The sequence below is a fragment of the Podarcis raffonei genome, chromosome 3 (genome assembly GCF_027172205.1).
Source record: "Podarcis raffonei isolate rPodRaf1 chromosome 3, rPodRaf1.pri, whole genome shotgun sequence".
Lineage (NCBI taxonomy): Eukaryota > Metazoa > Chordata > Lepidosauria > Squamata > Lacertidae > Podarcis > Podarcis raffonei.
In genome coordinates, this window is record NC_070604.1 from 123,834,871 (window position 1) to 123,972,207 (window position 137,337).

The 137,337-nt window shown below is 53.5% G+C and overlaps 5 protein-coding genes across 21 annotated transcripts; 4 read left to right on the forward strand and 1 right to left on the reverse strand.

Moving 5' to 3' along the window:
• Positions 1–2,788: 2,788 nt before the first annotated feature.
• On the forward strand, positions 2,789–39,927 carry DPYSL5 (dihydropyrimidinase like 5). 2 transcript variants are annotated; one of them, XM_053383874.1, is made up of 13 exons: positions 2,789–2,888; positions 18,171–18,435; positions 22,827–22,985; positions 25,954–26,133; positions 26,336–26,404; positions 27,635–27,679; positions 27,867–27,942; positions 28,652–28,808; positions 28,948–29,089; positions 30,218–30,360; positions 32,622–32,829; positions 33,999–34,167; positions 38,225–39,927. In XM_053383874.1, the coding sequence occupies exons 2-13, from the start codon at positions 18,175–18,177 to the stop codon at positions 38,308–38,310; spliced, it is 1,695 nt and encodes a 564-aa protein (XP_053239849.1). In that variant the 5' UTR covers positions 2,789–2,888; positions 18,171–18,174; the 3' UTR covers positions 38,311–39,927. The 2 variants fall into 2 exon arrangements, with proteins under 2 accessions (XP_053239849.1, XP_053239850.1); XM_053383875.1 differs by lacking the exon at positions 33,999–34,167.
• On the forward strand, positions 8,521–81,657 carry MAPRE3 (microtubule associated protein RP/EB family member 3). Of its 4 annotated transcripts, XM_053383886.1 has the most exons (8): positions 8,521–8,531; positions 52,180–52,243; positions 72,892–73,019; positions 73,200–73,345; positions 74,296–74,497; positions 77,371–77,522; positions 80,204–80,356; positions 80,496–81,657. In XM_053383886.1, the coding sequence occupies exons 3-8, from the start codon at positions 72,899–72,901 to the stop codon at positions 80,562–80,564; spliced, it is 843 nt and encodes a 280-aa protein (XP_053239861.1). In that variant the 5' UTR covers positions 8,521–8,531; positions 52,180–52,243; positions 72,892–72,898; the 3' UTR covers positions 80,565–81,657. The 4 variants fall into 4 exon arrangements, with proteins under 4 accessions (XP_053239861.1, XP_053239859.1, XP_053239862.1 ...); XM_053383884.1 differs by lacking the exons at positions 8,521–8,531; positions 52,180–52,243 and adding an exon at positions 45,805–45,886; XM_053383887.1 differs by lacking the exons at positions 8,521–8,531; positions 52,180–52,243 and adding an exon at positions 45,806–45,886 and having other exon boundaries at positions 74,296–74,452.
• A 5,421-nt stretch (positions 81,658–87,078) lies between these two features.
• Positions 87,079–101,998, forward strand: TMEM214 (transmembrane protein 214). Its single transcript, XM_053383893.1, has 17 exons — positions 87,079–87,223; positions 88,213–88,445; positions 89,962–90,112; positions 91,636–91,770; positions 92,853–92,935; positions 93,308–93,413; positions 93,735–93,816; positions 94,343–94,444; positions 95,120–95,261; positions 96,423–96,514; positions 96,955–97,003; positions 98,129–98,242; positions 99,053–99,170; positions 99,849–99,945; positions 100,070–100,238; positions 101,102–101,253; positions 101,475–101,998. Exons 1-17 carry the CDS (start codon positions 87,109–87,111, stop codon positions 101,599–101,601), a joined length of 2,067 nt encoding a protein of 688 aa, XP_053239868.1. The 5' UTR covers positions 87,079–87,108; the 3' UTR covers positions 101,602–101,998.
• A 2,438-nt stretch (positions 101,999–104,436) lies between these two features.
• Positions 104,437–123,452, forward strand: AGBL5 (AGBL carboxypeptidase 5). 13 transcript variants are annotated; one of them, XM_053383896.1, is made up of 19 exons: positions 104,437–104,458; positions 107,314–107,620; positions 108,141–108,312; positions 109,198–109,364; positions 110,700–110,834; positions 111,205–111,382; positions 112,138–112,316; positions 112,632–113,151; positions 113,684–113,853; positions 114,537–114,672; positions 114,903–115,090; positions 116,007–116,209; positions 116,349–116,549; positions 117,807–117,977; positions 120,112–120,197; positions 120,426–120,472; positions 120,724–120,884; positions 122,785–122,916; positions 123,114–123,452. In XM_053383896.1, the coding sequence occupies exons 2-19, from the start codon at positions 107,379–107,381 to the stop codon at positions 123,434–123,436; spliced, it is 3,411 nt and encodes a 1,136-aa protein (XP_053239871.1). In that variant the 5' UTR covers positions 104,437–104,458; positions 107,314–107,378; the 3' UTR covers positions 123,437–123,452. The 13 variants fall into 13 exon arrangements, 12 of the variants coding, with proteins under 12 accessions (XP_053239871.1, XP_053239872.1, XP_053239869.1 ...); XM_053383894.1 differs by lacking the exon at positions 104,437–104,458 and adding an exon at positions 106,350–106,710; XM_053383895.1 differs by lacking the exon at positions 104,437–104,458 and adding an exon at positions 106,350–106,696.
• A 1,109-nt stretch (positions 123,453–124,561) lies between these two features.
• OST4 (oligosaccharyltransferase complex subunit 4, non-catalytic) lies at positions 124,562–124,910 on the reverse strand. Its single transcript, XM_053384065.1, has 2 exons — positions 124,787–124,910; positions 124,562–124,696 (listed from the first exon to the last, which is right to left on the reverse strand). The coding sequence occupies exon 2, from the start codon at positions 124,693–124,695 to the stop codon at positions 124,582–124,584; it is 114 nt and encodes a 37-aa protein (XP_053240040.1). The 5' UTR covers position 124,696; positions 124,787–124,910; the 3' UTR covers positions 124,562–124,581.
• Between the last annotated feature and the right edge of the window lie 12,427 nt (positions 124,911–137,337).

Below are 137,337 nucleotides of genomic sequence, written 5' to 3' on the forward strand. Positions count from 1 at the left end.
TCCAGATGCTGGGTTGAATGGCGAGAAGCTGCTGTTGGTTGCCATTCTGAGTTCCTTGTGTCCCGGAGCTGAAGCCTGGATACACGGTGCGAGGCAGCGGTGCGGCAGGTGGCGGTGCTGCGGTGCTGTGTGTGGCAGTCAGCTCAGCGGGATCCCACCTTCGTCGCCAGTGAAATATACTCAGAGTCACGAAGTGATTTCCTGCTCTTTATTCAGCTCATAGTGGTGAGGAGGAATGAATGAAAGTCCCCTCAAAGTATCTGCTTTATATACATTATTTACACAATGGGCTGCACATGATTGGCTAATTCCGGAATTCTACTGTAAGCCAATCAGGTTGTGGATTCACTTCTATCTGGAGCATGATTGGGTAGTTCCTGCCAACCAATCATACTGCTGCATTGTTCTAGGACCAATCAGACTGCTGCATTCTGAACCCTATTGTTCTAGGACCAATCAGACTGCTGCCTTTTGGATCCTATTGTTCTAGGACCAATTAGACTGCTGCAGTTTGGATCCTATTCAACTCAGTACATAACAGAGGGGTATAAATAATAATTATTATTATTATTATTATTATTATTATTATTATTATCACTTTCTCTTATCAGGAACTGCTCCTCTTATTTCCCCCCCCCCCAAAGTGCTGGCTCCGCCCCCCTCTGGCTGGCTGGGGAGCCAATCAGAGAGCGGCTCCAGCCCCCTGGTGGCATTCGAGAGGAACTGCATCCCCAACTCTGGTCTGGCTCTGCTGTCAATCATAGCATCCCTCGGACAAGGGCCGCTGCGACTGATATATGTGCAAACCAGCTAGAGCTCCAGGACGGAGGGAGGTGTGTTTTCTCAAAAGTTCCTCCACAAATCACAGTGGCAGAAGAGGATGCCAGAAGCAGAAGGCAGCTTTCAGCCCAGCAGAATCCAACCTCAGCTGCCCACACTCAAGGGAAGAGGTGCCCGTGCCCACTTGCCAAGGCTCCAAATAGAGAGCACCAAAGCTGTGCTTATAATGATGATTCATTATTGTATCCAATTTCAATTATAAATAAGCAGCTATTAGTGGTCAATAGAAAAGTGTGGGGAGACCCGGGGGTGGGGAATGGCAGCTCCGCAAGGAAGAGAGAACTCCCCTAATTTGGGGCATGGCTGCCACAGGTTCTGTGAGGAAGCCAGAGAGTGGGACCGCAGGGTGCTCCTGGGGGACCTAGAGCCCAGTGTGTGGCAGTCATAAAAAAGCAAATCCCAGACTAGGGATCTTTTGGAAAGGAATTGAAAATTAAACTGCCAATATCATGCCATTATAGACATCTATGGTGCAATCGCATTTGGAATATTGTGTGCAGTTCTGGTCTCCTCACTTCAAAGAGGATATTGTAGAGCTGGACAAAGTTCAGAAAAGGGCCACCGAAATGATCCGGGGGATGGAAGCAGTGATTCCCCTGTGAAGGAAGGCGGCAGGGTTTGGGACTTTTCAGTCTAGAGAAAAGGCAAGTAAGAGGCGACGCAGAGGTGTATAAAATTATGCATGGCATGGGAAAAGCTTCCCTCCCTCTCTCATGACACCAGAACCTGCAGACATCCAGTGAAGCTGAATGTTGGAAGACTCAGAACAGATAGAAGAAAACACTTTTTCAGTGAGCCAGTGTGGTGTAGTGGTTAAGAGCAGTGGTCTCGTAATCTGGTGAACCGGGTTCGCACCTCCGCTCCTCCACATGCAGCTGCTGGGTGACCTTGGGCCAGTCACACTTCTCTGAAGTCTCTCAGCCCCACTCACCTCACAGAGTGTTTGTTGTGGGGGAGGAAGGGAAAGGAGGTTGTGAGCCGCTTTGAGACTCCTGAAGGGGAGTGATAAAGCTGGATATCAAATCCAAACTCCTCCTCCTCTTATTCACACGGCACATAGTTAAACTATGGAGAATGTTCCTGCAAGAGGCAGGGATGGCCAGCAGTTGGGATGGCTCTAAAAGAGGACTGGACAAAGTAATGGCAGTTGTTGAGTCGTTTAGTCGTGTCCGCCTCTTCGTGACCCCCTGGACCAGAGCACGCCAGGCCCTCCTGTCTTCCACTGCCTCCCTCATGCTGGTAGCTTCGAGAACACTGTCCCACCATCTCGACCTCTGTCATCCCCTTCTCCTTGTGCCCTCCATCTTTCCCAACATCAGGGTCTTTTCCAGGGAGTCTTCTCTTCTCATGAGGTGGCCAAAGTCTTGGAGCCTCAGCTTCAGGATCTGTCCTTCCAGTGAGCACTCAGTAATGGCGGAGGAGAGGGCTATTGATGGCTGTGCTGGAAACCACTGGAGGGTGAAAGTGGCCTTGTCCTTGAATCCTCCTGTCGCTTTTCCCTCGGGGGCATCTGGTTGGTCACTGCGGGGATGCTGGACAATATGCAGAGATTGATATGCAGCCTGATCCAGCAGCTGGGCTGTCCTAATGGAACCTCCAGGTCCAGAGGCAGTCTATCTGCGGGCGCAGGTTGCGCGGGGTTATTTGACGACGTTGCTATGACAGGCGGCCCCTGCGGTCCAAAACCTCGGGCCCGCCCCGGCTGTCCCCCCAGCGGCCTGTCCCCGAGGCCCACCCCCAAACCAAGCGGCCTGCGAGGCTTGGCCTGGGTCCCCGGAGCGAGCAGGCCCCGTCGCCATGGCGACGCGAGGATGGAGGCGGCCGCGCCCTGGTCCCTCGGCCCCGCCCCTCGGGAGTCGTAGTCCCGCCCCCCTCGGGGACCCGGCGGCGCGGCGATTGGCCCGGGCGGCGAGTGGCGGGCGGGCGCGAGCTGGCCCCGCCCCCCGCCTGGCGCGCGCGCGGCGAGGGAAGCAGGTGAGGCGGCGGCGGCAGCGCGGACGGAGGGCGGCGGCGACGGACGGGGCGGAGGGCGACGCCGAGGAGAGCCGGTGAGGCCCGGGGGAGAAGCAGCCCGGCCCGGGACCCCGCCTTGCCCGCAGCCCCCCCCCGCCGGGCCTCGCCCACCTGGGCCCCTCGCGGCCGGGCTTTGTGCTGCTCCTCCGGGGGGCGGCGGCGGGGCCTTTGTCTGGGGTGGGCGCTGCCCTTGCCCGGGGGGGGGAGAGGCGGGCCCGGCCCTTCGGGGGGGGACACGCCGGCGACGCCGCTGACAATGGCCGGGGCTGGGCGCTTTGTGCTGCTCCGGCCGGGCTGGGCGATGGGGAAACTGAGGCACGGCGAGGGCGGAGGGACGGGGGGGGGGGGTCCTGCCGGTGGTGGCGGCGGCATGGCTCTCTCCCTGCAGGCGGTGGCCCTCTTGGGGGGGGGGAGGCGCAAGACCCGTCCAGGCCCCTTCGATCCTCCCCCCCTCAAAAGCATGGGGCTGGGGGTGTCACAGACTCTGAGGACCAACAAGCATCTTGGACTCCGAGATGGAGGGGCAGGAAGCGGAGGGCAGCAGGGGCACCCCCTGCCCCCCTCGGGGCTTGCCCCACTGCGGCGGCCCCAAAGGCTGACCCAGTTGCCTCGCCCCCCCCCCTCTGTAGGCCCCTGATGGACCCACCCCGCATCCCCACCAGAGCCTGGTCAGGAGTAATCTCCTGGGAGCAAGGATTATGGACTGATGGAGGAGTCATGCCAGTTCACCCCACCCGCCTGGTCCCCACCCAGACACTCAGTCTGCCTGCCCAACCCCACCCCACAGAAGGGGGATCAATGGCACGCACAGCTGCCGCCGCCACTGCCGCCTGTATCATACCTGCCTCCTTTTAACGGGGAGGAACAATCAGATTCTTACTGCCGCTCCATTGGGGGGGGGCATGGCCTGCGTGTTGCTGGTGGTTTGATATTGATTACTCTGAAGACGTTGGTGTCTCAACAGAAAGCACCACCCTCTTCCTATCCTTTCTCTGGACCACAGGCTAGGGCAATTAAAGAGCTAGGGGAGGGGGCACTTCCGCACTTTGCGTTTGGCGCAGCTTTGTTTTGTGTTGGATTGGTTCCCGTCCAGAAGGCACCCCAGGCTTGCAAAGGTTGACCCTGCCCCTGTGGCAGAGGGGCGTGTGCATGGGTGCATCTTGCGCCCCCATCTCCTTGCTGGCTATGCGCCGTTGCCTGTATTCCTGTGAACTGCAAGTAGCTTCTGTCTGGCCTGAGAAGGAGGATATTGGCAGCTGCAGAAGTAGGAGCCACGGAATTCGGTGGGATTTGTTTCCTTGCAATCCACTGGATGCTGTGAAGTCTGATGCTGGCATCCCTGTGTGCCATGGGGGGCGGGGCAGATGCCCCAGTGTATCCTTCCTGGTTTCGTCCTCAGTTTCCCCCTGTGGGAGTGAGCCTATGGGGAGCATGCAGTCAGTGGGCTGGAAAGCAGGGGAGAGGTGCCTCATAGTTCTGACACCTTGTCTTAACCTCTGGCTGCTTCATCGAAGAAAGAGCTGTAGGCAGATCCTGCTGTTTTTTGTTCTGGTTATTATTATTATTATTATTATTATTATTATTATTATTATTATTAATTTCCTAGTAGTTAGAATTTGATTGAAGTAAAGCAAGCAAGTGAATGCAATGGAAATAATAGAAGTACAAAAAGCTGCATGGTAAATCCGGGAGAGACTTAAAATTAGGCTGGCAAGGTACTTGAAGACCATTAGGAAAGCCAAATTTCAGGTGGTTTTGTGGAGGGGGAGTCCGGGCTGCCTGCATTTGTTGAGCTATAAGATAAAATCCCATCCAACAGCACCGAATCTGGGTCCTCCGAGCCTTTGGCAACGCATAATTTATGAGTTAATTTTTCGGCTAATGCTAAATGCCACGTGGCTTTTGTCAGAAAAAATCAGTGTGTCTGTTTCCCACCCATGCTTTGAAGCTTGCGAATGATGCTCGGGAATTGGAAACACTTTTCCGTGCCGCTCGGAATCCATCCAAGTTATAGGTGACAGCGCCGCCTCTACCCAGCTTTCTCTCCTATAGGGCTGGCCAAAGGACCATCCGGACATAAGGGTCTGAGGAAGGTCAGAAGGTCTGCTGGGAAGCGGTGTCCCTGTTGGCATCCCAGCCCAGGGCTCTGCCGGGGGTCCTGGCCCTCCCTCCGTGTTGCTTGGCGATGGGACCGGGACAGTAGCTGCCTGTCAGAAGCAAACAAAACCTTGAGTCAGGTTGGCCTGTGCTGGGGGAGGGGTGCTGGAGCAGCAAACAATGGCTGTTTGGCCGCCAGCTTCCACACTCTGGGGAAAATACAATGCTTCTCTGTGTGGAAGGCCCCCTGCAAAATAAACGCAGGCCAGGGAGCACCCCCCTCCGCAATAACAGTGCAAAAGGCTGAAGACAAGAGGGGCGTGAAGAAGCCTTTTTCTGGTGGGAAGCAGCGCTCGAGATTTGCCAGGAGCGCTTTGCTACCGACGTGGGTCCAGTTGCGACTAAGTGGAGATTTCTGGGCATCAGGTTGGCGACCACAGTTTAAACCTCTGCCTTAGTCCATAGTTATTTCCATTTCCACTGTGCGTGCGTTTCTCCTTCTTGCATACTGAGACAAGTGCATTGCTGTAAGAACAAGCTGCAGTCAAGCAATGTAGTTGAGGTCATAGAATTGTAGCGCTGGAATGGACCCCATAGGTCATCTAGAGACCAACCCCCTAGCAAATAGACACTCTCTTGTGGCAACCGTAACCTAAATTTGCAGTGCCATTTGGCTCCTAGCTGATATAGCTGAGTTTCTAACCCTATTTGGAAGATGAGGATGGGCCGCTCCCAGGGAGAGAGAGAGGGAGGGAGGAGGATGGCCTGGGTTGGTGGGGAGCAAGACTGGGGCTCTGAGGCTGCCCTCCCTGATAGATGGGGATGGAATGAACATTCGCTTCCTGCTGGGACTTGAGAGCCCAACCTCTCGCCCAGGGATCTTGAATCTGCCCAGGTATTGCTTATTGCTTCTAACAAGCAATTATTCTGGGCATTCTGCGGCCTTTAAGACAAAGACTGTCCATGACGGTCAGCGATCCTAAACCTCTGTGCCCTGCCTCTTCGCAACCAGGATGTGGCATCAACTTCTGCTCGCTTTTGCCTGCACCTTCTGATTTCTCTTAGATGTTCCTGGGGATGCGAGGCAGATGCCGGCTAAGGAGGGCTGAGAATGCCTTTCCCTGGCAAAGCTTTAACACGCCATTGACTTAGTTTCGCCCTGTTGTTTTATAGCTGCCATTGCCAACCTGTGCCTTCCAGATGATTTGTGCTGCTGCTCCCAGGGGCTGATGGGAGTTGGAGTCCAAGCGTCTGGTTCCTCGTCATCCTGGGGAAAAGTGACAAATGGGGTGCCGCAGGGTTCTGTCCTGGCACGTTGTTGTTCAAGGTTTTTATAAATGACTTGGATGAAGGATCTGAGGGGATGCTCATCCAATTTGCAGATGACACCAAATTGGGAGGGGTAGCTAATGCCGCAGAAAGCAGAATCAGAATTCAAAATGACCTTATCAGATAGGAGAACTGGGCCCAAACTAACAAAATGTATTTAAACAGGGACAAATGTCAGGTTCTCTGCACTTAGGAAGGAAGAACCAGCTGCACTGGTGGGGGACACTTGGCTTATTAGTAGTTCACTTGAAAGGGTCTTAGTAGACCCCAAGCTTAACACAAACCAAGAGTGTGATGATGATTATTTTTTATTTAATTTATATACCACCCTATATTTCTTATACCCTGCCCACCTGACTGTGTTGCCCCAGCCACTCTGGGCAGCTTCTAACAAAAATACAGGAAAAAACAACAGCAAACATTGAAAGCTCCCCAAAACAGAACTTCCTTCAGATGTTTGCAGAAAATGATATAGCTGTTCAGTTCGTTGACATTTGCCCGGAGGGCGTTCTGCAGGGTGGGTGGAGACTACCGAAAAGTCCTTCTGCCTGGTTACTTCTCGCAGTGAAGGAACCACAATAAGGTCCTGGAGCTGGACTTTAGTGTCCAGGCTGAACGATGTGGGTGGAACCGCTCCTTCAGTAAAAAAAAAGAAAGGAAAAGCTAATGCTATTCCAGGCTGCATCAACAGAAGTCTCGTGTCCAGATCAAGGAAAGCAATATTCCCACTCTGTTCTGCCTTGGTCAGGCCACACCTGGAATACTGTGTCCAGTTCTGGGTGCTGTAATTTCAAAAAGTTGTTGACAAGCTGGAACGTATTCAGAGGAGGGTGACCAAGAAGATCAAGCCATATGAGGAATGATTGAAGGAGTCTGGAAAAAAGACTGAGAGAAGATATGATAGCCATCTTCAAATATCTCAAAAGGCTGTCACATGGAAGAGGGAACAAGCTTTTTTTTTCTAGTTCCAGAGGGTAGAATCAATGGATTCAAATTCCAAGAAAGGAGATTCTGACTAAACATCAGGAAGAAGAGTTGACAGTGGAATGGACTCCTTTGGGAGGTGCTGGACTCTCCTTCACTGGAGATTTTAAAGCAGAGGTTGGCTGGCCAAGTTGGCAAAGACTGCCTTGTGGGACCATCATCAGCACATCAGATGGTTTTAATTTATCCTGTTTTTGCCTCTTTTCTCAGTATAAAAATAGAGAGCCGCCAGAGGTTGATTTTTAGACTGTTTATCTGCTTGGAAGTGCAACATGCTCCTTTGATCATTCTATTCCTCTACAGTTCTTCAATTTTCAAAGCATCATGAAATACGGATGGTTGAAAAAACCTGTGTGGGGAGCAAATGAAAAGTGTGGCATCTTTGAGAATTTTGTTGTACTTTGGTGCATTGCTTGTGAGCACTTGGGCTTGAGAAGGGCGTGTGACTTCTTCCACTTTCTTGAGCCTCTGTTGAGTGTGTGCATGTGCTACACTGGAAGGTCTGAGCTCTGGGCTGTGTGCGTAGCATTTAGGCTTACAGGCTGGAATTGGCCAGAGAGGCTGGGAAAGGTGGGCTGATCCCTCTTCTCCCTTGAGCCTGATGCCCTTGGAGCTTGCCTTAAGCGGGAGAGCTGCTACCTTGGTGCAAGGATGGGACTGGGTCCTCTTTGGGGCACTTGGAGCCTGTTGATGCTCCTGAGGCGTTGATGGTCATTGGTCCAGGTGCCTCCTGTGCAGCATCAGGGTCTTCTGAGGCTCCCTATTGGAGCCATGGAGGGAGAGGCTCCTTGTCGTGGTTCTTTGGTCCAGATTACCCTTGGACTGCGGCTTCCCTCAGTACTAGGAAATGAGGTGCCAAGTGACACCATAGCTTGTTTCCTGCTCCACAGCAATGGATCCAAATGAAAAGAAAGGAGATTCTGAGTAAACATTAGGAAGAGCTTTCTGACAGCGGAGCGGATAACATCAGAAGGTAGTGGTCTCTCCTTCCTTGAAGGGTTTGAAACAGAGGCAGGGTGGCCATCTCTCAGGGATTCTGTGATTCCTGCATTTCAGGGGGTTGGCCTAGATGACCCTTTGGGGGGTCCCTTCAACTCTACAATTCTATGATTCCATGAAGAAGCTCTTTGGCTGGGCAGGGTGTTGGCAGTTGGGGTCTCTCACCCCAGCCCAGGGGCTTGAACTTCAGCCTCTGATGTCTGTAGCTTCCTAATTGCCAGGTGAGTCAGGTGTGTCCTCAGGTGTGTTCAGACCTTCTCCGTGAGGAGTTGCATCTTGGCTTTTGGGTGAAGCTTGGGTCTGGAGGACCTGCCCAATCCTTGCATCTTGGCTTTTGGGTGAAGCTTGGGTCTGGAGGACCTGCCCAATGGACTGCTGGTCTTCCATATTTGGCTTGAGTGGAGGTCAGGGTGACTGGTGGGGGCTGGAGGCTCTTTGGCCTCCATAGCCCCTCTTTTTGAGGCTATGCCCCCCTCCCTCTTGCCCCGAGGTGGTGGCAACTAGAATATCAAGTGTGGGTGGTCTGGACTCTGGTCCCGAAAGGCACCTTCCCTCCTGTCCAAACAAGCCATCCCTGCACACGGCTCTGCTGGTGCTCAAGCAGCCCTGTTCTCCTTGAGAAACTGCATCCCCATCCTGCTTTCAGCTCTCTGGAGTTTGGGGCAGGGGAGCAACAGGGGATTGTGCCTAGGGTCTTCTGTGTCGAGTAGGGGTGCTCAGCCGCTGATGTGCGGCCCCCCTCTTAATGCCCTGGTCTTCTCTGGCAAGGCCTTTGCCTCATTGACAAATGAATCCAGGGCCCTGCAGGTCTTGCTTCAGCTCAGGGTTGGGATTCTGGACTCCGAGTAGTAGCTCCAAGTCATAATCTGAAGTAGCAAAAAATACTGTGTGGGAAAGATCAGTCAATCATTGGAAATACAAAATTCCCACTTTTTATTAAAGTCGCAAATAACACTGCGGGAGCTTAAGGGCCAAGAGATTAATTATGGCACCAGCTTTTGTGGACTGATGCCATCGTAAATTTGCTAGTTTTCAAGGTGCCTCAGCACTGCGGGGAAGGTGGGCGGGAAGAAGGGCATAGACTCTGTCTATCCAGCCTCTCAGCCAAAGGCTGCCTTTAATTTATTGAAACAATAAGATCATACGAACTCCAGGCCGTCATTCCGTTCAGCTTTATTGTTTTCTTCTGAGGCATCTCATGAAATCAGAAGAATTACCCGCTGAAGGGGGCTTCCTCCTGCTCCTGCCTCTCTTCCTCTCCAGAGGTACCAGGGAAAGGTGATCTTCTGCCTGCCCTTCAGACGGACGAGTGAGGCTCCTGTCTCCCTCAATCGGTTTCCATGTTCAGGCTGACCTTTGCCCACCAGGTGCCCCCTGGGCACTTTGGACAAGAACTCCCATAATAGCCGTGCATGCTGGGGCTGGCGGGAATTTGGAGGAAACCTGCTTGACTTCAACACAGTTCCAGGTGACCAGAGCTGGTTTCTGAAGGGGAAAGGGGCAGTTTCCCTTGCTGACTGGGAACACGGTGCCAGCAGGAGGCCTCCAGTCAGTGCCAGCTCTTGTCAAGTGGGTCACAGATGGGGTGAGAATGGTGGTGTTGAGGGGCTGATTCCACACCCTTTCCCAACCAAGACACTTCTGTCTGTAGCCAAGTCTGGTGGGTGGGGGACGTCCCCCTGGGAGGTTGGTCTTGAGATTCCCAGCAGGAGGGATCTGTGCTGTCATTTTCCTGTTGAGGGTGCCACACCCTGGGCAGGGCACCTGAGCTGGCACAGACCCTGATGAGACATAGGCAGCAGCCATGGTTCCATCTAGCCCAGTGTTGTCCACACTGACCGGCAGAGGCTGTTCAGGATTTCAGGCAGAGAATTTCAGGCAGACACTTGGCTAGAGCCGGGCTGGCCTGGCTCCCTGAACACTCTTCCTTTGTTGCATGAGAGTGGCTGCTGCTGCTGCTGCTGCTGCTGCTGCAAAGGCCTTTAGCCAGAAGGGTCAGCAGGGAGATGCGGCTCAAGCAAATCTTTTCCTGGAGGGGAGGGATTCTTTTGCGTATCTTGGGGAAGGGTATTACCCCTTGCAAGGGGCTAGCGTCTTCTCCTCCAAGGTAGGACCATCTTTGCCTTTGGTGCTTCAGCTGACTTGGGTCTCCTCCAACCTTTTTGATGCTGAAGAAGTTGTGATGTTTGGTGGGATATTATCATGCATCCCCTTAAGCTTTTCTCCCCCAAGGAAAACACAGGACTTGGGTTCCAGGCTGCTTGTCGTCATCATTGTATTTTTCTGGACGTGTTTTTCCAGGTTGTCCAGGTCTTCCTTAAAATGTGGCACCCAGAATTGTCACAGGCCTGTCCAGGAGAGAGTGGGACTGTTGCTTTCTGTGATCTGGACGCTGTGCTCCTCTTAAGGACACTTGAGAAGCTGCATTAGCTTTTCTCTTGCAGCTGAATCACACTGGTGGCCCCAGTCCAGCTTAAGATCCGCTCAACACGCCCCCCCCCCGCACACAAGGTGCTGCCAAGTCAGATCTCTCCCATGCATTTGATTTGGCTTTGAACCTAAATGCAGCGCTTCACATTTGTCTCTGGTGCATTTGGCCTTGTTGGTTTTGGGCCAGGAGTCTGTGGTCCAGAGGGAACTCTAAACTGGAAAGAGGGATGCATCGCTCTGGAGTCCCAGCTGATGAAATTTTGCCGCTAACCAAGCAAGCAAAATTAGAGACTTGCTAGCAGACAAGAGTGGGAGAGGCCTGGAGCACCCGGGCGCAGCTCCGAGTCGCCAGCTGTGAGCTCATCCAGGCCGCCGGGATCCTGCTGGGGCTCCTTCTGCATCTTCATCACAGCCTCTCCTCCCTGCGGGGGGGGGGGACTTGACTAGCCGCCCCCTTTCTCGTCAGTGGCCTCCTCTTCCTGCGCCACTGTGTCAGCCAAGGTGTGGCTGCAGATGCTGGACTGGCTGTGGCGCAGCGAGAGCGTCCTGAGCATGGAGGCGCTGCTGGACCTCCTCGCAGGCCTCTGGCCCGACTGACACGCAGCTGCAGAAGGAGACGCTCGCCTCAGGCTTCCTCAAGTGGGAATGAACCTCCGGGTTATCGAGGCCCAGAGCCGGCACCCACCATATCCTCCATGCTTGATCATTCCTCGCGCTTCCTTCTTGCCCTTGCTTCCAGTGGGGTGAATGCTGCCCTTCAACCTTCACCATTAAACCGGCTGTGCCTAAATGGGGGCCGTTGCCTATCTATGAGTTGCCTCGAGTTTTTATAACTGGCTGGTCAGGTGGCTGAGAAGCCTCTCCCCAAAGTAGAAATGTGAAAGCCTGAAGAAAAAAAGCAGAAAAATTGGGGTATGTTTGTTCCAAAACAAATGAGGGGGAGGGTAGCAGAAAAAAATGGGCTCATGGTCGCATTTCCCCAGTGTTTTCTGGGGCCTTCATATCTCTACCCCAAAGCCTCGGGCTGCAACAAAAAAGTGCAGAAGCGTTTTCAGAAAAAAAAACTCCATGTGCCATGGTCTGAATAATAATAATAATAATAATAATAATAATAATAATAATAATAATAATAATAATAATACCCCATCGCATGACCCAGCAGCCTAGGCAAAGATTTGAGGGGAGGAGTTGAGCAGAGGCAGCTCTTGGGGCTACTCTCTGTTCCAGGGTCGGCTGGGTCCCTTTTGTGGGGGGGGTCATGCTTTTGAATGCCAGCTGCTGGAAACCGCAGGAGGGGGGGAGTGTTGCTCGTGCCCTTGAGTCCTGCTTGGGGGCGTCTGGTTGGCCACTGTGAGGGCAGGGGGGTGGGCTTTGGCCTGATCCCTCAGGCGGACAGGCTCCTCTCATGTTCTCCATGTTTCGCAATTGCTGCTAGAAATGTGCCGATCCTGCCACTGCCGTTGTGTGCTGTGCCATGCGAGGCGCTTGCCTGCCTCTGGATCCTCAGATGTCTCCCTGTAATGAGTCTCGTCTTCAGCAGGCTGTCAGCGCTCCCTGCAAGGACTTCAAAACAAAGAACGGAGTGGGGGGGTGTCTCAGGCACTCCTCCGATGTGTCATTGCTTGGCATCTGCACCAGCCCCCGCTTGCTCATTAAGCTTTCCCCCAGCGTTCCTTTTTAAAAGGGACCTGCTTTCGTCTGTGCTGCAGCAGCGCACCAGGCAGCCTTGGGAAAGAGTTGGGGGTCTTGGCAAGTGGGGGGGGGGGTCCCAGGCTCTCCACAGGAGGGTCTGCATGTTCCTGTGGCCCCAGGGTGCTCTGTGTCTGATCTTGCTTTCCCTCCTCTCTCTGGGCAGCTGGGTCCTGTGTGGCCTTTTGAGGCAAGACAGAGGGGGGAGCCTCTGTTCCCCCCGCTGTGTGTCCTGAGGAGGAGTTGGGGGCTGCCGGCAGCCTTGCTGAGAAACTGGTGGGAGGTGATGTCCTGCAGGAACACTACAATTCATGGACAGCCTAATCCCAGAGGGGCCCCAAAAGCAACTTTAATCCAGATTGCTTAAAAAAATTGGTTCTAGGTGACCCAATTTGGGTGGCACGACTCAAAGTGAGTATTTTGTTGTTGTATATATTTCACAAATCCCAAAGTTTGAGAGTCAGTAGCACAGATGTTGTAAAGGTGTGGGGATCTGTTGTGGAGCATCCCCATTGAAGAACAGAACAGTGGTTAGCCACACCCAGTGTTTGAAACTACTGGTCTCTTGCGACCAAGCAAAGATGCCCGGGTGCTATTACGGTGTCCGACGTCTCCACTGCTTGGAGGTCCCTGCCTGCCTGGGGATCCCTGGATCTTGCTTGTTTTCACACTAGCAATGCATCCTGTCCATGATATGAATTTCAGGAACTAAAAAGTCATATTGAAAAATAGAAGTTTCAAGCCGTCTGGCCCCCAAATGGCAACTACCTGAGCTTCTAATGCTGCCCAGAAAGGTCCCCCATGACAGTTCAGGGCTCCAAAAATGTTGGTCTGCCGCTGGTTGGGGGACATCTTTGCCCCATGTGTCTAGTATGCACCCCTGCTAGGCAGGGACTCCCGCCCTTGCCGGTTCTGGTGGGGCTGCAGCCGACTTGGGAGGGTGGAAAGGGCGGCCCTCTTCTGCTGTTTGAGCCTCAGCACTGCACAGCCTGGAGGAGGGGGCCTGGGTCTGCTTTGCCCGCCCTCTGAGCATTGTGCTCAGCACCCTCCATGACTTTGCAAGGTCTCCTCCCCTTTCGCTCCTTCCTCCTGGAGCCCCTAAAGTTCCTGCTTGGATGTGAAGAGCCAGCTCAGGGGCACAGGAGTTTGAAATGCCGGCTTGAGAGTGTGTTCCTTGCAGGGTGGGTGCAGCGGGTCATGGGAGGGGGCTTGAACAATGCGGATGGGACAAAGCCAGTGGCTGTTATACCCTCCCAGGACACAAAGGCTTCTCTCTCGCTCGCTCTCTCCCAGTTGTTTCTCTTTCCGGGGGAGGACAATGGCCAGCATTTACCCATCCTAGCAAATGGTGGGTAGTGTTCTTTGTCACCTGGGTGCTGAAGGAGCCCTGAGCCCTGGGCTTGTGTGTTTAAAAGGAAGGAGTCTGCAGGCGGAGGGTGCTGAGGAGTTATGCAGTGGGGCTGGAGGACAGAAGGAAAGGAAAGACATGGATTGTGGGTGTTCCAAGCAAGGAGGAGGAGGTGGCAGCCAAGCTGTTTATGGATCTGTGGGTCACCACAGCACCTTGCATTTGGTTCCCAGGAATGTGGGTCCTTGAGAATCTTTGGATTTCAATGAAGCTGGCTTATGTGGCATGCCAGACCTTTTTTTAACATTAAATTGTTCTGTGTGTTGTAATTGTTGTCATCTGCTCAGGGACCTTGGGGTGAAGGTTGTTTGCTGCTGCTGCTGCTGCTATTTACAGTGGTACCTCAGGTTAAGAACTTAATTTGTTCTGGAGGTCCATTCTGGAGGTCCATTCTGAACCTGAAACTGTTCCTAACCTGAAGCACCACTTTAGCTAATGGGGCCTCCTTCTGCCACCGCCGCGCGATTTCTGTTCTCATCCTGAAACAAAGTTCTTAACCTGAGGTACTATTTCTGGGTTAGCGGAGTCTGTAACCTGAAGCATCTGTAACCTGAAGCATCTGTAACCTGAGGTACCACTGTATTATCATTTATTAGGCTGCCTGCCAGGGCCCCAGGAAGTGAAGGGATCATCCTTCAAACAGAAGGCTGGCCGGAAGGGTGTGGCGGATGTACACTTGGTGGCCTCTTGGGTCTGAGAGGCTGCAGGGCCTGGCCAGGGAAGCTGTGCTGCTCAACAAGGTGGCATCCTGCTCTGCGGTGGGGGGGGGGCTTCCATGAGGGCTGCCTTACGCCTTAGTTGGGGGGTGTTTCTTGCACTTGGAGCTCAGTGGCCTCTGTGCAGAGGGTGTTCTGCTCCCTCCCCACTGACTGACACTGCTGCGTGCTCAGCTGCTGCAGGGGGGAGAGGGGGCTGGCCTTAGGGTTTTTTGGGGGGGGGCAGTCAGGTCCACAGCTGCTGGCTGCAGTTGCTCTTTGGGCCACACTTACTTTTTTCTCCATGTCTCCTCATATGGTCGGGTTGCTATTTTTCAAAAAGTGAAAATCCAGACACCAAAGTTGTTTTGGGCTATTTTTAAAGGGAAATTGGCAAAAAAAGACAGTACCGACGTGGGCTGCCATATGTCTGGATTTTCCTGGACATTTTGCTGATTTCTGCTGGGACACAGCTTCTGACTGCAGTATTCCAGGTATATCTGGGAAATTCTGGGTGTATGGCAACCCTGTGACCTCTGGAGAAGCAGCACCAAATTGTCCTGGCCCACGTAAGACCCTTCCTGGGCGGGCAGGGCAGGGGTCTTTCAGGTTTTACATCCATCAAGTGATCTATACAATTCGTTAAATAAATGAGTAAAACCAGCAAGTCCCTTCTGTGAGCTGCTGGGCCTCTCATCTTAGTGAGTGCTAAGTTGAGCTGCAGAATCCTTTGCCCCAACAGTCCACTGTGAGAGAGGTGGTCTCACTCGGAGACTGTGGCTTTGCTGGACCCGTCTGGACCTATTTTCTCTGCAGGCCCCTTTCCTGCTTGTGTCCACACTGGTCATGGGCCTGTTAGCTTTGAGTTGTCTCCAATTCTGCTTTGACAACTGCGTGAACCATCTGTGGGTGCCTTTGAGCTTCCTAAATCTTTGAAAACCAAATGCTGGTTGACTTCTTCAACACACCTCATCCTGCATACAGATTGTGGCGGGCAGGTCTGCTGGTCTTGTGTGGGGCCTGCCCCATTCCAAGTGTTCCTGTGGAGTATTCTGGGTCTGCCTGGTGCTCTCCCCACACTGTGCAAGAGTTGGAAGGGACCCCCAGGGATAATCTATTAAACACGCTGCAATGCAGGAATCTCAGCTAAAGGGGGGGGCAGTGGAGACACTCCTTTGTGGGGAGCAAGAGTGCCCTGCCAATGCTCTGCCCTGATGTCCAGGGCTCCCGTTTCCCCTCCCACCTGCCCTGAGAGGGGCCCGCATTGCATAGCTACATGATGAGATGGGCCACAGCGACTCTTCCTCCCCAAGCTTCAGGTCTGCTCTGATACGGCACCCGAGTACCCAGTACTCAGTCTCAGTCGTAGGCATGAGCAGCTGCAGACCTGAAGGCTGGCTGGCGGGCAGCTCATGTCCACCTTGTCCCCAGCTGACTGTGCCTTGGGCCCTATAGGTCCAAGCTGTGGGGGGTCCTGGTGCAACAAGGACGTCTGCTTCTCCCTCCTGCAAGCGCCAGGCAAGGCTTGCTCTCCCAAGGTCCTCTGCCATTGCAGCTTCAGAGCAGACCCTATTTGCAACCCTGCAGCCATCCAAAGGGAACGTGCCTCCCTCTCCTCCAGGTTTTGGGTCCAGCTCCAGCTTGTGGGAATGCAGGTTTTGTTTGATTCCCGGAGACCCCTCCCTCCTCCCCTTTTCTTTCGATCCCCGCCTCTCTCACACAATAGGAGCTGATGGTCTGTCTGGGAGCCTCTGAGCCGGCAGCTGTCAGGTCTGACTGCGCAGATTTCATGGCAAATGGGAGCTTCTGATGCTGATGGAGGGGCTGGGTTTGCCGCCAAGGGAGGCCGTGTTCAGGGGGCCTCTTTTATGCAGCGGGATGCCAGGGAGGCAGAGGAGGTTGCTGAAGGGCTGCAAAAGGAAGGGCTTTCCAGGGGAGGTTTGCAGAGACCCTCTTTGCTGCGCCAGTCTTGGTGGTGCTGTTTTTTAAATATATTTTTCTTCCAGCTGCCAAAGAGGAATGGCGGATGTTTTCAGATATGTGGGGGTGGGGAGAGGACCAGGCAGCTGCAGCATCTTAAGGGCAAATTGTCGGTAGGATGGCAGAGCTGCCAGGAGCAGCCGAGAAGGAGGCAGAGGTTCTGGCAGTCAGAAGGGCTCTGCAGAGCAAAGGCCTAGCCAAGTCCAGCCACCTCTTCTGATAGCAAACAACCAGATTCTCCCTGAACCTCCATGGCAGCTCAGATGGTTTCTGGGCCATCAGAAGAGCCCTGCAGCAGCAGCAGGATCAGGCCAAAGGGGGACCATCTAGTCCAGCTCCTTTTCCCACAGGGACTGACCCAGTGCCCATAAGCAGGACCTGAGTGCAGCAGCAATTCCTCACCCCCCACATCACTTCCATCAACTGGTGTTCGGAGGCAATGGCTGCCTCAGATAGTGGAGGGGAGAGCACAGCTGTTGTGGCAAGTAGCCATTGAGAGCCATCCTCCCCAGTGTTAGAAACTCAAATATATATTCAAGGCTCCAAAGGGCTCCTTAAACCAGGGTGTGTTTCTCGTGTGTGAAAACAGGCAAGGGCCAAGGATCCCCAAACAGGCACCTCCAGATGGGGGAGACATCAGATGCCACCCTGGCGCCTGGGCATCTTCACTTGGTTGCAGGTGGTCGACAGCCGGGGGCAAAAAGCCCCTGGAACCTGGTGAATTTCGAACGCTGATCCATCTGCAAGCCATTCACCAGTTTTGTTCCCACAGGGCCTCATGTTCCTCATCCCCACCAGCCACACTTCCCTCAGAGGATGGATGCAGGGCCAGCCCAAGACATTGTGCTGCCTGAGGCAGAGTAGCACCTGCTGCCCCAATCCCTCCCCTGGTCAGGGCACTCATAGCCTGCAGCCAAATTATTTTGGTGCCCACGTCTGCCTCCCTCCCTCCCTCCCTCTCTGTTGATAATTGGAAGTAACAATAGGCTGCCTTTATGGGGCACTTAAAAGCAGCTGCCACAGGCTGTTGCCTCACTTTCCCTCCTGGTAGGACCGGCCACAGGGTAAGTGGGCCACAAGAAAGGCCTCAGAGGCTGAGCCACATTCTCAGAGAAGGTGTGGAGGTGCCCTCGTCCCGGACGATGGGTGGAATTCCATGAAGTGCTAAGGCAATTGTTCCGTTAGCAAAACCACTTTTGCTTTCCACTTTTGCACGACCTCTCTTCCCCCCACCTCCAGCTCTGGGGGTTCTCCTGGCCCCCCCAAGCAGATTTCGGGAGAGGAGGTCACACTGCACTAGCAGGACTCCTTGCACTTGTGTCAACCAGTGCAGCAACCTGGGTGAATCTGGCCCCATGTCCTCCAGCTGGGGTGTTCTGTGAGCCTGAGGAGCTGGTCTGGAGCAGCCTGTGCTGTGTCTTACCTGGCCGCGTTTTCTGAATTGCAGTGGCTCTGACCCTCAGCTGTCTCCTTGGATGCGATCTCTGGGCCGTGTGGCCTCTGGCCATAAGTTAAACCGTGGAACTCCCTCCCACAATGATGGCAACCAAGCTAGATGGTCTTAGAAGGAGAGGAGAGGGCTAGGAATGGCGTGAGCCTGTTACATGGATGGCCTGTGACCGATGGAGTCTTGCCAGTGGGAGGGAGCAGCCCTGGCTCAGGAGCCCACAACCCCTGACCTCCTTTGCCCTGCCCTCCTTTGCCAGAGCCATGCTCGCCAACGCTGCCACGATGCGGATCCTCATCAAGGGGGGGAAGGTGGTGAACGACGACTGCACCCTGGAGGCCGACGTCTACATTGAGAACGGCATCATCCAGCAGGTGGGCCGTGAGCTCATGATCCCCGGCGGAGCCAAGGTCATCGATGCCACCGGCAAGCTGGTGATCCCGGGGGGCATCGATACCAGCACCCACTTCCACCAGACCTTCATGAACGCCACCTGCGTGGATGACTTCTACCATGGCACCAAGGTAGTCTTTCTCCTCCTCTCTTGGTTGTGTGGCGCAGGGGGATGCCCAGCGGGTGGTCTGGTCTTGGGCATTGATGACCTGTGTGTGTGTTCTCTCAGAGTAGGACAATTTCTGGGGAGACTTGAGATCTGCGGAATGGATGAGACATGAGGCAGGTCCACACCATCCATTTAAAGCAAATCCAACACACATTTAAAGCACATGACACCCCCCCCCAATATCCTGGGAACTGTAGTCCCCCCCCACAGAAATACAGTTCCCTGCATCCTTGACAAACTACAGTTCCCAGGATTCTTTGAGGGAATTCATGTGCTTTCAGTGTGTTTTGAGTATGCTTTAAATGAGCAGTGAGCTCTGCCCCAGGAGTTGGGAAGCCAGCTGTGGACACTTCTGGCAGCCAGCATCCCCCTGAATTTATTTCCACAGGCACCTCCATTATTGCTGATCCAAATGTCATCATTTGCTGCAATGCCCCTCCATGCCACCCGTGCCCAGCAAAGAGCCAACTGAGCTGGCTCTGCGCAGGGCAGGAGTGAATAGATACAAACCTCTCAGGCCTCCAAGGGCAGCCCTCCAGATATTTTGGGTGTCAGCATCCATCAGTGCAAGACATGCACTTCCTGGGTCCCTCTGACCCAGGACTAACTCTGGCCTTGCCATGCTCAGTGAGATCTGGCCTCTGGCCCCTTTCTTCACCCCCTTACTTCCCCCCCCCTCCGGACAATGCTGGCCTGTCCCTTTCGCAAGGGGGCAGGCCTGCTGTGGGTGAAGCTTAAATGTTGTAAGCAGAGTCAGAGCATTCCTAGTCAGCAACAGCCATGTGATTCCAGAGCCCCGTCTGCGCTGGGCAGAGGAGTGTGTAGCCGGCTGCCCTCCCTCCCTCCCTTCCTTGGTGATTCCTGGCCATCCACTGCCTTGGCTGCCTTTTCCGGGGGGTGGGGGGGGGTGAGGCCTTTCCCTTCCCAAATGTGCTCCGGAACCGGGGGAAAGAACATCATTGTTGACCAGTGGGGGACGTGTGAAGTGACAGGAGCCTCCCTGGCAGCTGTTGGGGCCTCTTCCTGGGGTAGCCTGGCTGAGCAGGTGGCAGCTGCTGGTGTCATTTGCAGGGCAGGTGTGGGAAGGAGTCGGGTCACCCCATGGCGGGGGCTGGTCTCCCTTGCACCACGGCCCCGTTCTGCTCCTCATGGCATCCCGGGCCAGGCAGCAGCGTCAGCTTCTTCCGCCTTGCTCAAGAGGAGCCTGGCCAAAAGCCCCAGTTGCTTGCAAGGCCTGGGGGGGCGGATCTGGCCGCCCAGCCACCCACCTGCTCGGACTGGGCTGTATCTCTGCCCATCCGCCTGCCTGTCTGCCTGCCGGTCATCTTGGGGACTTGGGGGAGCTGTCCAGGCCTCAGGTGCTGAAAGTGCTCGGCTCCTTTGCTCAACACAAGGCAAAGGCACCAGTAACTCCACAGAAGAGCAAGAGTTCGTTTTATTGTCCATTTTGAAAAAAATACCAAGCCAGAAGGTGGTAGAACTAGAACTCAGATTACTAATATTTTTATAGGAATTGTTTTTAGAATTTCTGCTTTGTTCTTTTCTTTGTTTCTTTTTTCCCCCTTTACCAAGCAAACCCAAAGTGGCTTTCAAAAAATGCAGCCTGCTAATGCTCTTTTTAAAAAAATGTTCCAAACAGAGCTATCGTAAAGGGAACAGGATTGAAATAACAGCCAGATAAGCTTTGTTTGTTTATTTCATTTTTTCCTGTGAGGCACCCCAAGTGATTGACAATCTAATAAAAATGTTGGCTGGTGTTTAAGTTTTTCTGCTTGTGCAAGGATAGTACTTGTGCAAGAGGGTTCCTCCCCTTTCCAGCCGTGCACCCCCCCCCCAAAAAAAATATCTGATTTGCGTTGGTAGAACTTCTAGAACAGATTTAGGCAGTGGGGAGATGGGAAGAACGTTCCATCATGCAAGAAGAAATCATCTGACTAATGGAATGCCCCATGTTGAAAACAGCTGAAACAACCTTGTTTTTTAAAAAAGCATTCAGGCAAGTTCTACTCAGAGCAGCCCTTTCAAAATTAAAGGACCTAACTTAGTTGTGTGCATTAAGTTCAGAAGGTCTACTCTGAGTAGAATTTTGCTGAACACCACCCACCCACTTGGCTCCTGTGCATGAATTCTTTGGAGATGGCCTTCTGGCTGTGCACGGACTTTCCTTCTGTGAGCCTGCTGTGGACCTACACACTCCCTTTTTTGACAGGTGTGCAGCTGTTCTAGCGCAGAATCAAGCCCATGACTGGTACATCCCCCTGTTTCCAACAGAAGCCAGCTCTGCAGAGGGCGGATTGAACGAGCTGTGCTTAACATCACAAAGCCTCCTCCCTCCCCATCTAGCTGCTCAGGGTGTCGCTTGCGCCAGTCACGGCGCCACTGTCTCCTCTGCCATGAACAGTGTTCCGAATACAGTGGACGCTCGGGTTGCGAACGTGATCCGTGCGGGATGCATGTTCGCAACCCACAGAGTTCGCAACCCGCAGCGGCGCATCTGCACATGCGTGGGTTGCGATTTGGCGCTTCTGCGCATGCGCAAAGCCCAATTTAGCGCTTCTGCACATGCGCGGCCGCTGAAACCCGGAAGTAACCCGATCCGGTACTTCTGGGTTTTGGCAGCCTTTAACCCAAAAAAACTCAACCTGAAGCGTCTGTAACCCAAAGTATGACTGTATTTACAAGGTTGGCTTCTCAAAGAGTGCTCTGGAGAAATGCTTCATCATCCTGTGAGGCACTGGCTCTCTCCTCCTTCTGTGGGTATGTCTAGGGCTGCAGCTGTGCTATCCACCTGTGCCCCCCCCAAGAAGAGAATGTGGGGAAGGGGAGACATCTGTGACCCTCTGGTGCTGCTTAGCTACAGCTCCCACCATCCCTGGCCATTGGCTGTCCTGACTGCAGTTGGTGGGTGTGGGGAGTCCAGCAGCCCTTTGCGGGGGGGGGGGGCTTCAAATCTTCCCCACCTGCAGATTCTTGGTCAAGCCTCCTGTGGCTGGTGTGCTGCAGACCAGGGTGCCTGTGAGGGCAAGGGTTGATGGGTTGCTGTTGTAGGAATGCGCTCTGCACATGCTCACATCATGTTTGCCGTGGTTCAATCCCTGGTGTTCAAAGTATCGTATTTTTCGCCCTATAGGACGCACTTTTCCCCCTCCAAAAATGAAGGGGAAATGTGTGTGCGTCCTCTGGGGCGAATGCAGGGGGGAGGCAGGCAGGAAAAGCTCCCAAAAGCCGCACACAAGCTCCACGCAGCTCTTGCAGGCTTTTCCTCAGGAGGGGCAAGGGACTGACGTGGCCAGTCAGTCCCTTCTCCCTCCTCGTAGAAAAGCCCACAGGAGCCGTGTGCTCCTTAAAGGGTGTGCGGCTCCTGTGGGCTTTTGCGGGAGGTGGGGGTATTGCCGTAGCCCCACGACCCTCTCCCAGCTGGAGAGGTGACACACGGCTATGGAAGCGAGGCGCCTGTCCTGCGAAGCCAGGGGAGGAGCAGAAGGGTCTCCTTCGCTTGATGGGCGCTGTGCAGTTCTCCCTCTCCACGCAGCGCCTCTCCTTCGCAGGAGAGGTGTTGCGCAGAGAGGGAGAACTGCACAGCGACCCTTCAGCCACACGCCTGCCTGGAAGCTTGAGGAGGAACAGAAGGGTCTCCTTCTGTTCCCCTGCCCCAGCCCCGCATCTGGGGGGGAAATAATTTTTTTCTCTTTATTTCCCCCCCCCCCAAAAAACTAGGTGCGTCCTATGGGGCGAAAAATACAGTAGTTTCTGGGCACTGAGCTCCTTCACCTAAATTTAGGCTGTGAGTAAAGTCTCTTCTATCCCCCCTGGCCTGTTCTCTCTCTCTCTCTTCATTTTCCTGACATGCCAGGAGAACTGTTGGGGCAGCTTGGGCAGCCCAGGGAAGAAGTGTGTTTAGTCCTGAGTGCCGTGTGCTGAGCACAGCCAGGGCAATAGAAAGGGGGCTTCTGCTTCTTCTCACCAACCACCTTCTCCCTGCCCCCCCCCACGAGGTCTCGGCCTTGGATTCCTCTTGAAATTGTGAAGGCCTTGGAACCCAGAACCCTCCTGCAGGGTCCTTGAGGGAATGTAGGCAAGGCAGCCAGCTTCTCCCTCCCCTCCCGCCCCCCCCCCAATAAAAGCAGCTTTGGGGATTAGCTGATGTCCCACAAGTGTCAGCTGAGGACACAGCCTTCCCTTTGCATTAGCAAGAAATGCTTCCTGCCGGCTCCTGACCCAGGGCCTCCACGCCAGGAAGGCTGCAGGGCTTGCAGACTCTGGGTTGGGCGTTGGTGGTTTGCTGCTCTGGAAGCTCTTTTGGGGTTTCCACAAGGGCATCTCTCACCAGCTTCCCTTTGCCCCTGTGCCCAGGCTGCCCTGGTGGGGGGAACCACGATGGTGATTGGGCACGTGCTTCCGGACAAGGACATCTCTCTCCTGGACGCCTACGAAAAGTGCCGCAGCCTGGCCGACCCCAAGGTGTGCTGCGACTACGCCCTGCACATGGGCATCACCTGGTGGGCACCAAAGGTAAGAGGGCAGAGGGCGCACGGGGGGGGGGCTTGTTGGTCTCCCTGACTCAGGATGAGGAGGTCTTTTGCCCTGACTGGCAGCGGGTCTTTAGGGTTCCGAAAGTGGAGTCTTGTAAGAGCACAAGGAGTAATGATACAACAAAACAACACCACCACAAACTGTCTTATAAGTATAAAACCAATTTTACTAGAATAATAGCTAGAATAGAGATAGACTTGTAACCATTCAGACAACAAACATACGAAGGTGCCCTGTGCAAGACAAAGCCGGGAGATACTGTAAACATGGAGTGGATAAATGTACAACTCTATCTTGACAAATTACATGTGCAGTAAACGTTATGCAGTCTGGATAAATGAACCCTTCAACAAGTAGCGTAAGTCCAGCCACAGAACGGCAACCCCGTGCCGCCACAACGGCAAGGGTAGCCCACTGGAGAAGATGAAAAAGTTTTCCAAAGCTGTTTTTCAAAGATTGAACTGGATGAGATGTTCTTCAATGGGTCTTGGAAACACAAAGCTGTACGCATGGATCAATCACGGGAAGGCAAATCAAAGCCGCCACCCTGGTGAGAATTACGCAAGTGGGCAAAAGGAGACCTGTTGTTCTCCGGATATATTACAGGTTTCGCTACAAGCTTCATCAGTCCGAAAAGCCAGCCATACAAAATGGTTTGCTGAGGATAAAGAAAGTATTCACAGGCCTGCTGGATCAGGCCAAAAGCCCATCGCATTCTGCATCCTCTTCCCACAGTGACCAGCCAGATTCCCATTATGGGAAACCCGCAAGCGGGACCTCAGCCCGAGAGCCCCTCCCCCTCCCGTGGCAGAGCCATCCTGGCCAGGAGCCATTGATAGTCCTCGCCTCCTCCATGAATTCGTCTCATCCTCTTTTAAAGCCATCCAAGGTGGTGGCCGCCCCTGTCTCCTGTGGCAGGGAGTTCCATAGATTAACTTTGCACCGCACTAAGAAGTCCTCCCTTTTATCCTCCCCAAATCTTCCCACTTTCAACCTCATTTGAAGCCACAAATTCTGGTGTCAGGAGAAAAGAAAAACTTCCCCCTTTTCTCTGTGCCATGCCTATTTAAATTCTTCTTTTTTAAAATTTTGTTTATGATTTCCAGGTTTATACATTTTACTAACTTTACAGTCATTTTAACATTCCCAAACTTGACTCCCTTCCCCCTCTTTCTGCGGTTCCTTACATTTATTTTTAATATCTTCTGCATACCAAATTAACTTGTGAATTTAATTCTTCTTATCTGTTTACAATTAAATTTTCAATAAACTATTTCTATTCCTTTATAAAAAGTTTGTTACCTTGATTTCTTATTTTTCCGGTATGTTTTGCGATTTCTGCATATTCCGTAATTTTGTAAACTGCCATCGTTTTGCCTCTTAACTCCCCTTTAACCTAAAAAGCCCCCAACGCTTCAAACTTTCTTCACGGGGGAGGGTGCTCCTTCTGCCTGACCCTTCTGGTTGCCCTCACTGCAGCCCCTTGGGGAGGGAGCCTGGGGCTTTGCCCCTTCTCCAGTGGTGCCACCTCCATGCCCCTCGGCCGTGCCTCCTTCTCCCAGTGCTTCTGCAGCCATCCAGCTGCCACCCTCCCCACCTGCTCCAGCCTGCGGAGATTTTCCTCAGGCCGACTGCCGGGCCCTAGCAGGATCTCAAGGCCAGGGGTCTCAAGCATGCCTGCCAGCCGTCACATGGCCTCCAGCTGCTTCAAGGGCCGTGGAGCATCTGCTGGCTGGTAATTCTGGATTAGACCCCTGCCCACAGCCATCTTGTTCCCCAGCTCCAGCTGGGTGGCTTGACCTCCTTAGCCTCTTGTTTGGGTGTTTGTGGCTCAGCTCCTTCCTCCTCTCGGCCCCCTGACAGCTGTAACGGCCCTTCCTTTCCCTCCGCGGTTGGCCTCTCCCTCCTCCTCCAGATTCCCCTCTTTGGTGGGCTTTGGCGCTGCCTTGCCTGGCTTCTGGCACTGGGAGAAGACCCCCACCCCACCTGTGTCTTACCTGCGCAGTACCATTTCATCACAGCTTGGGGCACCCAGCTCTGCAGCCTCTGTCTTCTGTAGTGGCACCTGCCCTGTGGAACACCATTCCACCACATGTCAAGGAATTAAAGAACTAATTGACTTTTAGCCCTGTATAGGGAAGTTGTTAATGCTTATTGTGTTTTTAATATTTTGTTGGGAGCTGCCCAGAGTGGCTGGGGCAACCCAGTCAGATGGGCAGCATATAATAAAAAAGTATTATTATTATTATTATTATTATTATTATTATTACTACCACCAAACATAGACCAACGACTTGCAGAGAATACAGAGACAAAACATGCCTCTAGAACAAGGCGTGAGCATGCCTGGATGCAGAGCAGATTCCTGGAAGAGGACCCTAGAGCAGAGATGCCTCTTCTCTGCTCCAGAGGACCCGCCCCACTTTCCCCTCCCGTTGGTGGAGGTTCAGTTTGGAGCAAGGTGCTCCAAACACATGCAGGGCCAAAGAGCGCATTGCTCAAAGGCAGGACCGGCTCCTCACAGATCCAGGCCCAGAGCAGCGTGTTCCGAGTGACTTGAGTGAGTGAGCCAGTCTGCAGAGGAAAGCTGGAAGCAACCAAAGTCGGGAGACATTGTGATGTGGGGAGAACTCCAGGCAGAGGATTGGGAGCCTCTTGAGCCAGACAAGAGCAAACATGGCCTCCTTGAAGCAGCAAAGTACATCAATGTCCATTGCTTCCTGCTTCCAAACATACCACTGTAAACAGGAAGGTCTGGAAATGTTCAGGAATTGCACCAACTTCCACATGAGACTCCTAGCTGTTCATCAGGGCCTTAGATTTGGGCACATTAGATGAGCTCAAGGCCTGTGGCTTTGGCCCTCTGCCTTTGGCTGGCAGCATTTCCACGGGTGTCGGTGGGCAGGTGAGACCTTTGGGCGAATGACGCCTGCCCCTTCTGCCTCAGGTGAAGGCGGAGATGGAGACCCTGGTGCGGGAGAAGGGCATCAACTCCTTCCAGATGTTCATGACCTACAAGGACTTGTACATGCTGCGGGACAGCGAGCTCTACCAGGTCTTCCACGCCTGCAAGGACATTGGCGCCATCGCCCGCGTCCACTCCGAGAATGGAGAGCTGGTGGCCGAGGTGAGCTGCTCGGGGGGCGGGGGGCGCAGCGGGGCTGCAGCCGGGGGTGGCAGTGGAAGGGGCATATCCCATCAGCTGATCCATAGGCTCTCCTCCCCTGGGAGAGGGGAGGAAGAGGCAGGGACCAGCAAGGGGGCAGGAAGAAAGTGATCCCTGTCCCCGCCTATCCCAGACTGACCCTCTCTTTTGCCTTTCCCTGCAGGGGGCCAGGGAAGCCCTGGAGCTGGGCATCACTGGCCCAGAAGGGATCGAGATCAGCCGGCCGGAGGAGGTAAGGGTGCCTATCAAGGAAGGAAGTGTTGCGTTCCCAAAGCAAGGAAGAATTGGACTCTGATTAATAGAATACACACGAGGCTTGACCAGCAAGACTCTGGGAGGAGTGCCAATAATAATTCCCTCCTCACCCCTTGGCCCAGGTCATTTTATTCACAAAAGAACTTTTTACACAGTGTTTGTAAGAACCAATCAGATTTCCTCTGAGCATTTCAAAAAAACCCACGTGGGGACAAAGTTAAAGTTAAAACTACAAAGAGCTAATTTGAGCATGCATGCGTAGTTCAGAGTAAATAAAATAGGAAACAAGGAGGAATGCTTTTAGGAAACCCTGGAGGTCATAAACAGGAGTAAACAGGAGAGGAAGGATGGCAGAATTTACCATCTCCTTGTGAACTCTCTTCCTGGCCCTTAAGATCTATCTAAAGATTGACAAACTACATCAAAGTAACCTACTATCTTTATGTACTGAGGATGTCTGGTGAAGCAACTGGCCTGTGTTCCAGAATGCTTATACGTGCCTGTCAGGCATAGAGAAAGCAAATGGCCGAGGTGGAGAGGCTTGTGGGATTTGATCAGAAATTATTGTCAATGAATCAAACCCACTCAATGCAATGCTTTCAACGCTGACACAATGGCTTGCTCCATATTTCATAATTCCTCATAGCAATCCCACCCGACCTCCACAAGGAAGGAGGCACACCCATGAATGAACTCACCTGCCCTGCTAGTAATCTCACTCCCCCCAAGGCCCAAGAGAGAAGGGGGCAGTTTGGGAACTTGCAGGGTCTCTTTGCCAAGGCTGCCAATTGCCTGGTGACTGTTTTCAGAGGGCAGTTCTTCCACCAGCCAGGAAGAACGACCAGGAGGAAGGCGGTGGAGGAGGGACTTGGCTGCCCATGCAAGGTTGGGGGCAGCTGGCTGAGCTTGTGGGTGCTGCTCATAAGTGGGGGGTTTATCATGGCCATTGGTGGTGGGTGGGGGGACATCTGTGCCCCACTGAGCTCCAGGACCCACCAGCTGCAGCTGAAAAGAAGTGAGGTCCCCCACCCATGCCCACTGGCTTCACTGGGGCAGGCGCTTGCCCAGTTTGTGCCCCATCCCATGAGCTTGAGCAGTTGGTCACTCCTGAGATGAGGGGGAAGTGTTGGGGTTCTGTTGGCACCTGCAGGCACTGACTGCCTCATCTCTCTCTCTCTCTCTCTCTCTCTCTCTCTCTGCATCGCAGTTGGAAGCTGAAGCTACGCATCGGGTCATCACCATCGCTAACCGGGTGAGCAGCCTTAACCACCCCCTCTTTCTGCTGCAGAGGACTGAGGCTGTGTCTTCTTGCCCGACTGGGTGGGGGCCCCTTTGCCATCCAAGGTGGATGGATCCCTTAGACTCAGTGCCCAGGTCTCTCTCAGTGCCCCAAGCCCCCTGACGCCTTTCCTCTTCTTTTTGTCCTCCTCCCTCGGCAGACTCACTGCCCCGTCTACCTGGTCAACGTTTCCAGCATGTCAGCCGGGGACGTCATTGCCACTGCCAAGATGCAAGGTGAGTGGCCTTCCCTGGATCTGGAGCACGGCAACTGCAAGGGGAGATGGCAAGCTGCCCTTGGCATGTCCCGCTCCCATCCTGTCCCTCCTTGCTAGCCCTTGCAAGGAAGAGGTCTTTTCTCCCCACTCGGCTGGGGTGCCCTCTGGCTCCCTCCCAACTCTGCAGTTAACCTTCCCGGACCCTGAGATCACCCTCTGAGGGCCTTCTTGGTGTGCCTCCTCTATGATCTCTCCGGAGGGTGGCAACACAAGAAGGGGCCTTCTCTGTGGTGGCTCCCCATTTGTGGAATGCTCTTCCCCAGGGAGGCTCGCCTGGCGCCTTCTTACAGATCTTGAGGTGCCAGCTGAAAACGTTCCTTTTTTAACCAGGCCTTGGGCTGATTAATATTCTACATCCTTTTCACTGCGTCTGTGGGAAGGTTGGGGTTATTGTTTTGCTGTTTTGTTTTGCTTCTCATGTTTTTATCCTGTATTTTATTATTCTGTGAACCGCCCTGAGACCTTATGATGAAGGGGGGTCTATAAATCCAATAAATGAAAAACAAACACAATTCTGTGAGCAAAGTGTCTCCGGCACCCCCCTCAATCGCACAGCAGAACGATGCGCCCCGCAAGTCCTGCCTCTGGTTGCTGTGGGGCTCTCGAGGAAACCACCCCCTCCCTGCCCCACGGCCAGGCCTGAAGTCCCTCCCCTTGCTCCCCCGCAGGGAAGGTGGTGTACGCAGAGACCACGACGGCCCACACTGCGCTGACCGGCTTGCACTACTACCACCAGGACTGGTCCCATGCGGCGGCTTACGTCACCGTCCCGCCCTTGCGGCTGGACACCAACACCTCCACCTACCTCATGAGCCTGCTTGCCAAGTAAGGGGGCCTGGCTGGGGGGTGATCCAGCCCTAGAGGAGGAAGGGAGAGGAGGAGGAGGAAGAGGAAGGGGGTCCTGGAGGGAAGGCCCCTCCCTGTCAGCTGGCGAGGGGGTTGCTAAGACCAGCTCTCCCCGCAGTGACACCCTGAACGTGGTGGCCTCCGACCACCGGCCCTTCACCACCAAGCAGAAGGCCATGGGCAAGGAGGACTTCACCAAGATCCCCCACGGAGTCAGCGGAGTGCAGGACCGCATGGCCGTCATCTGGGAACGGGGAGTGGTAGGTGGAGGCACCCCATGGGAAACGGGAGAGGCCCCCCTGTTGCCCCCATCCCGCCATGGGGAGGGGAGAGGGCCTGGGGTGTGTGTGAGAGGCTGCCAAGCAAGGAATTGACTCTTCATTGTCGAAGGGACGTCCTTCAGCCCCACATCTCTCAGCTCCTCCCAGGCGGTTGCCACAACAGAGACCTCCGCTTATGTCTCTTCCCCACCTGAGCTGCCTGCCAGCAGGAGAAGACTGCGCCTGCATGTGACCCGCCTCTGCTTCTCTCTCTTCCATCCTCTCCTGGTCCTGCCAGGCAGGAGAGGTGGGGCCATAGACAGCGGTGTGGAAGCCCTTGGCTCTCCCCCTGCCTGAGCCGTCTCCCTCCTCTGCTGCTGTTCTTCACTCTCCACTTCTCACCCCCGATCACCGATCCCTTTTCCCAAGTCAGTCTCCCAATGCCCCTTCTCCCCAGAATGCAGACATCACTCCCTGTGGCTCCACCAGGTCCCTGGCTTGCCAGTGTGGTGTAGTGGTTAAGAGCGGTAGTCTCCTAATCCGGGGAACCGGGTTCGCTTCCCCGCTCCTCCACATGCAGCTGCTGGGTGACCTTGCACCAGTCACACTTCTCTGAAGTCTCTCAGCCCCACTCACTTCACAGAGTGTTTGTTGTGGGGGAGGAAGGGAAAGGAGAATGTGAGCCGCTTTGAGACTCCTTCGGGTAGTGATAAAGCGGGATATCAAATCCAAACTCTTCTTCTTCCCTTCGCTCGGTGCAGAGGGACAAAGGCTAGCAGGAGAGGCTTGGAGGAAGCCCTCCTGGGGTCCCGCATGAGAAAGAAAGGGGCTCAGGGCAGGGCGCCCCCAACCCAGCCTTGCACCAACACTCAGCGCTGAGCCCGCGGCAGAGCTCCCCTTGCCTGCTTCCCTGCCACCAGCACAGCCTGTCCTCCAGCAGCCAGGGGCAGAGAATCCCATGGCAGCACTATGGAGGGGGCTTGGCGAGGCCATTTCAAAGGCAGCAATACTAGCCAGGGAGTGGTCCTCTGTTGGTGGTGGTGGTGGGGGCTCTCCAAGAGCGTTTCCCATCACCTGCCCCCTGGCACCTGCCAAGTCCTCTGACCTCTGACCTCTCTCTCCGCTCAGGTGGGGGGCAAGATGGACGAGAACCGCTTTGTCGCCATCACCAGCTCCAACGCTGCCAAGATCTACAACATGTACCCCCGCAAAGGCCGTATCATCCCCGGGGCTGACGCAGACGTGGTCGTGTGGGACCCAGAGGCCACCAAGTAGGTTGGGGGACACACAAAGGGGCCACAGGGAGCGGGGAGGGGGCTGGGTGTCAGCAGGGCCATGTTGAGAGTGACAGCCTGGGGCTTATGGGCTGTGAGAAGAGGGGAGTTGACGGGGGGGCTCGCTTTGGCCTGATGCTGCTTCAGAAGCCAGGCTCCCCTCCCCTCCTGCTGGCTGCCTCCCCAGGGAAATGGGGGGGGTGAGAAGGATGCTCACAGAGAAAAGAGGTTCTCCCCAGCATCATGGCTGTGTGTCCAGCGCTTGCAGCATTAGTTGATTTGATGGATTGATATATTATTTCGTACAATTTATATGCTTCCTGATGGTTTGAAAAAACACACAAACCTCCAAGCTGCTTACAAAAGAGATAAAAGAATAGCATGGTCAATAACAGATATTAGCAACAATCATTTAAGACTTCCAGGAGGACAAAATAACAGTACACTAAAAACAGAGCAAAACCTCCATCAGCTTTCTAAACTTCTGGGTCGGCTTGTCCAAACAAGAATGTTCCCAGCATGTATTGGATTTCCAGTGGTTCTTGTTGCTGGGCTTTCTTTAAATTGTCAGTTGCTTCAAGGCGTTTTTGTGGGAAGCTATTCGTAAGTCAGTTCAATGGGTAATGAGGAAAGGCTTCATCCTCACCCTGCCCCCTCCCCAACCAGGCTTGCCTTTCTGCCACAGAGGCACCACGACCGGGGGCATAGGAAGTTGCCTTGTTCCATGTCAGACCCTCACTCCATCTAGCGCAATGTCGTCTGCACTGACCGGCAGCAGCAGCTCTCCAGGGTTTCAGGCAGGAGCCTTTTCCCCAGCGCTGCTCGGAGATGGTGCCACTGGGGACTGAGCCTGTGGCCTTCTGCATGCCAGGCGCGTGCTCTGCCCTTCCTCTGAAGCTGCAACTCGTGTTGGCTGGAGCTCAGTCGAAAACAGCTGGAGGGCGTCAGGTTGGGGAAGGCTGCCTTCCCAAACTCCCGTCACTGTTCAGAAATGAGCTGGAACTCCCAGTGAACAAGCCTCTTCTGGCTGAAACCCCTGAAGGCGTCTCTGCTTCTCAAGAAAAGACACCCAGTTTCAGTGGCAAAAGAAGGGCTCCAGTTTCGCCAGACCCCTTAAGTCCCTTTAGTGCGTTGGCAGAGAAGGACCCACTTGCTTCTGGCGCCTACGCAAAGGTCTCTCTTCTTCCTCCTCTTCAGTAGCGCAGGGGCAAACTATTGTCCTCCTTGCCCAACGGATGCTTGCAACACATTTCCCTGTGCTCTGATCCTGTTGCTTTCACAGCGCGCAGTAGATGGCGCAAACACACCACTGCCTCCCGCTTCTGTCCGGGGAAGGGGACACCCTGAGCTGCAGCTAAATCTTGCAGCGTGGAGTCCTCCTGGTCAGGGTGCCAGGGAGCCAGCCATGCTGTCTCTCGGGGTGCCCCGTTTCATTCCCCGTCTGCTACCTCTGGCAAGAAGCAGAAGGGCTTTTTTTGCCCTGCTTCTGCAGCCTTGTGGGGCGCCTCTCCCCAAGCCTGCTGATCCATTCCTCTTGCTGGGGCTCCTCCACTGCTGCTCACGGGATCAGCACATGTTTGAGGCCTCATCCTGCCTCACTTTGACATAATAATAATAATAATAATAATAATAATAATAATAATAATAATTTATTATTTATACCCCGCCCATCTGGCTGAGTTTCCCCAGCCACTCTGGGCGGCTCCCAATCAGTGTTAAAAACAGTACAGCGTTACATATTAAAAACTTCCCTGAACAGGGCTGCCTTAAGATGTCTTCTGAATGTCAGGTAATTATTTATCTCTTTGACATCTGATGGGAGGGCGTTCCACAGGGCGGGCGCCACTACCGAGAAGGCCCTCTGTCTGGTTCCCTGTAGCCTCACTTCTCGCAATGAGGGAACCGCCAGAAGGCCCTCGGCACTGGATCTCAGTGTCCGGGCTGAACGATGGGGGTGGAGACGCTCCTTCAGGTATACAGGACCGAGGCCGTTTAGGGCTTTCAAGGTCAGCACCAACACATTGCGTGTTATTATTTCCATATCCCTCCTTTCCCAAATCACAACAGAGAAGGTTAAATAAGAAAAACCTATAAATGTACACAATTCAATGTTGACGTGCTCCCAGAAGTCTTTGCTCTGGTGGGGCTTCTAAAGGAGCAGGGAGGGGGCTGGGAGCCACACCCCCCCCGGCCCAAGAGGGAGTCGGAGCAGCTGCCTGCCCAAGCCCTGCCTCACCTCCCTGCTCCCTGCTCCCCAGGACCATCTCGGCCAGCACCCAGGTCCAGGGCGGGGACGTGAACCTCTTTGAGAACATGCGCTGCCACGGGGTGCCCCTGGTCACCATCAGCCGCGGGCGCGTGGTCTACGAGAACGGCGTCTTCATGTGCGCCGAGGGCACCGGCAAGTTCTGCCCCCTCCGCTCCTTCCCAGACTCCGTCTACAAGAAGCTGGTGCAGCGGGAAAAGGTACCGGGGCAGAACGGGGTGGGAGGGAGCGCAGTGCATTGCATTGCATGCAGAGACACCCATCGCATGGCAGCCTTGCCGCTGCATTTAGCTGCAGAGTGAAGAACACCATGGATTTGGGGGTGGGGGTCTGCAAAGAGGAAGAAGAGGAGGGGCATGCCCAGAGGCTTTTGCTTGTGGCAGACGCCAGACGGTAGGCAGGGAGTTCCTCCTTTTAGGGCACCCCAGGTGTGCTTGTGATTTGGGCGTCCAAGTGCGGAAATCGGCATCCAGGTGTTTGGGGTTTTGTCTTTTGCAAAGAGGGAGGAAATGTCTCACCTTTTTCCTGCAAGGAGAAGAGTTGGGGCTCAGCCAGGCCTGGCATGGCTAGCGAGACTTGGCTAGAGGGGGGGGCCTGAAATGGCTACCACTTGAGCAGAGGGGCAACTTAGGGATAAAGAGGAAGAGGCTTGACTGGGAGGGAGATGTTGGTCCCAGTAGAGGCTGGCAGGAGAGCAGAGGAGCGACCGAGAGACCCAAAGGAGAGGGGGCTTAGGGAGGTCACCAAGGAGGCCCCCCCCGGCACCCCAGCCCCCACCCCAAATCCTGGTATGGTAGAATTGGCGCAAGGACCCTGAAAGCTGTTTAGTCCTTCCTGGGATGGGGGGCAGCCAAGCTCTGCACCCAGAGACGAGGGAAGGCAGGGGGAGACGAGGGAATCTTCCCAAGGGGTGGGGGCTGAAGAGGGGGTGAGCCAAGCAACCAGCCCCCGCCTCTTCACCCCACTTCCCCTCGCGGTCCTTGCTGCAAAGAGTGGGGAGACTGGGGAGGCCCCCCCAGGCCCTCCTCCCAGCATGCCTCAGTGTTTGACCAGTGGTAGTCTGGGGCAAGGAGAGTGGGGGGGGGCGGGTAGCAGAGAATGGCGTCTGGAGGGGGTGCCTGGCAGACGTAGCACCGAGGGCCCAGTACTTGCTGGTGGAGGGGGGAATGCGAGGAGCCCCCGTTCCCAGCCCCCCGAGGCAGCTGCTCCCTCCCAGCCCAAGCCCCCGCCCTGGCCTGCATTTCATCCGCCCGCCCCGAGCCCCCCAAGAGGCAGGTTCCCCCTTTTCCCACCCTGGGGGCGTCGGGGTCTCCAGAGGCCGCCTCTTCCGCTGACCTGTGTGTGCCTTTTGTTGTCTTGCTCCGCGCAGAGTTTAAAGCTCAAGGGCGTGGACCGCACCCCCTACCTGGGGGACGTGGCCGTGGTTGCCCACCCTGGGAAAAAAGAGACGGGGACGCCCCTGGCAGACACGCCCACCCGGCCGGCCACGAGACACGGGGGCATGCGCGATCTCCACGAGTCCGGCTTCAGCCTTTCCGGTAAGAGCGGGGCTGGAGCACGGGGCCTTCTGTGGGGGAGGGCGCACAGAGGCGGGAGAGCCCCCCACGCCATGCTCCTTGCACCCCCCAGGCTGCGGCATCTTCCCTGCCCCGCTTGCCCGCCTCTTGCCTTGCCCAGCAGAGCCAGCTGCCCCACGAGGGCTAGGACCTGGCTTCCCCCCTCCCCTGCCCCACCACCCACCAGCGCCCCCCACCCCCAATTCCTGCAGGGCCTGCTCCCCACCCTGATCCTGCATTGGCTGGGAGTGAGGAGAAGGGAGAGCGAGAGGAGGAAGCCCCAGAGTGGGACGCAGGCAGGAGTCAGGCCAAGCTGCTCTTGGGGGGGGCATAGCATCCTGGAAGGGGCACCCAAGGGTCATCCAGCCCAGCCCCCCCGCAATGCAGGAATCACAGCGGAAGAATCCGTGACAGGTAGCCAGCCAAGGAAGGAGAGGCCCCCACTTTTGGAGGGAATAGGTTCCCCAGCGCTGGGTATTTTGGCTGGGTCAGGATAGCCCCTCATCCAGCCCCTTTCCCCCCCTTGAGGCACACCTGCAGGGCTACACAGAAGGGGTGTCGCTCCTTGCAGAGGAGTCTCCTGCCAGCCGCGGCCGAGAGGGAGCAGTGGGGCAGGCAAGGAGGCCTGTGGGGCTTAGGGGTCAGGGCAGGGCTCTGGAGAAGGGGCAGGCGGTCCCTTTCCCTCCTCCTCTGACACAGTCCTTTTCCACATTTATTTATTTATGCTTTTCAAGTTTATACATGTCACTGATTTTATACATTTCACTGATTTTACAATCATTTTGACATTTCAAAACGTCACTTCCTTCCCCCTCTCTCTGCGGTTCCTCACATTTGTTTTTAATACCTTCTGCATATCCAAATTAACTTAATTTGCTCATTTGTTCATCTACTTTAAATATATACCTTTATAAAACTGCAGGTTGTTACAATAATCCTGCCGATGTTTTTATCTGTTTATAATTTATCTGTAAATATTGAATAAACCATTTCCATTCTTTTATAAAAAATTGTTATCTTGATTTCTTATTCTTCTGGTAAGTTTTGCCTTTCCGCATATTCCATAAGTTTCAGTATCAATTCTTCCTTTGCTGGGACTTCTGCTTCTTCCCATTTCGGGACAAGTGACATTCTAGCTGCCGTAGTAGCATACATGGATAAGTTTCTACTGTATACAATTTAGGTAGTTCTGTCCCTATGATTCCCAAAAGAAAAGCTTTTGGTTTTTTTACAAAGGTCATTTTAAATATCCTTTTCATTTCATTATATATCATTTCCCAGTAAGCTTTAACCTTACTACAAGACCACCACATATGATAAAAACAACCTTCTTTCTATTCACATTCCCAACACTTATTTTAGTTTTATACATTTTTGCCTATTCACTTGGTGTTAAATACAATCGATATATCATTTTCATATCATTTTCTCTTAGACCATAACATGCTGTAAATTTTACGTCCATATTCCACAATTGTTCCCATGCTTCCATGTCTATATTATGACCAATATCTATTGCCCAATGCATCATTGAGGATTTTACTTGCTCATCCTTTGTCTCCCATTCCAATAATATTACACATTTTAGACAGCACTTTTACATTCCATTCTAACAGGTCTCTCTCCAGTTCTGATATTTGTTCCCCAAACCCTCATAAGATATTTTTCTTAAATACTTCATGCAAATGATGATATTATATCCATGTTATTAATTTTCCTGATAATTCCTTAAATTCTTTTAGTTTGTACTCCTCCCTCTTAATAAATTTCTATAAGCTGTCTATCTTTCTATCATATTCTTTTTCTTTACCACTATGGCTTCCAACGGTGAGAGCAAAAGTGGTGTTTTTACCTCTAATAAATTATTGTATTTATGCCATACTCTATAATTTTTTCCCTAATTATACAATTTGTAAATCCTTTATGAACTTTCACCTTTTCATACCATAAATAAGCGTGCTAACCAAAAATATTATCATGACCTTCTAGATCTAGAATATGTGAATTATTTAATGTCATCCATTCCTTCAGCCAACAAAGACAAGATGCCTCATAGTATAATCTCATATCTGGCAGGGAAAAACCTCCTCTTTCTTTTGCATTCTCTGCCAGTAGTCCTGAGAAGAAAACCCCACCCCAAAGTTGCTATTTGCATTTCAAGGGAGTTGAAATGCAAATAGCAGCTTCCAAAAAGGAGGTCTTTCTTGGTATCTGGTTTGGTCCTGAGAGTGGCTGGGGGCGCTGGGGCTGGGGTCCGCAAACCATGTGAGGTGCTGTCTCTTCTCTGGAGGTGGTTCAGGTGGCATCTCTTCTGCTGGAGGTTGCATGGTCAGTCATTTTAGGGGGGGCTTTCATGGGGTGATGAGTAGGCGAGAGGGCAGGCTGCACCAGAAATGTGATTTTTTCTTCTTCAGTGGGGGGAGAGATTCTCTTTGTGGTGACCTTTGTGAAGAGGGCTCTGTTGTGCACAGAAGCTGTGGTTGGCAATGGGGAATCTGCTTCCTAGAGCAAAGTGGGGGGGGGGGGGACTGCCAGCCTGTCTCTTTCGGCCTGTTTGTCCCTTCAAATTGCCGGGGGGGGGGCAGGGACACATGCCTCTTACTCGAGGCTGGCAGAGCAAGACGTGCCAAGTCTGGCACTCAAACTTAATGCCAGGTGTCAGAAGTGAGAGGCTTCAGGTTGGCCTCCAAAGTCCTGCTTGGGAATTCTGGGAGGTGCTTTTGCCACTGGATTGGACCTGGCAGGTCCCTCTCGGCCAGCACCTCAGTGCCCCCCCCACTCGAAAAGGGTGGGAGCACCTCCTCCTCCTCCTCAAGCTCAACCCCTGGCAGGCTCTGGAAATCGGGATTATAGCCACTAAGGGGGTCTCTTCCTCTTCCTTGAATTGCTCAGCAGTGGGGGGGGGGCAGGGAAGGGGGGTTGCAAGCCCTGATGTAATAAGCCACTCTGGGCGGCTTCCAACAAAATATTAAAATACTGTAAAAAAAAGGTAAAGGGACCCCTGACCGTTAGGTCCAGTCATGGCCGACTCTGGGGTTGCGGCGCTCATCTCGCTTTATTGGCCGAGGGAGCCGGCGTACATGTGGCCAGCAGGACTAAGCCGCTTCTGGCGAACCAGAACAGCACACAGAAACGGCGTTTACCTTCCCGCCAGAGCGGTACCTATTTATCTACTTGCACTTTGATGTGTTTTCGAACAGCTAGGTGGGCAGGAGCAGGGACTGAGCAACGGGAGCTCACCCCGTCGCGGGGATTCGAACCGCCGACCTTCTGATCGGCAAGCCCAATAGGCTCAGTGATTTAACCCACAGCGCCACCCGCGTCCCAAAATACCATAATACATCAAACATTAAAAGCTTCCCTCAACAGGGCTGCCTTCAGACGCCTCCTAAAAGTCAGATAGTTATTAATTTCCTTGAAATCTGATGGCAGGAGATGCTACCACCGAGAAGGCCCTCTGCCTGGTTCCCTGTAGATTTGCTTCTCACAGCGAGGGAACCGCCAGAAGGCCCTCGGAGCTGGACCTCAGTGTCCGGGCTGAACGATGGGGGTGGAGACGCTCCTTCAGGTCTACTGTATTAGGTGGATCCCCTCCCCTCCTGCTTCTGTCTCTCCTTCAGGGGCGCCGACTTGCCCCCCACATGGAGGGGGCCTGGCATCACATGACACGCCCTGCCCCTGCCCAGTCTGCAAGTGCTTGCCTAGCGGTGGCGGCAGGACATAATCACCCCTCAATATTGGGGGTGCTCAGCCCCTCCCCACAAATATTGAGGGGTTGAAGCCCCTTCTGCTCTCTAGAGCCCCTGCTCCCCCCTCATCCTTTGCTTGCCCCAAATTGCAACCGCAGGAAAGAGTTTTTTCTAGGCCTGGCATTGGGGAGGGGGGGTTGCGCCTGAATTTGGGGGAGAGCTGGTGGGGCCGTTTACGGGGGTTCTTGCCGCAGCTTTTCTCCTCCCCGGCTGGTCCTTGTGGCCTGGTTGGGACAGGATGTGCCCCCCCCCGGTGTGCTTCTGACCACCCCGTCCTTCTCTGTCTCCAGGTTCTCAGATCGATGACCATGTTCCAAAGCGAGCTTCGGCCCGGATTCTCGCTCCCCCCGGAGGCAGGTCTAGCGGCATTTGGTAGCTGCTCCCCCGACTTGTCCCCCAACTAAGGACGCCGTCGCCGCCCCCCCCACTTGCCCGGCTGCCCCCCCACGCCCCGCGGGCTCCAGGCAGACACACCTCTCACCGGAGCTGCCGCCGCCGAAGACCAGCACTTCACACCTGATGACCCCCACCAAGACCCCTCCCCGGAATGAGGCTGCCGGGGGGGTCCCGGGCCAGAGGCACCCCCTCACTCCACGGCTGCATGGAAACGCAGGCTGATGCACGGGGGGGGGGGCGATGCTGGGCTGCTTCTGTCTCTTTCTTCCAGGTAGAGGGGGGCAGCTCCCCCAAGTGCCACGGGTGGTGGGGGTGGGGGCCGACTTAGGGAGGGGGCAGGGCCAAGGGGGGGCCACCTGGGCCCCCAGTTCCTTTCTGTTTTGCACGTTGGGTTTTTTGGATAAGTGACATTTTGACTTGTTTGTGCATCACGTGGAAAAAAAATGAATAATCCTGAATTGAAAGGTGCTTTGTGTGACTAGCAGTAGGATAGGAAGGGGGAGGCGGGGGGGGGGCTGGACAGGTCTCTAGGGTGGAGCCCCCCCTTTTCCAAGCAGCGTTTGCTGTGCAGAGAGGTTCACCCCAACATTGCTTAGCAGTAGTGGGACCCCCTCTTTTTGCTCTCTTCCCCGGGGAGGGGTGATGATGCCATGAGGTGGATTGAGGGGGGTCCTCTGCTGCCTGACCCCCTTTTCCCTGGCCTTCTCTGCAGGCCCCACCCACTCAGTGCCTTCTCTTGCGAGGGGGGAGGGCTAAAGTGGGAGATCTCCCACCCACCCCGTCCTTCCGCCAGCCCACCAGGCAGGAGTTGCCAGGGGCGCAAGAGGAGGGCCAAGACCCCTGGGCTCCCCCTGGAGAGTGCAGTGCAGTGGTTAGAGCAAGGGGACCTCTCTCCCCACATTCCAGCCTAGGATACGGAGCTTTCGTATCTGCACCTTTTGGTAGGCAGGAATCCCTTTCTGATCCTTGGGTAGGGAGAATGGCCCGTGGGGTGAAGGGACCAGAGACCCGGGGGGGGGGGAGGCTGGCTGCTCCCCAAAGCCTTGGGGCCTCTCCTTGCCACTTCGCAGAGGAAGAGGGGCTGGGTGCATTGTCCTCTGCGACCCACTGTGAAGAGCTTGTGGGGGGGGAGCCAGTCGGGGTCTCAGCCCATGGTGGAGAGCACCCGTTTGACCCGAGAGGCACCCCGTTGAGGTATGGGATGTCTTGAGAGTCGCCAGCATACTCACCCCAACATTCCTCTTTTAACACAATGGTGCTAACCCCCCACCCCCTGGCTGACTGTTGGGGCCACAGAGCCCCCCTCCACCCCGCTAACCCCCCCGCCCACCCACCTGGCCTCCCTCTGGAGTAGTGTGAAGTGTGAACCGTTACTTGTGCACCTTCTCCCCCCCCCCACTAGTTGGTCCCCGTAGGTGTGCGAGGCTGGTGGGGGGCACGCCAGAGGACTCCTTTGCCCCAGGACCGCGGAGGAGGAGGAGGAGGAGTCCCGGCCCCCCGCCCGCCCCTCCGTTGGGATAGTCTTGTAATGGCTGTGATAGCACCTGCTGCCCTGTGCGTTTCTGTTTCCTCATTAAATAGTGTTCTCATGGTACAAGGCTCCTGCGTCTGTCCTTCCAGGGTTTGGGGGGGGAGCATTGAGATTTGGGGGGGGGGGAGCCTTCACAAGCTCTCTCTCAAGGGTGGCTCAAACCAACAGTCCACCAGGCACCAACGATCCACAGGTAGCGATTGCATCTGATTTGGCCGGCTACCATATTTTTTGCTCTATAAGACGCACCCAACCGTAAGACGCACCTAGTTTTGGAGGAGGAGAACAAGAAAAAAAATATTCTGAATCTGCGCAGCGCCTCTCCAGCGAAGCGGGAGGAGAAACGGAAGGGGCTCCATTTCTCCTCCCGCTTTGCTGAAGGGGCGCTGTGTGGCTTTCCCTCTCTGCGCTGCGCCTCTCCAGTGAAGTAAAGCGTTCCTCCCGCTGCCCTGAAGAGGCTTCGCACGGTTATCCCAGAAGTCAGAACAGCAAGAGGGATCGCTGCTTTCACTGCGCAGCTCTCCCTCTTGCTGTTCTGGCTTCTGGGATAGTTGTGCAGCCTGCATTCGCTACATAAGACGCACACACATTTCCCCTTTCTTTTTAGGAGGGAAAAAGTGAGTCTTATACAGCGAAAAATACGGTAATTAAATCTGCCGTGCTAAACGGGATGTGGGTGTAAACGAAACGTGCAGAGCTACGTGCACCAGTTGGCAGCAAATGGCAGCCTCGTGGGGGGCACAGAAGTACATTTCCTCCTGCCCCCCCAAAGGGACTGAGGCTTGGGATTCCTGCCTGCTTTGCTCTGTCACACTCCCCCCCCCCCGCCATGGTCCCTTGGAAGGTTCCAAGTTGATCCACTAGTGGCATTTGATGGGGGGCTTCTTTGCTCTTTCCTTTGAAGAGATCTCTTGCTTCTTCAAACATTGGTAAATAATCTAGTTGTCAGTATCTCTAGTGATAATAATTTTTATTACCTTTTCAATTACAATAACCCAATAATAGCCTGTTTATAACAATGCCAAATTATAATACTGTTATTAATACCAATCCTTCAGGTGCCAAATCATGTAATTTAGGTGCCCCCCCCCACGTGCTAGAATGGATGATTGGATGATTTCTGCGTTCCAAAATCCTATTAATTTCAATCACACTCCAGTCAAAATAGCAATCCTTTACACAACAACTGCAGTATTAACAACTTCCATTCGTACTGACACATTAAATGATTTATAAACGTGCAGGTGAAGCATTCAAACCATATCCTTGTTCTTCCTGTGGCAATTATTCTGTCCGTGATGTTTTTTCTGTCCTTGAAAAATATTATGTCTGTCTTTTCCCGGTTGTTGCTGTTCTACTTCATTCCTTGGGTGGAGCTAATGTCCCATTGTGGTTTCAGAAGTTCTCCATTGCTCTGTCCCGTGCTTCATTGTTTTGCAACTTTAGCAGCAGCTGCAAAAATCCCAAGCTGTCCCAATAAAAAACCTGTTTTTGCCATTTTTTCCTCTCAACCTGGGAAGGAGAGTGATCTGCAAATAACCTTATCAACTCCTTGGCAAGCTCACAGATTCCTTTCATCCCTCCATTCAGCCAAAGATAAGTAGTTATACATCCAGTTTAATTAAATTCCAAGTCATTTTAGCATTATTCAGTTCAGTTCAGTTCAGTCCGTAGATAATAAAGGATAGGGAAGAGTCAGCTCTAAATTTCCATTGTAAACCTTTGGCAAAATAGAGCTTCCCTACCTTTTTCCTTTTCCTTTTTTTACACACACAGTTCCATTTGATGTTATATTCCATATCTGCAATCCAGTTTCATCCCACTTCCCTGTACATACACAAATTGAACAAAGCACTTCAAGGGAGGGTTGCCGAATCATAAATGTACAAAAGAAAGCTTTCTATCAAGAAGCCGTAGGCTCCCGCTCATCTGTTACACCAAATGAAGTCTTCTTTCAAGTTCAAACCTTAACAACCTTGCAGCTGCTTCAATTCCACAGTTGATCTCATCTCTAATGTACAGGTGTGTGCTAGAAGTCTAAATTAAACTCTTAACAGGAGAACCTTTGCTTCTTAATGGCGGCGAAGGAGGGTTTTCAGCAGGTGAAGGGCTTTTGCACTCAGCGCCTCCCTGCCCCCCACAATCCATACCAGAGCGAGAGCTGGGTACCGAGACGATCTGCGAGTGAAGCCAGTTCCCCCCTGTCCCTGGGGGAACTTGCAAGGATAATTACCCTCAATTATCCTTGTTTTTTCTTTGCCAACAATCTCTTGCAGTCATGGGAGCTGCCTTCATTAAGGCAGACCAGAATCGGAAGCCCCTAGTTGTCTGTGTGTCTGAACTTTGAGGATCCCCTTCAAGGTGCTCAGTCTACTTGAGTTAAAAGATTCTTCAGGTAACCATCGTACTGCAAAGAAAGTACAGATCACCCATGGTTCCTTACACTGGTTCTCAATTTTACTCTTGGACCCCTCAGTTTGATCCCATTTGCTAGAACGAACTGGAGGGGGTCCAAGACCTCATTGGCTGGCAAAGGCAGAAAAAACTTCAGAGCCTTCTTACCTGCGAGATGCTTCCTGGTCTGCTTCAAAGTGTTTGCACCCATTTTCTGATCAGATCCTGCCCTTAAGACTGCCAGCCCCCCCCCCCAGTTCTCTAACTTGGCTCTGTGGTGCCCATCTTCTGGGGACCTCCCTCCTAAGTTGGCTGGTGGCCTTTCACCCGGGTCCCTGCTTATCTAGTCCCTTTAATATTCAAGTTTTCCTGGCAACCCCCCCCTTCACAACTGCTACGGAAATGCCCCCCTTGCTTTCGGATGCCCGTTTCATGAATGGTACCAGTGCAGCTGGGTCAATAGACAGGATATGAAAAAGAAAAATGTGCGCCTCCTTGATTTCAGATTCTTGTTGACTCCCTTGCTTTCGGATGCCCAATTTTTGCTTTTTGCTTTTTTAAGACATTTTATTGCAAAGCAAATACATCAGTAACAAGCCATACATAAAGAATAATATAAAGAAAAAGAAAAAATGAAGAAAAAAACGCAAAGAAAAATAGACAGTAAAACAATAAAGAAAAGTATATTTCAATACAATAAACACTTCCCACCAGTTTTCCAGGTTAGGACGTTAAGCTAGGCAGGCTGTGGTTTCCAGGATCCCTCCCAGAAGATAGTGGCATGCTCACAACCCTGTGGTTGTTCAGTTTAGAAGTCACCAGGCCACAAATTGCTGCAGGTGACATACCTGCCAGCCTCTGAAAAGTGCTGAGTGCCCCTCAGTTCTCTGGTGACCATGTAGGATAGCTCAGCATCATCAAGACGGGGGGGGGGGGCGAATGGAGCCTCATCCAGAACAGTGCTGAGCACCACCTTCCTGCCAACAAAATCTTCCCTGGATTCCACTTTCCTTTATTTCCCCATCTCCTGTCCATCATGACCCCAGGCACCAATTCAGCCCCCCAATTGATGAAAAGTAGAACTGGGAGGCTGGAGTCCTCCCTTCGCTCCCAATCTCTGAATGACTTCACTCAGCAGTTTCATTAAGATTTTAAAGTGCTTGTGAGACAGGCAGAACCCTCCATGACCCCACACTTTATTCTTGGGTAAGGGAGGGAGGTTTTAATTACTGTCTTTCTTCATTATTTTTCCCGTATAGCAAAGTATCACTATTTTGTTACGAAGATGAGAAGAAGCCATTAATGAAAGGCATCTCACTGGATGAGAAATAAGACCTTAGAGGAATTAAAAGAGGGCATGCAAGAGGGAAAATATGGTCTGAAGCTCAACATCAAAAAAACGAAGATCATGGCCACTGGTCCCATCACCTCCTGGCAAATAGAAGGGGAAGAAGTGGAGGCAGTGAGAGATTTTACTTTCTTGGGCTCCATGATCACTGCAGATGGTGACAGCAGCCACGAAATTAAAAGACGCCTGCTCCTTGGGAGAAAGGCGATGGCACACCTAGACAGCATCTTAAAAAGCAGAGACATCACCTTGCCAACAAAGGTCGGTATAGTTCAAGCTCTGGTTTTCCCAGTAGTGATGTATGGAAGTGAGATCTGGACCATCAAGAAGGCTGATGGTCCCAGCAGCCCCCTTCGCACCAGCAGCCATTCAGAGCCTTTGGGTCCTGCATGGATTTGTCTGCAAGATTAAAGGCATCCTAGTTCAACAAAGGTCAGTATAATTCAAGCTCTGGTTTTCCCAGTAGTGATGTATGGAAGTGAGAGCTGGACCATAAAGAAGGCTGATTGCCGAAGAATTGATGCTTTTGAATTCTGGTGCTGGAGGAGACTCTTGAGAGTCCCATGGACTGCAAGAAGATCCAAGCTCTCCATTCTGAAAGAAATCAGCCCTGAGTGCTCACTGGAAGGACAGATCCTGAAGCTGAGGCTCCAAGACTTTGGCCACCTCATGAGAAGAGAAGACTCCCTGGAAAAGACCCTGATGTTGGGAAAGATGGAGGGCACAAGGAGAAGGGAACGACAGAGGACGAGATGGTGGGGACAGTGTTCTCGAAGCTACCAGCATGAGTTTGACCAAACTGCGGGAGGCAGTGGAAGACAGGACGGCCTGGCATGCTCTGGTCCAGGGGGTCATGAAGAGTCGGACATGACTAAATGACTGAACAACAATGCAAAGGGCAATTAATACTAACCCGACCCGGATCAAGAGGCGGCATTTTAAATTAACAGTGAAAAAGACTTCTGGCGAATGTGACTTACTTGAGTGTAGACATTACAGAAGGATCTTGGCCACGGGGGGAGGACATGGCTGGGTTCTATTCTGCTCTGCACAGTGCTGTGCGCAACTTCGGTTCTCATTCTGCTTCCAACTCATTATGGGAAAACAAATGCCTCAACAACATGAAAAGCTCCAATACAGAGGCAGCTGTTGTTTCAGGACAAACAAAGCAGACCTGTTCTCCAAAACATTTCCCCCACTATAAGCCTTTTTATTTGCTTTGGTGAAAACGAAATGAATGTGTCTAGGGCAGACCTCCAACCAGCCTCTTAATGCTTCCTGAGCGAGAGGTCTGCACAGGTTCCAATGCCCTTTCGGTTGCAAAGCAAGCACGATTGAGTCACGTGGAGCCAGAAATCAAGGGAGTTTAGAGCAGGGTTCCTTTGGTGGTGTTGTCTACTTCCCAAGAGGAGGAAGACAATAAGATCATACTGTTTGCAAATATTCCATAATAAGCATCAGTGCATAATGCCAATTATTAACTGATATATGGGGCATGCTCTAAGCTGCTGCACACTAAGTCCCTATTTCTGGCTGAAGCCTCAGCCGTCCAGGCCTAGCGATGGCCTCAGCACTGCGCTTGTCATGTTCAAGCTTCAGCTGCCGGGGCAAGCGCCACACTCTGGCCCATAGAATCACAGAACAGTAGAACTGGAAGGGACCCGCAGGGTCATCTAGTCCAGCCCCCTGCAGTGCAGGAATATCCACTAAAGCATCCATGACAGATGATCATCCAACCTCTGCTTAAAGAAACCACCAAGGAAGGAGTCTCCACCACGTTCTGAGGGAGTCCCATTGTTGAATAGCTCTTGCCTTCAGAAAGTTCTTCTTAAAGAATCTCCTTTATTTTTATATATATTATTTTTATTGGTTTTCCAAATGATTACAAATCAGCCCAAATTATTTTAAAAATTATTTAGAATTATCTTTTTAAAAAAATCAGGTTTCCCGCTCCTGTTGCAAACATATGTCCATTACTTCCTGACGTAGCCACTTCATTCTTCTTTAATCTCCCCTTCATCCATCTTGATGTTAGTCCATTCTTTCTCGTTTGGACAATACGGAGCGAGGTGGCCCAGGGGCCTGACTCTGCAAGGAAGCAGCTGGGATTGGAAACCATCCCCTATCCCCGGGCTGCTTAGCAACCACCACACTCCAGGCTGGGCAATGGGGTTCCCTGGTTGCTTGGCAACCCCATGGTCCTCCCTCCTCTTCAGAAAGTAGCCAAGCTCCCAGCTGGGGTTGCCACATTGCAATGGCCGTGGAAGGAGACTTGCCCTCAAGGTCAGTGGGGAGCCATCTGGCGAGGGGGCTGAGATTCAACGGGGGGGGGGGCTGAGCTCACCTTCTGGGGAAGAGGCGGGAGGGCTTCTCAAGAGGAAGCAGCCCCTCTCTCACCCTCTGCGGGAGGCCCTGGAGGGATGGTGCCCAGCCTTGGGCCTCCTGGCAGCCCCTCTGGCTCCCAGAGCCTCAGCATGGCGCCTGGGCCCCCTCGCAGCCCCCCACAAGGCCAGACCTCCAGGGAAGGCCTCTTGGGAAGGGGGCAATCTAAAGCAGGGGGCTGGGGGGCGGATCATAGAATTGTAGAGTTGGAGGGGACCCTGAGGGTCATCTAGCCCAAACCCAACTGAGCTGCCCCAAAGGCTTGAGGAGGGGTTTAAGTAGCCCCCTCTGCTCCCACCACCACCACCTCTCCTCTCCAAATGTCCCCCCTCCCCTCCGGTTAATGCTGGTGGGTCATTTTTATGGGGAAAGAGTGGCTGCAGCAACCCAGCGAAATGGGTGGGGGAATATTATTATTATTATTATTATTATTATTATTATTTACTACAGTACTAGCATTCCATTGCATGTTGTTCTGCTTTGCATAAGCTTTCTACTAGCTTTTTTTGGGGGGGGGGCAATTTGTCAGGGATTTCCAGTGTCCACTTTGCAGACTTGCTTGGCAATGAGAGCTGGAGGGGAAGGCAGCACAACCCCCCCCCCCGCCTCTGCCTTTGACCCCTCCCCTTGCCACCTCTTGCCCCTGCCCAGCAGTGCCCGGGAGTGGGGGGACAGCGGCAGGTGAAAGGGGCAGGACTGGACTGGGTGACTTCCCTGATGGGATACCTGCTGGACTGCCAAGGGGTCAGGCATGGCTACTTCAGGCTCCTTGTTCTGAGCCCCAGTTCTGCCCAGAGGGAGGCAGCACTGACTTGAATCCAGCACAAGGGGATCCAAGCAGATCCCTGTGAAGGGGAGTCAGCTTCCGTGGTTGGAGACTCGGATTCCCTCCTGGAAAAGGGCAGGTGAGCGCAGAATTTGCCTGTATCAGGAACAGCAAAAAAATGTCACGGAACAAAGGACCAATTTTTGAGTTCATTTGGCCAGGTGACACTGAATTCAGGACAAGGAAAGGGCTTCTCCTGCTCTCTCCATCATTTCACCTCTTCTTCCTTCAGCACATAAAATATGGGAGGGTGGCTGTGATGGGCACTGTTGAACTTGTTGTTGTTTAGTCGTTTAGTGGTGTCCGACTCTTCGTGACTCTTCGTCCTTCCAGTGAGCACTCAGGGCTGATTTCCTTCAGAATGGAGAGGTTGGATCTTCTTGCAGTCCATGGGACTCTCAAGAGTCTCCTCCAGCACCAGAATTCAAAAGCATCCATTCTTCAGCAATCAGCCTTCTTGATGGTCCAGCTCTCACTTCCATACATCTCTACTGGGAAAACCAGAGCTTGAACTATACGGATCTTTGTTGAACTAGGATGCCTTTAATCTTGCAGACAAATCCATGCAGGACCCAAAGGCTCTGGATGGCTGCTGGCCATGATGCCTGTGCTCTCCCTCGCGTCATGAAGGGGGCTGCTGGGAATCCCAAAAGGGGGAGTGGCTGCCTGTGCCCTCTGGACCTCCCTGTGGGCTTCCCATCGGGTCGGCTGCTGTGAGAACCAGATGCTGGACGCAATGGGACCCCTCTGGCCCAAATCCAGCTGCTGCAGGGCTCTGGTTGTGGTTCTGGACCCCTTGCAATGGGGCAGAGGCTTCCGAGGAGCCCTGTGCGCTACAGCTGGAGTGCGACTCTCCGAGAGTCAGCCCATGACTAGCTCTGCTGCTGAGCCCGGGACATGCAGAAGAAAGTGAAAGTAGCCCTGCTGGATCCGGCCAAAGGGGGCCAATCAAGCACAGCATCCTCTTCTCACAGCAGCCAAGCAGATGCCTGTGGGAAACCTGCAGGCAGAATTCAAACTCAAGACTCGTCTCCCCTCCTGGGGTTTCTAGTATTGTCTCACCCTATTTTAAAGCCATCTAGGTTGGTGGTTGCCTCCTGTGGGAGTTCCGCGGTTGAACAAATCCAGAAGTCCGCCAATGCTATTTTCTTTTTTAGAAAAATATTTATTTGATTTATATACCAGCCTTCATCCCAAGATCCCTGTGCGGTTCACAAGATAAAAACAGGTACCCTCCATGCTGCTACCCTTCGTCACTTGGCCTCATCCCTTCCTCATCCCTGATTCTATTATGTCAGGAGTGCTCTGATGGTGTTTCCTGCTTGGCAGGGGGTTGGACTCGATGGCCCTTGTGGTCTCTTCCAACTCTATGATTCTATGATTCTTCCATCCTGTCTTGCACAGCTAATTGGGTCTGCTAACATGTTTTTAATCCCTCACCAGCTGACTGATCCGGACAGCCTTGGTTTTTGTTTATCTCCGTCTTTTATGCCCTGGAGCTTGAGCTCTCACCTGCCTGGCCTGCTGTGGCTTGTATAAGGTCTTTGCAATTCACACCTTGAAGGATGAGATGGATTTATACCACTTCTGACTTGCTCCTTTTGGTTTATGTGCTTTGAGGAAAAGGCTTTTTAAGAGCAGGCATGCGACATGCTCAGGCCTCCTCCAGCTGAGAAGCCACATGCAGACCTCCTGCCCCGCAACCAGCCGCCCTGGGCATGCCAGCTGCCTCTTGCACATGGCCGCACCCTCCCCTCTTGGGTCATGCGCTGCTGCTTTGCTGGCATCCCTAAAGGCCCTTGGGGGGTCAGGTTTTGGAGGCTGGGATGGAAGAGGCAAAGTTAGCGCTCGACTCATCTGCCTTTCCTTGCAGGATGAATGTAGCACAAATCCCAAAGCTCAAGCCAGAAACAGGCAGCCTGCACCTGCTTAGAATCCTAGACTTGTAGAGTGGGGGGGGCACCCAAGGGTCATCTGGTCCAACCCCCTGGAAGGCAGTCCTGCTGGAACTTGGCTTGGGCAAGGGCAGGTCTCTTGGTGGTAAGAGGGAGGCCGTGGGGCTGCTGGGTCTCCTTGTGGGTCTTGCTGGCTGCTGTCCTGCTCCCTGAATTGCAGAGGCAGCCAGTGCATCGCTTGGCTGCCAATGTGGGCCAAGGCCAGAGGCTGGCTTAGCTGGGCCTCCTAGCGGGGACACCCCTCCGACTTCACGCTCAGCCCAGGAGACACCCAGAATGGAATCTTATTTACTTACAATATGTGCAGCGCACAACCTTGTTATCACCAACACACTCTTTCGACAAAAAAGTAAATTAAAAACTTCACGGAGGCATCCTCAGTCGAACCATTGGCACCTCTTAGACGATGTAATGGTCCAAGCTGAAGATCGCCGTGATGTGCTCCTTACCAGAGCTATGACGAGTGCCAACGACTGCTGGACAGATCACCGACTAATACGCTCCACGATGGCTATTAAGATTATACCTCAACGCAGGCTTCAAGGAAGGAAACCAAGGCGCAAAATGAACACTCAAGCCCTTCAAGATCCTATTAAGCGGGATTGCTTCAAAACAACTCTTAAGGACCATCTGCTTTTGGAGTTCCCTGATAAAATCGAGGAACACTGGATCAAGCTAAAAACATCCATTATTGCAGCCTGCGAACAAACTATTGGATACCAAACCAAGAAACACCAGGACTGGTTTGATGAGAATGACAGTGAGATTGAACACATTATTGACAAGAAAAGGAAGGCATTTCAGATCTGGCAAAGAGACAGAAACTGTGCCACTAAGAAAAAAACCTATGCCAACGCTAAGGCTGAGGTTCAAAGAAGAACCAGAGAACTAAAGAACATCTGGTGGATAAAGAAAGCTCCAGAGATCCAGCACTTAGCTGACACTCATGATGCACTGAGTTTCTTTAAAGCCACAAAGACCATCTATGGGCCAATAAATCATGGCATATGCCCCCTACACTCAGCAGACGGTACCACACTTCTAAAAGATAAAGAAGCTATTGCACTGATCTGGAAAGAACATTACCAGCATCTCCTGAAAGAACATTACCAGCATCTTCAAAGTGGGCAGAACACAACAACTTCACAAGCTCATCAAAAAAAATCTGGGAGAGAGATCCCAGCAGACTTTAGGGATGCCAAAATTATCAATCCCTTTAAAAAAGGTGACAGAGCAGATTGCGGAAACTATTGAGGCATCTCTCTATTAGCTGCAGCCGGCAAAATACTTGCAAGGATTTTAGCAAACAGTTTCCTAACCGTATCTGAGGCTCCCCAAAATGGTTTTAGACTTCTAGGAGGACAGTGGACATGATTTTCACCGCTTGACAGCTTCAATAAAAATGCAGAGAGCAAAACCAACCCCTGTATATGGCGTTTATTGACCTAAGGCTTTCAACACTGTAAATCGTAATGCCCTGTGGACTGTCCTTCTGAAAATCGGCTGCCCAGATAAATTTGTGAACATCCTTTGGTTCCTCCATGATAATATGACAGCAACAATGGCTTTCAAAGTGAACCATTCACAGTGGGATCAGGTGTTAAAAAGGGTTGTGTTATTGCCCCAACTCTTTTCATTATTTTCATTGCCATGATCCTACATGTTGTCAAAGAGTAGAACCCCACAAGAGTAGAAATCATATATTGAACAGATGGAAAGCTCTTTAAACAGAGCAGGCAGAAAGCAAAGAGTAAGGTTTCCGTAACTTCCGTCATAGATGCTGATGACAACGTAGTGTGTGCACACTCAGAGAATGACCTCCAAAGCCTCCTAAATATCTTTGCAGAAGCTTATGAAAAGCTTTGCTTATCGCTCAACAACCCCTCTGCTGTGCCACAAATCCAACTCAATGGTGTAATGTTGGAAAATGTCAACCACCTGGGCAGTTATTTTTCCACAAGGGCCGACATTGATGCTGAAATCCAGCATCGCCTGAGCACTGCAAGTGCGGCTTTCTCCTGATTGAAGTGCAGAGTTTTTGAGGACTGGGACATTTGCAGGGAAACCAAAATGCCTGTTTGCAAAGCTATTGTACTACCAACCTTACTGTCTGTTTGTGAAACATGGACCACTTATAAACACCATCTCCAACACTTCAAAAGATTCCATCAATGGTGTCTCAGAAAAAATGTACACATCACTTGGCAAACTAATGCCAGTGTCCTGGAAGAAGCAAAGATCACCAGTGTCGAAGCAATGATTCTTCAACATCAATTTCGTTGGACTGGTCATGTTGTGTGGATGCCTGATGATCGTCTTCCAAAGCAACTACTCTATTTGGAACTTAAAAATGGAAAGCGTAATGCTGGTGGCCAACAAAAGAGGTTTAAACTCTCTCAAGGCCAATCTAAAAAAATGTAGTATAAACCTAGACAACTGGAAAACACTGGCCTGCGAACACTCCAGTCGGAGAACAGCCTTTCCCAAAGGTGTTGTGGGCTTTGAAGACACTTGAACTCAGGATGCAAGGGAGAAATGTGCTATAACCTCTGGGTATAGGGTGGTATATAAATTCTAATTCTAATAATAATAATAATGAAGCTTGCTTGGCTAACCCTCACCGGGATGAACTCCTGCCCGGAAACCAATGTCCCCACTGTGGAAGAACGTGTGGATCCAGAATTGGCCTCCACAGTCACTTACGGACTCATTGTTAAGACTGTGTTCATGGAAGACCATCTTCCTCGGCTATGAGGGATTGCCAAAGAAGAAGCAGAAGGCTGCCAAAGTGGGCCAATGCCAGAGGCTGGCTTATATGTGCCTCCTAGTGGGGACCCCCCTCTGGCCAGGAGACACCCAGCCCCTCCCTCCTAAGGGCTTGTGGGGCAATGCAAGGCCACTGCGGACGTGTAAGCAGCCTCTGGTGCGAGGCAACCGAGAGAAGAATTGCCTTTTGGAAACCAGCGCCCAGGATCCTGTGGGCGGGAGTTCCACAGCTAAACTCTGCGCTGCGCGAGGAAGTCAGAGGGGGCTCCGCTTTCCCCTGGCCGGCCCCTGTCGGAGGAGCCCTGCCGAGCCGGGCGGTCCCTTGGGGCCCGATCCTGCCCCTCCTCATGCCTTCCTCCTCCTGGCCGGAGATTGGCTGCGGGCCTCTGCACATGCTCGGGGAGCCTCTTCCTCTCTCCGGAGAGACAGGGATGCTCCGGCGCGTGCGCAGAGGGGCGCGTGGGCGGGGCCTGCGAGGCGGGAGGAAAAGCCTCTCTCTCTCTCGCCCCGCCCTCCGTCCGCGGTTGCCATGGCAGCGCGGAGGGCGGAGCCAGGTGGCGAGCGCCGTCGTCCGGCCGCTGCTCGGGGGCGGCGCATGCGCGAGAGGACCCTCCTCCCGGCCCCCCAGCAGAGCCGGCCCGGTCCGTGAGGAGGAGGAGGAGGCGGCGGAGGACGGAGCCAGCCAGCCGCCCTTGCCGCGCCGGCACCGCCGTGAGTGGGGCCAGGGCCGTGGGGGGGGGGCCGGGGACCCCCCCTCGCAAAATGGGGGGCCGCGAGAAAGGGGGCCCCCGGGGAGGGGGGGCGGCGGGGCTCCGGGGGGGTCGGGGAGGGGCTGGTCTGCGCGCCGCGGGCCGCCGTGACTCGGGAGTCCGGCGGGTGGGGAGGGGGCGTCTGGGGCTCCTCCGGGGGCGACCCCCCCCGCTTAGGGACCCCCCTGTCCCTTTCTCTTGGGGGGCGGGGGTGTCTTGGCCGCCCTCATCGCCCCATCCCGGAGCAGGCGGGGGTCCCGTCGGGGGGGGGCAGAGAGGGGACCCCCCGTATCCTCGCCCTCCCTCCCTCCCCCGTGGGCCTCCTGAGGGGGGGTGTCGTGGCGCGTCTCTCGGCCTCGTCCTCCCCTCCGGGTCTCTGGCCGGGACACGTGTGCGCGCGCGTGCCGCCGCTGCCGCAAAATGGCTCCTGCCTCGACGGGGGGGGGGAGGGAGAAGGCGCCCCCGCAGGGAGGAAGGCGGGGCCCCGCCGCGCACCTGAAGCCCCGATGGGGCTGCTGGGCTCCGGGCAGCCCCCCCCCCTTCCTGCGGGGAGAAGGTCCAGGGCCGAAGACAAGAAGGACCCGGCCCAGGAGGCCTCCCGGCAGCACCCAGGTCTGGCAGGGGCCCAGGAGTTGCTGGGGGGAAACCGGCAAGCAGGATCCGACCCGAAAAGCAGGTTCTGCTCTTTGCCCTCCAGATTCCCACTCCAGCTCTCAGCCTCCACAGATTCTGCTCTCACACAAGCCAGCTCCACATGCACCCCCTGCCCACATCCTGCTCTCTTAGGGCAAGAAGTGGTGCTGGGCACTTGCAAAACGCTCTTAAGAGTTGGCAAAGTGCAAAAAAAGGAGCTGCAAGCTTTTAATGGGACGCTTTCATCCCGGGACTGGGACATACCAGAATATTCAGCCTGTGCTTAAGTAAGTGGGCAGATCCTGGACCCCACGGTCAGGGCGGTTCGCGGTTGGTTTGCTCTCTGCAAAACATCCTTGCCCATCACTGCTGCTCCGTTGACTGATGGGATGCCAGCGGAGAGGCCTCCGCACACTCTGTGGGAATCCCTGGCATATCTGGAGAGGGTGTGGCTGGAGGACCATTTTTGCTCTGAGCCGCTTGTGGGCATTGCCTTCCGCTTGCCCCTTTTGCGGTGGCCAGCTGGGCAGCCTGGCAGTGTTGCGGCGTTCTTTTTTCAGCTGCTGAGACTCCTCGGACCAGACTGCTGCTGCTGCTGCTGCTTACGAATGAGCCCTGCCTTGGGGCCCAGCAGGCCTCCTTTGAAGGCTCTGCCCCTGCGGCAGAGGGCAAGGCAAGGTGTGGCTGCGCTCGCTATCAAAGCCCTTTGGGTCGGCCAGCAGATGCTGCCTCCCCTCCTGACCCCATTGCTCTCCCCTCCCGTCTGGCTGCCTTGGCTGTCAGCAGTTGTGCTGTTGGCGCTCCCTTCTCAAGCCTCGGCGGCTCATCCTTGCCCTTCTTCCTGGCGTCCGCTCCTCTTGTGCCACGATCCAGGTGCTTCTTTCCACAGGGAGCACCCGGTGGAGTCTCTGCATGCCCCACCCAGCCCTGGGGCCCTTCAGATACTTTGTCCAGCAACCCCTGTCTAAACCCAGGCGGTGTGGCCTGTGGCCAGAGATGAAGGCAGCTGGAGTCAGCAAAGTGTGGAAGGCACCAAACTGGGAACGAGGGCGGCCCTGGAGTTGTTTCTGTGGCGCTCTAGTGTCAGAAAAGAGGGAGGCCCTGTGGGGTTTTGGGCCACCTTGCAGATGCCATTTGAACGGCATTGTTTTAGGGCTGGAGTGTCAAAATGCCATGCAGATGCCTGTGTCTGAGAAGTGTGGACTGCCCCAACTGAATGTGTGAACAGGCAGTTGCTGAAAAGCTGCGTTTGGAGTGATGTGAGAGCTCCCTTAGCTTTCCTGGTTTCCGTCTGTCCCTTGATTTGGTGCAAGCAGCTGCCTCCATTGTGCCGAAGTGCCTTGCTGCTGTGAGAAGAGGCTCCTGGCCTGGACGGCCCCGTTGGCCTCTTCCAGCTGCCTCTTCTTGTGTCGCCATGAGAGAAAGGGAGCCTCATCTGCTCTCCTAGGTCTTGGAGGAAACTGTTCCCTTGCTGGAAAGATGCTCTGCCCAGCCAGCCTCAAACTTCACCTTGATGGCTTTTGTGCCTGGATGGTGCTCGTATTTATGAACCTGTCAGACAGAATATCTGCTGCTTGTGCCTGAGACGGCGTTTCTCTCAAGGAGTCTGACTGCCTCTCTGCTGATGCAGGTTCACTCAGCAGGCGCATCATTCAGGGTGGCTGGGAATGTGCAGGGATGACCGGCTGCTCTTCCGATGGGTCGAGTGTTGTGCCCCTTCCTCTTGACTTAGCCCAGTCTAGCCTGATAGCAGGGAACAAGGAAATTGAGATGAAGTGTGCAGGACGGGAGTTGTTGCTACAGATGCAAAAAAAGGCATGTTCTGCATTCGCACTGACCTTGCCAACATCTTGAGAGAAAGGAGAGACTCAGCAGAGCAGGGGCTTCTGGAGAGGATTGGCCGAGAGATAAGATTCCAAGGGAATGCAGGAGGAGCTGGAAGGAGGAGACGGGAACCCAGTGGTGGCTGCTCTTGATTCCAGCCTCCTCACTGTGGGGGAGTGTGAGATTTGTGGTCTCCCTCCTTGCACAGATTTCTGAAGCTAAACTTCAGATTTCTGGGCAGCCTGGGATTTTTGCAGATCTGACAAACAGCTGCTGGTGGATGCCTTGAAAATTTCCAAGGAAAGAAATTCCATGAGCTTCCCAGACAGCTGCTTCGGCAGATCCTTGCCTCTGGTCCTCATATCCCTCTCTACGTTCAAAAATGCTTTTAAATACTTGAAATAACTCAGCATATCTGAAGGGGATGGGCAGAGACCCCCCCCCCAGGGCCTACTGCTTTATTATGGGCTGGGAGTTAGAAGGCTCTGGTTAAGTGTGTGAGCTGAGAGGGGAGCTGGGGGCGGGGGAGCTGCCCAGCTGGGGGTGGTGTGGCCGCCGCTGGCATGCTGTGTCACTGCCGCTCACTGTGCCCAGGCCTGGGGCAGAGGTGTTGCTTGGATAAGTGGGTCAGGCCCTCTGTTAATTTTGCTGGAGCTGTGTCAGCACAGCCTGGCCCTGCAACAACCTCTTGCCCAGCCACCCTTGAAATCTGAAGCTGGCCCCAACTAGTTATCACCATTCTTGCCCCCCCCCCAAAAGTGCTGCTAAATGGGTATATCTGGGGTTGCAGGGAAGACCTCCTGGTTTCTCTTGCCTGGGAGCCATGTCAGCCACAGTGATCCGAGGATTTTCCCAGTTCAGGCTGCGGCAGGAGCCTCGGCAGGTGGGGTTGTGGTGGGTCTGTGTGCATGAAACTTAATTTGGGACAGGCAGCTGCAAAGGGTTTGGAGAAAGGTGCCGGCTCAGAAATACCTGTCCTGGTGCTGATGGAAAGCTGACCCCCCCCACCTCCACTCGTGTAAAGGGAGTCTTCCTGCTCAGGGCCCTCCGATATACAACTGCCACAGCTGAAGTCTGCTGGCCTTGCCTGCGCATATTTCTGAGTTATCGCCCAGGTAGGGTCCCTTGTTAATTGCCGGGATTATAGAAAGTGAAAAGGTGGCGAGGTGTTGCTTCTAATGGCGCTTTGGCAAGAGCAGGGATTGTTTTGCCTTGTAGTGGAGACGCCCGCCTGCTGCAGCAGCGGCCTTGTTTAATTCTGCTTTATTTGAAAAGGGCTTGCCACTTGCTTGCAAACTGGGCCTGCCCACCACTCCTCTGTTTGTGGCAGGCACCATCGCTACAGTCCACGTCTCTGGTGCTGATCTTCAGCAGTGCTTCCACGTGGGGCTCTGGGTGGCAGAGAAATGCAGGTGCCAAAGTCTGTGGGTGTTGGGACGATGGGTGTCGCTTGCGCTCCTTGAAGGGAGGATATATGCAAGCCGAGAAATGTCGCCGGTTGTTGCTTACCTCAGAGCTCTGCGGTCTGGCTCAGAGGCCCCAAAGACAGCTGCGTGGCTTGGGTGGAATTCCTGCTCTCCATGGTTACTCCAGCGATAGTTATTTATATAGCCTCCTATTTGGTCTTTGTGTGCCCCTTCCCCACAGCCCTGTCTGATGGATCAGGGTGGGCATTTCGTCAGAGTATGGGAAGGGAATCTGCGTTTGACTCTCCCTCCCCCCCCGCTGCAATCTTCTGGCGTGTGGGTGCGAGTGGTGTTTTTACTTTCATGAATTCCCAGCAGTCAGTGGGGGAGCCTTTCAGCAGCTCCAAAACATTAATGAAAGAGTTCTCTGGAGTCGGGAAGCAGGCATAGTTGTCTGCCTTCCTGGTCGCTCTGCTGTTAGTGAAGTCTTTGGCTAGGGCAACCCACCCCTGGAGTGGAGTCCAGCACACGTCCTGCTGCGGGGCTTTGTTGTTGGGGCTTTCTCAGCTCCTCCTCCTCCTCTCGCGTGGTGTTGTCTGGGTGTGCCAGGCCCTGCCATCGCCACGTGAACTTGGCACAATCTTGTGACAGCAGGCTTTACTACATGGGCACAACAAAGTGCTCCCTGACCATATGCTTCCTCTGAAGGGTATCACATGAAGGCTGGTGGAGAGAGGCATTCATGTTGATGCTCCAGATGGGATGCTGTTGGCAAGGAAGGGATGGCGCAGGATGGCGTTTCTGCAGAGTTTGGGGACTTCTCTCACCAAGAGCCAGAGGTCTGGCTCATAGCACAAGAGAGGCCAGGCTCTGGAGTGAGCAGCACTGCAGAGTTCACAGTCAGTGTTAGAAACTGAGACATGGAATCTAGGAGCTAAAGGGCACCTTAAGCCTAGGTTAGGGGCACAACAGCGGACTGCCTAGGCATGCTTTTTCTATAACAAGAATACAAAGCTGAAAATGAATGAACTGCAGCTAAAATCTTAGGTTCATTTTTCACATGGTCTAGCCCTTCCCCTGCCCACTCCCCAAATAATCTTAAATCTTCAGAGAGTAGCTGGAAGTGGGGAGGCAGAAAAAGGTCCTCCTTTCCCCCCACTCTGCAGTTTTAATCTGAAATCTTAGGCGCAGGACTGTGCCCAGAGCTCAGAAACTGTTCGTGCTAATGAAATTCCCTGTTGCAAAATGCGCCTAGAACAAGGGGAGCTTCGAACACTGTTCCCAGTTGCCTCTAGATTGAGGCGGAACCTTCCTTTATACAAGGGGCAGTTGCAGGGGGTGGGGCTAGATGATCCTCGGGATCCCTTCCAACTCTATGATTCTGTGAAATCTGCAGTGCAGCCACTCTTAAAATGCTGTCCCTTGTTCTGCTTGCAGCACTTCAAAAAAGGTATTGAGCTGATAAAGGTGCAGGAAAGGGCTATTGACTGTTCAAGGGGCTGGATCAAATCCCCTGTGAGGAGAGGTTGCAATGCTCGGGAATTTTTAGTTTTTTTTTGGGGGGGGAGGTATAGGTGGGGAGACGTGACATAATAGAGGTCTGTCAGGTATGCATGGCATGGAGAAAGTAAATAGAGAGTATTTTCTCCATAATTCTGGAGCCTGTCTTGACATCGGATGGGACTTCTGTTCCAGACTGTTCAGCTTTTCATACATGCAGGGACCCCACACCTGAGCTCTCAGGAGCTTGTGCTTCCCTGCCTGGTTTGCTGTTCTGGGTCGGGCTAAACCTGTGATCAGGTTTCTGTTCCTTCGTTTGCCTTTGCAGTATCAGAGTGAAGCTCTGGGGGAAATCCCCGGGGCTTAGAAATGTGATGCTCTGCCAAGGGATGTGAAATATTTTTCTTGGTTGGCTTGGAGTCTAGTGCCTCCTTCCCTGTGTTTGGAGTGAATGCCTGTGTCTACAGCTAGAGCTGAGCCATCGCTTCAGAGAGGCCCACTTTCTCTGGCTGCATCTTCTGCACATCACGGCTTCTGGGGAGGCCAGCATCTGCACGGCCTTCTCCAGTTTTGGGAGAATGGTTTCCAAGAGCTGGCGCTGGCTGGCAAATCGGGATCCCAGCACCCTCCAAAGACCACCACACCCTTTCTGTCCCATTGCACTCCTCCTGTAAGCACCATTTGGCAGAAAGGTGGATGGCAGATTTAAAGAATAATCCAAATAAATAAATTTCCTGTTCTCACCCGTGGGAGTCCGCACATCCTAGCAGTGCAGGGAGTAATGGCTGGCGCTGCAGCTGGTGCATCCCTGGCTCCTGCAGACCCACCCAAACCAGACCCTGAACACCTTCTGGGAGCTGGCTAAATTCTGTTTATCTGGCGCCACTTTCACCAACTGAGATTGGGGGAGGGGGACGTTACTTAAAGCAACCTGACTGTGTTTCTGTTAGTGCATTTGCATTTAGTCCACAGTGAATCTTCAGGACGGGGAGGCTAGAAATTTTCTGGCTTCATGCACAAGACCTGTTCCGTCTGTGGACAAGCAAAGGAGCTCTTGACCTCCCCAACAAAGGCCAGCTTGTTGAGCAGTGGGAGAGCGTCTGCTTTGCATGCAGAAATGCCCAGGTCAGTCCTTGGTATCTCTAGGCAGGATTGGGAATGTTCCATGGAGAGACCCTGCCGGTCAGCATGGGCAGTCCTGTTCTAGATGGACCAATGGTGTGACCTGGTCAGAGGGCAGCTGGTGGTGTTCTTGGAGCCCCTCACACGAGCAGGTTGTGGGTCTCTGGGAGGAAGCTCAGGGGTTTCAGCCTCCAGCGAGTAGGAGAGCTGTGTCCAGCCAAGGCCCAGCACCTCCAGGGACCCTTGAGGAGGCCAGGACAATGTGCATTGCCTTGTATGGTGCAGCAGTGTGCAGGCTGGATAAAATTAAATTGTTTAACCACATCAGCTAACAAACATAGATACATATGCTATAATATTATTTTAGTAAATAAATTGTTTAAATTGTTATTAAGGAAATGATTATTTTTCTCCTTCCACTTAAGTACTGCAGAAAAGTTGTTCAAATGTAAACAGTTAACTTATTAAACCTCACAATAATTTCATAATTATCTGTCTATGTATTTCTGATAGTATAACCAAATCAGTAATTTTTTATATAACTGTAAAAACTACAGTTTCATCTGGTTGTAAATATTAATATAATACCAGCAAGAATTAGTCTTTCTGTAAAAAAAGATTTAAATCAAGTTTTACTGACTAGTGATTTAAATCAAGTCCACCCTGGCAACATGCCTGTTTTTTCCTTGGTTTGCATATGTCTGTGTTTGGTAGCCTTGAGGAGGAGCATGGAGCTGTGCTCCCTTGCCCAGCAGAAAGGAGTGGAGTGTGCACTGTGAGCTTCAGGTGCCCGCCCAGGACTTGGTCCATCCATGTCTGGACACAAGCGGAAGCCGGTTTCCTTTCATTTCCTCCCGCCTGCCACCCTGCCTGCCCACCCCAATCTGCTCTGGGGAGTTGGAGAACTTCTAGAGTGGGTGTGGGGAGGGGTTTTGGGGGGATCTGCCTGGGAAGAAGAGAAGGGTGAGTCCCATTGCTGGCTTCCACTCTTCAACTAATAGCAGTTTCAAATACGGTGGTTGGGGCTCTGCCTGCCTCCTTATGGACAGAGGTAGTATCACAGCGCTAAGCAAGCGGTCAGTTGGCTGCTTCAGAGCAGGGCTTCTTGTTTGATCCTGGTGGTTCTGGGGATCCGCAGAGGTCTCCTCCCTGGGCGCAATGGCAGCCTCTTCCACTGGTCGATGGAAGGCAGTCTCTCTGGCCCCCCAAGCCAGGAGGCCGCTGAGAAAAACTGTGGCGGTGGCAGTGAGGCCTCTCTCTGAGACCCAGAGCTGTTGTGTTCCCTTCTTTCTCTTCCAGCCCAGTGCTGGAGCTGAGTCTGTCCCGGGCGCTTGGCGCTTGGCACGCTGCCTACTTCTGCTTGGTTTCCCCTGTTAGAACACATTTGCTCTTTGCATGCAGATGGCTCCCTAAAGCCCCCCTCTGAATGCTTCTGCCTTGGGACTCGAATAAGCAGGACTAGGCACACAATGGGATGACTGGCCCGAAAGAAAGGCCTGGAACTTTCCAGCTGGGAGGTCTCGGCTGAGGGGCACCCAGAGGGAGCCACTGGGCCTTTGTGAGCTCCCCCTCTGCTGAGCTGGCGGCAGGCGGGTGCAGTGCTGCTGCGCAGGTTGGGACGGGATTCAGCAGGGAGATTAGGCCGTCTCCCAGAGCCAGCGCTCCCAAAGCTGGCATCGTGGCTAAGCAGAACCTTCCGGCGGGGAAGCAGTCGTGCTCGGCTCTTGAAAGCAACACAAGGAGTCTAGGAGCATCTTGGGCCTCAGCACACTTGACAAGCCAAGCTGCCTGTCTTTCATAATCCATCTCGCTAAGATGGCGAAAAGTTCCCAGCAGATGTCCACGGAGTAGTAATAATAATAATAATAATAATAATAATAATAATAATAATAATTTATTATTTATACCCCACCTATCTGGCTGGGCTTCCCCAGCCACTTTGAGCGGCTTCCAACAAAATATTAAAATACCGTAATACATCAAACATTCAAAGCTTCCCTAAAGAGGGCTGCCTTCAGATGTCTTCTAAAAGTCTGGTAGTTGTTGTTCTCTTTGACATCTGGTGGGAGGGTGTTCCACAGGGCGGGCGCCACCACCGAGAAGGCTCTCTGTCTGGTTCCCTGTAACCTCACTTCTCGCAGGGAGGAAACCGCCAGAAGGCCCTCAGAGCTGGACCTCAGTGTCCGGGCAGAACGATGGGGTGGAGACGCTCCTTCAGGTATACTGGTCCGCCAGTCAGTCCTTTCTCTTTCCCTGCTCTGTCCCAGTTGCCTCTATGTGCCCTGGCACAGCTTGCCTTCATCTGGCTTCTGTGCCCTCCTAGGCCGCCTGTGGAGCCAGAGTTCAGCTTGCATGTTGGGTCGGTAGAGGGAGGGGGCTGGCGAGGGCTGTGGGCGATGGCTGTGTCCTAGCAGGACTGCCACTCACTTGACCTGTGTTCCCCTCGCCAGGGCCTTTTGGGGCTCTAATCCCATCTTAAAATGAGATTTGGTGACTGTCTAAACTTTGCTGGGATTTAGGTGCCTTATTTAGACCTGCTTCTGGAGGTGCCTTTGTGAGTTCAGGAGAAGCGAGAGGGAGGAGGAGGAAAAGGAACCTGGGGCTGCTCCATTTCAATCTTCTTTTCTGATCTCACTGAGTAAAAATTAGAGCCTGTTAAGTGGGCATTGCAACTGTGTGGACATTTGCCTCTCATGGGCAGAGGGAGAGAGAGAGCGGGCAGAACACCAGCCACCAGCTGCGAATATTGCAGGCAGAGTTCCAACCCCAGAAAATGCAAGGATGGGATCCAAGCTGCAGCTGTCCAGTACAAACAAGCGCCAGCCCCCGCCTGCAGCTCATTGCACCCCCTCCCCCCGGTGAAGCATCCCTCAGCAGCACTCCTGGGCAGGTTGGGCCAGCTAATTTCTATGGTTTAAATCACCAGGTGAAAAGACAACACTAAATCATGGCTTTAAATCCAAAAATTCCCTTTGTAATTGAGGTAATCTCTAAATGAGAGTGCATTCCTGGTGTTGCAACTGTAGAAACACATTGATTTGAAGCAGAATATACGGTAACTTTTGCACCAGCCTTTGCAAACCTGGTTCCTTCTAGATGTTTTCGACTCCAGTCAGCCCCAGGCTGGCATGGCCTTGCTGGCTGCAGCTGTGCTGAAGGCTGCTGTATGCAACCTGAGAAGGTGCAGTCCTGCCTTCAGTAGTGAGCGTCCACTGTCGTGGGCTTCCAGCATTCTCTCAGTTCCATTTTCCAGCAAGAGACATCATGAAGGCAGCCCTGTTTAGGGAAGTTTTTAATGACTGATGTTTTAATGTATTTTTAATCTTTCGTTAGGGCCACGGGTGGCGCTGTGGGTTAAACCACGTAGCCTAGGACTTGCCTATCAGAAGGTTGGTGGTCCGACCCCGCAACGGGGTGAGCTCCCGTTGCTCAGTCCCTGCTCCTGCCAACCTAGCACTTCAAAAGCACATCAAAGTGCAAGTAGATTAATAGGTACCACTCCAGCGGGAAGGTAAACGGCTTTTCCGTGTGCTGCTCTGGTTCGCCAGAAGCGGCTTAGTCCTGCTGGCCACATGACCCAGAAGCTGTACGCCGGCTCCCTCGGCCAATAAAGCGAGATGAGCGCCGCAACCCCAGAGTCGGCCACGACTGGACCTAATGGTCAGGGGTCCCTTTACCTTTACCTAATCTTTCGTTGGAAGCTGCCCAGAGTGGCTGGGGAAACCCAGCCAGATGGGCAGGGTATGAATAACAACAACAACAACAAACAAATACCAACTATAATAATAATAATAATAATAATAATAATAATAATAATAATAATAATAATTATTATTATTATTATTATTATTATTATTATTATTATCATCATATTGGGCCCAGGCAAAACCGAGCACACAGTTGTGCCTCTGTGCCCTCACTAGTAGTCAGGAGGGAGCCAGTTCAGGGGGATTTTAAAAATCCCGCAACCGCTTAGAACTGCTGATAGGTTCAAGAAAGCATTGCTGTTTGATGGGTGTAGAATGCCCTTCAGTCTACTGTATTTCCAAGGTGACGAGGCGCAGTTAGGTGGTGGATTTTGGGTGCTGTCAAGGGGTTGCAGAGCGAGAGGCGCAGGCCAGACTGACTGAGCAAATTCTCTGATAAGTTCTGTTTTGCAAGCCCAGCAGGAAGAGTACCGTTGGCTGAGGAAGAGTACGGTGCTGTTTTTTACGTGGTTAATGATCAATACATCATGAACTTTCTGGTGGGTTGTGCCCCATGTTGGGGGTGTGTGTGTGTGCATTTGGGTTGTTCTGCCTAAGTCTTGGGTCAGCCTGCATCTTTCTGATTCCATAGCCGTTGGTGATGTTGTACGTAATAAACCATCGCCACAGCTGACCCAAGCAGCAACTGTTGGCCAGGCTGTGGGACTAAAATAGTGAACTGCTTGTTGCATACTTTGAGTTCTCTGGAAATAAGCAGGTTGCAGGCTGGGACATGGCCCCCGGGGAGCAGTTTGCGTTGCTGCAGCCATGCCCCCCCCCCGCTGCTTTCTTCCCCTGGCCTGGAATCTCCTCTGCTGCCCCCCCCCCAAAGACTCTCTTGACTGGTGCCCTACTTAAGTCACTCATTCCTGTGTTGTACACCTGACGCCTCCTTGATCTGAGCATCTTCTGAAGTGGTGGCGTTCCACAGGGAGATAAATAACAAGCCCTTTTCCCTGCATGCAACTCTGATGCTCTCTCTCCAGTCAGACGCAGGAGACAGTGACTATGAGCAGTAAGTTAATGATCCATTACACCAGCAATTCATGGTGCAGTCCATGGGCAAAACACGAGACTTGTGGATTGCAGTGAAACTAGAAGCTTGTGCAAGGCCCACTTTTATTTATTTATTATTTAAGATCACCCGCTCTGAGACCCCACAGTAATTCTCCCCTGGCCTCCTCGCTGGCCCAAGTAGGACCAATTCAGCCAGGTAGCCCTGGGGATTATCTAACTGATTTTTGACTTTTGACTTTTATTATTCATGTTTTTATACCGTATTTTATGCTGCTTTTATAATTAAGTGTTTTAAATTTGTTGTTAGCTGCCCTGAGCTGGGTTTTTGAACCAGGAAGGGCGGGGTATAAATAAAAAATTATTATTATTATTATTATTATTATTATTATTATTATTATTATTATACAAGCGTGGCTGAAACTTGCAGTCCCTTTCCCTCGTGGGCCTGGGGGCGCCTGCATCCAGAGGGCAAAACACTTCAAACCCACCCGCAGCTGTGAAGGAAGACCCGGTCTGGGTGGATGTTGTGGCAGATGCACCAGGTCCAAATATGCACGTGGCCACCCTCTTCCTCCCTCCCTATGGCTCCTCCTCCTGCTTCCCCCCCTCAACCTGCCATCTGTGCTGGGCTTTGCCTGCATGGGGAGGACTGCCTGCCTTTGGCCTTCTGGCTCGCCTTGCCTTTGCCTATGGGGTCTCCTTTCCTGAAGGGTTGGCCAGTTAGGGGCCAGGAAACGTCACACTGGTGCCTCTTCCTGGAAGGAGGCGGCTGCAGAGGCTGCTTGGGCCAGAGGACCCAGGAAGGAGCTTGGTGGGGAGGGGTCCCTCTTGGGCTGTGAGCCTCAGGGGTCAGGGGGGCTGCAACTGGGGCTGGCGAGGGCTCTCTGTCTCCCCCTGTGGTGCAGAGTCATGCAGGTGCTCTTGGCCCATTCATCCCATCGTTCTGCCCAGACACTGAGGTCCAGCGCCGAGGGCCTTCTGGCGGTTCCTTCATTGCGAGAAGCAAAGCTTCAGGGAACCAGGAAGAGGGCCTTCTCGGTGGTGGCGCCCGCCCTGTGGAAACCCTCCCAGCAGATGTCAAGGAAATAAGCAGCTATCCTAGCTTTAAAAGACATCTGAAGGCAGCCTTGTTTAGGGAAGCTTTTAATGTTTAATAGGTTATTGTATTTTAATATTCCGTTGGAAGCCGCCCAGAGTGGCTGGAGAAACCCAGCCAGATGGGCGGGGTATAAATAAATTATTATTATTATTATTATTATTATTATTATTATTATTATTATTACTATTATTTTCCACTTAAATCATAATAATTTATTTTTGACAAAGCAATAATCATAAATAAATAAGAATAAAAATTACCTTCCGTTTTTTGATGCAGTACACCTTTCCCGAACGCTGAATTAAAATGGGGCATAGCCACCCCCAGCGTGAACCTGAGCTGCCTGGGACTTTGTTTGAAAATAGCCAGATTCTGCCTTTTGGCGCCATTACCCTGGCCGCTGTTGGGGACAAAGTGCTGGACTCTGTGGACCTGGAGCTCCTGTTGGGGAGCCATCCTAGACCCTTTTGTGTGCAGAGCGAGTGCTGGGCCCTTGAGCCCGGAGAGCACCTTCCCCAACAGCCTCTCCTTGGGACCCCAGTCCCAGCTTGCTGCCCCTCTGCACAGCTGCCTGCGGGGTTTCTCTCTCGCTTCCCCTTTCGGCATCCAGGGGCGAACGACTGGCGCTCCTATGCCTGGTAGTTCTCCAGAGAGGCGCCCACATTCCTTGTCCCCTTCCCAGGTAGGTGGCCCAGGGAGAGCGTGGGGGGGGGTGTTTGACCTCCTTCCCCTGTGCCACATCCCACCCACAATGGCTTGTGCTGTGGTTGCCCCCTCCCCTCTCCCCCTGCCCCCAATAGCCCAGGCAGCTCCAAGGAAGATCACCTGTGCTAAGAGCCATGTTGGGAGCTGGAGGCGCCCCCTGGAGGAATTCCATCCTCTCCCTCTCTCATCAGCTGCTGCCTTGGCCGCATCTGGGCTTTCCAGACTCAGCTCTTAAAGCATGAGCCAGCCTGGGTTGGGGCCTTTTTCCTCCCTCTTTTCTTTAAACCACCCTTCCCCACAAGAGGCGTTCTTGAGTGATGCAGAAGTTGTGCAGCGGCTTCATTCTAAGTGCACCCAAGAGTTGAAGGGGTCAAGGCATGCTGTTTTCCTTGTCCCAAAAGGACACGGCGCGTGTGGGCTGGGCTGTGTGCTCTGCACATTGAAAGGCCCAGTTGCTGGCAAAGGCCTCTTCTCTGCCAAACGCTCTGGAGGCTTCTGGGCCCTGAGAGACAAAGGTGCCATCTTGTGTTTCAGGGAGCCTGGAAGGGCAATTAGGTCAGAGGGGCAGAGTGTCCTGCCTTGTGAAGAAAGCAAAGCTCTTCGGAGCTGGACTGGGAAATCTGTAGGCCCCCCCCCCCCAGTTGCTGTGGGACTCCCATCAGCTCCAGCCAGCCTCGCCCTGTAACATCAGGATGCCTGCTGTTTACCTACCACTGCTTCAGGGTAAGGGGGGGGGCAAGCAGCCTTTGCTTCTCCACAGGCCAGGCATCATTTTGTGCACTTCAGTCATCGTGTTGCCCGTTGCTCACCTTTAAGTGCAACCAGGAGATGGCTGAAGTCCACCCTGGAGAGCCAGTGGAAAGGCAGCCCATTTGGCCAGCTCTCTTGACTTGCACAGCAGATAAAGCAAGGGGACCCTCCAACAGCAACCAAACGATACAGCGCTCCTGGCCCCTGCGGCACCGAGCTGAGCGTCAGAGGAAGCCATATCACAAGGTGTGCTGGGATCATTTCACATGCTGCAGAATAAATAACTCAGGAGTTTTTTCAGTAGCCCAAAGTAGCTGAACTGAAATGCCTGACTAGGGGGAAAACTGTGAGAAAGTGCCAGTCAGGGCAGTTTAAGGGCTACATTTTATTTGGCAAATGGGAAGAATGGTGGCAAGGTGTTTGGGTGGGGGGCACACATTTAAAAGTTAAGCCTATAGCAATGGTGAATAGTTCCATGGCATTGGCAGCAATACAACCAGGTCTTGCCCAGGGGAGCTTTGACTTCCGCAGGTGACTTAGAATCACAGAATCACAGCGTTGTGGAGATGGAAGGGACCCTGAGAGTCATGTGACCAACCCCCTGCAATGTAGGAAGATGCAGAACATCCCATATGCGGATCGAACCTGCAACCTTGGTGTCACCAGCACCATGTTCTAACCAGCTGAGCTATCCAGCTTCTTCTAAGGAAGATGCCAGCTCTGTCCCCTTTCCCCCTGTGGTTTTTCACTGGTGGGTGTGTGAGAGAGAGATGCTGTTTATCCCAGGGATCCTGACAAGGTCTTCCCAGCTCTGGATCAGTCTTTGGCCAGCCCTGGTGTCATCTGACTGGGGCTTTGTGTGTCCCAGACAGTCCTGCTCTTGCAAATGCTCCAGATCTCTTGTTCTGGGGTGATGGTGGTTCTGCTTCTCTTCCCCAACCCATTGCAGCTTGGGGGGGGGGGGAATCAGGGACCAAAGGGTGTCATGAGGTGCCTTGGGAGATTTCCTTTGGCGGGCTTCCCCACTGGAGGATTGGCTACTGCATCCTAATTCCCGCCCTCAGGAGAGGGAATTCCCACCACTAGGTCAAACAGCTTAGCAGTCCAGGCTGATGTGTTAAATGCTTTGCTGGGAGCCTGTGGCTTGGCTCACTTATTCGAGTCATAGGCCAGTGGGTGGAATGGCTTCCCTGTTTTGCAGAGCATGAGTGCTTGTCTCCCCACATCACTTGGTCATGGGGCATGAGGCAGACCCTCCACTTCTCTCATTGTGCCTCTTGCTGGCCCTGCTAGAAGCTTCTTGGGCAAGCAAGGGCAATTCTCCTGGCCCCACTCAGAAGGGGTCCTGGGCAGGCAGAGGTTCTCCCTGCCTTGCCCTGCATCGCAATCTGCTTTTCTAATCCCCCCTCCAGGCGACGGGTGGGTGAGGAGCCCTCCCATCTGGCAAATGGCACCCAAAGTCCCGCCATATGTATGCCAGCATCCCTTGCAGCTGCCCAAGGGAGCTGATTGGCTGATGGCCTAGTTTGTCCACCCGCCCTGTGGCCAGGAGGGAGCGTGTCCCAGGACACAAAGAAAATGGCTCAGCTGGAGCAGAGTCTGCCCTGTGGGGCTCTGTGGGAAGAGGGGCAGGCGGTTCTGGAAAGGAGGCCAGGATCGCTCCACCCCAAAACACTGGGGAGACGGCGCTCCTTGGGGCAGCCAAACACAAAGCTGTGGGGCGGCTGCAGGAGGTTCCTGACAGATGCCCCCCCCTCCTAATCCTGACTTTCATTGTTGGCCGTGCATTAAGCACTCAATCTCTTGCCGGCAAAAGTGAAAGCAGATTTAGCCCCTTAATCTGATCTGTTCAGCCCAGCTGCCCCCCCAGTTCCTGACTTTGGTGGGTGCGGAGGGGCGGACTTTCAAGAGCCGGCGTCAAGGTGGGTCTGGGGCTTCTGTTACAAAGTCATAGAATCACAGAATCATAGAAGTGTTGAGTTGGCAGGGACTGTGAGGGTCATCTAGTCCAACCCCCTGCGGTGCTGGAATCTTGTGGGACTCGAACCCACAACCATGAGATTAAGCGTCTTGTGCTCTGCTGACGGAGCTATCCCAGCTGGGCTACGTGTTGCTGTGCTGAGGCCTCTGGAATCAGCCTAGACCGGACAGTCCTGGGGGGGGGCACTGGTACTCCTGGGTGGGCAAAGGGTTTGTGGTGGGTAGATCACAAAACCTGCAGGAGGTTTTCATAGGTCCTTTCCCTGATTGGGAGATGACAGGAAGATCCCATCGTGGGATCACATTCACCCAGTGCTTTACCAACTGCACTGGCTCCCGGTGGAGTCCAGGGTCAGGTTGAAGGTGCTGGTTTTGACCTTTAAAGCCCTACGCTGCCTAGGACCCTCGTACCTACGGGACCGTCTCTCCTGGTATGCCCCGCAGAGGACCTTAAGGTCCACAAATGACAACTCTTTGGAGGTCCCAAGTCGCAAGGAGGTTAGATTGGTCTCAATGAGGGCCAGGGCCTTTTCAGTATTGGCCCCGACGTGGTGGAACGCTCTGTCACAAGAGACTAGGGCCCTGCGGAACTTGACATCTTTCCGCAGGGCCTGCAAGACGGAGCTGTTCTGCCCGGCCTTTGGTCTGGACTCAGTCTGACCCTTATGTTTCCTTCCCCTTATGGTTTTGATCTGTGGGCTACTTTTAAAATGAGGCTGCATTTTAAATTGCATTTTAACCTGTATTTTAAATTGTCCCCCCCCAATTATGTTTTTATTGTAATTTTACTGGTTAGCTGCCCTGAGCCCGGCTTTGGCTGGGGAGAGCGGGGTATAAATAATTTTTTAGTATTATTATTATCATCATCATCATCTTTGTGGCAGTTGCAGGTGATGCAGCCCCTCCAGTCTGCCTTGTGTGTGTTGCTCTGCCTGCTTTTGGTTCGGGGGGGGGGGTCGTTGCTTTCCATTTTTGCCCAGGACTTAGAGAATGAGGGTTTTGAATAGGGAGGAGGTCGGGAAGTCTGTTCTGTATAACACTTTTACCCAGGTTTAGAAACTGAGGCAGGAAAGGTAGGAGCTGAAAGGCACCTTAAACCGAGGTTATGGGCGCCACAAAAGTGCGCTTTTTTATAACAAGAGCACAAAGCTGAAAATGAACGAACTGCAGCTAAAATCTTATGTTCATTTTTCACATGGTCCAGTCCTCATCTGAATACTGCAAAAACCAAAGCCATATTTCCCCTGCCCACCCCCCTAATATTCTTATGAGGGTCCCTTCTCCAGTGGGGAGCCAGACAAAGGTCCTCCTTTCCTTCCAGCAGTGGCAGTTTGAATCTGAAATCTTAAGCGCAGTACTGTGCCCAGAGCTCAGAAACTGCTCGCATTAATGAAATTCCCCATTGCAAAACACACCTAGAACAAGGGGAATTTTGAACGCTTCTTTTACTCCCTCCTCCAGTTAGGATTAGCACAGTGTAATAGAATAAAATGTAAAACAAATGTTCTGGCAAGGGGGGCTGGGAGAGGGAGGGATCTATTCAGCCAAGGTGGTTCCTTCTAGGTCATGGCTAGGCAACCTAAGGCCCAGGGGCTGGATCCAGCCCAATCGCCTTTTCGATCAGCTCACGGACGGTCTGGGAATCAGTGTGTTTTTACATGAGTAGAATGTGTGCTTTTATTTAAAATGCATCTCTGGGTTATTTGTGGGGCATAGGAATTCGTTCATCCCCCCCAAAAAAAATAGTCCGGCCCCCCACAAGGTCTGAGGGACAGTGGACTGGCTGAAAAAGTTTTCTGGCCCCTGTTCTAGGGCCCTTATTTCTTCAAATACCTGGACTCGAAGGTGTTTTCCTCAGCATTCTGTCTGATTTCGTGCGGCTCCCAGAGGCAGCGTGGTGCCATCTTGGTCAGAGGCTGACCATGCACAAAGGCCTGATGCCCAGATTTAGCAGGCCTGCGGGGAGGTCAAGGGATAAGCCAATTTACCTGGGCAGCATAAAAAGCTTGGAGAAGGCGTTGGACGGTGCAAGGGAGCCCAGGCAGCGCTGCTTCCCTGTGAAATCGGGCTCTGTCCTGTATCTTGGAACGTGACCCAACTTTGTGACGTGCGCAGCGTCTCAACCGGTCAAGCCCACGTTCTTGCTTACCAAGCCAGTGGGCACCTGCCTGCCCTGTCGCTCTGTTAACGTCCTCTGACTCTGGGGTGGAATTTGTGGATCAGGACCCAGAATTAAAGGAGCCTCTGATGCAGCCCCAGGAATCAAGCCAGCCTTTCTTCTGCCATGCCAAGCCTGCTTTCTTGGGCACTCATTTGGGGGTGGGATTAGGAGGGGAGGAGCCAGCAGCCCTTAAGCGGCTTATCAGCTGTTAAATGAAACTCCCTGGGGGGGGGGTTGTGAGGGAGCCCCTTCCTGCTGTGCTTTGCAAGGCTGAGGTCAGCAGAATTCCTCTGGCCAAGCACTACCTTCAGGCGGGCCATGCCCCTCCCCTCCCCTTATTTACCAAATTGATGAAGAGGGTGCTTGCTAAAGGCCAGGTTGGTGCCAGTCCTGGGTGAGGCCCTGCCCAGGGGTGCCCCTTCCATGAGCCAAAGCATTGGAGTTGGGCTGGCAGAGGAGAAGCTGGGCTGAGCTGCCCCACGGGGCCCCCTCTGCCCAGAAGAAGCCACCTCTCTCCAGCCCAGTGGGACTTCTCTGGGGGTGGGGGCAGTGGGGGGGGACGTTTGGCATCCCTGCTTCCATTTGCTCTCCTTGCAGCTTCAGGCAGCAGAGGGGCTTCCCTTGGGGCATGGAGGGTTGGCGTCAGACCCACCAGATTTCGGCCCTGGAGCCTTTGGGGGCTGTGTCTCTTTGGGGCTTCCCTGGACAGGCTGTGGTGGGAGAGGGGCTTTTGTCCTTGTGCCTTGGGGGAAAGGGGAGGCTGGACTAGGTGAGCCTTTGGGGTGATCCCGCAGCCACCCAGCTCTTCTGAGGCTCTCCCCAGTCCATTCACCCGCCCCATAGGCATCATTGTCTCTGCCAGCTCCCCTCAGGGAAACAGCCCTGAAGCCAAGCAGCGCTCTGAGCCAGGAGGTCCATGGGAGAGCTTTCTGCCTGGCAGTGCTTCTCCTGCAACGCAGTTCCCTTTCCTGGCAGAGGGCGGTAGTCCTGAGCAGTGCCCCCACCTCTTGCGTCAGATCAGCCTTCCTTCCTCCTTGGAGGGATCCTGGGGGCAGAGTCCCTGGCTTGGTGACCCTGTCCAGGTGCCCTCCCGGCTTGGAGGGGGACCGAGTGGGGCTCCAGCCCTTTGTCCTTCCTGGCACCGGAGGCTGGCTGCTCTGTCTGTGCCCTCTCTGCTTTGGGGTTCCAGAGGGGATGAGGGGAGGCCTGCTTTCTCCCTATGGTTCCCCTGTGTGCCTGGAGATGGTGTCAGCCCTGCCTCCTGATTGGCTGAGGAGGTGGGAGGTAGGGCTTTATGACATGCCTGGGAGTTTGCCAGCCCCCTTCCTAGGGCAGCCCTCCTTGAACCACGTGGCCAGTGGGGCTGGTGCTGGCGCTGGCCCAGACACATGTCCAGGTGAAGGGGGGGGCTTTGTTCAGCGACCCCTCACTTGCGCCCATCCCTCTCCTCCTTGTCTGTCCCCCCCCATGTGCAATGGCCAGTGTGATGCCCCTGGTGGCGCAGTGGATGCCTGCAGGCAGAAGGGGGGGGCCTGGCAGGGCCTGCCAGTGCGTCTCCCATTTGCTGCCCTGCAGAAGCAGCTTCCGTTGCAAAAGGCAGAGAGGCCTCTCTCCCGCTGGAGGGGCCGAGGGCGAGTCTGACATGCACAGCTTGCTCTGGGGGCCCTGGACTTTGCGGGCTCCCACCCTCCTTTTCTGCCTTTGTGCTCAAGTGCTGCGAAGTTTTTGGCATCTTCTCCCTGCCTCTTTGAAAAAAGGCCGCTGGGGAAAGCTGAAGTCTGACTCAGCTTGGGCGGGGGTGTCCTTTGGCCTTTGCCTGGGTGAAGGGCAGGCTCAGCCACCGTGGGGAGGGGAGGGGCTGCGTGCAGGTGGAGGCCAGGGAGTCTCCTGCTGGGGTGGGGGAGAAGCTCCCACCTGTCTGGGAGCTGTGGGGTGAAGCAGCTATTGTGATGCTCCTGAATTAGTTTCTTTTTCCGCTCCTCCACCCCATTTTCTCTGGTGCAAGGGTGAGGCTGTTTGAGTGGAATGGAAGTGAACCCTGTCCGTTTCGCCTTGGGATGGGCTTTAGTCAGTCTTGTCCGAAACCCCCAATGTGATTTGTAATGGAAAGCGGGGGGGGGGGGGGAGAGGACCTCCTGCCTCTGGGCCAGATTTGGCCCACCAAGCCTTCTCCTTCTTGCTTGAGTATTTTACACCTGTCTCATGGTTCTGTCATCTGCTGCCAGGAAGTTACAGCTCCAATACTTTCCCCAAATCACACCTGACATTGCTTGTGGCATCCGGTGTGGGGCAGGGAGAGACCTGGCTGGCTGGCTGGAGTGGAGTCCCGCTTGGTCCCTCCGCCCTCTCATGGGTCAACCCACTGCCCGGTCCGTCTCTGCAATCGCCTGGCATCAGGTGACGGATGGAGGTGGGCCCTGGCCCCCTTTCAAATGTTGTTTCTGCAGGGGGCGGAGATGGAGATTTGGCCTGCCAGGCCAACCAGGTTTGCCGCCCTTGCTGTAGAGCATCAGGGGCTGAGGCTTCGTGGCGCAACATGTGTTTGGTGCGCTGAGGTCTTGGGCTCCGTCCTGGGCACCTGAGGCCTCGCCTTTGAGGCAGGGCTTGGAACCGCTTTGCTCCCGTAAGCTCCCTGGCGAATAACACCTCCCTCCCTTCTTCCTGCAGTTGGGGCATGGCCGTCAATGTATATTCCACTTCTGTGACGAGCGAGAACCTGAGTCGCCATGACATGCTTGCGTGGGTCAACGACTCCCTGCAGCTCAACTACACCAAGATCGAGCAGCTGTGCTCAGGTACTGGGCAGTGGGGGGGGGGCAGAAGGGGCGGCGATGGGGTGGTGCAGCCCTGGCAGTGCGGGTAGCCTTGAACCGTCAGTGGTTTGTGGCGTAGGGAGAAGCAGGGACCTTGACTGCTGTGCTGGGGTCCAGAGACTGTGTGGAAGAAGCCAATTTCTGTGCCCTTTCCCTTGGCAGGGGCTGCCTATTGCCAGTTCATGGACATGCTGTTTCCGGGCTGCATCCACCTAAGGAAGGTGAAGTTCCAGGCCAAGCTGGAGCACGAGTTCATCCACAACTTCAAGGTGCTGCAGGCTGCCTTCAAGAAAATGGGTGTGGACAAGGTGGGTCTCCGGAAGGGAGGAGGCATGGGAGGGGGCTTGCCTGGGGCTCCCACTGGCGCGGCCCTGGAGCTGGGTGTCAGGGCTGGAGGCAGAGGTCTACGGGAAGCCTTTGGCTCCAGTTGGCAGCCCTGGCTCCGTTTCCCAGAGGCTGGGCACCCTTGGCTTGCATGTGGGATTTTCGTCCGTATGAATAAAGACCATGGGTTTGACCAACAACGTTTGTAGCATTCCCAAAGCAAAGGAAGGATTGGATTCTGATTAATAGAATACACACGAGACTTAGGAAGTGCCAATAATAATTCCTCTCCACCCCTCGGCCCAGGTCGTTTTATTCACAAAAGAACTTTTTACACAGTGTTCGTAAGAACCAATCAGATTTCCTCTGAGCATTTCAAAAACCCCACGTGGGACAAAATCAGTTCAGAAGAAATCCTGTTAACTACAAAGACTACTCTGAGCATGCAGACATAACTGAGAGTAAATAAAACAGGACTAGAGGAATGGATTTAGGAAACTCTGGAGGTCATAAACAGCAGTAAACAAGAGAGGAAGGCTGGGTAGTATTTACCATCTCCTGGAAGTATTTACCATCTTTTTGTGAACCCTCTTCCTGGCCCTTAAGATCTGTCTAAAGGTTAAACTAACCTATTTTTATGTACTGAGGGTGCCTGGTGAAGCAACTGGCCTGTGTTTAGAATTCTGATAGGTGCCTGTCAGGCAGAGAAATAGGACAGAGATGCAGAGGCATGGATTGATCAGAAATCATATCAAAATGGCTCACCCAGTCAATGCAATGCTTTCATTGCGGACACAAATGGCTTGCTCCATATTTTTCATAATTCCTCATAGCAATCCCACCTGATCACTACAAACGTTTTTGGCCCTGAGGTTCTGTGAGTGACCAGGTATCTCTTAATGATCTCCTTCCCCCTCTCCTGGACTTGTTGCAGATCATCTCAGTGGAGAGGTTGGTGAAGGGGAAGTTCCAGGACAACTTTGAGTTCATTCAGTGGTTTAAGAAATTCTTTGACGCCAACTACGATGGGAAGGAGTACAACCCGCTACTGGCGAGGCAAGGCCAGGAGGTGGCGCCTTCTCCAAACCCAGGTGATCAGATCTTCAACAAACTCAAGAAACCCATTGGCACTGCAGGTAATGTCGCTAGAGCCAGCGGGCACCCCAGGATCCGGCCTCCAGCATGACCGTGGCACCTGGCACCCAGCTTGGCAACTCCTGGGGCACCGGGGGGAGGGCGGAAGGAGAGCCCACCTCCCTGGGCGTGGGAGGCAGGGTCCTGCTGTGCAGCCTAAGGACCCGGGAAGCCGCCTTATCCCGCTGGTCTGTGCTGGGAGGAATTCAGGCAGGGAGCGCGTCCCCAGGATTGAACCAGAGGCGGGTCTGAAAGGAGGGGGAGCAAGCAGGGCCCGACAGCAGAGACAAGTCCTCTGGGCATTCCAGATCTAACCAACTCAGATTCCAGGTGACCTTAGAAAAGAGTGTGATTGAGAAACTTGTCGCCACTTCAGGCCTGTGAAATGTAGCCACCAGGCACTGTTCTGGCAAAGGGGTTTTCTGCTCGTAAAAGTCCACAATACGAACATAACCAGTGTGCCCTGACTTAGTAGAGAGAGTGAGTTGCAACCATTTCTCATAAGGCGGGGTCTCCAGACCTCTCAGCAGTCCAGGCTCCCCTTCCGCAGACCTGCTGCAGTTTGCCAACGCCGTTCTTAAAAGCTGGCCTCCGGAACTGGACGCAGCTTCTTGCTGTACCAGGGCTCTCCTCTTCTGTTAGCGCAGCCTAACACTGCATTAGCCTGTGGGTCCGCGTCGCCCTGCAGGTCGGTCGTGCCAGCAGGGCTCAGCCTGCTTCCTCCGAGGAAACGACCCCTCTCAGCTTGCCGCTGTGCTTCAGCGAATGGGGCCTGGCTGCTTTGCATGCTGCAACCTGTCTCACACAGGAATCTCTGTGGAATCTGGCTGCTCTTCTGGGAAGACGTTCAGAGCCGCCTTTGCCTTTGGGGGTGGGGGCTGTGGCACCCAGGCCTGGCCTGCTCAGAGCTGCTCTTCCCCCTCCTCGGAAGCTTGCAGAGCACAGCCCTTCCTGTTCTCCCTTTGGAGTGAGCCACGTATGCCCATTTCACAGAGGAGGCAGGTTGAGGGGGGTGGCTGCTGCAAAGCCACACAATGCCCTGGGCTCAGGCATTTGATGCCCTACCCTTGTAGGCTCAGAGCTGGCTGGGTCTGGGGGCTCCGCAGTCCTTGCCTGTCCCGTGTTTCCTTTCTCTGCTTCCCGGGAGGCTGGAAGAGGGTTGTGTGCCCAAGGCTGCTCAGGGAACCCCGCAGCTTTTTAGAGGGGATTGGTATGGCGTTCCCAGAGCAAAGGAAGGATTAGACTCTGGTTAATAAAATACACACGAGGCTTGACCAGCAAGACTCTGGGAGGAGTGCGTATAATAATTTCCTCCTCACCCCTTGGCCCAGGTGGTTTTATTCACAAAAGCACTTTTTACACAGTGTTCGTAAGAACCAATCAGATTTCCTCTCAGCATTTCAAAAAACCCCACATGGGACAAAGTCAGATCAGAAGAAATCCTGTTAACTACAAAGACTACTCTGAACATGCATATGTAGTTCAGAGTAAATAAAACAGGAAGCAAAGAGGAATGCTTTCAGGAAACTCTGGAGGTCATAAACAGCAGTAAACAGGAGAGGAAGGATAGGTAGTATTTACCATCTCCTTGTGAACAATTAACAAACTACATCAAAGCTACCTTCTAGCTTTATGACCCAGGATGCCTGATGCAGCAGCCGGCAACTGGTCTGTGTCCTAGAATGCTTATACGTGCCTGTCAGGCGTAGAGAAAGCAAATGGCAGAGGTGCAGAGGCCTGTGGGATTTGATCAGAAACCACTCTCAATGAATGAAACCCAGTCAACGCCATGCTTTCATTGCTGACACAATGGCTTGCTCCATATTTCATAATTCCTCATAGCAATCCCACCTGACACCCCCACACTCTGGATATTTGCACTCCTACAGATTGGAACCTGGGTGGCAGCACCCAGAGCCCACTTCCTCTCCACCTTTCAAGGCCTGTTAGTGGAGAAGATGCCCCCCTCTCCAGGGCCTGGTCTCCCCCTGGCCTTTTCCAGACGAAGGGACCCTGACGAGGGGTGATAGAAGAAGTCCCCCTGCCCCCCAGACACCCTCCCTGAACCAAGGAGAAGGATACCTAAGTCACAAAATGGGACACACACAAACAGAAGCTCTGGGTGAGCAGGCCGTGGAGCCCAGAGGGTGGCAGAGGGTTGGCCTGACCTTGGTTGCAGCAACCAGCTTCCTTCCTGCTGGAGCTTCCGCTTGAGGGGGACAGAAGGGCCCCCCCAGGTGAATTGCAGGCTCCAGGTGAATGGGGCGAGCTCCGGCATTGATGTGATGAGTCCAGAGATGAGCCCAGAAGGAGGAGTGGGGTCCCCAGGGCCGCCCTGCATGGCTCTCCCTAGCGGGGCTCGCTTGCTTTGCTCTGCGGTGGCAGCAACACCCACTGGGGGGCTGGCTGGGGCACGGCTCTTCCCTGCATGTGTGTAGCTTGACGCTGCTGCCCTGTGACGGTGGGCATGGCGGGAGGAAAAGCCTCTCTGCTCTGGGGGGGGGGAGAGAATTATATGTCCTTGACTCCCAGGGAGGCAGGAGGAAGGGGGACCCAGAGCCAGGCCCCCCACCAAGCTTGTCACTTTCTGCAGTGGTGCAGAGCACCCATGGAGCTGGATTTCAGCCAGTCCCTCCACCCACACTCTGCACCCCGAGTGGCCATTTCCCCTCCCTCCCTCCCTCCCTCCCTCCCTCCCTCCCTCCCTCCCTCCTCTCTCTCCCTGACTAATCCACTTCTGGGGCTCCAGCTGCACATGGTCTTCTTGCAGGCCTCACTCAGGCACACACCCTGGCAGAAGCAGACGGGGCTGAGTGCTAGGAGACTCCTGAGTAACTTCCATTTCTCTTTCTATCTCTCTGGCTTCTTTGCACAGTCCCACAGCGAACCTCCCCCACAGGCCCCAAGAACTTGCAGAATCCGGCCCGGCTGAACGTCGCTCCCAGCAATATTGTACGGAAAAACCCTCCCTTGGCCCGGAATGGGGGCAGCGAAGCAGATGCCCAGATCCTAGAGCTTAACCAGCAGGTATGGGCAGGGAAGGGGATGCAGGTAACGCTGTGGGTTAAACCACAGAGCCTAGGACTTGCTGATCAGAAGTTCGGCGGTTCGAATCCCCGCAACGGGGTGAGCTCCCATTGCTCGGTCCCAGCTCCTGCCAATCTAGCAGTTCGAAAGCACCTCAAAGTGCAAGTAGATCAATAGGTACTGCTCCGGCGGGAAGGTAAACGGCGTTTCCGTACGCTGCTCTGGTTCACCAGAAGCGGCTTAGTCCTGCTGGCCACATGACCCGGAAGCTGTACGCCGGCTCCCTTGGCCAATAAAGCGAGATGAGCGCCGCAACCCCAGAGTCGGCCACGACTGGACCTAAGGGTCAGGGGTCCCTTTCCCTTTACCTTTATGGGGCAGGGATGGGGCAGCAGGGCTTTGAGCTTTGCAGAGGCTCCTTTTCCTGACTTGGATATTGGGGGGCCCTGTTACTGTCAATCCAAACTGGGTCAATGAGTGCCCACCAGTCACCCCACTCTAAAGAGCAGGTCAAGGGGCCGTCCAGCCACGTGGGTCAGGCCTGTGATGCCCTGAAGCAGCCCCCTGGCTGTTGTCCTGAGCTGGACTCACCCAGGTGGTCTCGGCAGTGCCTGCCTCTTCCTTCCAGCAGCTGGGAAAGGGGCCATGCAGCCTCCCTCTCCGTTTGGCCCCGTGGCTCTTGGGGCCCGGGGGAAGCCAAAGCAAGCCGCCTCCAGGGTGCTGCTTTAAGGCAGGAGAGAGTCTCCAGGCAGGAGGTGTGGAGAATTGGGGGCTCTGGCCGGAGGCGCACCGATAGATGCCGGGAGAGCAAAGATGTCTTTGGCAAGTGAGCCAGGATAATAATAATAATAATAAAAATTTTTATTTATATCCCGCCCTCCCCAGCCGAAGCCGGGCTCAGGGCGGCTAACAACAATAAAACAATACAAAAGTACAACACAAACAACACTCTAAAATCATTCATTATAAAATTAATTAAATTCAAGCCACTGGCCACCATTGGGCCAGAGCTCTGCGAAGATTGCCGAGGGAGGGAGTCAGGCTGTGCCCTGGCCAAAGGCCTGGCGGAACAGCTCTGTCTTGCAGGCCCTGCGGAAAGATGTCAAGTCCCGCAGGGCCCTAGTCTCTTGTGACAGAGTGTTCCACCAGGTCGGAGCCACAGTCGAAAAAGCCCTGGCTCTAGTTGAGGCCAGCCTAACTTTTTTGTGGCCTGGGACCTTCAAGATGTTTTTATTTGAAGACCGTAAGTTTCTCTGTGGGGCATACCAGGAGAGGCGGTCCCGTAGGTACGAGGGTCCTAGGCCGTATAGGGCTTTAAAGGTTAAAACCAGCACCTTAAACCTGATCCTGTACTCCACCGGGAGCCAGTGCAGTTGATATAGCACCGGATGAATGTGATCTCGCAGCGAAGACCCTGTAAGGAGTCTCGCCGCAGCATTCTGCACCCGCTGGAGTTTCTGGGTCAGTCTTAAGGGCAGCCCCACGTAGAGCGAGTTACAATAATCCAGTCTGGAGGTGACCGTCGCGTGGATCACAGTGGCTAGGTCAGGGCGAGAAAGGTAAGGAGCCAACTGCTTAGCTTGGCGGAGATGGAAAAATGCCGCCTTTGTTATAGCTGCAATCTGCGCCTCCATGGAAAGGGAGGTGTCGAAGATTACACCCAAACTCTTAACGGACGGTGCTGGCACTAACTGCGCCCCCGCAAGAGATGGGAGTTGCCCCATCAATCCCATATCGGATCCCTCAGGGTTCACTGGCCCAAAGAGAGGTGGGGAGGGAGGCTGAAAGAACCAGGCAGGGGGTCTTCTTGGCGGGGCGCCCTCCCTGTGGAACGCCCTCCCATCAGATATTGAGATAAATAACCATCCAACTTTTATAAGACACCTGAAGGCAGCCCTGTATCAGGAAGTTTTTCAGTGGTTGATCTTTTATTACATATTTATGTGTTGGACGTCGCCCAGAGTGGCGATAAAACATCATCATCATCATTTTATTTTATTTTTATTTGCCTACCTACCATGAGTATGGTGACCTGAAGGAGAATTAGTGTTTTTTCAAAACACACACAAATTGGGGGGGGGGGGAGAAAAGAACCTAAGTAGAGGCTTCTGGGTCAGGCCAAAGGGGGCCCATCTCACTTTGGCCAACCAGACGCCTCTTCTGAGAAACCCACAACCAGGGTTGACACCCCCTTAGCTGAGACTGAGCCCGTGGGACAAAAGGCAGAGGGGCTTCTCTCCCACCAGATGCCAAGGAGATAAAGAATCACACAACTTTTAGAAGACATCTGAAGGCAGCCCTGTAGCGGGAGGTTTTTAACGCTTGATGTTTTATGTTTTTAGATAAGCTATAAGCCGCCCAGAGTAGCTGGGGAAACCCAGCCAGATGGGTGGGGTATAATAATATTATTATTATTATTATTATTATTATTATTATTATTATTATTATTAAGTGTGAACTTTTTGAAACCCACCTGTGTGAGTCTGGGGAAGAAGAGCAGCCCTTTGTCTTCCTTTCGCTGCCTCCCCAGAGCAAAGGGTATCTCCCCCTTCTCCCTGCAAGGTCTGCGCAGGGCGTGCCCTTGGCCTTGTTCTCGGCTGCGGCAGGAGGGGCTGCTGGGGTGGGCGCCCCCTTGCCGGCCCTGGCTCACCTTGCCCCTTCTCTCCCCGGGGCGGGGGCAGTTGGTGGACCTGAAGCTGACGGTGGACGGGCTGGAGAAGGAGCGCGACTTCTACTTCAGCAAGCTGCGGGACATTGAGCTGATCTGCCAGGAGCACGAGAGCGAGAACAGCCCCATCATCTCAGGCATCATCGGCATCCTGTATGCCACGGAGGTGGGTGCCAGCCGGGGGGGGCAGTGCCCGTGCCCCAGCCCTGGCCGCTGCTCTTGGAGGGAGGTGGGAGCAGCCCTGGAGGGTGGGAGAGCCCACTTGGCCACGCCCGTGTCTCACTCCTTCTCCCTGGTCCTTGCAGGAAGGCTTTGCCCCCCCAGAGGACGAGGAGCTGGACGAGCAGCACCCGGAGGACCAGGATGAATACTAGCTGGGCCCCCGCCCTTGTGCACTTGCTCGCTGCCCCACCATGACCGACCGCCCCACACTCCTCACAGGCCATGGACATTTACGGTTTTGCATTGTACAGCCTCCTCCTGCACAGTCACACATTATAACAGGTTTCTACCGACCCGAGAGGCCCGCGGTGCTTTCTGTGCGTTCCGCAGATCCCGTGGGAAGCCCACGACTACCTGGTAAACAAGCGTCCCTAGAGAGAGGAGACCAGCGCTGTAAATAGGCCTGCGGTGGGGCAGGATGCTGGGTCCGGTGCCCCGGGCTCTGGCCCCCCCCCCCGCCCCGCTCCCATCCCACCCCATCTTCCTTATTTATTGAATAATTTTATTCTTTCTCCAGTTGTCTTGGGTGTGAGCGCTCCCGATCCCTTGTATTATATTGAGAGACAAATTCTTTGTATATTTTTCCGTACTGGATTTCACTTGCACTTTGCCTGTTGTGTTTGTGCGGAGCCAAGCTCTGGCACCCCCTCCTGGCTCGGGGGAGTTTTGGGGGTGTGCGAGCCGGGGGGGGCCAAGCCCAGCACTGGAGGCTTGCTAATTTGGGGGGTGGGTGGGAGGAGGGGAGGGCTTGGACTTGGAATATTTATTTATTGGGGTTACTTTAATGAGGCTGCTGATAATGTGACTTTTCCAGCTGCTTTGTCTGACATATCAGGTGGGTTGAGGGCAGGAGAGCTTCATAGGCGGCTGCCTTCCTCTGCCAGGAGCTTCATTGGGGGGGGGTGACCCGGGGACATGGCAGCCTTGCAGTTGGGAAGAGAAGGGTGGACAGGAGCTCTCCCCCCGACCCCCAGAACCATCTGTTTCTCATAAGCATCTTTTTGGTTTGAGTTCCACCTCTTGCCCTTGGGACGTCCACCATTGGGAGGGGCTCAGGCCTTTGCCCGCTCCCCCCACTTGTGGCCCACCAAGGTTTTAGTTCATGCTGTTTTGACAAGATTGCCACACAAACTCTGCCTTGGCCTGTTCCTCGTTTTGCATTGCCTGTTTGATCACAGACACCGGTGTGCAAAGCCTGCATCTGTGTTGCGTTTTATTTAAAATAAAAGTTGTGTGGTTCGAGAACTTGTCTGCTGCCTCTGTGCCTCCAGTCTGCAGGCCTCGCCCCCCACCCCAAAGGGGCCGTCCACACAGCGTGGGGCTAATCCCTTTCGTGGTTACTCTTGCGACTGGGGGCAGTCTTTGCTTTCTTATAGAGCCCAATTTTTATTAAGGCTATTCACAACACAGTGTAACAAACAAAACAATTTCTAAACCGAAAATAGTAAGAAAGAGAAAGAAGAAAAGGAGTTAGAAGACTATAAGGTGTTGGGATGTGTCTGGGGAGACGGGGGCATTTGGCAGGCCCCCAGGTGGCTCCAGCCAGCAGCCGGGCGAACTCCGGTTCTCAGAACAGCATAAATCAGCGACACAAGACTCTGAGACCTTTAGAGACTTGGCACACTCTAATCAACAGAATGAATAACGTCTCACAACGGAAGTGGTGGACAGAGACATATGTAAGCATTATTTACAGGCGTTTATTCAGCATAGTTCAGGAACAAAGGAAAAACATGTCTGCTTCCCTTCGTGTCCAAGCAAAACCCAATATAGCAAAAGCAATATACAACGGAAGTTCCAAGCAGACTGTGCTGGACTGTAAACAGGCATGTGACACACAACAGTAATGCCTGTTCCTTTTAAGGTGGAACGGAACTATACCCTAACATAAGGTCCCCTCTCACTGATATATCCTAACTTTTCTCCCATACAGGGAAGGGTGTGCCCTCCCAGCTCTCACCTGGGGGCAGCCCTTCATTCCCCCAGCCTCCCCCCCCGGGAAATCTCCCCTTCCCTGCCTCTCATACGGTTTCCTTCACCAGCTTTCCATCATCTTCACCTGTATGCAGTTCTTACCAAAATACATTGAGAGTATTGAAAGGAAGTAATAAAATTCTATTTCAGGAAGAAATAGAAAAATGAAAGTGATCGATAAGAGCAAAGGATTAGGAACAATAACAGAATAAAGCAAGAGAGAGAGAGATGAATAAAAGTCACTTCCAGCTCTCCGCCTGTCAGCTGTAACTGCAAGGTTCCTCCCGATAATCCCTTGGGGTGTCCAGTTCTTCCTCTCACTGCTCCCTGAGTTTTCCCAGGGTTCAATCCAGGCATCTCATGGCCATTCCTCATCATCCAAGAGTGCTTCTCCCAGCTTCAGTGGGCGGGGAAGCCAGTCCCTGCCAGGTGCCATCTGTGGTCTTGCGTCTGGCCACGTCCTCACAGCTCCGCCAAGGCTGCCCCTGCTTCGGAGCCCAGAGCGGGGGCTTCTGCACACAGGAACCAGGAAGGTCACCTCCCACCCCGCCCCGCCCATTTTCTCTGTGGCTTGGAGGTAAAACGGCTGACCCAACGTGGAGGCGGAGGGGTTCGCCAAGACGCAAGAAGTTCTCGTAGGCAAAAAGTACGCCAGCTGAATGAGGTGAGGCCTATCAAACTGGATTACAGGAATTCAAAAGGACTCTTCTTTGGGTCTCAAGCTGAATTACAACCGTAGCATTTTACAAACACTCAGAGAAGTGGGATGACGGTCTCTATGTTAGTGGAATAGAAGCACAGCGGGGGGGGCAGTGTGGCTTTCAAGGGGAAGACCAGCTGTGCTGCCCTGGTACTTTTAAGAGTCAACACACACTTGCCGTTTGTGTAAAATGCACACCCCTCTTGATATTCTTGGGTTGGGTTCCATGCAGGTTTTCAAGCAGATGACACAGAGAGGGTTTCTCTTCCACCTGACTTGTTTCTTAGAAGAGGGGCTCCCAAAGCAGCAGTCCAAGATCTTTGTCTGGGTGGTCTGTGGTCTGTCTGCAAAAATACAATAAAAAAACCATACAGCACCTAGCACAACACATTGCAAAATACTCCCTCATTGCGAGAAGTGAGGTTTCAGGAAACCAGGCAGGGGGCCTTCTCGGTGGTGGCGCCCGCCCTATGGAACGGCCTCCCTTCAGATGTGAAGGAAATAAGCAGCTATCCTATTTTTAAAAGACATCTGAAGGCAGCCCTGTTTAGGGAAGTTTTGAATATTTAATGCTGTATTGTTTTTAACACTCGATTGGGAGCTGCCCAGAGTGGCTGGGGAAATTCAGCCAGATGGGCGGGGTATAAATAATAAATTATTATTATTAGTATTATTGCAATGGGTGCAACAGGAAGAAAAATTAACTCACCAAGGCTCTCAGCAATTTTCAGGTGGTCTCTGGGGGAGGGGAAGTTATGGGAACCAAACGGCTGAGAAACTTAGTTGGCCCATCCTCAGCTCCATGTCGTGTCCAGCCTGTTGCTTTGGCGTGGTAGGTTCTGCCACTGCTGTGTGAGTTGGGACGGTGATCAAGTGGATCAGGCATGGTCCAGATGTAGAAATGGGATTGGAGGGTCCTTGCACAGAACAGATATTTATGTATTTTGCAAAAGAAAAAAAACTATACCGCCAGTTGTTAGGGAAAATAGCAAAATGATTATTGGTACCCCGGTTCAGTTGCCTCGGACGACCAGTCAATCTGGACGCCCATCAGATCAATTAAATGGTGTTTATTAGCATTGCAATGCCAGCAACACGACATAGCTAATGGCTTCCGACGCTTACGAAGCATTTCTCTGCTTCTACTGTCTTGGCCGACTTGCTCGGTGCACGGCTAGCTTTCTCACAATCCTTCTCGACGTTCTTTGGCCATTTGGGTTTTTTCCATAACGAACAGAACACTGAGAAAGTATAGCACAGCATAAAATCAATAAAATTCATAAAACCTCTCTGAAATACATCACAAATCACTAGATCAGCACAAGATGAAGAGAGCTAGATCACCCTTCAGGGAAAGGCTGGCTGGGGCCGGGTAGAGAGCTTGGTTTTAAATGAGAGCCCAGAGAGACAGAGGTCACGGGATACCTGGTGAAATGGGGGGACACGGAAAGCTGACTTGGGCCCACCTACACGTCATAAATATTGCCTTCACTGGCTGGCAGGGCCCTCTCCCTGGAACGTGTCCAGAGGAGGGCAACCAAAATGGTCAAAGGCCTGGAAACGATGCCTTATGAGGAACGGCTAAGGGAGCTGGGCATGTTTAGCCTGGAGAAGAGGAGGCTAAGGGGTGATATGATAGCCATGTTCAAATATATAAAAGGATGTCACATAGAGGAGGGAGAAAGGTTGTTTTCTGCTGCTCCAGAGAAGCGGACACGGAGCAATGGATCCAAACTACAAGAAAGAAATTACCGTATTTTTCGCTCTATAACACGCACCAGACCATAACATGCAAGTAGTTTTTGGAGGAGGAAAACAAGAAAAAAAATATTCTAAACGAAATAGTGGATATATGATTTTTGTGGTTCATGCTGTGGCCACAGACATGTGATCTGACAGTGAGTTTGGAGTAGCCCAATGCAAAAATCCTGAGGATCCATGTGGATCCATGCTTTGTAACCACGGAGGAGGGAAGGAAGGGGAACCATGGATCCTCTGCTCACGACTGCAGCAGATCCCCCCCGCCACCCGCAGGCATTCGCTCCATAACACGCACAGACATTTCCCCTTACTTTCTAGGAGGAAAAAAGTGAGTGTTATGGTGCAAAAAATACGGTAAGTGGTTTCTAGCTGTAATGGTATAAAAGAACATGAAAAAACGGTTTTTTATAAGTAAAAATCTAATGTTATAATAATTTAAGATTAAAGATCTGGGTAGAATAAAGAGGGAAAGAAACTGCTAAGTTAATAAATTGAACTGGAATACAAAAAAGGGAGGTAAGAGGAGGTCCGGGAAATAAGTTAATGAAAAATAATGTGATGAAAAGATTGATTGTTTTTAATTATTTTTATTTTGTATTTTTTCTTTTTTCTTTTTCTATTTTGTAATGTAAAAACCCTAATAAAAATTTTATATATATATAAAAAAGGAAAACAGCAATACTGCAAACATAAAAAAAACCAAAAAACTACAAGAAAGAAGATTCCACCTAAACATTAGGAAGAACTTCCTGACAGTAAGAGCTGTTCGACAGTGGAATTTGCTGCCAAGGAGTGTGGTGGAGTCTCCTTCTTTGGAGGTCTTTAAGCAGAGGCTTGACAACCATATGTCAGGAGTGCTCTGATGGTGTTTCCTGCTTGGCAGGGGGTTGGACTCGATGGCCCTTGTGGTGGGTGGTGAAACTGGGCAGGTGCCATCTTCCTCTGTACTTAGGGGGCAGAGGACTCTCCATGGCTGCTGACTGAGAACTGTGTTTCACCTCCACTGTCAAGGCAGCAATGATTCTGAATACCAGTTGCTGGCAGCCACAGGCATTTGGTGTTAGAGGAGGATAAGGAGATTGCGAAGGAGCGGAATGAGTTAATAGAATCAAAGAATTGAAGAGATAATAATAATAATAATTTTTTGAAAATTATTGAAAAACCGGGCTCAGGGCGGCTAACAACAAATTTAAAACACTTTAAAACAATTATAAAAACAGCATATAATACAGTATAAAAACATGAATGACAATAAAAATCAAAAATCAATTAGATAATTCTCCAGGGCTAGCTGGCTGAATTGGTCCTACTTGGGCCAGCGAGGAGGCCAGGGGAGAATTAGTTGTGGGGTCTCAGAGCGGGTGATCTTCATAAAAAGGGGAGGGAAGAGAAGGGAAATAAAAGATCAGGCTGAATTCAGATTAAAGGCCATGCGGAATATCTCTGTCTTACAGGCCCTGCGGAAGGAGGTTAAATCCTGCAGGGCCCTGGTCTCCTGGGACAGAGCATTCCACCAGGTCGGAGCCATCACTGAGAAGGCCCTGGCCCTGGGGGAGGATAGTCTGACTTCCTTAGAAAAACAATGTTTTTCTAGGTAATTTTTATAACACTCCCATTCCTTAGTGAACTTTTGGCTTGTTCTATTCCTAGTTGTTCCTGTCATTTTAGCCAGCTCAGTGTATTCAAATAACTTTACTTGCCATTCCTCCTTTGTCGGGACCTTTTCCCCCTTCCATTTTCTGGCAATGAGCATTCTTGCCAGATGGGCGAGTATTAATAATAATAATAATAATAATAATAATAATAATAATAATAATTGCTGCCGCTGTAGTGGCATATAAGAATATGCCCCTTTTCTCGCTCAGAATATCTCCTGCTCCCTTGCCGGCTCGCAGGGTTGTCGCGCAGAGCAGCAGGGCGCCCCCTGGCGGGGAGAGAAGCCGCGACACGCAGGCGAGGAAACGGAGAGAGAGGCGGGCCGAGCGCCCCTAGCGGCGAAGGACGGAACTCCGCGGCCGGGCCAGGCCGCCCCTCCCTCCCTCCCTCCCTCCCTCCCTCTCCGGCGGCGTCACGTGGTGTCAGGAGGCGGGCTCGGCCGGGGACGTGGCAGAGCGTGCGGGCGCGGGGCGGGCGCCTCGCGGCCAATCGGCGCCTGGGGGAGCCGCGCGAGGTCCCGCCTCCGCCCGCCCTGGCGCATGCGCGCCGCCCGCGGCTTCGGCGGGCCTCTCGGGCTGAGGCGGCGGCGGCGGCGGTTGGGCGCGATGGCGGCGGCGGTGCTGGGCCGCTGGGAGGTGGTGGGGAAGCCCGGCCGGAGGGGCGCCGCCGGAGGAGGCGGAGGCCGAGGAGGAGGCCCCTCGGGGCGGAAGGCGCTGGGCGGTGAGTGCGAAGTCGAGCCTCCCTGGCCCGAGGCAGCCTACCCGGCCCCGGAGACCCCGAGGAGCCTCTCCACCTCCCCGGACACCGCGGTCCAGCGCCGAGGGCCTTCCCTCCCTGCCAGAAGTGAGGCCACAGGGAGCCAGGCAGGGGGCCTGCTCGGGGGTGGCGCCTCCTCCCAGCAGAAGTCAAGGAGATCAAGATCTATCTGACTTTTAGAAGGCTGTTCCCTGTTGAGGGAAACTTTTAATGTTTGATGGACTACTGTATTTTAATATTCTGTTGGAAGCCGCCCAGAGTGGCTGGGGAAACCCAGTCAGATGGGCGGGGTATAAATAACAATTATTATTATTACAGAAAGGTAGCCGTGTTGGTCTGCCATAGTCAAAACAAAATTTTTTTTTCCTTCCAGTAGCGCCTTATCTGGTATCTGAAGAAGTGTGCATGCACACGAAAGCTCATACCAAGAACTAACTTAGTTGGTCTTTAAGGTGCTACTGGAAGGAAAAAAATTAATTATTATTATTATTATTGGTGCTGACCTTTAAAGCCCTAAACGGCCTCAGCCCAGTAGACCTGAAGGAGCTTCTCCACCCTGAACACTGCGGTCCAACTCTGAGGGCCTTCTGGCAGTTCCCTCCCTGCGAGAAGCCAAGTTACAGGGAACCAGGCAGAGGGCCTTCTTGGTGGTGGCGCCCGCCCTGTGGAACGCCCTCCCACCGGATGTCAAGGAAATAAGCAGCTTTTGTCTCTTTAAAAGACATCTGAAGGCAGCCCTGTTGAGGGAAGTTTTAAATATTTGATGCTGTATTGTTTTTAATACTTGATTGGAAGCCACCCAGAGTGGCTGGGGAAACTTAGCCAGATGGGCGGGGTATAAATAATAAACTATTATATTATTATTATTATTATTATTATTATACCCCAGGGTGGGGGGGCAGGGGCAGCTGCGCATTCGGCCTGTGACAGTTCTCTCTGCTCTGGGCCCGCAGCTCCCTCGGCCGTGCCAGAGAGCCTCCTGGAGCTGCGCCTGGACAAGGCGGCGGCAGCATCTGGACGGCGGCGGCAGCAGAGCAAAGATGAGGTTCCGCCTCCTCTGCCGGGGCAGCCGGCGTCCAGGAAGGCCGCGGCCGGCGGCGGCAAGAGCAGCAAGAAGGCTCCGCCTGGCGGGGACCCGGCGCCCAAGCAGGGCCGCTTCCGCAGCCTGGAGGACGCGCTCAAGGCGGTGAGTGGCTGGCGGGAAGGGGGATCTGTGGGCGCTGCTGCCTGCCCAGGATGGCAGCTGCGGAGAAGCGCAGGGATGTCACAGGGACCGGAGGAGGGCAGGACAAGCTGCACCGGGTTGGCGAGAGGCCCCCAGCCCCCTTCCTTAACCTCTTCTGTGTCCATGGTGAGGTCTGCCTAGGGCAGGCATAGGCAAACTCGGCCCTCCAGATGTTTTGGGACTACAGTTCCCATGATCCCTAGCTAGCAGGACCAGTGGTCAGGGATGATGGGAAATTGTAGTCCCAAAACATCTGGAGGGCCGAGTTTCCCTATGCCTGGACTAGGGCGAGGCAGGCGGAGATGCTCCTATCCTTTTCTGCTCCATCCATCTGGGCCAGCGGGGCTGTCCTGTGCCAGGGCTTCTTCTCCAGCGGCGCCCACCCCATCGTTTTAAACACTGTGCAATGTCTTGATTTGTCAGCTGCCTTGAGTTTCTCTTGATGAGGAGACAGGCCATCATTCCTTAAAAGTATCCAGAATTGCTATAGGCCGTGGGTTTGCCCCCCGAGGTGTATATTTCACCTAGCTAGAGAAAGGAACTTTAGAAGAAACCACAAGTTGTCAATACGTGCAGAAAGGTCTCTTCCTCATCCCATGTATCTAGGACTGTTCTTTGAACCATTTCCATGAAGGGACTGTGCCTTTGGCCAGCCTTTGCATTGATGCTGGTGTCTACCTCATACACAGCCTTTAGCTTCAGAATAAATAGTAATAGTCTAAAAAGGCAACTCGTGTATTTTTTTATTTTGGAGGAGGGAGTCCTAAACTTTGCCTTCCTTAATACATGAGCTGGAAATGTGTTGCCTCCTTCCTGTGTCTTTTCCTAGAATTTGGAAGGTGAAGTACCGAAAATGCATCTCTTGTTCATGTAGACTAGGGACCAGCTTTAAGCTGCAGAAGGAGGGAAGGCAGCAAGCAGTGCTCTAGGGACCCACTGCCTCCCTCTCCCCCCTTGCCTGGGGGAGGGGGCAAGCAGCTGACACTCCTTCTGAACATTTAATGGGCTCTCCACTTGGTGCATGGATGGGATGCTGGAGAAAGAGCCTTTGGCTGATAGGTCATGACCTCTAAAGGAGAGGCAGGGTCCAGTCACTTGACTGACCCTTGAAGGAACCAGCAGTGGAGCATTTCTCCTGCATGCTGAAAGTTTAATCCCTGACACCTCAAGCTAAGTGATCAGGTGCTCTGTGATGTCAAACATCTTTCTCTGCCCAAAACCCTGGAGAGCGACTGCCAAAGAGGGTGGGCAGTGCTGGGCCAGATGGACAGACAGGATAAGACAGCTTCCTCTTTCCTTTGGGGGCCAGTGGAGGTGAGGTGAGACTCCTTGCCTGAGGGGCAGCCACTTCCGTTTGTGGAATAGGTTCACTTAGAGAGCGGTTCCAGAAACAGCCCAAATGTGCCCTGCTAAGGTGGGGAGTGGGGGGGGGGGTCTTCCCTTTGCAGCAGCTCAGCTAACTCTTCCCCACCCCCAGCTTGATTTGTCAGAACTCCAGAAGGAGCTGGACAAAAGCTTGAGCATGTTCCCAGAGAATCCTTCTGTGTGGGTCAAAGACCTGGCTGGATATCTGAACTACAAGCTGCAAGCTCCAAAGAGCGACCCCACCCTCAGCCAGCACCCTCATGGTAAGTGTTGCCTTGGAAAGAGTGTGTGTGTTTGTGTGTGTGTGTCTGAGAGAGAGAGAGAGAGAGAGAGAGAGGCCATCTTGCTCGCTTGAACACCCAGAGCACCTGTCCTGCTGTGGGCTTGGTTTGTGGCTTTGGCAGCTGCTTGCACAACATTCAGACTTTCTAGTTCAGTGATCACAGAGGGAGAAACGTGAGTAAGCTCCTGTCAGCGAGATTTTGAATTCTGCAGTTAGAAAACCTCACGCTTGTAAATGGGGTGGGAAATTGCCAGCATTTGAACGCTGCATGGATTTGTATGGTTTTGCTAGGAATCTTGTTCTTCAGAATTTGGAAAGTTGGTCTCTGTTTTTGGAGGACTGCAGAAACAAAAGTAATACCTGACATTTTTGTGCAGCTGTGACACCAGCGGCAGAGTTTTTGCAGCCAAGGAGAGGGTTGTATGGGTTGTAACCCCTGGAATTCTAAACCAGTCTCAGTTCTTCATATACCTGAAAATACACTGGTGGTTTCTTTCTTACTCCTTTTAAAAGAAGATAAAATTCTCAGGGTTGCTGATGATGTCTCCTACAGCCTGCCACACAGACTTTTGTGTGCCTCCTGGATGGGGAATGTGGGCTTGCTGCCTGGTTTGGCCTGGGCAGGGACAAGCCCAGGAGAGAGAGAGAGAGGGGCAAGGTCTCCTCCTCCCAGCCATTCCCTCTGAGCTTGTGCTTAGAGAAGCCAGTCTCATGACCACGGCATGTTCAGTTTCTGCTCGGAATGCCTTTCTCGACCTTTTCTGGCCCAAGGGAGGGTGAAAAGCAGCTCCTCTCTTTCCTGCCAACATGCCAAGTAGCTGGAAGCCAAGCAGGGGCGTTATGGACAGAGTCTGCTGGTTTGGCTTGGGAAGGGTGTCAGGGGCCGAATGCTCCCAGCGTGGCTTCACAATGCTGCTTTGTCTTCAGTGTTTCCTGAATGTGGCGTTTGGCAGCAGGGCAGAGGCCAGACGACCCAAAGGTGCTCTTCCCAACTCCACAGGGACGTGGATGCTGGGAGTTAGAGAAGAGGCTGGCTTTGGCAGTTGGGCAGCATCCTGGGCTGGGGCCTTGCAGACTTTGGGGGTCGCTTATTTCCTTTTCATTCCAAGAGCTCTTACACTCGTCCTCCTGATCAGAATGCATCTCTGCTCCAAAACCCAGGAGCCCTTGACAGACTCACCAATATTTGAATTGTGGTCGACTTTCGAGCTCTGGCAAGGTGGCTTCAGCATTGGCTTCTGGCATTGCACTGTGCCTTGTTTGGTTCTCGTAGGGCAGGCCAGTCACCTCTGCACATTTCTCTCCACGTTATCCTTGTGCTGCCAAGGTAGAATTCTGAACTGGGGCTCCCCGAGAGTCTGCTGAAGCCGCAGTTTTGGACTGCTGTGCTGTTTAGGGATGTGGCTTCCCACCTGTGCTTTACTCATGGGAAAGTTGTTGCAGCAGTGAGGGCTAACGAACACTAGCCCTTCGTTCACACTGCCACCTTACTTTTGGCTGCAGACTATCCCTACTGCCTTGTGAACAAAGAGCTGAGGAGCACCATCAAGTCCTTGCTGTCGAAGTCGGTGGGTGTCCTGGAACTTTTCTTTGACCACTGCATTTACACAATGTTGCAAGAGCTGGACAAGACTCCTGGTGAGTGTGAAGTGCAGCCCAGTAAACCAGCCGCTGGGTCAAAGGTTCTGCCACACATGCTCCCTTGAGGGCAGAGAGCAGTTGAGCCAAACTACAGTCATACCTCTTGTTGTGTTTGCTTAATGTTGCGGCTTTTCGGGTTGTGAACACGGCAAACCCAGAAGTGTATACTTCTGGGTTTCACCGCAGGCGCAGAAGTTTTCTGTGCGCTTTGCACATGCGTAGAAGCGCTCTATTACGCTCTTTGCTCGCGCAGAAGCACCGCACCACGGAACGGATCGTGTCCGCAACTAGAGGTACCACTGTATTTGTATGCAGGGCCCTGGTGGGTGTTGCATGTACCTCAAGGCAGTTTATGTGCTGGAAGTGGCACTAAAAGTGACCAGGGCTGCCCACTGAGGTTGAGAACAAACCTGATTTCACATCCACCTAATTCTTAATGCTGTTACCCTAAAGGGTGCAGCATGGAGGTGAAAAGCCTCTGGAGAAGCTGTGACTTTTGTGGTGAGGCATTGAAAGATGGGGAGCAACAGGGCAGAGGCGTGTGGGGTGGAGACCTGAGGGGGCCCCAAGGGGGAAAGAGGTGTTGCCAGCTGTACATTGTAGGGGGGGGGACTAGATGACTTGTGGGGTCCCAGCCCTGCAGTTCCGTGGGCCAGCAAGAGCCGCCAGGAGTTGGGTGAGAGGCAGCAAATTAAAGTCGGAGCAAGGGGGAAGGGAGGACAAGGGGTGGGATCAGTGAAGGAACGAGGGTTCGGCTACATTAGTGAACAAGCATGGTGCTGGCTGTGTTCTTATAGGGGACTTGAAGAGGGGATTGGGCCATTTCCTGGAAGGGGATTGGGGGCCACAGCAAGGACTATGGGCTCTAAAGCTGTTGCTTCTGCCACTCTATATATTGTATTGAGTGAAGCGGGACACCAGGGGGACACGCAGGTCTGGGTGGGCCTCTGTTCCTCTCCTCCTGCTCTGATCCCACCAGTGTGTTATGGAGTCTGCAGTGTGCAAGGGCTCTGGGCCCCAGGCAGAAACGCCCTACCTGAAGGGCCGTCACAGTCTTCCTCACCATCCTTGTCTTCCAGGGGACTCCCTGCACGGCTACAGGATCTGCATTCAGGCCATGCTTATGGACAGGCCTAAAGTTGCCACCATGAACTTGAGCAAGGTGGGTAGCTGCAGTTGCCCTGTCCAACCTCTGTCCCTCTCCAAGGTACCAAGGTTTCCCAGAGTTCCTGGTATATTTTACTGAGACAGGTAGTAAAAGTGGAAAGCTATCATCTGTAGAGTAGGAAAGCATACTTTTGCCCCGCATGCACGTGAAACAGGGCCCCTCCCTCCCCGACCCCCTTTTCTCTGTGCTGGGAGTCCCAGCTTCAGTCCCTCACATCTCATATCCCAGAGAAGTCAGGACCTGATGTTCTGTGCTAGAGGGCTCCAGCTGCTTGCGAGGGAGCATTGTCACTCTGGCCCCTTTTCCACTGGGCTCTGTGCCGAGAGTTGCGCTTTAATCCTGCAGTCTTTCCCTTTTCCACTTCAGTATCTTGAGCTGCTGAGCTCCCATCAAAGCCGTCCGGCCAAATGTCTCACGATCATGTGGGCCTTGGGTCAAGCTGGATTTACTGATCTTACAGAAGGACTTAAAGGTGAGGATGGCAGCAACTATTTTTTTTAATGTATGTGATGATAAACACTTTGGAATATTTTTGGAGACTTAGTAAAAATGATATGGGGGGAACAGGGCTGATCAGGAGCTAGAAGGAGCTGCTCCAGCCCGTTGAAGGGTGATGCCCTCTTCTCAGCCTGCCCCAGGCCCTCTGGTGGTGTGGCTCAAGAGCATGTTGCATGGCCTGAAGGCACATGGAGCAGCTGCCTTTCTGAAGCTCAGCAGCCCTGAAGCTCCATCCTCGAACAAAGGCCAGGCCAGAAATGTAATGCTGTTGCTCTCCCAACTCTTTTCTCCACAGTGTGGCTTGGCATCATGTTCCCTGTTCTGGGAATCAAATCTCTCTCCCCGTACGCCATTGCCTACCTGGATCGGCTGCTGTTGTGAGTTGCCATGTCCTTTGTTTATTCAGCAGGGTTCCAAGTCGTCGCCCCCCCCCCCCCCGCTATTTGGCATCTCTCTGAAGCCTCTGGGAGCTGTCGTAGGGAGATTTGGAGCAAAGTATCCTCAATATGCAGATAACACTCAGCTCTGTCTCTCGGTTCCATCAAAATCAGGAGAGGCAGTTAAGGAGTCAGAGCAGTGCCTGGAGGTTCAGATGGGTTGGGTGTGGGCCAGTAAACTGCTGCTGGATACCAAAAGGCAGCTGTGCTGCATGCCCTGGGTTCTCATGTCTGGGAGGCGGCCTGCCCTGGCCACGGTTGCCCTCCTCTGGAAGGGGCAGGCTGGGGTGCTCCTGGGTTCAACAGCAAGAGGAAGTCAGCCAGGGCAGGATTGGTTTTCCTGCAGTATAGCCCTTGGAGGTAGGCCTGTGGAGGCCCTTGTTCCAGCAGAGGGAGCGGAGGCGGAGCTTGTAATGAAGTGGGAGTGGCTTTCCCCAGCTGACAGGCATTGCTTTTTCCTCGGCAGGATGCATCCCAACTTGACCAAAGGCTTTGGTATGATAGGACCCAAAGACTTCTTCCCTCTCATGGACTTTGCCTTCATGCCCAACAACTCTCTCTCCCCCAGGTATGGCACCAAAAGGGAGGCTGGCTCACAGTGCATGGGTGGGAAGAGTCAGAGCCCCACACCATTCCTGGGGAGACTGAGGGGGGTGTCGTGCCTACTTTGGAGTGTCTCTGTTTGCCCCGAAACACTGCGGTGGAGCCCCCCCCCCCAGCAGAGGGGCATCTCCTCCCTTCCTGGGCATTTATTTATTTTTACTTAAAATTGTTTTTCAATTGCTTTGAGATGTTTCCTAGGAAGCAATTAATACATGAATAACAGGGAGATACAGAAAAGCCTTTCTGCAGGCTGCCTCACATCTGAGCAAGTTTCCTTCCCTAACCTAAACCCTTGGTAGTTTAGGCAGCATTTTAAAAACCCTGCTGTTAGCATAGAATTCAACTGGTGTTATGATTAGAGTTCAATTTTGATATTTTAATAGCTTTCAAATTGACGCTTCTAGTTTACACAACAGGTTACTAAACTGGCTCAAGCCAAATTTAAAATAAAATGTTGAACTCAGGCCCCCAGCAGTAACTGTACAAGCTGTGCATTTCTTCCAGAGGATGCAAATGTATTTGCTGTATAGTTTAGGACAGTGTTAACAGATACAACTATTTATATAAAATCCAGGCAGAACTGTGTGTGCGCATGTCTAATTACAGCAGTTTGTATGCAGCAAACGTTCTTTCTCCCCAGCCTGCAGGAGCAGCTGCGCCAGTTGTATCCCCGCCTGAAAGTCCTGGCCTTTGGGGCTAAGCCTGAGACCACCCTGCACACCTACTTCCCTTCCTTCCTCTCCAGAGCCCTGCCCAGCTGCCCCCTTGATATGCAGAAAGAGGTGAGGAGGGGGCAGAAGGGGGGTTGGCCTTCCTCAAGCATCTAGTGGGGCTGCCACATTTAGACAACAACTGAGCTAGACTGAGGAGTTTAAGACCTCTGGATGCAAAGGTTCCCCCAGTTTGTTGAGTCAGAGGAGCTATTTTGGGTGTTACTTCCCCCCAGTGCCAAACCCATGGGCGGCAGTTCTTCTGATAAACTGGGCGTCTCTCTCTCTCTCTCTGAAATGGGAGGGGCTGTCTGCTGGGCCCTCCTTGGGAAGCTCAGCCCCAGGGTTTTCCTGGCTCTTCTCTCTTCCGGTTCCCTTTCTCTCCCCCTTGCTTGGCTGCCAAAGTGTGGGTTGGAATCCAGGCAGACTGGAAAGGTGCCGGACCCTCCCTCAGCCCCCGAGAGACTGGAATGCAAGCAAACTAGTTTTGTTTGTAGCTAATGTGGCAACCTTGAATTTCCCATCTCTTCTGGAGGAATTAAATGTCCTGTTAATGATCTAAAAACAAGGAAAACATGTTTTAGCTTGGGAACCATGGCTATTGTTTAGGTGCAAATATTTGCAAATATAATTGATTGGCATCCATGCGGTTGACTACAGCTGCTTTTAACAGGGCCACCGTATCATTGAATCAGAGCCCAGGGCAGTTCAAGGCAGGTCCTTACGACTTGGCGTTGTCGGCAGGTGCATTGCCGACTCTGGCCGTGTCTTGGGCAGACAGAGGTGCCAGGGATGGAAGCTGGAGCATTTTGTGTGCTATGCAGGTGCGAGCGATGAATGGCTCTCTCCCTCTCCCTCTGCTGCAGAGATAGGTGTGCAGCAGCCAAATGATGCTTTCAGATACACACACACTGTGGCACCCAGCCCCACTGCTTTGAACTGTAGCCTCCTTTCTCTCTGTCTGGAACCGTTAGATGGGGAGGAATCTCTTTGGGCCTCCTAATGCAGCACCGAGAGCCAGAATAGGAAGGAGAGCTCACCCAAAAGGCAGTTCCAGAAAGAGGGGAGGCTATAGGGAAGGCCCCCCTTCCTGACCCCAACTGGGATCAATAAGGGGGGGGCACCAGGAATGTCACAAATCTGTCGCTCTATCTTGAAGTCTTCAGTCCTGTGGCTGCTGCTGCTGTTTGGCCATTAGACTCCTGGGACCAATTCTGCTTTCGTCCTGTGCAGCTGCTCAACTGCCTGGCCGAAGGCCTCCGCCTGGATCCCCTCAGCTTCAATGTCTGGAGGCAGCTCTACATCAAACACCTCCCACAGTCAAGGTGAGACTCGGCAGGGATGCTTCCCCACTGCATGCCCTGCTTGACGGCTTGGAAACCTGCAGGTTACCAATCCTGCCTACAATCGTGGTGGTTGAGCGTCCGCTTGAACTTTTTGGAAAGGCTGTGCTTTGAGCCCTCGTGGTTGCTAAAACGACGCAAAGTCCGCCTGGGAGCGGAGGAGCCTCCCCTGTTTCGCAGGGAGAGCAGCGGGTTCGCGTCTCCGCTCCTCCACCTGCAGCTGCTGGGTGACCTTGGGCCAGTCACACTTCTCTGAAGTCTCTCAGCCCCACTCACCTTGTGGGAGAGGAAGGGAAAGGAAATTGTGAGCCGCTTTGAGACTCCTTCGGGTAGCGATAAAGCGGGATATCCAATCCAAACTCAAAAAACAGGCCAGGCTCTGCAGAGATCCTTGAGCTGATGCCTTTGTTTTGTTTCCCCAGCCTGCTCCTGAATCACTTTCTGCAGACCTGGGACAGCACTTCCAAAAAGGTTTGTGGCTCCTGCTCTTTGGGCTGCCTCTTGCTTGAAGTAGTAGTTTGTGCGCTAAGGACAGACAGCACGGATGAATTATTGGCCTGCCTGTCTAGTGCAGGCCAAAGCAGGCCAGTGCTAGGCAGCAGTCCATCCCAAAAGGCTGCTCCATTGCTAAGGTTCAGTCGTTCCAGCTCAGCACAGCTTGTGCTTCCTCCTAGTTCTGTCTGCTTCTGAGGTTTGCTGTCCCCCATGAGCTGCATGGACAGGATGAGTTTGAACTCTGAAAGGGATGCTGCTGCTGCTGCTGCTGCCCACATTCTCCATAGTTTGCATCTGGTTCAGAGCAGGGCCTGGGAGGCGCCCATCTGACTTGAGTGGGGCTCAAGCAGGGGGGATTGGATTTAAATCACTATAGTCAGTAAGACTTGATTTAAATCATTTTTTTTACTGAAAGACTCCTTGCAGGTATAATCTTAATATTTACAACCAGATGGAGGTTTCATTTTTGGAAGAATAAATTTTCAGAGTAGTTTTTACAATTCTATCAAAAATTACTGATTTGGTTATACTGTTAGAAATACATAGAAATACATAACTTTATATTTGGACAACTTTTCTACTGTACTTTATTGGAAGGAGAAAAACAATCATTTCCTTAATAACAATTTAAACCATTTAGTTAACTAAAACAATAACATTATAGCATATATATCCATGTTTGTTAACTGATGTGGTTAAACAATTTAAAAAAAACTTAGACTGAGTTTTAGCACATATGAAAAACTTAAAACAAATCCTTTGAATAGCCTTTGGACTCAAATGTGACTTAAATAGAAAACTATTTTTTAAAAGATTTTTTCTTCAAAAGCATTTTATTTTAAAAATCTGATTTAAATTTAAAAATTGCTTAAAAAACCCTTGATTTTTATCCACCTTGGGCTCAAGGGTGGGGTGCAGAGAGGCAAGGCCCCCAACAGGTGAGGGGAGTGGGGAGGGCAGCAGAGCACCTGGCTGTCTGGCCCTTTAGCTCGCACCCCACATTCCTGCTGCTTCTGTAGGGTTACAACCATCCCGATGTGGTTCAAGGCTCACCTGTGGCTTTGTTCACCTTGTGGTGTTTGTGGACTGTTTCTCTTCCAGATGCGGAAATCTTTACAGGAAACAGTTCATTCGTTCAAAGTCACAAACGAGGAACTGACCATGAAAGGACCAAACAGCGAAGAGGATGTTGCAGCTTGCAGAGCTGCCTGCAAGGTATTGCTATTATTTCTTCAATTTGTATACCTCCCTTCATCTGTAGATGTTAGAGCAGTTCACAACATAGTATAAAAACACAAAATACACAATAAAAACAGGAAGAAAAACAAACCCCAAATCTCCCCTCCCACAACACATTTCAAAGGGTGTCGGGTGTTAGTCAGCCAAAGGCCTGGTTAAAAAGGAATGTTTTTGCCTGGTGTATAATGAAGGCACCAGCTGAACATCCCTGGGGAGAGCATTCCACAAATGGGAAGCCACTGCAGAAAAGGCCCTTTCTTGTGTTGCTGCCCTCTGGACCTTCCTTGAAGAAATTACACAAAGAAGGGCCTCACAGGATGATCTCAGGGTCCGGCTTGGTTCATATGGAGAGAGGTGGTCCTTGAGGTATTGCTGTCCTGAGCCATTTAAGACTTTATACGTCAAAACCAGCACTTTTAATTGGCAGCCAGTGCAGTCGGACCACGATCGATGTAATATGCTCAAACTGCTTTGCCCCGGTCAGCAACCAGGCTGCCCAATTCTGCACCAGCTGAAGTTTCTGAACTGTCTTCAGAGGCACCCCTACATATAACGCATTGCAATAATCTAACATAGAGGTTGCCACGGCATAGAGAACAGAAGTTAGGCTGTCCCTGTCCAGATGGGGGCACAGCTGAGCCACAGACAGAAGGCACTCTTGACCACTAAGGCCGCCTCAAGCGACAGCAAAGGGTCCAGAATAATCTCCATCCTTGGGGATGGGTGGGTGGGTGGGTGACCAGGTGGGCTAGCCATCTGCATCCTCTCTTTGTGTTTCCCCTTCAGAACCTGCTGCTGAAGATGAAAGCCAGTGGCCTTCCTTGGGCTCGGCTGCTGCTGGTCGCCTTGGTATTCACTGCGGGGTTCCTAATGCATGACATCAGGACTCATGGCTCCTTTGAAGGTGAGGTCCTGCCCCTGGAGGAAAGGGAGGTGTTGCGTTCCAAGGAAGGATTGGACCCTGATTAATAAAAGAACTTTTAGCACAGAGCTTGTAAGAACCAATCAGATGTCCTCTGAGCATTTCAAAAACATCCCCACGTGGGACAAAGTCAGATCAGAGAAAGCCTTGTAACTACAGAGAAACTATTGCCTACTTGAGCATGCATACATCGTTCAGAGTAAATAAAATAGGAATCAAGGAGGAATGCTTTTAGCAAATCCTGGAAGTCGTAAACAGGAAAGGAAGGGCAGGTAGTACTTACCATCTCCTTGTGAATTCTCTTCCTGGCCCTTAAGATCTACCTAAAGATTAACAAACTACATCAAAGCTACCTCCTATCTTCATGGCCCAGGATGCCTGGTGAAGCAACCAGTCTGTTTTTAGAATGCTTTATGTGCCTGTCAGGCAGAGAAAATGAACAGTAAAGATGGGTAGAGATGCAGAGGCTTATGGGATTTAATCAGAAGTTATTGTCAGTGAATCAAGCCCAGTCAAAGCAATGCTTTCATTGCTGAAACAATGGCGTGCTCCATTTTTCATAATTCCTCACAGCAATCCCACCTGACCCCCACAGGAGGCACATGGGAGGGGGCTGCCCCAAAGACACCCCCACTCAGGGGAGCATGTTGTGTTTTCCAGCTTCTGCCTCGGCTCAGGTGCTCCGCGCTTCCGGCATCCTCTCCGCATCCCAGCAAGCCTGGAGCAGAGTTTCCCACTTCTCTGGGGAAGGGTACAGGTCAGTGGCTTGCGCTCTGTCGGCAGGGAGGGACCAGCGCAGGCGAGCGCTCTCCCTCTGGGCGGCCCTTGGGAGGGAGCCTGTTGCCAGGGCTCACCCTGCTGCCGCCCCTTGTTCCTTGCAGCTGGCTGGAAGCAAACATGCCTCTCTACTACTCTCGCGTGGCCACCATGCTGGGACCCAACCTGGAGCTGGTCTGGGCCAAGACAAACGAAACGGCCGCCTACATCTCTGGGAAGTGCTCTGCTCAGCTTACCTGGCTCAGTGACAACCTCCCCAGGTTCATCGAATGGGTAAGGGTGGGGCTCGCTGGAGGCACGGAAGACGATGATGTGTTGGGGTGTCAAAGGAGAGAGGCGGGCGTCAGCGGAGAGGGTTGTTGGAGGTGGTGGTGATTTTAAGGCCCTGACGGTGGGCTTCCCAAAAGAGGCATCTGGTGGGCCGCTGGACTAGATGCCCCACCCCCACCCTCCTCTTAAGGGGGTCAGCGGCAGACCAGGCAAGGCAGAGTTCTGTGCACAGAATGCGCCTGGCAGATGGTTGCCCCGCTTTCAGAGGCACAGCCGGGCTGTGAACTGTCAAGCGACCCCTCTAGGACATCAACCATTTATCTGCTAAGCTGGAGGGTGGGAAAGCCAGTTCACTGGCAAGCACCCTCTGCACCGGCCCATTCACCTGGGTCAACAGGCTCCGGTTCTGAGGAAATACAGCTGCAGAGATATCCACCACTCCATTGAGTAGCAAGAATGGGCAGAAGCTGTGAGGAGGAGGTGGCAGTGGCAGCTGAAGGCCCTTGACCGGAGCTCCCTTTGCAGAGAAGCCAAATACTGCTCCCAGTATTGTCAGAGCCTGTCCGCCGGCTGCCTGCCTTTCTCTTCCCCATCCCTGGGTCCTAGTTCCCTGTAAGTTTTTTAAGGGGACCTGGACCTGTGCTTATGGTTCCCCATCTGCTGGTGGCCACCCTGTTCTCATAGACCACAGTTCCTTTCGATTCATATGCCAGTCAGGAACTGAGGAACAGGGATCTGGGCCCTGCCCACCCTCTGGCTAGGAGAGTTCCAGTTTCTAGGGTGTGTCTGGCCAGCCACAGCTTCTCTGCCTAGCAAGGCAGGGCTGGCACTTGAGCCTGGCTGAGCCGCCTCGTCTTCCCTGCCAGCTCCAGACCCGGGTTCCAGATTTTGTGCTGCACGGGGCGGAATACCTCAAGGAGCTGCTGCTCTTCCTCATGCGGAACTACTTCCTGCCTGCTGTGGACTACGTTGCTGGGTCGCTGGAGGGGGCCTGGAAACTCTGGGTGGCTTCCTGCAAGTGAGTATGGTCTGCGGACAGAATCCTTGGTGCCACACAAAGCAGACAGCAGGGGCTGCTTGACTGCGGAAGAGAAGTAGGAATAGAAGAACACAGAATGGGGAGGGGGAACCCACTCAGGCTCCCGGGGGGGAGGGGGGGTCCAAACTGCTTGGAGACAAAACAAGGCATGTCCAGGAGGCCTCGAAGCATGCATGCTCATTCTCCGCTCTCTCCTCCAGTGGCGAAGGGTCCTGGGAGTGCTTGCGGAAACATGTGACCAGCCTCAGCCATTCCTCTTGGACGTACCTGCAAGACACCACCGTGGCCATCAGAGACTGGGCTCTGGCCATCGTCTCTGGGCACTAGTCGAGGCCCAGGGCTCAGGAGCTGGGCGTGAGGTCTGGGTCACTGCTCTCCCATTGCTGCTGGCAGCAGGATGTGCCAACTCACTGTTCCGCGGGCAGGCCACAAAGCGAGGGGCGTCCTCCACCTCTGACTTGCTGCTGAAGCCCAGGTCTGCCCAGCAGGCTGGAAGCCTCCCAGCTCCCCACCCACTGTGCAGTCATTCTTTGTCTCCACTCCAGCCTTGCTGAAAAAGCCAGTTGTCTGCTGTCTGTTTGATGGACTGCACCGGGCGGGAGGCAGCAGTGCACACCCAGGAAGCGGCCCCTCCACCTGTCGGTGGGCAAGCACTTTCTGTATCCTATGTTCAGTGCTGTTACCCCAAATAAATAGGTTGCTGGGGCAGTGACCCCCCTCCCTATCCCTCTGTGCATGGAGCGCCTGTTGCTGCTGCCCTCAGCCTTTTCTCTGCGGCTCCTCCAACTGCCCCTGGCAGCTCAAGCCAGTCTCAAGGGCTGGTGCCTGCCTGGGACCCTGCCTTGCCAGTCTCCCACCCATCGCCCTGTGGCCTGAGCAGAGGCTCTGTGGGCATTTCCCTGAGCCGTTAAGCTGCCCCCTTCTCTCAGGTGACTGTGAGTCTTCGCCTTCCCCCAAAGAGCTGCCTTTGCCTTATCATGGACCCAGGAGGGGAGAGCTCATATTATGCAGCAGGGAGCGCTCACGACAGCAGGGCCCAGAGAGTATTCTGTGAGCTGTGACGAGGGGCTGCCACTTCTCTTGCAAGTTCCATAAAGAAGAACTGTGCCACCTCCAGGCTTGAAGGAAAACTAGTTTCGTTGGGGTCCGTCTTTTGCCTTTTGTAATGTCCACTCCTTGGTCTCTTCCCAGGGCCTTGAAGTCTGTGTGGTGACCCTGTTCCCAGCATGCCCTGAATACCTTGAGTTGCCCTCCTCTCTCCCAGCCAGGCATGAGTGGGAAATAGTGGGTCAGACGCAGCAGACCCATGTGGGACCCATGTGGGGCTGGTTTGCCCCAATTACATTTCTCTCCTGCAGCCAGACTTCCAGAGGTGATGGGACCCTGTCATGACAACGGTGTGCGGCTTTTGTCATGTGCAATAAAGGAAATATCTTTGGTTACATGCAGTGCTTTGATGATTTCTCTTTGCTGGGCTTGGCCCCAATTCTTTATTATTAAACATATTAATAAGTTGCTTTTTAGGGCAAAGCCTAGTATTGGGAGGAAAAATGACTGAGCATCATGGCCAGTGGGAGATCCAGTCTAATGACTGGTGGGGATTGGGGGGTTCTCCCCCACACTCCTGTTTCATGTCCCTGTGGAATTGGGTCTATGGAGAAGCAGGAAGAAAATCATCAGCTGCTTCCCTGAAAATAAGCTGCCTCCCTCATTATCTATCCCATGCTGGGGGCAGCGGGGTCCAAAGGAAGCTGATGATGCAGAAGCAAGAGAAGGGAAGCAGATGTTTGATAGCCTTTTCCTCTAAATTCACGCCAAGATGTACAGAGCCCTTTCTCTCTTATCTCTGCCAGCTCAGGTGGTCGTCTTATCTCCATCCATGGCTTCCTTCCACTCCAACATCACAGCTCCCTCATTTGATTGTTTCTTTCCTCTAAACACCTGTGTGAAGGGCTTCTCTGTTTCACCATCTGTTGCCTCCACCTCTTTAGCATTTCATCCTCCTGGCATTCCTTCACCCATATTGTCCTAAGTTTCTTTGTCCTGTTTAACTCCTTTCCATTTCATCCTTCTCTGGTCCACTTTTGTTCACTGTTTCACAAATCTCTGCTCTAAACTCTTGGATTTGCTCATCAAACAATTGCTGAAGAATGCCAACAGTCAATGGAATGTCTGATGATATATTTGCCATACTGAATATTCCTGGTCTTAGTAACAATTCAGTCTGCACCTTGAGATCTTCACAGCTTTATTTTTTATCAAACCACATTCCTTTTCTACAGAGGAAATGTGACGTAGAAAAATCATGTTCAGTTCGACAACGGCAACACTTTTGTTGGGAAAACGGAATGAAAAAATAAAGATTCTTGGCATTCAGAACTTCCTTGATTGCTTAAAACTTTAATGGTTGAAACAATTAGAACGTGCATTTTGTTGCCCCACCCCAGATGTAAAATTCAACCAGCAGACACAGAAACCTCTCAGTGATAAATTATAACTGTCTCTAAAATATCTGGAGAAAGGCTTTTGCAGACCCAACCTGCAACAGAGCTCTTCCAGGGCAAGCTGTTGATTCCTCCTGGCTTAAAGCACTCGCCCCCCCCCCCCCGAACTGACAAGCTGCTCAGTCTCCTGATGTAGAAACGACCTTTGCAAAGCATCAGAGTTTGATCCCATTCTCCTCCTCCTCCCCAGAGCAAATGTAAAAACCAAGATTTATACCTCAGGTCTTATCCGTTTGCCTGTAAATCTCTCCACTGACAACCTGCTAATGGAAGACATTCCACCGGCGTGCCATGTTCTTCCCGCGGCAGCCTGAAGCAACTTTTCCCTCCCCGCCCTCCCCTCGGCTCCTCCCGGGCTGGACTGAGACGCCACGTGCTGCCCCGGCCCTTTATAACCTCGGCAGGCCCCTTAGCTCCGCCCACCCGCCCAGTCACGTGCCCCGCACGCGGGCCGGCCTCCCCCCGCGCGGTTCCCCTGGCGACCAAACAGCTCCCCGGAAGGCGGGGCGCGGCCAGCCAATGGCGCGTGGCGTTGCTATGGCGAGGGCGGGCGGGCCAATGGCGCGCCGGGGGGGTGGGGGGCGCGAGGCGCGGCCAATGCGCGGCGGCCTTCTTGTTGCCTGGCAGCGGGCGAGGGAAGGGCTGGCCTGGCCCGGGGCCCCAGGAGGCGGCGGAGGCAGGTCGGTCGCTCGGAGGGAAGCGGCGGGGCGGGCCGGGGCCGCATGCAAATGAGGGGGGTGACGGGGAGCGCCGGGCTCGGGCCCCGCCCCTTCGTGGGGGGAGGAGGAGGGGGGGGCGGGCAGAGGGGCGGCAGCGGAGCCCCCCCCCCCAGCTCGCCCCTCGGGGGCTGCCAGGAAAGGGCGGGCAGACAGGTAGGCTGCCCCGGGGCAGGGAGGCTCCGCTCCCCACTGGGCTTCCCAGGACCTGCCGCCTCCCCGCAGCCTCCTTGCCCGCCCGCCCCCCCAATTACACAGCTGTCAACCTCCCCCTTTTTTGAGGGAAATTCCCTTATTCCAGCGCCGTTTCCCGCTGCTACCTCGGATTGTTAGATACAGTGGTACCCCGGGTTACAGACGCTTCAGGTTACAGACTCCGCTAACCCAGAAATACTACCTCGGGTTAAGAACTTTGCTTCAGGATGAGAACAGAAATCGTGCTCTAGCAGCGCGGCAGCAGCGGGAGGCCCCATTAGCTAAAGTGGTGCTTCAGGTTAAGAACAGTTTCAAGTTAAGTACGAATGAAGTACTTAACCCGAGGTACCACTGTATCCCGCAGCCTGTCCCTGGGACAGGTGAGGCTGCTGATCCCTTATTTTGGCTGCTGGCCCCTTATTTTCAAGGCTGCTGGCCCCTTATTTTCAAACCTGAAAGTTGACAGCTATGCCCAGTTATGATGCCAAGGAGAGAGGGATCCCCATCCTCCCCCCCCAGTTCCACGCCCCTTTTGCTGGCTCTCCTCTTCCTCTCCCCCCCCCCCCGGGGGGGGCAGCAAGAAAAGCTCCAAGCGGCGCAGCCTTTCCTCGATGCCGCCGATCCATTTCCGATGCCCTTTTCTGAAACTTTTCCAGCCCCGCAACGTTCTGCTTAAAAGGCACAGCGACCTGAACTGTGCATCGTGTTCGCTGTGTCCTTTTGGCCCCGTGGATTTCACATGTACTGGCCTTGTTGTGACACTGGCAGGTTTGTTTCCAGCCTCCTTCCTATTCCTGATGACCTTTTCTTTCACGGTTGCAGCAAACCAGGTTGGTGTTTTCATTTTGTTGTCCCAGGACAACTTAAGCCTGTTCCCTGATTAGCTGCTGCAAATTCTGGCACTTTCAGTATATAAGCAGTTAATAATAATAATAATAATAATAATAATAATAATAATAATAATAATAATAAATTTATTTATATCCCGCCCTCCCCAGCCGAAGCCGGGCTCAGGGCGGCTAACAACACTAACAGCAGTTAAGGGGTTTTGCCCTGAGGTGCATCAAAGAATCCTAGATTGTAGAGTTGCAAGGGACCCTGATGATCATCTAGTCCAACCCCCTCAGTTTCATTGAGTTGGATTTGCTGTTCTGCGGTCCAGCCGGTGTCTAAAGATCCTTCTGGAGCTCTGCAGCCTGCTTTGGTCTTCACCACCTTGAAAAGTTGTGTGCCAGCCACAAACTGTACTACCTCACTGCTCACTCATAACTGTGGGTAAAAAGCACAGTTCCCAGCTTAGATCCTGGGGGGGCAGATAGAGAACACCTCATGCTCTGCTTCCTTCTCCTGTCACAGAGTGCTGGCTGTGCCAGTTTCTCATCTCTGTGGCTGAGTGGAATGGCCTCTTGCAGGACACGACCAGTCCTTCTCCATGGAGCTCACAGTGGTGCTGGTGGCTGCACAAGGTTCCTATTGCTGCCTCTGCCCCCAACACTAGGTGCCTGGCAAACCCTGCTTCCCCATGACATGTTGTCCCTGGGGTTCTGCCAGCCAAGCAGCCAGACCTGTGCCATTCCAGGGTCGTCTCCTTGGAAACACCAGCTGAGCCTTGTGGCTGGGCAGCCTTCCTGTTGGCAGGCAGGGTGACCCCTTGGGGATCGGGTTTCCTTCCTAAGCCGAGCCTGGAGCTCTCTGTCAACGCTGGAGGGGGCCAGAGAGTAAGAGGAGCAGGTGGCCCTGACGGTGATGCTGGTGATGCTGAGAGTTGTGGTGATGATGGCACAATGGGCCTCTTGCAAGAAGTCTCCCTATTGGCATGCCATTTTCATTCTGGCCCAGTCCTAGAGACCAGTGGGGAGGGAGAGGGGAAAGGGCGTGATGGAGGCTGCCCAGCCGCTCAAATAGTCCCCAACATCAAAGAGTCGGGCTTGTTTCCCTGGGTGATGTCCTGTATCTAGGTGCTGCTGGACAAAGAGGTTGCTTTGGTAAGCCTGCTCCCCACAGCAGGTAAATGGCCAAGGGTATGTGTTTATGCTTTTGCATTCTAGATTGTGTTGTGGTCCCCACCCCTAGTTTTTTTGGGAGTTGCAACACCTCCCTTGTTGTGCTTAGGAAGGCCTTCAAGGGAATTGGCTTTTGCTTTTGCAGTACAGTGGTACCTCAGGTTAAGTACTTCATTCGTTCTGGAGGTCCGTTCTTAACCTGAAACTGTTCTTAACCTGAAGCACCACTTTAGCTAATGGGGCCTCCTGCTGCCGCTGCACCGCCAGAGCACCATTTCTGTTCTCATCCTGAAGCAAAGTTCTTAACCCGAGGTACTATTTCTGGGTTAGTGGAGTCTGTAACCTGAAGCGTCTGTAACCTGAAGTGTATGTAACCCGAGGTACCACTGTACTTGGAGTGTGCCAGAAAAACATCTCAGGGTAGTGGGAGAAGAAAGAAAGAGAAGAGAAGATAGTTTGTGATTGGCAAGGCCAGAAATGGACCCTTGGGGTTTTTCCCTTAGGCTGTGGGCTTCTTCTCCTAGCAGCCTTCTTCCACTAGTAGGATAAGGAAACTGGATTCATTCTGCAGCAAAGAGGAATTGTGCCTACCAAATACAGCTCTTCCCTTCTGCCCTGTAGGAAATCCTCAGAACCACCTGTTTCAAAGAGGAGAATGAGCCCCCTCTGCTGCCGGCGAGGTTACGATGGAGGTGCGCTGCGGTGGCCTCTTGTTCAGCTCCAAGTTTGACTCGGGGAACTTGGCTCATGTGGAGAAGGTGGAGCACCTGGAGGGCGATGGGGACGGTGCCGGGAATGGCGGCAGCGGCAGCAGCAGCACCTCTGCTACCTCAATGGTGTTTGGCACCTCCCTCCCCATTGCTGACTACGAGTTCAATGTGTGGACCAAGCCGGATTGCGGAGACACAGAATACGAGAATGCAAACAGGTAAAGGAGGTAGCAGCCCTCTGTGAGGTCTTGCGAGGCCCCAGGCATGGGGCTGTCAGGTAAGGCCTTTCTCGCCCAGGTCTTTACACCAGCACTTGTCTCACCTCCCCTGGAAGTGCTGAAACTTCTCGGGCTGTCGCTTCCAAAGTCTTCCTCCAAATGGAAGATAACATTGCCTGTGGCATTAGGCAGCCGCTGCCCCCATGGCAAAGCTGTGGGTATCTTTAAAAAATGCTGCTCCTTCTGTTGCCCCTTGCTAAGGCATGCCTCACCCTGGCTCTCTGCTTGCCTGATGCTGCAAAGGTCTTGTGGCTGCCTCCTTCCCGTGTGAGGCATGGCAGCTTGTCCCCTGGGCCAGGCTTTGCAAAGGGCACCCAGGGTGGAGTGTTGGGAGGTTGCATAGCAAATGAGACATCTGGATTCCTTCTCCACCTGGCCTCTCGGGCCTTGGGCTGTTGTGGGGGGGCAGGACCCCTGCCAGACCCTTCCCTGACTACTCCTGATTGCCTTCACTTCCCAGATCCTGGTTTTACTTTAGCGTGAGGGGCGGAGCCCCAGGCAAGCTGATCAAGATCCACATTGTGAACATGAACAAGCAGACCAAGCTGTACTCGCAGGGGATGGCCCCCTTGGTCAAGACGGTGCCCATCAGGCCTCGTTGGGAGCGCATCCGCGAGCGGCCCGCCTTCGAGGTATCTCTTGGGCAAGACCCTTGGGGAAGGACGTTGGACTGGTGTGGGCACGGCTGGCTTCTGAAAGCAGCGCGTCACGGGGAAGAGCTTGGCTTTCCCTTCTGGGGAAGACGTGAATCTCTGTGAGACAAGACCAGCTTTGGGCTGCAAATGGCCGGAGAAGGAGAGGAGCAAGGAGGTTTCCAGGCTCCAGTCAGTGGAGTTCTGACATTTTGGCTCCCCTGCCTGAAGTCTCCTTCCATCATCCTTCCAAGGGACCAGAAAGTCCTTTCCTTGCCTGCTTCCCCCTTGCCAAGAGTTGACTGCCTGCTTGGTTGGATTTCAGGCTGTTCTGCTCAGTCACATAGATGTGCTTGTGTTTATTTGTGTGAGAAAAAGCACGCAAGCTGCCCAGAAAGATGAGCTAGACTCCAGATTATATCTGCCAGGCTTCCCTTTGGCTCCCTACTGTCGTGCCAGGGAGCAATGGCATGACCCTGAGGCTGGCACTGAGGGCAGCCCCTGGCCTACACCGTCCTCCTAACAAGAGTCCCGGATTTTAGCCAGGATCATTCCCCTCTCTGCCTCCTCTTGCCCTGGCCCCTTGAATGGGATCTGAGCAGCGAAATGACCCTCTCCCCACAACAGGCTTGTGTTATGACCCTGCCACAAAAGTGTAGGGCAGAGTGCTAAAGGTCAGGAGACCCGGCAGGTGGGCTGTGAACATGGTGTCCATTGCCAGGTATCTGATTCAGGTTGTGGCAGAGAGCAAAGACTCTTCAGCCCGGCCCTGAACCATAGCAGGCTGCGTGTGTTGATTGATGTCTGTTGTGCTTCAGCCACAAGGATTATGCCTGGGCAATGGCCACTCAGTGCCCATTTTGCCTCTTCCTTTTCCCCGTACAGATGGTGGAGACCCAGTTTGTCCTCTCTTTTGTGCACCGCTTCCTGGACTGCCGAGGTGCCACCACCTTCTTTGCCTTCTGCTACCCCTTCTCATACACAGAGTGCCAGGAAATGTTGGCACAGCTGGATGCCCACTTTGCAGAGTGCAGGCACCTCTCTGCTAGCAGGTGAGCCTGGCCTCTGACACATGGCTGCCATCCTCCTCTCTGCCCCCCAACCCCCTCCCGCTTGGTCACTCCACACCGGCTCCTGCAAAGTTGGCCAAACTCCTTAGGTGGGGAAGAGTTGGGGTGTTGCCAGGGAGGTTATTGGGGGGCCCTGAGATAGGTCCTTGGTTGGACTGTGGGTCTCTCCCAGGGTTCTGTGTCATGGCAAAGATCCTAGCAGGGACTTTCTGTCTCCCTTTTGGTGCAGACTTGGCTCCTTTCCCACCTGTGCTTGTTTGCAGTTCCCTGGTAACCGTCCCCAGGAACTCCCTTTGGCCCTTTTCCTCCTAGCTCCCTGCCCCCCCCAACTTGCTACTGAAAGCGTTTAGGGGACAGAGTGGCTTTTGCACAAACACCGCCTTATTTCTGCTGGTTTCTGCTGGGTTGCCTTTTCTCCAGCTGGCTGTTGTTTGAAGATGTGTTTTGTTGTATGTGTTTAGTTGTTCTATGTTGGTCAGGATGCTTTCTTTAATGAGAGAAGGGGGCTCTGAATGCTTTCCACAAAAGTGGAACCTGCAGGAGCCCTCGTGGGCTGAGGCTGGGCAGGGCTCTTCTCGGACAGCTGCTTTCCTTTGGCCTCTGTTGCCACCTCCTGCGTTGGCAGCACTTGTGGGCAGAAAAGTAGCCCTCCTAGGAAAGGGCCTCTCCAGTCCAGAAATGGCTAGCCAGAGCCTCCTTGGCAGTCTGGATGCCGGGCATGAACAGAACAGCCATTGCTGGGTGGTGTGAGGGACATGGCTGGCATGCTTCCGAGCAGTGCAGATTTCTTCCTTAGTTATCTGAGCTCCAAAGGAGTATTCCTTAGGCAAACTGAGCGTTGCATGAAGGAAGTTCTGCTCAGCCTGATTTCAGGCTGTTCTGCTGGGGGCCTGCCAGCTGCCTGCCCTTGTATATCTGCAGTGGCCACTGCTAGCCTAGCGGCAAGGACAGAAGCCAGAGTACAGCTGCAGGGCCCTGTCTCCCTGTCTAGACAGACTGGCTGGCGAGGCTGGGGACTCTGCCCCTTTGCCAGCCTGCCATCCTTGGGCATTTGTATTTCCTATGTTGCTCTCCAAGATATCTGGCATGGGGGACCCAATGGCAAGGTTGGTCTGAATGGGAAGAGGATCCTCACCCCACTGTTCCTGCCTTCTCACCTGAGGCTGCCTTGGTCAGGGTCAGGGGAAGAGGCTCCTTTGGTCTGCTGTTGTTGAGGGAGGCAGGGTTGTGGAGTCAGAACCAGTGGAAGGGGGGTGGGGGTCAGGAGAAGGCAGGAAGACCCTCCCTTCCTATCTAAACTCACGTCCAACATTATAGCACAGTCAGCCGGAAGTCAGGTGCGGACTCTCGGAAGGCGGAGGGGAAGCCGCGACCCACCGCCCACAGAGCGAGGAAATGCCCTAAAGGAGGACGTGCAAAGGGAAGGAAGGAGGCCCCGCTTCGAGGGACCCCGTAAGTGCTTGCTTTGGTTCCCTCGCAAGGTCCAGGTGGCCCCGGGCGCAGAGTCAGGCTGCCTAGAGGTCCCTTCTGGACAAGAGCCTGGCTTTGCAGGGGGAGAAGAGGACAGAAAGCCCCTCTGGCCACCTCTCTCACCACAGGGATGCCGGAAGGAGCACAAGGGAGGATCCTTGGGATATTGGAGTGGGAATCAGATCATGGGTGGGGAAAGAAGAGGCTTCCTTGCCTGCTGGGCAGGCAAAGGGGAGACAGTGGGAAAGAAACTTTGAGAAAAGAAAGAGCCTTTAGGAGCAAATCTTCCTTCTGGCCTTGCGGGGCCTTGCTGGCTGGGAGACAAGCTGTCTGCTCTGCTCTCTCCCTGCAGCTCCCTGGACTCCATCTACTACCACCGGGAGCTGCTGTGCTACTCCCTGGACAAGCTGCGCGTGGACCTGCTCACCATCAGCTCCTTCCACGGCCTGCGGGAGGAGAGGGAGGCCCGCCTGGAGAAGCTCTTCCCGGACAAGCACACCCCCCGGCCCCACAGCTTCGTGGGCAAGAGAGTGAGTTGGCTGCTGCCGCCCCCATTGGGCAGGGCGCGCTGCCATTGCTGGCTCCCACGTGGGGAGCCTGGGGCTTGGGCAGCGCGGCCTGCCCTTGTTTCTGGACACAAGCAGAAGCCCTTTTGGCCCACATTGCCTCTGGCAGGCTCCTCAACGCCATCCTTCCTGGTTTGCCTCTTGAGCATCTTCCTCTATGCCTGTGCTTTTCTCTGCAAGCACTACCCCACTTTCACCCACCCACCCTTTCCGATTTCTGCCTCCTTCCTGCTCTGTGCTGGCTCATCGTGCCTCAGCGTATCCCATTTCAGTTTCTGCTTCTGGCTCCTAGGTCTTTGTTCCTTCCCTGTTCTCTCTCTGTCTTCCTGACCATCCACATGTGCTCCCTTCTCCTGCCACCCTCTTGCCTTCCTCCTGATCTGTGCCATCCCCAGCTCTGCTCTTCTTAAACAGAGCATAGAAAGCCCCTTTTAAAGCTGCCTCTCCCAAGTTCAGATCTGTCAGCCTCCCGCTTCCCCCCCCCTTCTGCTTCTCTCCCCCCTTTCTTTTGGGTGAGGCTGCAGGCAGGAGTGAGCTCCTTCTAACTGATGCCTGGGGATAACTAGTTCCAAAGTGGTGTGGAAATAAATGACCACACAAGCAGGTGGGTGGGCAGGAGGCCTGTTGTGGTAGCTTTGAGAGGAGACCCTGGAAGGTGTCCAGTTTGGGGAAAAGAGCAGATCACCCTCTCTCTCTCTGTGCCCCCACTGCCCCAGCAGGTCTTCTTCCTAAGCAGCAGAGTGCACCCGGGAGAGACACCCTCCAGCTTCGTCTTCAACGGCTTCCTGGAGTTCATCCTCCGTGAAGAGGACCCTCGGGCCCAGATGCTGCGCCGCATGTTTGTCTTCAAGCTCATCCCCATGCTGAACCCGGACGGAGTGGTGCGGGGCCATTACCGGTGAGTAAAGCCAGCATAAACACAGAGGGGTGGCCAGCCCCAGCTCAAGTCCCAGGCTGGTGGGACAGATCCCTCTACGAAGCCTCTGTCGCTGCAGACTCATGCTAGGTGAAGGCAACTGGCCAGTTCAGTTGGCCTGGAGAAAGACATTCCTTGGGTGAGGGGTTCCTCTCCCACCCCCCAACCCATCTCAAGGGAGCTGGTGTTGGCTGGTGCTTGTCTCTTCCTGCCTGAGACACCCAAGCGACAGTACCCAGGAGGAAGGTGTCTTTGCCCAGCGTGGCTGAGCCCTCTGGCTCCTTCTCTTCCCCACAGGACAGATTCTCGTGGCGTGAACCTCAACCGCCAGTATCTGAACCCTGACGTTGATCTGCACCCGGCCGTCTACGGGGCCAAGGCCGTCATGCTCTATCACCACGTCCACAACCGCGTCCAGCCAGGCTCACCCGACTGGCGGGCCTGCGTCCCTCCCCTCGGCACCAAGGCTGCCAACCAGCGCCCCACCCGCAACTGCCCTCCCAGCGAGGAGGCCCCCCTCTCTGAGCTGGAGAAGGCCAACAACCTTCGCAACTGTCCCAGGGATGCTGGCGTCCCCTCGCCTCAGGACCACGAGCCCTCAGAGGCACCAGGGAGCAAGGACCAGGACGTCTGGATCCTCTCGGAAGACCTGCCTCCCACACTCTGTGAGGAGAAAGCCGAGGTCCGCTCTCCTCCCGCCCCGGAAGCCATCCCCCCGCAGCAGAGCGGCCTGGCCTACTACGTCGACCTGCACGGGCACGCCTCCAAGAGAGGCTGCTTCATGTACGGGAACAACATCTTGGAAGAGGCTCACCAGGTGAGGAGGAAGGGGAGAGCAGCCGGAGTGGGCAAGAAGGGAATGGGGGGGGGGCGGGACCCACAGTCCCAGGCTTGAGGTGTTTGAAGATCCCCCTTCCAAGTCCAGCCAAGGCTCTAGTGCCTCTGAAAGAGCAACAGCTGCTGCTGCTGCTGCTGCTGTGCTTTTTCTCTCTGATTCCTAGACGCAATCTGGGGGGGCCATTGCAGACTTCCTCCCCTTCTTGCGTGTCTCCATTTGGTCTGCTGAGCCTCAGCCTTTTCCTCTCCTGGCCTCTGTCATTTGCTGCCTGGGATCCCAACTCCATCAGCTGCATTGCGCATGCTCCCTTCTGCGCATGCCCAGCCAGCTCTTGTGTTGGCCTTGTGGCAGGAGGCTGAGCTGGGCTGGAGAGGGGCAGCTGCCTGCTGGGGGCGGCTGCTGAGCAGCACTGGGGACTCTGCTGGTGTCAGTTTCACTGGGTGAGCTCAGCTCGCTATGCCTGAGCGTAGGTGAGAAGCGGCAGCCCCAACCTCTCTGGTTGATCTTGCAGGTTGAAAACATGCTCTTCCCCAAGCTCATCGCCATGAACTCTGCTCACTTTGATTTCTCGGGCTGCAACTTCTCCGAGAAGAACATGTACGCCAAGGACAAGCGGGACGGGCAGTCGAAGGAGGGCAGCGGGCGCGTGGCCATCTACAAGGCCTTGGGCATCATTCACAGGTGAGCAGAGGATGCAGCCTCACCGACAGACCAGCCACCTATGCCTTCTGCTCCGCACCTGCCTTCAGAATATGAAAGATTCTGCCTCCGTAAAGAGAGAGCCCTTCTAGATCAGCTCAGAGCTGATTTGGACCATGGAATAAATACGGTCAGGAGCCTCAGTCCTCTCCTCCTTTGAGAGAGGATCCTGGCAGAATAGGCAGCTGGGGAGAGTTGGGTGGCCAAAGTAGTTTGTATCCATAGTGGCAGTGCTGGCTGAGGACAGGGTGGATGAGGCCCAGTTCAGTGTGGATCGGAGTCCGCATTTGGTAGAGTGTGCTGGTTAGGGTGGTCATAGTCTGATCCGTCTTTCTGGCCTGGGGGCAGCAGGAACTCCTCCTCCTTGGTCAAAAGTTAGCCCTCTTCCCCTCCACCGTTAAAGCCTGGTACTTGGTGGATCCTAAACACTGCCAGGTGGAAATGTCTTTTATCCTACCCGGCTGCTTCTTGGTGTGGGATCAGTTTAAAAATAAGGGGGGGGGGGAGCCTGTGGTGAGCATGTCAGTGGAGCTGGGTGTCCACATGAAGACGTTTTATTGATAACATGCACAAGAATTGAATTGCTGTCTTTTAAACTGTGTGTTTTTGCAACACGCGTAGAGACGTTTGCAGGAGGCAACCTATAACCCCTCTGTTCCTTCTAGCTACACGCTGGAGTGCAACTACAACACGGGACGGTCTGTCAACGCAGTTCCAGCCGCTTGTCACGATAACGGGCGGGCAACCCCCCCTCCTCTGCCAGCATTCCCCTCCAAATACACAGTGGAGCTCTTTGAGCAGGTATCAGCCTCCCCCCCCTTTATGAGATGAGCTTTGTGTGGGTGTCAGTGGGTGCGTAATTCCAGGGACTTGCCCCCGGGGCGGGTGGGGCCTCCTTGAGTGGTTTTGGTCAGGCAAAAGAAAAAGCAGCAGCAAGTCTTCCTCTCCTAGTTGCCTGGGAGAGCTGTGATTTTGCCTGGGGGGGCCTGACAGTGCTCAGGGCTTCCTGCTGCCTCTCTCCCTGTGCCCAGGTGGGAAGGGCCTTGGCCATCGCCGCGCTGGACATGGCCGAATGCAACCCCTGGCCCCGGATCGTCCTTTCCGAACACAGCTGCCTTAGCAACCTCCGTGCCTGGATGATGAAGCATGTGCGCAGCATGAGGGGCGTGGCCGGCTGCTCCCGGAGGAAGGGGGCCAAGACTCCTCCCAAGGGGACCAAGTACGGAGGCTGGGGAGAGGCCGGTGGGGTGACGCCAGGGCTCCCAGGCTCCCTTCCGACAGGCCTTCCTCCTCCAGTCAGGGTGCAGGACTTGGCCCCTGGGGCGCTCTTGCTCTTCTGCGCCTGCTGCCACCAAAGCCTCTTCCTCCTGGTCCCATCGAAGGTGGAGGAGGAGGACCAGAGCTGACCCTTTGCCAAGCAGGCAGTAGAGCAGGCGGAAGCCCCTCTCCCCAGAGGATTGTCACAGAATCATGGAATTGTAGGGTTGGAAGGGACCCCAAGGGCCATCTCGTCCAACCCCCTGCAGTGCAGGAATTACTGCTAAATCTCATTTTTGGGTGGCCCACTCAGTCACCTTCAGGTTGCGAGGCTTGAAACAGCAGTTTTCAAAAGGGACGGGGATGTCTGAGCATGGAAGGGGTGGGCTTGGTCTGAAGCACAGCATTGGATCCCAGTCAGATTTTGCAGAAAGAAGCCTCGTTTTCCCCAGCCTTGGTTCCCCTGGTTGGCTTCAGCAGGGGTCAAAGAGGGCCTGTTTTACTCTTTTGGAACCAGCATGGGATAAATGCCCCCAACCACAGTGACACTGGCAATATGCAACTGCGCAGATTTAAATATCGGAGGGGGAAGGGAGAGAATGCGCATTTGTGCCCATTGCCCATGTAGTTCTTTCCAGCAGGATAGAGGGACTGAGAGGCTAAAGGGTAGATCTTGAGGAGGGATGGTGTTGTGTTGCAAGACAGAGTAAATGATAGAGGCCTGGGGGTGGGGGGAATCCCCACCCGTACCCCTATTCATACACCTTGAGAAATGAAACCTGGTGCGTCAGAGGCTGCCTCTTCCTGGGCCACCTTGCAGGGCGGGCGGCTGGGTTTCTGCCCCAGCGGTGACGCCTCCCTTTGGCCTTCCCTCCCAGCGGGGTCTCTGCCTCCAGCTCCGATAACTCCCTCTGCCGGGGCCGCAGCTTCAGCAACGGGAGCAGCAGCAACCAGCAGGTGGCGTCCCCGCAGGTCAAGACCTCGCCCAGCTTCACCTTCAGCTGCTCCCACCCCGACGGCCCCCTGGGCGTGGGCCAGGGCCCCCCGAAAGGTGCCTCGAGGGTGCTGGCGCTCGTGCGAGGTAAGCTCTGTGGAGGATCCGTGCTGGGCGCAATCCGGAGGATCTGGGAGTGGCTGCGCTGGCAGAAGTGACAGCCTTGCAAGAACCTCGCCTTTTCTCTTTCTGTCTCTCTCCCTCCCTCTTTCTCGTGAAATAAAAGTGTTCCACAATAGATCCCAGTCATCCTGTGAGAGCTGGCCCCCAGTCAACCCGAGCCCCCCGCCCTGCTCTCTGAACCGAGGGGAACCCCAGGCTTCAGGGGACCCGTGGGGGTCTTATGTAGAGCGCTGGGCAGAGGCCTGTGCTGCTGCTGCTGCTGCTGCTGCTGCTGGTGGTGGCGCTACTCCCGAGGAAGCGGCAGGTGAGCTGGTCCTGCAGGGAGGAGGGAGCTCTCCAGCAGCAGGGCGCCTGCTAGGGAGGGGGGCGTTTCTCCCAGGCCAGCCCCCGTGTGGCAGTGGGCCACGTTCCTCTCCCACGCTTCCATGAGGTGAGGCGAAGCCGTTTGCCTTGGGCTCCCTGCCATTGCACCACTGCCAGACCCACCTGCACCAACGCCCCCTGCTGCGTTGTGGTACTGCAGATGCCACGGCAGGTGAGGGTGCAGCTGCCAGCAGCAGTGTGGGGGCAATGGCAGGGGCAGGGAGGGGGCAGTGGGGTTGAGCATTTTGCCCACAAAAACACCCTGGGCCACCGCTGGCCTTTGGGATCCTTTGTAGCCCTGCGAGTCAGATTATGCCAAGAGCAATTTGATTGAGGCTGCCCAGTGAGCTGCTTTGTGCCCAGGCAAAGGTGAGAGCCTCTCCCTGCCAAGGCCCAACCGTCCTCCATCACCAGCTCTGCTGCCTCCAAGGTGACCCAGCCAGCTTTCCCCCTGGATTAGCTGCCTCCCTCCCACAGTCGAGGAGTTCAGCCGGGGGTCACTTGGGCTGATAGAGCACCATCAGGCAAGTGCTGAGAAAGGAGGAAGGACCTGGGCAAAGCACAGGCAGGCAGCTGAGTGTGGCTTCAGCAGCCCTAGCACTGCTGCAGAGAGGCCCCTCTCTCTTTCCTCCTCCTGCTCTTGAAGGAAGGATAGAGGTAGCCTGAATAGAGAGAGAGAGAGATAATGCACTGAAGGATTGTGGGATTTGTGCCCCCTCCCAAGGAAAGCTCCCGGTTTGCGAGTGTATCAGAGGGGAGGGCCTCAGCACCTTGTAGCTCTGCAGGTGCAGCAACCTGCTCTTGTTCCCTGCCTCCCCCACAAAAGGGGCTTCTCCTGGGCTGAGGCTGGAGGCCCTCAAAAGGCCACATCGACCCAGCCAAGCCACTGCCTCTCCCCACTGCTGCCCCTGTTCTCAGCGGTGTGTGGTGCCCGACAGCCCTCCAGAATTGGCTGCCACTATGCAGGCGCTTGGGGCTCCCTTGGGGTAGCAGATAGGTGGCACAGATCTGCCCCCCTCCCCAAGTGAAGAGAACAGCCTTCGTTGGAGACAAGAGAATGGATTTCCCCCACGCCACCCCCGGCTTCTTCTGGGCAAAATGTGTTCAAGCCCTGCGAAGGGGAGGGAGGTGCATGATGGGGCCACCCCGCCGCCCCCTCGCAGAACTCGGCTTTGCCTTGTCCTTTCTCCCTGCCCAGAGTCGCGCGTCCAGGAGAAGCGCCGTCACCAGCACCAGTCCTTGCTGCGAGCAGCAGTGAGCAACATCCAGGCGCCCCCACCTCTCTCTTCTTCCACCAGGACGGCCTCTCACCTCCAGCTGCCGACCAGCCTCGGCTCCTGCCCCCTCCCAGCCACCCTCAACGTGACAGGTGCGTCTTCCTTCCTTCAACCTGCCCCCCATGACTAAAGGCCGCCTTGGCAACACGAGTGTGAGCAAGCCCAGGGCAGAGGCCGGCATGCCACTCAAACCCTGGCCTCTTCCTGCCGGTTCTCAGGTGCCACCAGTGCCCCAGTCAGGTGAGAGAGGGAAGCAGCAGAAGCAGGGAACTTCTTGCCTCCCTTTCTCTTACCAAAAGTCCCTGGTCAGTTGGGAGGTGGTGATAAAAGACTTAGAGAGCCAAGGTGTATATTTCTGAGAAGCGACTTCTTACTAGACCGGGGACTGCCTCCCAGTTCCTGCTCTCTTTCCCAGCACAGCCCCCGACTCAGCTGTGTCCTGCTTGGGCGGCCGGCAGGAGCAGAGCTTAACCCTTGGTGCCGCTTTCCTCCTTAGCTAGAAGGAAAGGCAGGCCGGAGAGCTGCCTTCAAAGAGGCCTGCAGATGATGCATCTTCTCTGTTGCTTCTCCAGGGGGCAAGACTAGGATCCGCAGGGTCTTCCTGGGAAGCAGATTTGAGCAGAGGGTCCCCACCCGAGTCGCAGCATCACGTTTTTAGTGGTTTCTTGTTAAGTGTGCACCTTGCTTTTCACCTCATCTGGGTCTCATGCTGCTTTCAAAGTATTAAAATGTATAATTTCTTCCGTGTCTCTTTCCAGTTGTAACCCTTTAAATATTTGACAGTAAGTAGCAGATGGTTGAAGCTGCTTCTGCCTGGGACCCTATTAAGGATTCTGGCCAGAAATTTGCATCGCTGCCCCGGGGTGGTGGATCACGAGGAAACAAAGTGACTGAGAAAACCCAGCATTGCAACTGTATTCCGTGTTAGCGTGTAAAACTCAAGCCTTTCATTTTTTTATCCTTTAAAAGGGGTGGCCAGTAGTGCAGTCAGATAATGTAAAACTTTAGACCTTAATGGTTTTAGAAGAGGGGGCTCTTCAGATGGCAGCAGGGGGAGGCGGCACATGCGACCCTCCAGATATTGTCAGATTCTGAGCTCTCCTCAGGCCGTGGCCTGGCACGATGGGAGCTGCAGTCTGGCATCCCTTGGAGGGCCACAGAACAGCCATACACACCAGGGTTTTCTATTCCCTTGCAAAGTGACCCAGGGTGAGGGCCTTGTGGGAGAGCCTTTTCTCTGGCTGGGGCAAAGGAGCAGAGATGGAGGCTGACGGCGCAGTTTGGCACTGGGGGTGGGAGCCGCTCAGAAAAAGCCAGCAGGAGATAGCAGTGGGGAGCCAGCAGCAGCTCCTGCCCCCGCATTTGGGGGGTGGGGGGGCGGCAGGTCGGCAAGCCGGCTGTTTACCCACTTTCGTCACCGAGGTCTGGAGGTGTTCCAGGTGGAGAAAGGGATGTTGCAGGCTCTCCTAAGCCCAGCCTGCTGGATCAGGCCAGTGGCCCATCTAGTCCAGCATCCTGTTCTCACAGTGGCCAACCCCTCAGCGGGGTCTGAGCCCAAGAGCCCCTTTCCCTCCTGTGGCTGTTCCAGCAAGTGGTACTCAGAAGCATCGCTGCCTTTCTGGAGCTTGGCATTCAGCCTGAGCACTTTTGCTTTTGGCTTGGCCAGTTACTTGGAAGATTTGCTGACCTATAACAAGGGGAGTTCTCCATAATTTCCGGGGCTTTGCCTGAGGGTACAACCAGTCCTAGATACTCGTGGTACAGTCATACCCTGGGCTGAAGTTACTTCAGGTTGAGCGTTTTCGGGTTTCGCCACTCACGCATGCGCAGATGGTCAAAGTGACATCACGCGCATGCACAGAAGCGGTGAATCGCAACCCGCACAGGTTTTGTTCGCTTCAGGATGCGAACGGGGCTCTGGAATGGATCCTGTTCGTATCCAGAGGTACCACTATATATGCAAGGACCAGTGTTCTCAGGGGATCACCCCATCCTCCCTGACAAACCTTGGAGCTTGTGTTGCTGCTGCCTGGAGGCTGGGCAGGCAGAGGACAGCGGAAACTGGTCCCTCCTGCCAAGAAGGGCTACCATGGCCTGGCTAGTGGCCTCTCTCCTTGTGCTGTGGGGCAGCACAACCCTTTCCCAGCCAGTCCTTGTAACCAGGAACACCTCTTGCTGCCTCCAAGGATGTTCATCTCCCCCCTTCCTCTCTCGTTGGTCATGCAGGGCCTGGCTGCAATGGACTGCAGGAGGCAGAGCACCCCAGTGAGGAGCTGAAACCGCCCCCTCCTTGTGGCCTAGCCTTGCTGCAGGTAAAGGGGCAGAGGTTAAACAGGTGGGTGGGCTGGACTCAGCTCCTAGCTTGCAGCTGGACTGCAGCCCTGAGCCAGAAGTCATGGGCAGCAGTCCTCTTTTGCAACCAGAAAGCAACAGGAGGCGTGGGCCTTGATTTACTCCCCCTCCTCCCCAAACTAAGGCTCCCCATTGCCTGTGGCTGCTCAAGCAAGCCAGGCAGCCTCTGACTTCTCTTTCTTTGGCAGAATATTTCAAGGCGGCTGAACAGTGAGCAGCTCTCAGAGACACCCAGGTAATGGCTGCAAGACAGCAGACAGTGAAAGCACCGGGGGGTGGGGCGGAGATTGCACTGACCTCCCTGCTGTGCTTGAGGTGGAACAGGCATGAGATCAGGAAAACAGAGCCTGCCTCAGCCCTCTGGAAGTTTATCCCTCCCCAGGAACCGAGGCAGACATTTGGGCTGCTGCTCAACATTTCCCAATTCTCTTGCCTGATGGCTTGGCTGCTGAGCCCCCTCCTAGCCTTGCGCTCTTCCCCCCACAGGCTGGAAATACTGATGCCTCGGCCGAGCCGGATCCCCATCCGCAGGAGACCGGCTGGACAGTCCCAGCATCTGCTCAGGCTCAATGGCTGCAGTGATGACTCCTCCCTCAAGGTGTGGAAATATGCCCCCTCGCAGCTGCCAGCTCAGAGTTCCCTGCCAGGTAGGCTCCTCTGCTAAGTGCCTGGGGGGAGGAGATGCCCTGTGCCCAGCCTGCTGGACTTCCAGAGAGCTCCCTCATTTCCTGGGTCAGACAGCAGCATGAGACAAGCCTGCTGCTGGATCAGACCCTCTGGTCTAGCAGCCCGTTCTCACAGTGGCAACCAATGCCAAGTTACAGAGCATAATGTCATTCTCCCTCAAAGCACCTAGTACATGAGGTTGGTTGCCTAGTTATTAACCATTGACGGCTTATCCTCCATGAATTCCTACACACCCAACCAGTCACTGTCTTCTACAGGAGGGGACACCTGCAGAGATACTATTGCACCAGAAGGTCCAATCCGTAGTGGCAGAATTGGGCCTTCAGTGTAGCAGCACCTGCCCCTTGGAACTTCCTGTCATGTAGCAGGCACATTTTCTTCCTTTTTTAACACAAGCCTTTCAAGTAGAGGCTTTTACCCCAGCTGGTATCTGTTTCAGAACTGAATGGATTTATATATGCATTGCTTTAAACTATTTTTCTGTGTGTAAGCTTTTTCATATATATGCAGGTGTTTTAGCTCTGTGTGTGTGTGTGTGTGTGTGCGCACACACACTTGTTCTGTTTGCTTTTACTGCATAGTAAACTGCTTTGGGGTGCCTTGTAGAGAAGGAACCCATAAGTGAAATAATTTGTGTCATAGTCTCCTTTTAAAGCCACCTGCAATATTAGTAAACATCACATTTTGTAGAAGTGAATTTAGTAGTTTTAATTACATTCTGTGGGGAAGTCCTTCCTAATGTTTCTCCTCAACTTGCTCTCCTGCAGTAGATTCATGGCATCCCACATTTGAAGGTTCTAGTATTAGGGAGTCGGGGGGGCACTTTCTCCACATGTGGTGTAGTGGTTAAGAGTGGTGGACTCCTAATCTGGGGAACCGGGTTCGTGTCTCCGCTCCTCCACATGCAGCTGCTGGGTGACCTTGGGCCAGTCACACTTCTCGGAAGTCTCTCAGCCCCACTCACCCCACAGAGTGCTTGTTGTGGGGAGGAAGGGAAAGGAGAATGTGAGCCGCTTTGAGACTCCTGAAGGGGAGTGATAAAGCAGGATATCAAATCCAAACTCCTCCTCTTCTTCTTATCCATTATTCTGTAAGCCTCTAACACAGGCATGGGCAAACTCGGCCCTCCAGATCATGTGTAGGCAAACTAAGGCCCGGGGGCCAGATCCAGCCCACTCACCTTCTAAATCCGGCCCACGGACGATCCAGGAATCAGCGTGTTTTTACATGAGTAGAATGTTTCCTTTTATATAAAGTGCATCTCTGGGTTATTTGTGGGGCATAGGAATTAATTCATTTATATTTTTTTCCAAAATATAGTCCGGCCCCCCACAAGGTCTGAGGGACAGTGGACCGGCCCCCTGCTGAAAAAGTTTGCTGACCCCTGCTCCAGATGTTTTGGGACTACAATTCCCATCATCCCTGACCCCTGGTCCTGTAAACTAGGGATGATGGGAGTTGTAGTCCCAAAACATCTGGAGGGCTGAGTTTGCCTATGCCTGCTCTAACATGTCCCTCCTTAGAATGGGGGTTGCAAGTTCCCAGAGCTGATGAGGCTTTTAACTTGTTCTGAACTTTCTATGGTATTACTGCATGGTTTTGTTTTATATTGTTGTAAATCACTGCAGTATATTTGTGTGATACAGAGGTATATATATATATAGATTTTATAAAGAAAGTGGTATCCAGCATCATCTAGGCTAAGCAGCCCCTACTGATTCAGGAGTGCCACCCTGACAGCATCCCTGGCAGGCAGGCAGGCTGGGCCTCCCCCCGCCCCCCGCCTATAACAGCTAATTCCTGTTAGCCTGGCCTCCTGCGAAGCCTCCCTCCCTCCCGTCTTTCCGCCTTTTCCCCTAGTGGAGTTGCTCCTGCTGCTGATGGTCTGCTCTCCTTCCAGAGTTTCCGCTGGACGTTCCGGAGCTGACGGCCAGGGGCCAGAGGGAAGAGCCGCTTTTTCTGTGCAACCCCCCCAACGTCTTGCTGGACGAGGTATGGCTCCCCTGCAGCCGCTGCCCTCCCCTAGAGCCCCCGCCCTGTAGGCCGAAGAGGAAGAAGAAGAAGCCGAAGCAGCGCATCCACCGCGGCGTAGGCAGCGGCCACCCTCCCCCTTGAAGCAGCTCGGGGGCAGCCTCGCCCCGACGGTGACGCCGCTCGCCTCCCCCCTGAGCCAGATCTCTCTGTTGCAGCACATCCCGGGGCAAGCAGACCCCCCCCAGCTCAACTACCACAAGATCCTGTCTTTCTGCACAGAGGCCTGATCCGCCAGGGGGGCCGGAGCAGCTGCGACCCACCCGTTCCAGCGCCTCCGCAGCCGCCCCGCCGCAGCGCGCCAGCGACACGCCGACGACGCCTCCCCCCGTGGTGCGCCAGAGACCGCCCGAGACACCCTCCCCGCTGGCGGCGTCCGGCGAGCGCTCACCCCGGCCTCCCCCCAGCCCTCCCCCCCGCCCCTGCCCCTTCAAGCCCAAGCTGCTCTTTGGGACTCGCCAGCCCATGGTCCTGGCTCTGAGTCGCCTCCCTGCCTGCGAGGGCAGTGGCGGCCAGCTGCACAAGGCGCCGCCCAGGGCCTAGCTCCCTGGCATCCACCTCCTGTGCCCTGCGGACCAGCTGGCCTGGGAAGGAGCCCCCGGGAAAGGCCAGCCTCACCCCCCACCCAGCCACCCACCTGGCCCTTTCCGCAGCAGCTGTGTACATAGTTGGTTACTGGCTCGGAAGCTATTTTTTGACAGGAGATTTGTCTTGTGAGCACGTTTCTATTAATAAATTTAGTTTGACAAAATGGAAAAATAACGACCACCGGCGGGCGTCATTGGCGGCGTCTGCAGGGGCCGTGTGGACCCAGAAGGGCTTCGGGTGGGGGGCGTCGGGTGGGGGGCGTTGCTCCAGCCATGGCTCCCTGCTTGGTGGCAGCGGCAGCTCCTGAGGGTGGGAAGAGAAACGGAGGGGTGAGGCCGGGGGGGGGGGGCTTCTCAAGCTCACCTCTGCAGAGACGACATATTTGCCTCTTTCTCCTGCAGAGATTCAACGAGCAAGCCTGACTCCTTTGCATTCCCAACTTAGCTAGAACTAAGTGTTGGCTATTTGTGGTTTAGTGGCGCTGCAGAGAGCTTGCTGGGGAGACCATGCATTAAAAAGAGACTCAAAAAGCACTTCAACAAGGTTTTAAGAACAAAAACAAAAACTCCTTTTACACTAAAGATAACAGCAACAAACGTGACCCAACCACCAACCCGTCCCCCAGGGTGCTGCTCCTTATATACTAGACCCAGTTGCTGACACAGCTTAATTAACACCTGCTCTGTTTCACAGCTGCAAGACTGGGTCTCCTTACTTGCCCTGGCCCTTCAAGACATACACAACTTGTGAAACAATAATGAGCCTTCACCTTTAAAGAAAGCATTCAGCTTCTTGCAGTGGCCGACTGGGTGCCTGTGAGAAACCAGCAAGCAGGATTCAAGCCCAAGAACACTCCCCCCCCCCCGGTCTCCAACAGCTGGTTCTCACAAGCCTGACTGCCTGCAGCGGGGGAGGCAGAGAATTGCCAGGGCAGCAGCTGTGGACTTGGATCACCCTCTGGCTATGAATTTGTCCCCCCCCCCGACCCCTCCCTTCCCCCCCCGGTACCTGTCCTCCTCCTGCTCCTCCTCCGGGGCGTCACTCCTGCTTCTTGGGGTTGTTGACGGCCACGTAGTGGTAGAGGACGACCAGCAGGAAGAGCGAGACGCCCAGCATGTTGGCGAAGATGGCCAGCTGCACGTCCGTCACCATCCTGGGGGGGGGAGGGGGGGAGAGGGGGGTCAGGCGAGCCGAGGGGGAGGGAGGGAGGGGCGGGGGGAGGGGGGGAGGGGAGTCTCCTCACCTGGCGGATCCCGATCCCTCCCTCGCTCTCTCGGTCCGGCGGTGGCGGAGACACGTCTGCCCAGCTCCAGCCGCGGCGCCTGGTGGGAAACGGGCCGGACGTCCGGCGACGCTCTGCCCCTCGCCTGCTCTGTGCGGACGGGGACGCTCTAGCCCAGCCACGACTTGGGACTACAATTCCCACTATTCCTAACCGCTGGTCCTGGTAGCAAAGGGATGATGGGAGTTGTAGGCCAAGAAACATCCCGCGCTCTCGCTCCGCCCTCCGCTCTGGCCCTCGGCTACTCTCTGCTCCGCCTCTCTCTCTTGCGGCGGCGCCCCCTGCTGGCAGAGGATGGCAGCGCTCTTCGTCTCTCCGCCGGGCGAAGGAGGCGCGGCTCTGGGGCGCCCCCTGGCGGACATGGGAGGAGGAGGCGAAGGAAGGGAACTGGGCTCCTCGCCGCGCGCCCTTCCCGGCCCTGAGTCGCCCTCCCTCTGGCAGCCCATCGCCTTCCTCCGCACATTCACACGTTACGCTCAGTACGCGTGTCAGGCGTGCAAGGCGCTGCCCTGGCCGAAGAAGAGCGCTCTAAGGGGAGCCCAGCGCCTCTTGCAAGGAATGGCTCCGGGCACCGGCCTTCTGCCCGCAGGGCTGCCGCTCCTCCCTCGCATGGGCTCTGCTCCTTCGCTCCCTTCTGGACCCTGGGATGCGCCCCCCCCGCCTTCCTTCAGGTTTGGCTGGCAGGAGCTTCCGAGCCCCACATCAGCTGCTCTTGCTGGTCCTTCTGGCGGGGCTGACCCCGAATCGCCTGCATTGCGAGGGGTGGACTAGATGGCCTTTGGGATCCCTTTCAACTCTCCATGTCTGTTATTCCAGGACCAGCAAGGGCAGCATTTTTTGCCCAAGAGGCGCAGAATCCTAGAATCCTAGAGTTGGAAGAGACCACAAGGGCCATCGAGTTCAACCCCCTGCCAAGCAGGAAACACCATCAGAGCACTCCTGACATATGGTTGTCAAGCCTCTGCTTAAAGACCTCCAAAGAAGGAGACTCCACCACACTCCTTGGCAGCAAATTCCACTGTCAAACAGCTCTTACTGTCAGGAAGTTCTTCCTAATGTTTAGGTGGAATCTTCTTTCTTGTAGTTTGGATCCATTGCTCCGTGTCCACTTCTCTGGAGCAGCAGAAAACAACCTTTCTCCCTCCTCTATGTGACATCCTTTTCTATATTTGAACATGGCTATCATATCACCCCTTAACCTCCTCTTCTCCAGGCTAAACATGCCCAGCTCCCTTAGCCGTTCCTCATAAGGCATCGTTTCCAGGCCTTTGACCATTTTGGTTGCCCTCCTCTGGACACGTTCCAGTTTGTCAGTGTCCTTCTTGAACTGTGGTGCCCAGAACTGGACACAGTACTCCAGGTGAGGTCTGACCAGAGCAGAATACAGTGGCACTATTACTTCCCTTGATCTAGATGCGTGTGGGGGTCCCCAGCAGGGGGGTGAGGAGAGGAGCCCCTCGGGGTTCCCTGGGGTCTCCCTCCATCCTGTCACCTCTCATGCGTGTTTTCTCCAGACTAAACAGCTGCCAGGGCTGCAACCTTTGGCTGTAGGCTGGGCAGAGTAGGGCAGCTGGTCCTGATGGAGAGCTCCTCTCGCTCCTCTGAGGCAGCACTCAGTGGGGAAGCAGCCCAAAGCCCCCCCCCATGACCTGCCTGGTCACTCTGGAGACGCCAGTCCCCCCTTGCCAGGTCCAGCCAGCGGCCGCCAACCCTACAGGCAGCTCCGCCTCTCCGGGCACCCAGCCTGAGACCCGTCCTGTCCATGGAGTTGGGAGTTTTAAGGTGCTTAGTCTTGTTAACGGAGAAAACTGAGGATCCCTTGGACCAAAACCAAGGACACCAGCCAGGAATACCAGAGCAAAAGAGCAGCCAGGAGGCTTGGTCTTGATTGAAGACTGTCACAACAGGACTCCCACCTGCCACCAGGTGGAACAAGATGGAAGCCCCGAACAAAAGAGCACCCAAACTTTTATTAGCTGCTCATCCCCATGTTACACCCCCCAAACTACATCACTGATACATCACGGTTACATCATGAAAGGGGAGGTCTGGTGGCAGGAATCTGAGCATCCTGGATCCTGCCCCATGGTTCCCCTTGCCCTCCACCAAACACCCCTCAAGTGGAACAAAAGAGGTATTTACATTTCCCTGTTTCCCAGCCAAGTTAATCCCACCCTTTTGTCTTCATCTGGGTTTGTTATTTCTGGAATGGCTACCTGTCTGGCACTCAGGTATCAGGATGCCAGGGATTATCCCTCAGGCAGAGGCTGCTGAGTAGCTGAGCTCACAGGTCTAGATGAATTTCTGAAGTTTCCCCAGTGAGCCAGTACAGAGATACATTTATCAGTGCATTCTTACATTTGGTATCGTGCAGCAGAGGCCCTTTGAATAGATTGGAAGAAACTGCGATGAAGTGTTTTGTGGGGACAAGTCACAAAAGCGATTGTGCTGATTTTGGTAGTAGGCTGCATGTGCATGATATCTGCTGGAGGGGCAACCCCCCCCCCATCCTATACATAAATTCCTGCAACAGTCTTTATCTCTGGGTTGTGGGTTTGCGTCCCACATTGGGCAAAAGATTCCTGCATTGCAGGGGGTTGGACTAGATGACCCTTGGGGTCCCTTCCAAGTCAACAGTTCTATGGTTCTGTTATCAATGACTCTAATGACAACTTTGTAAATGTTCTTCTCCACAGCCTTCACTTTGGGCTTGGCTTCCTTTGCACGTTTGCCCTGCAGATGTCAGCAACGTGCTAAAAAGGGTCTTTGCGCAGGGCTCCCCCCCTCCCAGGGAGGAAGAGGCTCTGCGCAGGGACGGACTTGGCTCCCTCCTCCTCCTCCTCTCAAAGCTCCTCCAGTTCTGATCCTGCTCGGCTCCTTAGCAGCTGTTATTTACATAACAAAAAGCTTAACTGGTTTGGCCCTTGATTGAGTCTGGACCCCTAAATGGGCGCTTGGCTCCTTCCTGTCTCAAGCGCCCTTGGATTATTTCATTCTTCCATCCATCACTTTTTACAAAAACAAGTTGGTTGGCTTGAAGAAAAGGCAAGAAAAGAGTCAAAACACATCATATGGAATACTAAAAGCTAGGAAAAGATCCTTCTCCGCCCAAGCAGAAGATCCGAACCTCATCAAAGAGAGAATAAGAATGTCTTTGCCTGAAAGCACCAGGTGAGCCTCCCAGGGGGAGAGCAGCCCACAGCCAAGGGGCCACCACTGGCAAGGCCTCTCCTCCCATTGGCAGCCTCTGCACTTGCCTCCAAGGAAGGCTTCTTGGGGAGGGCAGCCTGGGCAGACGCAGACCTTGTGATCCTGGGGTCCTGAACCTAATAATAATAATAATAATAATAATAATAATAATAATAATAATAATTTATTTACCGTATTTTTCTCTCTATAAGACGCACCAGACCACAAGACTCACCTAGTTTTTGGAGGAGGAAAACAAGAAAAAAAATATTCTGAATCTCAGAAGCCAGAACAGCAAGAGGGATTGCTGCGCAGTGAAAGCAGCAATCCCTCTTGCTGTTCTGGTTTCTGGGATAGCTGCACAGCCTGCATTTGCTCCATAAGACGCACACACATTTCCCTTACTTTTTAGGAGGGAAAAAGTGAGTCTTATAGAGCAAAAAATACGATATACCCTGCCCTCTCCAGCCAGAGCCAGGCTCAGGGCGGCTAACACCAATAAAATCACAGTAAAAACATAATAGGGGGAAAAGAAAAGGAAAAAAAAAATTGAAATACAGGTTAAAATGCAATTAAAGGCTTTCTAGCAATGGGGAGGACAGGATGAGCGTCTGCCCAGTTGCTTTGAGTCACTTTGAAACCCGCCTTTCTCTGGCCTGACTTCATGGAGTGCCCCTTTGCAGCCAGTCCTGGCTTGGGTGGAAGCAGTGTGGGTGTAGCAGTTTGTGGCCAGGACCTGGGAGAGACCAGGGTTCAAGTCCCCCCTGGGTGCCTTGGGGGCCAGCCTCTCAGCCTAGCCAACCTCACAATGTTGTTGTGGAGCTTAAATGAGGAGGGGGAGAAGGGTGCAGGTCACCTTGAGCTCCCTGGAGAGAGGAGGTAGGATGTGAATGCAATAATTGAAGAGGCTCCATTGCAGCTGTATCTGGAATTCGAGATCTGACTGACTCAAGTCTCACTTGCCCAGAGGGATGGGAGAGTTCTGGATCTGGCCCTCGGGCTGGATCCAGGTCCCTCTCGCTGCTTTACAGCACCAAGCCCTTGCTCTGAGTTGGACCAGACCACGACTGGCACTCATTGCAGATGGGCCAGAATTGGTGTTATCTGCTGGGCTTGCCTGATCCCAGAGACTCCCCCCCCACCCCCTCACTGCCAGTGAAGGCCTGTCCTTGCTGATCTTTATCTATGAAGGTTTCAGATGTGCTGGAAACCACTTAGAGATTTAAACCACTTAAAACAGCAAAAGCAGCGTATAAACTCTCTGAATAAATAAATGCAGGGCAGGAGATATGCTCCAGAGATCCAGACCGTGGGGAGCTCCAAGAAATTAATAAATACAATTTGGACTATCATTTGATCTTCTTTATTTTAGTTTTTTTATTTTTTAATTGAAGTATTATGATTGGATATTTAATTGGTTGTTTTTCGTTGGAAAATCAATAAAAATGAATGCAGGGCAGCCCCAGTTTTGACCACGTCAGCTGCATCAGGCAGGAAACCTCCACAGTGCAGGAACTTCTCCTTGACCTCCCAGTCAAATCTGATGTGACAGCAGGAAGGCGGCTCAAGGCACCAGGCTCCTCTCTTCCAGGTCCTGGGACTCCAGAGCGGAAACCCTCCTGGTGCGCTTTGCTACAGCCGAAAGTGGGGACAAAGCGGCCTTTGGGAAGAGAGCCGCCTGCAGAGCAAGAGCACATGGGGGTGGGACATGGTGGAGGCTGCGTCCCGGATTGGCTGCGTTTGATGTCATGGAATGCTTGCAGGCCTTTTATCTGGGATGGAAGTCAGCCGGGGCAGTGGCAGCAGAGGGCTGGGAGCACTTCAGCGCCTGGGAGGGAAACAGCAGGCCTGGTGTGGGGGGGGAGGCCCTGATCCAGGGGAAAGGAAGGAAAGCAGAGCTGAGTGGGGAGATGGAGAATGTGGGCAGGCCAGGGCCAGTGACAAAGCAGTGGGAGGAGAGGACACAGGAAAGAAAGCTCTTCTTTATGCAGGGCGTAGTTAGACTATGGAACTCCCTCCCACATGAGGCAGGAATGGTCACCAACTTGGTCCTGAATTTTGTCTTGCTCTCAGGAAGAGGCAACATGATAGAGGTCACACATGGCAGGGAGAAAGTGGAGAGAGAGGTGGTGTTTTTCCCCTCGTTACTCTAGAACTCAGGGACATCTAAGGAAACAATATTGGAAGATTAAGGGCAAGAATTTGCTGCAGTTCCAGCACAACAAGGGATAGACTAGATGAGCCTTGGGGGTCCCTTCCAACTCTACAGTTCTATGATTTGGCAATGCCATCTGGATTCTCTCCTGGGAGGTTGTGTGTGTGAGAGAGTGAGAGACAGAACAAATGATGACAATTCCAGAGAAAAGGGTTTTCGTGGAATCAGCTCTTCTTTCACTGGAAGTTTTCAGAACTTCTGGCCCAGGCAAACCCAGTGGGAGTTCAAAAGCCTTGATGATGCACCTTTGTGTCTGAGTCGCATCCGGTGGTTTTGTTCAGTGGTCACTCTGGTGTTTTTGGCCCTTCTGGGGAAATGGTTGGTTCTCGGACGTTCTGCCTTTATGAGCAACCCTAAGCACAAACCTTCTCTCAGCCAACTTGGTGAAGCAGATAGAGCAAAGATCCTGGTAGAATGATCCCTGGGACAGGAGAGCCCAAGGATGCCCCTCACTTTCTAGGGAGAGAGACCCAACACACACACACACACACACACACACACCCTACTAGCTCCTGTGGGATAAGAAGAAGCAGGAGAGGCCTGGATGGAGAAGCCTCTTGTCTGGCCAGACCAGGCTGGACATGTGACCAAGATGTGACCAAATCTGCTGTGCAGATCAAGGGAAGTCACAGTCCCACTCTGTTCTTCCCACCTGCAGCCCCATGTCTGGTTCTGGGCATCCCAGTTTAAGGAGGAAATGGACAAGCTGGAAGGCATGCAGAGGAGGGAGACCAAGATGATCCAGGGTCTGGAAACCAAGCCTTATGAGGAATGGTTGAAGGAGCTGGGGATGTTCAGCCTGGGAAGGGGGGACTGAGCGGAGATATGAGAGCCATCTTCAAATATCTCAAGGGCTGTCATGTGGAAGAGGGAAGAAGCTTCTTTTCTCCTTCTCTGGAGGGTAGGACTCGAACTCATGGCTTCAAGTTACAAGAAGGGAGATCAGGAAGAACATTCTGACGGCAAGAGCCGTTCGACAGTGGAACAGACTCCCTTGGGAAGTGGTGGACTCTCCTTCCTTGGAGGTTTTTAAGCAGAGGTTGGATGGCCATCTGTCATGGATGCTTTAGCTGAGATTGCTGCATTGCAGAGGGTTGGACTAGATGACCCCTGGGGGCCCCAACTCTGTGGTTCTGTGATTCTCTCTCTGGGACCCTGCAGAGCACAAGCAGCGGGGGAAGCCCCCTCCTCTTCCTTTCCCAGGGGCCCTGCATGGCCTGTGCTTCTGCTGACTCAGCTCCGCTCATCCAGTCCAGGAGGCTCTTGTCACCTTCTCCTTCCTCCAGCAGCAGCTGGGAGAGATCAGGAAAGATGGATTGGGAAGAAGGGGGGAGAAGGGGGTCTGGGAAAGGAGTGAGGGGGGCTGTCCTGCTGGGGGGGGGGAGGAAGAGGAGGAGGAACAGCTGGACCAGACTCCAGTCCCCACAGTGCACTGCCGGCCTTTGCTGCTGCTATGGCCTCCCCACCCCCTTCAGCGCCCCCTACAATTATTTTTGCTTCTGGGTTAGTAGCTGTAGAGAAAATATTTGCCCCTTTCCAGGAGTGGGTTCAGCCAGCTGCAAGGACCCTGGAGGACAAGAGGCAGGAAGGGGCTGCAAGAGGACCAGGCCAGAGGGGGTTAACTCCAGCATCCTGTTCTCAGAGACCAGCCAGATGCAAACAGATGCAGCAGCAGCAGCAGCAGCAGCGCCTCCTCTCCCCACTTGGGATTCCCAGCTACTGGGGTCCAGAGGCATTTACTGCATCCAGCAATGGAGGACAGGGACTGTGGGATGGAGAGACTTCATCGTCATCATCATCATCATCATCATCATCATCATCATCATCATTTTATTTGTATTCCGCCTTTCCACAGTTAAAACAATGCTCAATGCAGCTGACGATAGGAAAAGATTTACAAACACAGCAAGCATAAAAATAAATAAAACACATCACATCTACATAACCAAACTGAACAATTTCCACATAAAAATAAAGATACAGAGGTACCTCGGGTTAAGAACTTAATTTGTTCCAGAGGTCCGTTCTAAACCTGAAGCACCACTTTAGCTAATGGGGCCTCCTGCTGCCGCCGGAGCACAATTTCTGTTCTCATCCTGAAGCAAAGTTCTTAACCTGAAGCACTATTTCTGGGTTAGCGGGGTCTGTAACCTGAAGCATCTGTAACCTGAAGCGTCTGTAACCCGAGGTACCACTGTACAAAAAATTAATATCAATAAAAGCAAAAACTCCGAACAAAACTTCCCCTAGAATACCCCCATCCCTGCTGGGCAGCAGCAGTTCTTATGAAGCCTGTCAGGTGGAAAGAGGCAGGATCGGGGCCCTCAGGCTCCCACCAGACCAGCCTTCCCTCTCTCACATTCATCCCCCATTCCCAGCAGCAATGAGCCTCGAAAGGCAACCAGAACTGCACACCCTCCTCCAAGTGTGATCACACCATAGATTTATATAATGATATCATAATATTAGCAGTTTTAGTTTCAATCCCTTGATGCTCCATAGCATGAATCCCCCTTTTTCACTGCTCTCAGCCTGAGCTGCCTCTCAAGGTTGTGGTGGGCTTACAGGTAAGGGTACATATGCTTTGGGCGAATTGTTGTTGTTGAGTCGTTTAGTCGTGTCCGACTCTTCGTGACCCCCTGGACCAGAGCATGCCAGGCACTCCTGTCTTCCACTGCCTCCCGCAGTTTGGTCAAACTCATGCTGGTAGCTTCAAGAACACTGTTCCACCATCTCGTCCTCTGTCGTCCCCTTCTCCTTGTGCCCTCCATCTTTCCCAACATCAGGGTCTTTTCCAGGGAGTCTTCTCTTCTCCTGAGGTGGCCAAAGTCTTGGAGCCTCAGCTTCAGGATCTGTCCTTCCAGTGAGCACTCAGGGCTGATTTCCTTAAGAATGGATACGTTTGATCTTCTTGCAGTCCATGGGACTTTCAAGAGAATTGGGCGAATTAAGTACTGCAAATAGCTGCGCTGGCCTCAGCCAGGTGTTAAATCTCCTTCCATTTATTTTCTTTTTTATTTATTTTATTTATTTCATTTATATCCCACGCGGTGTCCTGCGTTGTTCTCCCCCACCCTCATTTAACTCCCACGACAACCCTTTAGGGTAGGTTAGGCAGAGACGCAGCGACCGGTCCACAGTCACCCGGTGAGCTTCATTCAAGCCCAAGCGGAAATTCAAACCCTGGTCTCCCCAGTCCTGGTCCGACCCACAAACCACCGCACCGAGCTGGCCCTAGATCAGCGGCAGGGAACTGGGTGCAGCCGCTGGACCCGAAACCGCGGCTCGCAGCCTGGAACAGCGACGGCTGGCTTGCAAAAGGCGCAGCTGGGAGCTGCCAGCATGTCACGAAAGTGTGGGAAGCTTCAAAGTTGTCCAGGGCTCTTCTGCCAAGCAGGATGTTGCGCGGAGCAGAGGAGGGGGGAAAGCGAAGAGCAGAAGCTTAGAATAACCAGGCTGGGCTTGCAGCCCCGGAGTTCAGGCTCCTCTCCAAGGTGGCCCCCCTCCCAGGTGCTGCGGGAATCGGGTTACACATCGAAGATGCGGCAGATAAGGAGCCACCAGGCGCCCTTCTCCCTTCTGCAACTTGAAGTTTACATGGAAAAGCTCTCTTGTAAGGGATGTGTTGGCAAGGCCCCTGGAACATGCTCGTATAAAAAAGCAAGAGAGTTACAAAAAGCAAATTTAAACGGACAGAAAAGCCGCGTTTGGGGAAAAATGCGTTTCCAAGAAGCTCTGTATGTAAACAGGTGGCTCTTTCTGAATTCTTCAGCACTCCTCGTGTGCAAAGGAGCGAACAGCTGAAGGCGGCAGGGGGCCAGATCTCCCCGCTGAGGTCCAAAGGCAACTCCTAGCAGACGAGGCTCCCGGTTTCTAGCCTGGGAAGCAAGGAAACCGGTGCGGCTGCAGAAGGAGCTTAAACATGAGCTGAGAGTTAAGAAGGGCATGTATAAGAAATGGAAGAATGGGGAAATCACAAAGGAGGAGTGTGCAGGAGTAGCCAACAGTTGCAAAGGGAAGGTCAGGCTGGCGAAAGCTCAGAATGAGCTCAGGCTTGCAAGAGAGGTTAAAAACAGTGTCCCCCCCCCCGCTAGAAAAATAGGTGCCAATACTCATCATGAAGTCGTTACAGTAAGTGTCACACTTTTTAACCAAAAAATAAAGATGTGTCAGTACTACGTACCTTAGAGTACCTCCTGAAAAAAGCACTGATTAAAAATAATAATAAAATATTTCTTTGGCTATGTCAAAAGCAAGAGGAAAAACAGGCAAAGAGTGCTCATTCATGGCTCCTCGTAATCTTGGGGAAAGTGGCAAGTGGGGGGCTGCAGGGTCCTGTCCTGGACCCATTGTTGTTCTACATCCTGATAAATGACTTGGTGCTCATCAAATCTGCAGATGACACCAAACTGGGAGGGGGAGCTGATGCCACAGAAGACAGAATCAGAATTCAAAATGACCTTAACAGATTGGAGAACTGGGCCCAAGCTAGCAGAATGAATTTCAGGAAGGACAAAAGCAATGTTCTGCACTTAAGACAGGGCACAAATATAAGATGGGGGACATCTGGCTTGCCAGCAGTAATAGGAGGAAGAAGAAGAAGAAGAATAAGAAGAAGAAGAGGAGGAGGAGGAGGAGGAGGAAGAAGAAGTTGTTATTATTTATACTCCACCCATCTGGCTGAGTTTCCCCAGTACAAGTGAAAAAAGGATCTAGGGTAAAGTTACCAGATTTCCCCCCCCCCAACGAATCCGGGGACACTTTTCAACTTCAATGGATTTTGCACGGGGACTGATTTGTAAATCCAGGGACGTCTGGTAACCTTAATCTCGGGGTCTTAGTAGACCACAACCGTAACACACGTCAACAGTGTGATGCTGCAACAGCTAAAAAACCAAATGCTATTTTAAGTTGATGGGCTCCCAGGAAAGGCCACTCCAAAAACAGGAGGCAGGATTTGATGGGCCCTCTGTGGCCTGACTGTGTTTTGGGGCTTGCCCCCTTTCCTCTCTCTGAGTGGGGGATGCTGTGGGTGTTGATGGTGCAGGCGGATATTCCAGAGGGCACCTGCTCTGTGTCGCCGCCCTTCCAGGAATCATCCCGGCAGAGGGAGGGAGGGGGGCATCCGGGCAGCCTGTCCAGTGTCGCCACTGGGGAGGAAGCACCTGCAGAATCACCTTGCATCTGTGCTGTGGGGCAGGCTGGCTCCTGCTGCCTGCTGCCCTTTCCCCTTTGCTTCCTTCCCTGGGAGGCGGGCGGGGGGGGAGCCAATGGGGGGAGAACTCCACTTGGAAGAGTGGCAGGATGGGCAGAGAGGTCATCGAAACCACCAAAACAACAACCCAGAGGAAGACGGGGGGCACGCCCAGTTCCCTCTCCCCAGCCCAGCTTCTGCACCAAGGAGAGGATGGCAGAACTGTCCCCTGACAGCCCCCTCCAACTGAGACACCTGCAGAGCTGAGGTGTCCCCACAGGCTGCCTCCACACCTGTAGGACCCTCCCCGGCTGCAGGTGTGCCAGAACCCAAGCCTGAGCATTGCAGACCCCTTTGAACCTGGCGCAAGTGATGCCCTGATGCCCAGCTCCAGAGCTTTTTGCTTCGCATGTCGCCCCAGGGGCACTTTTGTCCAGGAAAGCAGCCTATAAATGCTTAAAATATAAATAAGCAGATGGTTTGATTATTTAAAATACTGTTTACTTCAAAGTCCTCAGAGTAGCTCACGAAGCAAAAAAAAAAAAAAAAAAAAAAAAAATTCAAGACACATTACAACAATAAAAGGATCAGGAACTATAAAACCAGAGAGCAAGAAACAGCAACTAAAGAGAACAGCAGACATTGCAAAGGGAAGAGAGCCAGCAGCAGCAAAGCAGGCACTCAGAGGCTTCCTGAGTGGGAACCAAAGGAGAATCAAGTTGGGGCCTTGCAGATCTCTCGGGGGTAGGACAAGAAGCTCCTTGCGCCCCGTCCTCAGAAGAAGGACTTCTGAAGCAGACTTTGAAAGCAGGAGCATTTATCAGAACAGCCTTGGCAGCTGATGAACTTTTGATTCGCCTGCCACTGGAGTGCTGATTTGAAGACTTTGTTTACTGATTTATTAATTTTTAAATGATGTTTTAGAGTGTACACTGCCTTGATGTGGTGGCAAAGATACTTTTCTAAATACTTTTATAAATAAACGAACAGTTAAGGCAGGCAGCCCTTCGGAGTCGTCTGGGGGGCTGCCAAGCCCTTTGCCACTTGGTTGGTCAATGGTGCCCCACGAGAGATTTTAAGACGGGTGGCATGGGGTGAAACTGGCCGGCCCCATTGACAGCTTCCGTGTTTGAACTACCAGCCATTTCCAAAGTGTCTTAGGAGGCAGCCTCACATATAACGCTTGAAAGTCATTGGATCTGGACGTTACCAGAGCATGATGGCTCAATAGCCACTAGCTAAGATGACCACTTTCTGCCCCTGGCGGTATGATCCTGAATGCCACTGGCTGCTGCACTCAAGTCCTGCCTGGGGGGCTTCCCTGAAGAGGCCCCCATGAGAACACTGGCTTGGTCCAGCTGCAGCCTCTTCTGATACATCCCTGCAGCCAGTACAGATGAGCAGATGCGGCTGAAGAAAGGGAGACTGGAATAGCTCTAGACCCCAAAGTCGGCCCCATCCTGTCTCCATGCACCTACGGCAGGCGTGCTACACCATCTCCCAGGTGTGGGAGAAAATCAGGCCCACCTTCACGTTGTGTTTGGGGTATGAAATATACTCACAGTCACACTTCAAAACGACCTTGACAGATTAGAGAACTGGGCCAAAACAAACAAGATGAATTTTAACAGGGAGAAATGTAAAGTATTGCACTTGGGCAAAAAAAATGAGAGGCACAAATACAAGATGGGTGACACCTGGCTTGAGAGCACTACATGTGAAAAGGATCTAGGAGTCTTGGTTGACCACAAACTTGACATGAGCCAACAGGTGACGCGGCAGCTAAAAAAGCCAATGCAATTCTGGGCTGCATCAATAGGAGTATAGCATCTAGATCAAGGGAAGTAATAGTGCCACTGTATTCTGCTCTGGTCAGACCTCACCTGGAGTACTGTGTCCAGTTCTGGGCACCAC

What these genes read in the sequence shown, in the direction of transcription:
- DPYSL5 (XM_053383874.1), top strand. Translation starts at nt 18,175, where the DNA reads ATGCTCGCCAACGCTGCCACGATGCGGATCCTCATCAAGGGGGGGAAG. An exon ending in ATGGAGAGCTGGTGGCCGAG is followed by an intron (nt 26,134 to 26,335) that starts GTGAGCTGCTCG and finishes CTTTCCCTGCAG; the next exon opens with GGGGCCAGGGAAGCCCTGGA. An exon ending in TCATCACCATCGCTAACCGG is followed by an intron (nt 27,680 to 27,866) that starts GTGAGCAGCCTT and finishes CTCCCTCGGCAG; the next exon opens with ACTCACTGCCCCGTCTACCT.
- TMEM214 (XM_053383893.1), top strand. Translation starts at nt 87,109, where the DNA reads ATGGCGGCGGCGGTGCTGGGCCGCTGGGAGGTGGTGGGGAAGCCCGGC. An exon ending in TGGAGGACGCGCTCAAGGCG is followed by an intron (nt 88,446 to 89,961) that starts GTGAGTGGCTGG and finishes CCCCACCCCCAG; the next exon opens with CTTGATTTGTCAGAACTCCA. An exon ending in CCTCAGCCAGCACCCTCATG is followed by an intron (nt 90,113 to 91,635) that starts GTAAGTGTTGCC and finishes TTTTGGCTGCAG; the next exon opens with ACTATCCCTACTGCCTTGTG.
- OST4 (XM_053384065.1), bottom strand. Translation starts at nt 124,695, where the DNA reads ATGGTGACGGACGTGCAGCTGGCCATCTTCGCCAACATGCTGGGCGTC.
- AGBL5 (XM_053383896.1), top strand. Translation starts at nt 107,379, where the DNA reads ATGGAGGTGCGCTGCGGTGGCCTCTTGTTCAGCTCCAAGTTTGACTCG. An exon ending in ACAGCTTCGTGGGCAAGAGA is followed by an intron (nt 111,383 to 112,137) that starts GTGAGTTGGCTG and finishes CTGCCCCAGCAG; the next exon opens with GTCTTCTTCCTAAGCAGCAG. An exon ending in CCAACGTCTTGCTGGACGAG is followed by an intron (nt 122,917 to 123,113) that starts GTATGGCTCCCC and finishes TCTCTGTTGCAG; the next exon opens with CACATCCCGGGGCAAGCAGA.
- MAPRE3 (XM_053383884.1), top strand. Translation starts at nt 45,858, where the DNA reads ATGGCCGTGGAAGGAGACTTGCCCTCAAG. An exon ending in AGAAAATGGGTGTGGACAAG is followed by an intron (nt 73,346 to 74,295) that starts GTGGGTCTCCGG and finishes GACTTGTTGCAG; the next exon opens with ATCATCTCAGTGGAGAGGTT. An exon ending in GAAACCCATTGGCACTGCAG is followed by an intron (nt 74,498 to 77,370) that starts GTAATGTCGCTA and finishes TTCTTTGCACAG; the next exon opens with TCCCACAGCGAACCTCCCCC.